A 141,551-nucleotide genomic window follows, 5' to 3' on the forward strand; every position below is an offset into this window, starting at 1 on the left:
CCACCTAGACCCTCCCAGCAGCGACTGCAAACAGTGACCAGACCTGGCAACGCTTGAGGACGTCCTGACAGCGAAACACTTCTCAGTCCAGGCTGTAGATAAGCAGCAGCCAGAGTCCTCAGACAGCAAACATCCTCGTGTAAATAATAAATGTTTGGAAAACTTCTGCTTCAAACACCAGTAAACGTAGATCTCTTCCTCCTGTCTGCCTCATTTCTATCTCCATCTCTACAGTATCTCTGTTTCTGCTTTTCAAACGGCTCAGTTAACACAGCCTCTTTTATACAAGCTCAAAATGGAAGGAGTTTACCCAACTAGGCAGCAATCTGTCCCCCATTGAAACATCAATTCAGCTCAGGGCAGCTGGAGAGTACACCCGCAGGTTTACACACAAAATGTGATTTTACAGATGGCCGCTGTAGTCGAGAGGAGCATCTACGCAGTTAAACAATCAGTGTAAAGTTAAGATGCAGCGAGATCAGATTCGAATGACGCCTGAAGAAAAGTGGTTGGATTTCAACTTCACAAACATTCTCTGTAACTATTAGCCATCTTGTATCCCACAAACTGTATGTCTTAATGATCTCATTATGTGTTCTCTGTTTTATTGTTTTAGCAGGGATGGCAAAGCATAATCCGTCTTAAATTCTTTGGGCATGACTGAAATGTGTAACTTAGCCCTCTGTTCTCTGCCGACCCTCCCTGCGGGTTCTTGAGTCTGACTCTGTTTCCACAGCTGAGCTTGAGGATCTATAAAACTCTTTTACAGATGATGTTCTCATTAATTCACCCAGTACAGGTTTAGACTTTAGCAGTGTGCAGTGTGTGCAGTACAAACACTACACCTGTGGCTGCATCAGCTGCGAGCTGTTTAATGAAACCTCACACTCCAATTGAGCACGGCAAACAAAATCTCTGAGAATCAGTGGATGTGATAAAATGTGAAGTGTAGGTTTTGTCTTGCATGATTATGACCACTTCACAGCAATGTCCTCTGCCCTCATTATGTGTTTATCTGCACGCAGTCAGCTAAACACACTGCAGAGTTGACCTTTTAAGCCTTTACTGGAAGCAATTTTGAAACTGAAACAGTTTTGGACAACAAATTCAGTGATTATGAACTCTTGAGATCCCTTGGGATGTCTCAGTCTGCAGGTTTGGAGCTTTTGCCTTACTTTTGAGCTTTTGACTTACATAAATACATTTCATGTATCTCTCATGAGCAAAACAGAGTCATGAATGATCATGCAAGTAAAAACACGCAAAGCTTTAAAATCTGCAGCTGTTTTCTGTCACTACAGGTGACTCAAAGATCTGCAGGGGATTTTTATTGTCCTCTAGCCTTTTAAGAGCCTCTTCAGCCTGTGAAATATGCTGCTGATAGAGTCTACAGCAAATCCCCATCTACAGTTTGACATTTCATATACCTGCCCTGTAAATCCAATGAAGCTCTCATTGATTTCCTACATTGATTTAGCTCAGCCTCTCCTGGCTGAAATACAGCACTGCTCAGTGATGGGAACTTGTGTGTATATACTGGATGTGGATATATAGTATTTGTGGTGTGGGTCATGTTGGGCTGGGCTTCTGTGGGTTTGGCCGCATGCCCTGGGACGGCTGCACAGCAGAAACCAGCCACCTCTGTCTTCAGCATCTATCCACACATTCTCAGCTGCCAGCACACTATCAGCAAGACCTAATGGGGCTTAGCTGCACAAGAAGCCTCTGGCTATACCGTCCACAGTGAGACAACAATAGTGCTTCTATTACAAGTGTTGACCTAATTGAAATCCTTTTTTTTATCGAACATGCATTATTGCTGGCGTGTGGCTGAATTTCTTTGGGGCATGCAATTCATTTTGCCAATTAATGAATCTTGTTTGGGCGGATACTTGCAGACCTCAGAGGATTATCTTGTGCTAGGCATCATTGAATTAAGATCTTAGTGTGGCAGGTGCAGAGATGCATGACTCTTTTCCTGTAAATGTCAGGGCACTCAAGCTCTGCTCTGTTTGCTGATATAAGCAACTCATTTATGAGTGTCATTCATGTTCCAGGACAAAATGTCCTGTGACTTGAATTATATGTGCAAAGAGAACCAAAGTCCTCTGGAAAATTCGGGCTTAGCTGTGACTATGGCAGCATGCTAGAGCACAATTCAGCACACACTAGTGAAAATTATATGTGGGAAACACTTGGAATTTGAGTTATGTGAGAAGATCATATCTATACGCTAAATATGAAGCTATAGCCAAACAGCTATAGGGGGAAACAGCTGTCCTAAAGTGAAAAAAATATCTAACTACTAGCACGTCTAAAACTCACTAATTAACACCTCATATCTACTTTGTTAAATCCATAAATTAAGCTATTTTGCTGTTTCAAGTCTTTATGCCAGGCTAAGATAATCTGATGGAAGCCAATTATCGTAATTCCCGAAGTGTAGCCCCATTTGTGACCCCAGCCATCCATATTTCCTGCACAGGATTAAGTTAAAAAAATAATTTCTAATCTATTAATCTAGCTATAATCTAGCAGCAGATTGTATCTTCCCGAGCGTTTTTCTGATCTCACAGACAAGTACTTTTGGATTAAAAATGATCAAAATGATGTCCAGAGCAAAACCAACCTTTCCACAACCGCTACACTCTCACTTTTCACTGGGATGTGTGTTAGGTGTGCTGCTCAGGCCAGGCAGTGGCAGTCTATCGAAAATATTGTATTTAAACATTAGCTGCACAGTGGGCAAACATTTTAGCTCTACAGGCAGACAGAAGATATCTGTGGGATCACAAAAATACCTTTGAAGATATGAAAATAGGGTTTCAGCATCTCTCCTAAGGTTTGCAAAGGGAACACTGCTTGACCAAATCACAGAGTAACAACAGCACAGCATCCTTCACTGAACTAAATAAATCCTGATCTGATTTAATCGTTGCTCTGATCTTTCCATTTAGCGAAATGATGCCAAACAAACAGCAGAGTTTCTGCCCTCTGGGGGGGCCCCAGTCCATGGCACTGGCCTTCACTCGCACACTTGTGCCCTTACACACATCATGCACCCGGTGAGCAATTGAGCAAATAATAAATGAAAGCACAGAGCACAGGCCTGCAGTCTGAGTCTCTAACAGGGGGCTCCGAGGGGGTGTCGAGGGTCAGCTGCTTTCTCAGAGCGATCTTTTTCAACCAGGCGTCCAAAGTCAACATTCCAACTAACCTACAGCCATCAGAATGCAGACTGAGAATGAAGGCGAGAGGAAATGGAGGGTGATGGAGAGAAAATGACAGAAAGAGGAGAGAAAGGCTTTTTTTTCCTCCTGAAAAGCTAAGGTTTCACCGGCTTGGCTCTCCCAGCATTGGAAGCCCACATGCCTACAGTTATTCATCTGGGTAGACATCATCAATTACCTCTAATTAACCAGATGATGGTCTGGTGAGCAGAAAATGAAGGAGGCAATTTATCACTCAGAGCACCTCCAGGCCTTTTGCTCAATCTAAAAGAGAAGGAGGTAGAGCTCTGGGGTCTTTTATGCTTCTCCTCCTTGTGTCCCCCCAAAAACAGGACATGTCCAAACTATTCTGGTCCACAAAATCTATCTACCTGGCAGATCTAATGAAGAAAGCACAGCTCATGTACAGTTGATGCATGAGAGTAACACATCGAGGAATGGTAGTCGTGCAGACTTCTAGAAGCCATCTTTTTATTTGATGGAGGGAATTTACTGCCTCTCTTGAGGTGTAGCTTTCCTCCTCTTTTACTTGCTTGTGTCATGCTTCTGCTGTGGGTGAGTTACTGGCGGTTTGGGCGATGACGTAATTGTGGAAAGGTCCTGGGTGCAGTCAGACTTGTAATTCAGTGAGGAATTTTTCATCTGGTCAAGGCTGGCCGGGTCTGTCTTTAAAAATAAAGATGTTAGTCTTCAAAAGAGGAAAAACAGAGGAAGAAGAAAGCAGAGACATGAAAGTCCTTCACAAAGCCAGTTACTTACTCAACACTGCTGGAACACCCTGATATTAATTTCTAATCCCCATAACGTGGTCACAGGTCAAATTTCTGTGCTGTTTACAGAATGGGGGTCTTCAAATAAGAACACACTGACGCTGAGCGTGAGTCTTGATCCAGGAAAATATTATCCTGACCAGAAGAATCCAGACTTCATCTTCCAGACGGTGTTTTTGGGCATCATTCAAGGTCTGCTCATGAGTCAGTTATTAGGTTTCTGCATAAATCTCCTCTGCTGTATCCGATTCAGTCATTTTTCAATCACTGTTTTTATTTAGATTAAGCAAGTGTTCATCTTTTTGCTAAAATAATATATTCCCAGCAGTAAAGTAGCCTCCAAGTAAGTGCAGGTACAGTATACCACTGCCGTGCACTCAAGTGAGCTACTGCTATCATCAGCTGTGCTTGAAGTGGGAGTCTGGGCCGTTTCAGTGGCACGGACTCGCTCCATGTGTGCTTTATTACCTCATCTTCAGGGGTGATTTATGGCTCTCACATAGGCCACTCTTCTGAGCTGTTTATATCTGCTGAAGATAAAAGAAAATCATGGCTTTATTACCCAGAGGGAGTGGGTCTGTTTACACAGCAGACGGGTCTCATTGGACAGCTGCAACAGGCCTGCATCACCCATATCTGATCTGCCTTTTCAGAGGCAATAAACAGTCCTATGTGAGCAGAGCATCGCTGACCAGGACTGATATGTGTTAAATGCAAAACGCTGTCTGTTGGCACACAAATTCAATTTGTCTACTGCAATCGTCAAGAAGACATTTTATCCTCATGACTCATATCCTGGAGAAAAAAAGCATCCAGCTTTGCTTGGCTTATTATCAAAATGTTTCTGTCTGGATCTCAGTGCAGCGTCTCAGTCAGACATTACTATAATCACGCACTGTTTCAGCTTGTAAGGTCATTCACAGTCATGCTACAGAACACATGTCCCTGTATGCTCTCTCATGTTTTCACAAAGCTCCCACCTTTTTAACAGCTATCCATAAACTGTTTGCCTGCAGTGCCACCCTGTGGTGAGAATGAATACACCACGATGCACAGAGGAGTTTGACAGTATTCATATGCTTTTAAAGTCATCCATCCATCGTCTATACCACAGGTCTCAAACTCATTCCACAAAGGGCCGAGTGGCTGAAGGTTTCCTTTCCAACCAAGCAGCAGCACACCAGACTTGACTCATTTCATTAGCTGATCTCAGTCTTCAGACAGCTGATTGGTCAGACTGCATGCTCTTGATTGGTTGGAGGAAAAACCTGCAGCCACACGGCCCTTTGTGGAATGAGTTTGAGACGCGTGGTCTATACCCAACTATCCCTTTTCGGGGTTGCGGGGGGCTGGAGCCTATCCCTGCTGTCAACGAGCAAGAGGCGGGGTACACCCTGAACCGGTCGCCAGCCGATCGCAGGGCAACATATACATACAAAACATTCATGCTCACACTCACACCTAAGGACAATTCTAGAGTCACCAATTAACCTAATGAGCATGTTTTTGGTCTATGGGAGGAAGCCGGAGTACCCAGAGAGAACCCACGCATGCACGGGACGAACATGCAAAGGCCCAACCCGGGGATCGAACCAGCAACCTTCTTGCTGTGAGGCACGCGCACTACCTGCTGCCCCCTCGTGCCACCCCTTTTAAAGTCATGCCAGCCCTAAAAACCACCACCAACAACAACAAAAAAAAATAGTCAAGAGGTCCAGAGACAGTATCACATTAGTTTATTAGCCGGTACAGAGGATTAACTGTGTTTGTTTGTAGGCTCTGTTTTTACTAACACACGAGACCAAACATGACAGCAGCTTACGATATACACCGAGAGGTCAGTGAATTCTACAAACCAAAACATTTTTAGATCAGAAAAAAATGATAGTGTCTCAGTACATCTGAATGATGTGTTTACAGAGCTGCTCATACATCCTCTCCAAAGTGCCAATGAAGGTGTGACTTCAGTCAATAGTAAAATCATTGGCAGGTATCGCCTTCAACCCAAGAGCCTCTCTAATAAGAAAACAGTACAGGATCAGTAGCTGTGATGGCATTGTCAGCGATATTTAGTAGAATTGAAGCATGCGAGTTAATATGATACTATTGTCTGCAGAAAAGGATGTGGACAAGGATACGTAAGCTAAAAGCGGAGAGGCGTGTGCTGCACGGGAGGGAATTACTCAGATTGTTCTCAGTTATGATTTCTGATTCTGCTCATCGACTTGATTTTCTCCAATCTGGATCTGGATGTTGTCGCTTTATTAATGTGTAACCACTCACTCTCATCTTTGAACATAAACTGCTGTTTTATCTGTACATTCAAATATTTCACCAAAAAAACTGCAGCTAATAGATGTAATAACACAAAACACTGTAGGTGTTAAAGGTTAAAGTTGCTTTTCCTATTTAAGAAAATACTGTATGTACAATCATGACAAATATATCACATTCCACCAACAGCAAATACATGGAACCAAACAAAACTGAACATCTTAAAGAAGCAGTCACATGTTCGTGTAGAGTTCTGTTTGCTCTCAGTAACCTCACACTAAAAGTGCTTTTAACTGATGGATGGTAGTGCTGAAGCTGAGGAGGATGATGTGGTGAAATACTGTACACTGTCATGTTTTTGGTGCTGCATTTAGCAATATTAAAATCAAAAAAAAAAAAAAATTAACTGAGGTTAAACTTGATGAACTTATCAGTTAAGTCTGCAGTCCGCCATGGATTTTTACAGTTCGATAAACTGGGCTATCATGCAATCGGCAACATATCTGATAATTAAGCAACAAAAAAACAAAAAACAACTGCATGACAAGCAGATTTCACACAGTTCTTACATAAGCAGAATCAGAAATCATTTGTAAATTAAGTCATTCCCACAGTATACAGACATTATTTCAGAGAACCCAACACTGGGACTGTCTGACAGAGTATTCATGTTCAGGGAGCGAGCGGTCCCAGCCTCAGCTCGACATGGTGCGTGAGCCAAATGGCCTCGGTGGCGTTCTCGGCTCCCTCCTCGCTCGGCCTGATGGGAGCTGCGAGGTTGCGGAAGTCGTGACGGATCTTGAACGAAACCATGACGTCCGCATCCTCTTCTTTCTGAGGGATCACTTTGATGAAGAAACCAATCTTGTTGGATTTCCTGAAGGCAATAACACTGTGGAAAAGACAGAAGGATCAGGGTAAGAGTAAGTGTGTGTGCATGTGTGTGCGCTTGTGTGTGCGGGTGTGTGTGTTCACTTACTCTGGGTCATCCTGGAAGTCCTGAGGTTCAGCCAGCTCATCGTACTCAGCAGCAGCATCTTTTCCTGCCAAGACCAGCTCCTTGGTGGGTACTACAACCTTTAAAAGAAAAGAAAAACACTTCCATCATTCAATGACTTTCAAACTACTGGATGAGTCAACTACATTTTAAATGTCACATTACTTTGCTTTTGAAGCACACTAATGCCACCAACATCTAATTCTATTTGTAAGGCTGCCACTGCGCTCTGACCAGCTGGTGCGTTATCCTTAATATCTGGGTCCACGCAGAAAGAGAGCGTCACACTCAGCAGTGCATTGTTTAATAAGTTCACTCAGTCATCTGTCTGCCAACACACAAACTGTTTTCAGCCACCTGGTCTTCATCGGCGTGTGCAAATGCTGGGATACAATCTCTACCTCGGGGTGCCAGGGAAGGAAACAGGTGCAGGGAATCACTGTGAATTTACCCAGAATGGAATGACAGAGCCGACGGGTGAGCCCAACCATCAATCACTGAGAGTCCACCCAAAATGGAAATGCATGAACCCAAAGTGAATCACTGCTATGCATTTAAAGTCAGAACAATCTCATCTGAAACCTCAATCAAATAAGAAATTTTATGATATCCATGGTAATCACAGTGGACCTCAGCTTTCTCACTGTTCATAAAACATCATCAAACCAGTCGCTGGGAGACACATCGTTTGTAATCCAAGTCCCATTTAATGTACGACTTAACAAAGCACATGATTTTCAACTTGATGTATTTTATGAACGGTGAGGCCCACAGAGCGCGACCCTCTCTTCTTTATACAGGGAAAACAAAACCTAAAGACGTCTTCCTCGTTACTTCATTTGGCTGTTTGCCCTTCGCTGTGCAGACTGATGTGTGTGCAGAGTCTGACACTAGAAGGTCGTTTGCTCATTCATCTGCTGAAGGGGAAAGTTTCTCTGAGCTCACCTTAAATCTCAGTTTGACATGTAAGTACGAGCAGGATTTTGTGACTTCACAAATGAGGTGGGACGCAAATCACGAACTCGTACAAGAGCTGTGCGGGAAAGTGAAGCCTGTGTACAAATACACAGAGAACAGACTGTTTAATGAAGGAAGAGACATCCCGTGTCTGACTTCTGGATGTCGGCATATCCATAGATACTGGATTTATTCAATGAGTAGATGTAATTTAAGAAGTAAAAAGGAAGGAAAAAAACAGCGTAGATGAACTTTTTGTGGGGAAAAAAGCAGAGAAGGAAGGAAAATAACAGTTACTATTTGCTTGGCTTCATTTTACACAACACAATAATTCGATTATAATGGTGGAGTCAGATTACTACAATTTCAAAAGAATTATCAGCAAATTGAGATGAAGAAAGGATACAATAAACAAGTTATGTCAATATGCACAAATATGAAATAAAGAATTGGGTTACAGTCATGATACAGACCCAAATAATCACTTTATCATTTGGGCTCTGCTCTGATCTTCTGAGTCAAGAGCGAGGAGCTCTTTGGATGAGCACTTTGTCCTTTCAGGAGGCCTTTCTCAAGTTTCTAAAAGCACTCTCTGAAGTGAAGCTGCTCTCTGCAGACTTCATGTGAAGGTGGCCCATAATAACACTTAAATACAACTGATTCACGTTTGCACTGCTCAATCATTTGTGGGACACAAGAAATCTGGATCATATTTACATGTAAAATCAATGTACTAAGAAACACATAATAAACATTAGTGGTGCTCTTCTATCACAGTTTATGTTACTATTTTTGCAGTGATATAAATACTACATGTACTTGGACGTATGCACAACGTCAACAAAACAGTGGAAAATGATATATACAGACAAGCAGGATAGAGCACGAGGCAGCTACACTCTGTGATGTCAACACATCCGGTCATGTGTGTCATGCACATGCTGTGAATGACAGTGTGGAAATACAGCTTCAGGGTCTGCTCCCACAGTAGAAATGATAATACCAAATCTCTAGCAGTGGACTCATTCCCACCGTTGTGTGGTATATACCGTCATACCGCCCAGCCCTAATATGAGTAAGAGGTAAGGGAAGGCATCCTTGGAAAGAGCAGGTTGATGAAATCAACAAGCATGGCTCGCTGGGGTTCGCACTGCCCTCCAGGTGTTTGAATATCAGATCAAGCAGAATGAGAGGACTGCACACTCTTTTAGCCTTGCTGTGAATGGAAATGGGTCATGAAGACGCTCTGTTTTGGCCAGGAGCTCTTCCTTACCCAGTCTGGCCCGTGACTTCATCACTAAAGAGGCCAAGACAAACAGCCTGAAGTCACTGAGAGCCCCACAGCGACTGCTGGCAACAGGCAGCTCAGTGGACCATTTACCACAGGAACATGGTACCCTTAGCTGCGCATGTGACAGCTGACAGATGGAGGTAAAAATGGGACACAACTGCTCTCCATATGAGATGACAACAAGGCTACCTATTCCATAAGGAACAGGCAGCCTGAAGGAGCTGAACTCTCTGAAGCTGGCTGGGACGATTGTAGGAATAACAAACAGAATATTTAAGGCAGGGGGTAAACAACTGCCACAATCTGTGACCTTTTCATATGGTCTTCATTTAAGCCATGATGCTCTTTCCAGCAGTTAAAGTGTGGAGGATTTGGTGGCATCTAGTGGTGAGGTTTCAGAATGCAAGCAACTGAAAACCCCTCACCTCACCCTCTCCTTTTCCAGGATGTTGGAGAAACTACGGTGGCTGAAAACCTCAAAAGTGTCAACCTCAAAGCCTCAGTGTTTGTTTGTCCCTTCTGGGCTGCTGCAGAAACTTTTCAGGTGATTGTACACTAATGAAAACATAATGACAGGCACGCTGCCTAAAAGTCAACTAAAGGCAGGATTTACAGGATTACTGTTTAAATCATACTGTCAGTGTTTGGACAGTGACGAGTAAAGAATACATGAGCAATGCCCACTACTTGACACTGTTTGATATAATACAGGGGACAATCATTGGTTCTGTACCTTGGCAGTGCTGTTGATGTCATCAGGATCTTCCTCCTCACAGGCAGCCAGTGTGACGTGGGTGATGTTCTCCACTGGGTTGGTCAGAGTCAGCAGCACTTGACTCTCCTGAGGAAAAAAAAACCCAAACATTTGACCAAGATTAGCTTTCAAAGCTGACTGAGTTCACTTGTAAGGCACCACTGAGCAGCTCTGGCCTTCGTTTGACCACCAAGGTAAACTATTTATCTCAGTCAGTAGCTTAGCACCACTGGTTCTTGCTGACGACAAGGTTTTACTGAGAAAGCTGAACCCTTGTTTTTCACAGCGTTACACGCTCCAGCTATCCAGGTGATTATGAACCGAATGAAAAAAACATGTGATAATATTCAAGGTGCCCAAGCACACACTGACCTTCAAGTAGCGCAGATTTGGAATGGACATAATTCTCACTTCAGGGATGTAACTCCTGTGGGAGGAACAGGCAGAAGGACGATCAATACACCGCCAGTCAAACACGCTGAGAGTATTCAATGCAGCATTCAACCACATTCACTAAAAGCTGCGAGTTGATCATTCACAAAGCATGAACTGTTGACATCAGCGCTCTATTTGTGCAACATGGATTACCCTAAAACAGTCGATACAGGCAATTTGGTTTATTTTTGATTATTTTCCATTCAAAAACCTGTTTAAGATTAAGCTACTTCTGCATGAATAATTTCCTGAACATGTGCTAGTAATTGCACTTGGCTAAATTTAAACTTCAGGATCTTAATCTAATTAAACTACAGCAGGCTTCAGGCCAATGTCTGTTTTTCATTAATTAGAATAAGCTCGACATCATGGTGAAAACACATGTTTAGGACAGAATCTGATGACCGATACTCACACTGCCACCAGCTGAATTTTAAACTTGATTGAAGTGGGATTAAACTCTGGCTTGCTCAAGTTGTGCTCACATTTCTGGAGGAGGAGAATTAAGAAAAAAAAAAAACCTTATCTAAATGTGATCTGCATAAAAACAACAGCCTCCCACTGATGCCGGGGAATAAAATCCTGAAGAGGTACTGACCCTGCAGCGCAGTGAGCGCTTCATCAGGAGGTGTTTGTGTCTGGGATGGAGCTGAGACGCCCCCGCAGGCTGGAAGTCAGGCTGCAGAAGCCGCTGGCGCAGTGTGGTCACTGGGAGGACACAACAAAACACTGATTAAATCTACCTCAACTATTAGAGGGACAAAAATGACAAGTATTGTTCAGTGAGGAAACTCTTACCCTCCGGTAAGCTGATGGGCCTGGTGTAACAATCCTCAGGCAGGGGTTCCACTTCATCTAGAGCCTGGGCAGGTTCGATGGTGATCTCCTTCTGGTCCTCACCCTCTTTAAGGCTAGTGAAGTTACATAAATACTGCTATCAACATCTATGTCTACTGGATTTGGTGGACGTCTGTCTAGTTTTCATTGGCTATGGACAGACTGCAGGCCAGGGTGGCCCAAATTTGATGGAATGAACAGGACAAATCACATTCAATCTATCTTATGTGGCACACTTGATTTTTTGCAATGCAACCACAATCTGAACAGTCACATTGGAATTATTGCAACTTTAACATCATTGTAGATCAACATTCACCACAATTCTGTGCCGGCAGGAGTCACTCAGCGAACACAAACATGTTTCTGTAAAACCATTCACGAAATGATCCCACCACTCCTGCATCCTCACACACCTCTGTACAGAAGAAGCAGCTACTGCATCACCAAAAGCCATGATTGCAAATGGCTCTCTTTCTCCTCATCCACATCTTTGTTACCATCTGCTCCCTGGCTTCCAGTGCATGCCAACTTAGAAATGAAATCATAAACACTGACTCCATTTTTAATTCCATATGGCAGGTGCGGGTCAGATCAGGACAGTGACAAGTTCACGCTGGAATCTGATTCTGGTCACATTTTAAAAAATAATCTGAACAGCAACACAAAAATAAATCAAAACTGAGCACTAAGGCTTCCAGTGTGAACATAGCCACTTTGTCCCAGCCTGCTTAACATTTGTCTCCTGCATCTGACAGCACATTTGTCAATTCAATACCTTCTGTCAGCCAATTATTAATTTTCTGTTGTTAAGTAGGGTCCTTGAATGCATCCCATGGCTGAAATTTAAAAATGGTCTTCATGCAAAACTGTATTACTACAAGGTGATGATGTAGCTTAGAGAAAAACTGTTCACTGTGATGGACTACGACATGTTCTCAAGCCAAGTTTCAAGGCTCTGCAAATTGATTTTCATGGCACACTGGAATTAATGACACAATGGCTGCTGGAAGGTTACAAATCAATTTATCAAATTCACCAATAATATGTCTGTACACAACGTAATTACTGGGTGCAAACACGGAAAAGCAGGGGAGCTGTCCTTCAGAAAAAAAAAGTCGCATAATGGGACACAAAAGCAGGAGTGACTTAAATATATGACAAAAGACCACTCACGAAAGGCCAGCCAGGCTTGATATGGGAGCTCCAGACCTCTGCCTCTGCAGTCTGGTTCCAAGGCCATATTTTTCCTGAGTGAATTTAGGGATGAAAGAAAACACAAGATCAGGCATTCTGCTCACTGAAAACCCTGGAGGACTCAAGACAATTTATGAAATCATCTAACCTAGGAGCCATTTTTCTACAGGTCTACTTTTATCGCTACATCTCGACAGCTATGACATCTTTTAAAAACAAAAACGAAAAGAAATGGTACTTGACATTTAAATAAACAATAAATAAGCCAAAAACAATTTAATCGGTCATCTGGTAAGAAACACAAACAGGAGTCTTTCTGCCCAGGATGGTGGGAGAGAATCAGCTGAGAGTTCAGGACTAATTAGTAAGAAAAATATTTTGATCTGGTCTCCCAGACTTCTACAAAGTCTTCCATTTCATCTCTCCCTGCCATCAACATAAAGGCTCCCATTGTGTGGATCTCCGTCTCATTTACCCAAGGAGACATTCATGTGATCTGTGAGGTCACAAATTAGACAGGAACAGAGATAAAGAGGAGACAGCACTACAGTAACGATGAGACTACCCAAGTTGTGAAAAATACAACTCACCACCACATGAATAGTGTGTTGCTGGGGGGTAAAAACCAAAATATCAGAGTGCATAAGCAAAGAAAAAAGGAGAGAACAAAGAACCAGGTGAAACCCAAGCGATTTGGCAAACATTAGTGGCATTTGGTGACATGCAACAGCAACAGAAATGCATCAGTGATGGAAAACAACTGCAGGACATCAGAGTGCTTCAGACTTTAAAAACGCTTCCAATACACAACGGGAAAGACTGCTTTGCATTACTGGATGTTCATTTTTGTAAAAGCACAATGCAGGAGGTGTAAACAATGTGCCAACAAGCTCAGGAAGCATGAAGACCATGTCTGCACCAGGGCGACTAAATCTGAACATGGACAGTTAAGCTGACATTGTTTTTCCCGTTCTTTTCAAACGTCAATGTGGACGGGAAACTTTCAAGACAACTTGAGAATGTTCACGTAAACAGCATTTTCACATTTATCCGCCCTAGCATAGACATGGTGTCAATCTTGCACTGCAACCAAACGCTAGAGCAGCTGATACAGTTAATCATTCCCTGCTGCTTTGGTTAAAGGTGTGCTAATCACATAACATCCCCAATGGCAAATACTTTAAGATTACTACTGTTGGGATTTAGGTAGAAACTCTGAAATCAACCAAATCTCTAAAATTCATGTAATTGTTCGTCTAAGTTCATTTTTAACAGTACCCGTTCATGTTGAAACAAATGACAGTGACACAACAGCTGTTTGACATTTAAAGAGGTCAAAGAAGAAGGTATCAAATATTCAAAAAGGATGAAATGGGCTCAGAGGGAGCAGAGTACCGAGAACGCCAGAGGCATGCACTGTCGTCTCCTGGCAAGCTTCTTCCGGTCTCTGTCCTGCTTCTCTCTGTGCGCAAGCTGCTGGTAATATTCAATCAGCTTGCTGATCTGTAGGTAAACAATTAGTAAAGTAAACAATTCATCCAGAGACTGGTCATCATTCCTTCATTTCTTTTTACACAATGATCCAGGAAGGCATTACAGTTACACACCGTGATATTTTCTCTCAAAACAACTGGTTAACAGTCTATGCATTAACTAGTGAAATGAAAAATGTTATTTAGTATAAGTACTGAAGGTGTAAATGTAAAAACTGCACAAACATAAAAGATCGTTTGCTTTCAAATGTACTTAAATAGTGAAAAAATAAAAAGGGAATATCTGTGGACTCCGCAGCTAAGCACTCAGTTTGCTTTTGCCTCTGGTCGGCCATGTGTGGGTGTCACTTATTCAGAAAAACATTTAGTCCAAGACAAGTAATGCATGATCAGGAATCATGTGAGCAACTCGAGAGAATATTAATGACCAAGGGGGAAAACTTACCCGCTGACTGTGAGGGTTCTCTGGCTCTTGCCATCCACCGCTGGCTGCAGTGAACAAAATTCACCAACACATGAGATGTATACAGCCACAAGAAACAAACAGACCAAACAACAGCAACCGTAGACCAACAGCAAGACACATTATGGTGTTTTGATACTGTTGATGCTTCTTACTCCTCATTTAAAGGAAAAGTTTTCAAAATACTGTAAATATGACCCCATTATTGCGTCTTATATCAGCACCCACCAACTGATTTGTCAGCCATTCCCACGTCCCTGGAGGTCCAGCGACAGAAGCCGCAGGCCAGGTAGTAGGCTTTCTTCATGGTTGTCTTGGTAGGGTCATCGGGTAGAGGAGCTGGGATGTTGGTGGCCCGAGTAGACAGCGTGTGCATGCAGCATGGGCAGTCGAAACAATTTGCACACCTACAGCAGAGCACAGATAATCAGGAATGGATTTGAGGACATTAATGGTGTAAATATGATGAAATTAGATGGATACAAGGTCAGTAGTGATCTGCAGGAGTACTGTGCACCTCAGTCTCACCTGTTCTTTTTAAGCTTAGCCTCTGCAGATGGCATGTTCTCTAGACAGCTTGGACAATAGTGGGAGTCCACCTGATCATCAAAAACAGGGGTACAAAGGAGGAGTCAGGGAAACTGTGCATCTACATCTTGAAGCTGCTACAGCTGCTACATAAATACATGCAATTATCATAGAATATCGTTAGCATTTACTTGGGCAGAGTGGTACAGTGACGGTAGGTTTTTAATAAGCCGAGGTTGATGGGTTTTTCGTATGAACTGTCAGTAATTTCGTGTTTACAAAGAAAAAATCACTGTCGAGTGATCTGAATGTGCAATAGATGAAAAATCTAAGTCAGTCTGGGTGTGGTGTCCATAACCGTGAGACACATTGACAAGCTGGATTTTGACAGTGAGGACGATAGCTGGGGGACACTAACGTTGTGACAAAGAGTTTTTACTTGTCGGACATGCCGCTCATATTCTTTATAGGTGGGTTAGCCGAGTACTTTCACGTTAAGATCAAAGAATTGCTAGCTTGTCGCCCATTTATGCTGCGCTCGACCTAACAGTAACTCAAACGGAAGTTGAACGTCGCTTGCAACCAATGAAATTAAGAGACGGTTGGAAAGGCCCTTGACTGACAAGCGATTTAGCCATACAGTGCACGAGGAGACTGCACTAATCCCACCTACGTGTCAATGCTACTAGCAAGCCGGCTAACAACAAAGTAGCTGCTGACTAAAGAAAGCTAACAGCTAGCTTGTCAAAACCAGGGTATCGGAAAGGAAAGCGTTTACGTACCTCGTGAGACACACATTCTAGAGATCGTAGCTCACTACAGTAGCGACAGAAATACAGCTGAGATAAGGGGGCTCTGATCTTTTTCTCTCCACGAACCAGATAGACGACTCTATCTGGCTGCAAAAGGGACGCCATCTCTAACCGGAGCAGCCAGATCCGTGGACTCACTCACTGCACTGCTAATATTGATGTCACCGCTAGTCGTCTGGCCTTTGAAGGAATACAGTGTGCTCAATGTCGACCTCGTGTGGTCAATAGTGAAGCTGCCAGGCCCTCGCCAATGGAAAGAGTGATAGGGATGGGCGGGCTAAAGCCCCTCAAGGGCTTTGAGAAAATATATCCTGCATCACAACCAGGAAAGTAGATTAACACATGCTGTATAGGACGGGGGCTTGTATGTCTGTGCCCAGGGGCCCATTGTATGATAATGCATCAACACCCACATTAGAGTAGTTTTGTATGGAAAAACCTGCAAAATCTTTTAAATTTTGATCCTAATTTCGGCCAATCGAGTAAATAAAACTTTAACTGTAAAAGATAGTTATGTTTGGATATAGGTCTGACACATAAAATTCTCCGGTATTTCATTAAAAAAAAAGTCACAATCAATGCTGTAATAGTGTGTACCTAAGGAGTTTGTTCAAATAGCCCCTGACAACTGAACAAATCCACAACTTTCAACTAAAAAGTAAAATAATACAGAAATAACACAGTACGGTACGGTGATGCATGTGAGCCAGACCCTGTAATCCAGAGGTCAGTAAAAGGGAGAACATTCAATTAGCTTAGCGGGATAAATTCATATAAAACAAGATTTTCACACTTGGCATATCCATAGACAGTGTGTATTGCAGAGGAACAGAAATAGACGAGTAGCTGACCAAATTCAGACACTTAATTTGAAAACTATACATCTTTTACTTGATGATAAAGCTTCTCTTTATTTTTTCCCCTTGATTCCAATCTTTTTTTTTGTCTTTGATTGTGTTGCATAATCATGTGGCCTTGCTACAACAAGACTGACCTGAACTGAACACTGTGTAAAACACAGCCAGTCTAACAGCACTGGAAAGAGGCCTGTCAGCCACCCACGGGGCATATGGCCAAGTACCAGCTCACCATGGCAACAGCTGATTCCAGAGAGAGGTAATGAGCCATGAATAAAAATTAAACCAACAGTGTCCCCCCTGTTTTTGGGAAAGCTGATGCTGCGCTTTGTGGTCAGTAAGATTTAGCCAAATTCAACTTGTCAGGGCAATAATTAATCATTCTTTAATTTCTTACATAAGTTTCCCTCCTGTCTCATTGGATGCTGTTTATGGATGTTCACAGAAGGTTAAGCAGCAGGCTGCTCAGAGTGACACACACACAGACCTAATCAACTGTTTGCTTTATTTTTTGCAGGCTGTCTCAATTAGGCAAAGTAAAGGGGGGCATTATCTACTTAATTCTACCTGAATCATCATATAAAAATAATGCCATTGCTAAACTCCTGAGGAAAAGCTATGACAAACTTTCCATCTGATCAGCGTATTCAATCATCCATTCTTTATGTACGCGGTTACGTCAGCAGAGGGCGTCGTCTCAGCCAGCTGTGCGCCCCTCCGCCCCCTGCCACAGCAGTTAAGTCATCCTAAGGGAGAAGCGGAGAGACATCCACAGTGAACGGTCACCATGTCGGGGACGGACGGCATGATGTGGCCCCTCTTCCCGCTGCTGCTGCTCGGTCTGCTGCGCCCCTGCTCCGGAGCCTTATTCACTCAGGTACCTGTTGACACCCACACAAAGCACAGTGATAGTCTGAGCGCAGATCGATAAATGAGACAGATCGACCGACCTCACAGCTTGTTTATAGATGTGATGTAACCTACAGAGTAGGTGTTTGTAACCTGTACGCAGGCCTCACTTTTTTTGTATTTGATTTGACTTAAATGTCCAAAACAGATGCTAGATAATCATGTAAAAACACTAAATCATAATCGTACTTCTCCACAGGGAGCAGGGCGATAGTAATTGCAGCACGTGATCTCTCATTAGTCAGTTTTAACTTGTGCCAGCTTTTTATTTTTTTTCCCCCCCTCAGTGTACTAGAATGTTCCAGCTGACAGTTTCTCTGCACCTGAAAACTTTCACCACCTGTCCTCTGCCCATGTTCTTTCATTAGGAGTGCTCATCACCAGGCCTCTCTGATCATATAGGTGCTCACACATAAGGATTAGGGGAGGCTCCTACAGATGAACAGGCACCTGTTATTAGCACATTTTATGGCAGTTACAAACACTTAGAGCTGCAGTCTTAGCAACGCATGAAACAATCTGGTTTTTAAGATTTAAATCTGCAACACATAATGGTCATTATTTCTCACTGAGTAAAAATTAACTGAGGCTGCACCTCAGGCTGCGAGTTTAAATTAAACCTAAGTGCCTCTGAATGAATGAGAGCAACGTTCTGCAGCTCTGTTGACACTGGGCTTGTGCTTTGTGGTGCACGCTTACAGTAGTCAGTAGTGTTCCTCGTGTATCAACAATGAACGTATAGGAGGAAGAGTGGTGAAAGTGTTGCAGCTGTCCCTTTTATGGTTAAAACTTTGGGATCCATTTGGTAGATAAGCTCCTGATGTTTGTTTTGGAAACAGCCTGCAGAGACATTAAATTTCAATATTTGGTTAATCTGCAGAGTATTTTCAACACCTCTCAGTCCAGTAAAATGAAAAATGTTTCTGAAAACTCTGGATAATTAACTCTCAGTCAGCAAGGATATGATCTCAAGTAGCATATTTCCTCATATTAAATATGTCTGAGGCTCATGGAGGGCTGCATCTGCAATTACTTACAACTGTTTTCATCATTGATTTAACCCAAACACACAGTCACAAATGTCCAGAATCAAAAATGAGACTTTCAGATGTCTCATTAAGTCTAGTTACTGCTTCAAAACCCAAAGATATTCAGTTCACTGGTATGTAAGACAAAGAAAAGCAGCACAGCTTCACATGGGAAAATGTTTTTACCAGGAAAAATGACTCGGAGCAGCAATGTCCAAGCAACAAAGTAGTTTGGGACTAATGTTTAGTTGTTTTTTAACTTCCAAGAAAATGACGGATGGAACAAATCATTAAAAGGAGTAGGCACACCACCCGAAATCAAATATTTGCATATAAGTGAGAAAGGTCAAAGCTTACAGCTGGCTACAGAATGGGTGTTGTAGAAAATGCAAATATTAAGCAAACAACGGATGTGCCATATCATGTCCTGCAGGACAAGGGTGTGTATGTATATATATATATATTGTTGTTTTGCCTTCCTTAAGGTAAAAAATACTACACTAAAGAAATACTGTTGATTGTGCTGGCTAGTTTAAACAAATAACCTGCTTTGACCTGTGTCTGTGTCCCAGCAATGTGACTCATCCACAGACGGCACCATTTACAAATACAAGGCAAAGACTCTGAATGGCAGTCACACTGTGAACTTCAGTGACTACGCAGGCAAGAGTGTCCTCTTCATCAATGTAGCCACATACTGAGGATACACCTTACAGTATTTGGGTAAGAAACTGCACCCAGGCATCTCTATTTTTAAACAAGCTCCTTCACCTGAAGTCATTAAACTTCTTCTTTTCTATCATCAGACCTGAATGCACTACATGAGGAGATGAAACCTCTTGGACTCACCATTCTCGGCTTTCCCTGCAACCAGTTTGGGAAACAGGAACCAGGGCAAGCGCATGAAATTCTTCCAGGGTTGAAGTGAGAAATGTTTCTCTTTCAGTGCAAGTCAATATCAGGTCAGCAGCCATAGCTCGCTGAATGAAAGCCAAAGAGTTCAGTCAAAGTCGGTTTGGTAAAAACCTTCTTCCTCCTGTGTTATAGTAGAAGCACAAGAGCTTGGATTTTTTTCCAGCCTGTAGAGGATTTGGAAATTACCTAAACTTGAGTCACAAGCTTCCCACAAGACCGCGTATATTGTAATGTTCTGTAACATAAGAACCTTCAAAGCTAGATGTGGAGAGGAATTTGCATTATTGGTAAATCCTGTCGATCAACAAAGCTTCATTTAATCAAGGAAAGCATCCTTTGGCAGTAAGATGAGTTTCTGTCCGAGGCCTCTCTCACACGCATAGAAATAATGTCTCAGGTTCTGTCTTATATTCACAGCAAAGTCACTGCAGTAGACTGCATGGTCTTACTCAGCTTGTTGTGAATCTCGGGCGGCTGCCAAGTCACAGAGTGCTCAGAGGCACGTCCAATGATAAGCTGCCCTCTTTCTGGATTCCAGGCATGTCAGACCAGGCAATGGATTCGTTCCAAACTTCCCGCTGTTTGAGAAAGGTGATGTGAATGGAAAAGACGAACAAGAGGTTTTCACTTTCCTCAAGGTGCGTTAAATGTGTGATTTCATTTGTACTGTACGTTAATCGGGGTAGCCTGTTTTTTGTAGTGCAAACCTGATTACGAAACATTTGGATTGCTGTGTGAAATGTAAATAAAAACAGAATGCAATCACTTGCAAACAAACTGTTTACTGACAACGGCTTTACAAAGTGTTCCTGAGCCCATGTATCCTTTATACAATCATGTGTTCACAAAGTGGTGAACCTCGCTCCATCCTTCTTGTGAACGACTGAGCCTTTCCAGGATGCCCCTTTCATACCCAACCATGACACTATCACCTGTTACCAATGAACCGGTTTACCTGTGGAATGTTCCAAACAGGTGTTTTTGGAGCATTCCACATCTTTCCCAGTCTTTAGTTGCTCCTGGCCCAACTCATCTGAAACAAGCTGCTGCATCAAATTCAGAATAAGCATATTTTTACCATGAAGATGACGAGCTCAAACATTAAATATATTGTCTTTGTACTGTTTTCAATGGTCAGTTGTCCTTTCTGTCATGCAGAACTCCTGCCCTCCAGTAGGAGACAACTTCGGCAACCCCTCAAATAGACTGTTCTGGGAGCCTCTGAAGATCAGCGACATCAAGTGGAACTTTGAAAAGTTTCTGGTGGGACCAGACGGGAAGCCGGTGATGAGGTGGCACCCCAGTATCAACATTTCTGAGGTCCGGGCTAACATTCGCAGATACCTGCTCAACCTGTACACACAGGATATTTTTAATTAGATCTCATTCGTCATTGTCCATCTAGTGAAGTAACTATACTACAAGATGCTATGGTAGAATGTAAAATAGAAAGTAATGTTAACAGTTTCTGATCGATGAAGATGGCATGCTGAATGAAGAGGAGGCTTGAAAACAGGAACTCTGTGGTGCCTCTTCGGAGTATGCGGTTCAGGCCAGCTCTTCAGTGCATTCAGGCTGCCCTGCAATCTCACAGCATCATGTCATCTTCTCATCCCAGGACCTGTTAGTCATTACAGCCTAAATGTTAATTACTTCGAATAAATCATGGAGAACACACTGGTGTGCAGACCTTTCTTTATGAGAAGTGACTGTCAGCACTGTGGATGTCAAGCAATGTCATGGAAAGGTGAACTTGGCGTGGCACATTTCTGGCCCCCTTACATTTCTAACCTGCAATAAAAATGGACAAAATATGAATAAGCAGGGTGGGATGCTAATAGACATTTAGAATAGATTTATTAAGCCAGTCAGATACAAAAAGTCTCACATGTGCTTTTGCCTACTGCAAAAAAAAAAAAAAAGGCTACAAACCAAGAAAATACAACTGCCAGTAATTATAGCGTACCTTTCAAAGTGCAATTCCACCAATTCAGTTCTCACCCAACAGGATTTTGTTCCCATTGTTTGATTAAATGGAGCCTTGTCAAATTCATCTGCACACATTTTGAAGCCCTTCATCTGACAACCTGATATACACTCTGCACTAAGGAAATTTGCATGGGTTTTAGGCTGAAACAGTGGCTTGATTTTTGAGACCGGACCTGCCTTTAAAATGGTAATGCACATGATCTGGAGGTGTGGATCCTGTGTCTGTTCCCGGGGCACTGACTGTGTGTTACAGCAGTTCACAGGTCAGTCGGCACGGCGTGGATTGGTTGTTGAAGTGGGACAGAGAGCAAAGCCAGACGTCCTGGCAGAGGTTTATCCTCTGAAAAGTGGCTGTGACACTGGGCCTAAACATACTGATAAAAATCTTCCTCTCTCTGTTGCTTTAGCAGAATTTGAATGTTTCAGTTCACAGTACTTTGTGTAAACAGTTGCACTGATTACAACTCAAGAAGTTGACATGAAATAACAGGATGAAGAGGAAGACTGTTATCACTTTTGCCTGAAGGTTTAGTTGTTGTAACTGTATGTTGGGGCTAAACTGGGGGCAAAAGTACAGGATGCAGTAAGATGACTATGAATATCGGAATGAGTGGTCAAATCAGTTGTGGTCAAGTAGAAGTGTTGTGTTTAATGAGATTAGGTCCATCATCATGGGGAAAAAAAAGGTTGTGTATGTACTGTGCATTGTGTATGATACAAACATACAATGTCAATAGCTACAATATATTGGGATTACACTAACAACATAGAAAGAACAGCATTACTAAAGACAATGATTTACACTTAGTCAATGCAACTATCAAAACAGCAGGTTATAAATAAATTATCAATAATCACAATCATGTTTTTGGTATGATACCATCAAAATTCATTTTCCAAAATTTTTGTATTTCAACAACCACTTTTGAACAGTTACACATATGGGACAGGTCTATAACATCGATGGTACTGAAGAAATCTTCATAAATCAGTTAACATTCACATTGTAAATTCTATGATTCAATGTATGTATATTATCATTCATTGTTGGAATGAGTATATGTAGTCTTAGTCTTATTGGGGAATGGCTTCCTGTAACCCTACAAGTAACAAAGTGTCACGTTGTTACATATTTGCAGGGAGACAATCACGTGGGTATATTTTCCAGAAAAAAAAAAAAATAACAGTGTTAATTATTCCAACCTAATTAACAAATGACTTCAGTTCCTGATAAAAAAATCTAAATAATATTTCATGTATATATTCAGAATAGCGAAGTGTTTCACAAATAGCCTTATAAAACGCAAGTATAAACAACATTACAATAGGATATCTACAGTTCAGTAGGAAAATTATAGATCAAATCACACCTTGTCAACTCAAAAACAAACTGATTTCATGCTACTACCCAGACTCCGTTAGGTGGGTACGGTGATGCTTTAGTGCTTTCCAGGGTCAATGTTCTGTCGCTCCCTTTTCCCAAACCCTGCTCCTGCTGCGGCAGCTGCTGCGGATTGATCTACAGGCACACAAAGGACCATGAATGCATTATTTTCACAGTCACAAACTTTGCTGCAGCAGATTATTCATCCAAACTGAATACAGCAAACATTCAGCCATTGTGTGGGACCTGTGATGCTCCTCATGAAAGGTTGATGCCGGCAATGTTCTGTATTTTTCCCGGTCAACAAATCTCATGAAAAGACAAAAAACATGAAACTATGAATGATTCCTACTAAAAAATGTATGTGTAGCCAGAGCCTGATGTATCTTATTCCTCTGTGTCATAGAGCTCCATTGTTGTTCAGGAACTATTAAAGTCACATAATGGAGCCACACCATACTGGGTGACGCTCCTTCTTAACCATGAACATTGTGTGGGGAAATCAAAAAGTGTTGCTCTTTTGATGATATTTTGTTGACAATAAGGAAAAATACAGATCCTAATCCTTTCTTCAATAAAACAAGTATACAAAAAATGTGATTCATAACAAACTAGAAGAATAAAATATTGTACCACACCTGCATTCTCTGGTGGTGGTCTTGAACTCTCTCCTACTGCTCTGGCCCCTCTGGGCTGCGGGAATGACGACTGCCAAGGAAAACCCTGACCAAAGAGATGGCACCATCTTAGTTCAAATCACTAATTACACTCACTCATCACAGCCAGCAGCCCACAAGTCTTTGCCTGAACCTAACAATCATTATTGAATGTAAGCGGGGATAGGTTGAGCTACATTTAGAGCTAATTAAATCAGCTTGTTCCTCCCAGAAGAGAAGGGGAGTAGAGATAAGAGAAAGAAGAGCCTTGTTTCCTCAGTGACCCAGAGCCACTCCAGAGACAGAGACAGAGGGGCCTTAGAGGACCCTTACCGGGGTAACAGGCTGGAAGTCTCGTACAGGGGGCGGTGCTGCGGCGGCTGCGGCTGTGGCGCCTGCTGCATTGGGCATCCGGGGAGGGAAGTGTATGGGCCAGCCCTCAAGGCCCTGCGGTCCCACCTGCACAAAGGGACCACAGTAGGGAGGGCTCAGCGGGCCGTTCACTGAGCCTGACGTGGGGTCTGAGGTACGTCTTTCCTGCTGCTGCCCCTACGAGGGATCACAAGTACACACGTGATCCCCAATCAGTGCACGGCTGCTACTCTCAGCGAGCGCAGCGGCCCTGTCATGGCATGGGCCGCTGCTGACCTTCAACCCCCTGCAGCTGCCTGCCACTGAGGAGTGTAAACGGTCCATCTGTTGATCCCGAATGCACTGACAAACAACCTAGCCGGAGTGAGGCTCTTGTCCTGGAGTATCGATTTGTCCAGTGTGAACTTATTACAGTAAACATCGACATGAGGCTGCACTCAGTCACCAGGGGGCGCTAGTCTGCAAGGTTTACCACAACTCCTATCCTATTGCATGATGCATCCCAAAGGCTTGGAGAGCAATTTTTAGCACGTCTTGGCCCTGATTAAATGTACACGGGAAAATGACCAAACATCCAGGCTGACGGCACTGTTTCATTTCAAATTTTCAACATGTCTGCAGCACTACGGGGCTCAGACCTCGGCTGCAGCCAGTACCTGTTTGTGATGCTGCATCTGCAGTCTTTCCAGCTTACATCTCTCTGTACGCTCCCTCTGACACTCGTTCTGTGCCTGATGAAGCTGAACCACAAACACACACACAAATTAGAGAGAAGTTCAGTTATGGCTGTTATTCAATAAAACTGAAACTTTCCTAACCATGCCTCTCATATGCTGGAAAACATAGATCTTACCTGATTTGTCAAATTGGTAATCTGACCCTGGAGTCTCTCAACTTGCCGCCTCAAGTCCTCTTTTTCCTCATTCATTCGCTCCCTGTCACTCCTCTCTTTCCTGAAGTCTTCTTCAAAGATCTTCACCTGAATTGCAACACAGTTGAGGAAAAGCATGTATAACTGCCACAGAACTCTGTGTGTGTGTGTGTGTGTGTGTGTGTGTGTGTGTGTGTGTTTATATTTTGCTGCATTTCTGACCTGCTCCTTTAGTACGGCGATTTGAGTGAGCAGTTCCTGCTTCTTCAGGTTATTGGCTGCATCGGCAAAGTTACCCTGGCCAGGTGGCGGTTGTTGGGAGGATGACGGGGAATGCAGGTTTAAGGCTTCCTCCAAAGCCTGAAGTAAGACAAAGTCTAAGTCTCACATAGAAGGAAATGTTTCCACTCTTCCTCTCCCTCTTTCTGCATCTGTTCCACACTCACCCTGTTGAGGCGTTGGATCTCCTTCTCCTGGTACTCCCTCTGTTTGCTGAGGGGCAGCAGCTGATCCTGCAGGTAGCGAATCTTCTGCTTTAACTCAGTGGTCTCAGAGTTGAGGCACTCCTTCTCCCCCTGAAACATACACACCCAAAATACTGAAAACACCATTCTTAATGTATCCTGAAACATCTTTTTCTTTTTTTTGCTTTGTTCTGGTTTTGTTAGACAGACATCACCAGAGCTTGCTGTCTCTGTATTCTCACCTGTACATTTTCAATCTTGGACTTGGCCAGCAGAAGCTTCTTGTCGTAGTCGCGCTGCCTCTGCTCTCGTTCTGCCTCCAGCTCAAGCACAGTTTTCTGGGACTCAGCCAGCCGTTGTCTGAGGTCTGTGATCTGAGGAACAATGTGAACCATTTAGCTGAGTCTAATAACAGCTGTGAGGTACAATTCTCATAAACAAACCAAAATAAAAAAAAAAAAAAAAAAAATCTGTGATTCGGTGGTAACAGCTCTGGTAAAGACGAACATCAGCTGCTGCATGTGTTGGGGTGCAGCCTTAGAGACGTGGTAGAAATTTGTGTAATCAAATTAGAAACAGAGGCGCAGCAACAATGACACATTTGCAAACACACGTAGATCTGTTTTTGTGTAAAATATGAACGAACCTAGTGACGCAAATGGATATATCTAGGGTTCTGCGGTCTAAACCCAAGGTTGCATGGTGTCCCTGTCTCAACAAAGTGTGAATCTAGGTTTGTTCATGACTGTGGGTGTACCGAAGCGTAGGTGTGTGTGTATGAGTGTGAGAGTGTGTACATATGTGTGTTTCTGCTGCCCTCTGACTGCACCACAGCAGGAAGTCAGCGGGTACCAGAGAGGTGAGGGGAATTCTTTGTGAGGTGTGACAAGCCTTGTGGTAAGTGTGCGCTCAGATAGCGAGCTATTGCAAGATTGCACCTTTTCCACTGGACAAGCATATCGAAAACACACGCACGCACACACACACACAGCTGCTTCACTGCCAACTGATGCACACAAACGTCACAGTCCTGCGTTCCTTAAAGATATTTCTAAATTACAAAATCCTTGTTACCTGTTTGTGATTACTCTACTGGCATAATGCAACATACTTTCTTTCTTTCTTTTTTCTTTTTTTTGTTGCCATTTTCTATGTGTATAGTGTTCAGCAATGTTCACCTAGTTTAAGGTCTGGTTTATCACTGTTCAGCAAATTTGAAACTACATTCATCTATCATTTTGAAAATGTATTACTCTTGGTAACAGTAACAGCAGTACTTTGTGAAATAAATGAGGCTGAATTGAGAACAGTGGAGGACACAGCTGAACAGAGTTCATTTTGAACCTGGGGCAACACATAAAGAACTGTCTATTCTAAGCACAGACATTATTTATAAAGAAAAAGGAGTTTTGTGGATATTGCAGCATAAATAAGCCATATACTTTTTGTACTGTACATGCAGATGCATTCCTGTACAATCTAGAAGTGCTTTGCTATGAATCTAAAAGAACCTCAGCGTGTGGAAGAAGACAGGCCAAAGTGAAAATAAAACAAATAAAAAGGAGACACGAATATAACTGCATTAAACTGATGCGATCTCATCGAGCTAAACAGATGTGTTCAACCTTTGACGAGTGAGCTCTGAAATGGCAAAAAAGAAAACATTTTTCAAAGGAATTCGGAGAGAATTGGGTATTGGTTCTCCTACATCAGTCGAGGATGCGGCGATGTCTTCCCACACCCTCCATAACAGCTGTAAAGTCATTACTGTACCTTCTGTTCAAACTGTGACTTCATGGAGTTCCACTGAATGTCCCACTGCTTGTTCACCTCCAGTACCTGTAAGCAGTGCCAGAAAGTGAAACAAATGACACTGAACATATAGGAAACAAAATACACAGAGACTTTCCCCTATGGCAAAAGAGGATGAGCAGTAAGAGCAAAAAAGACTCACATCCTTTCTCTGCTTCTCCAAAAGCTTGATCTTCTTTTCATACACCTCTACATCACACGGTTTAGTTGGGGTTTTCTCTGAAGCTTTTCCACTCTGGGGGCACACAAAACACTCCTAAATCCACTACATTCCTCCATCACTCGAACCTTTTAAGTGACACATTCATTGAGAAAACGCTTTTATTCAATGTAAACCTGAAAGGAAAAAATAAAGTTTCGCATAAAAAAACACTGAGTATGTAAATGGGACAGATTTATTTACATCAAGCAAAGTGTGTCTGCACAGAAGGAAAAAAGAATTTGCTGTGTCATTTCATTGTAACTACCTTCTGCGGTGTGGTGGCCTCCATCTTCGGCCTAACAGCGGCTGATTCCTCCTTCGCGGGCTCCTCTTTGGCCTCCGCGGCTTCGGTGTCAGATGGCGCTGCCGGTGATCCCATTGCTGCTGCTCCTCCTGTGACCAGCTCCTTAAGTTTCTGATTCTCCTGCCTGAAAATCAGCAACAAAATGAAAATGATAGCGTTTGTGAGCACGGTCCCCTCCAGAGTTTGTTGAAGTTTGGTACAGCTTCAGGATGTCCTTTGGGAAGGCCCTACAATAACCCGCTGGTAGCAGTGACGCCAACAGAAAGCAGAGGAATAATCCCCCCCATCAAAAGCGAAAGCATGGTCAACTGTCAGCATCCTTGGCAAAGCAAAAACTGTGTGGGGTCATCAAAACAGTAATGGGAGACTGACTCACTCTACATTCAAAGGTCATGAGAAAAAAAATTGTCCCACAGTTTTAAAAAGAAAGTTTAGGAATATAATATCATGTTTCTGCTACAGCAAAGCGACACAAAGCCCAGAAAAAAAAAACATTACCTCAGCTGTTCCAAGTCTCGATTCCTGATGTGATGATCCTCTTCCATTTTCTTTCGAAGCTCATTGTTCTCCTGCCTGAGCTGCTCACAGAGAGTCTGGAAAACACAATTATCACAACATTTTTGCATCATTCTGCGTAATGACAGTAACTTTTTTTTTCTTTTTTTTTTGGTTACATCTGTATGCCCACACAGAGCCAGAAGCAACTGCCTTTAACAAGATGGTGAAAATTATTTCGGAGCGCTGTACATGTGTATGACTGTGTATAGACTCGTGTGGAAATACTTCCCACCTCTATGGCACAAAATGACTGTTGATGTTTGATGTTTTTCTGACAAATGCTCCTATATTTCACATTTTCAGTCCATAAACTAACAACCGTGACTTTTTTGAAAAGAAAAAATATAAGAAAGAGCCTTAAAAAATGAAAACATGAAGAATGAAAGTCGCTGCAAATACTGCTTTACTTATGTGGATTAAAAATGAGGCTGTAATGTGTTTCAGAAGTACCACTGGTTCCACCTACAGACAGACAACCTCCTCTATGTAAAATTTATTGTAACGTAATTTGTAACATTACTTAGAAATGTGCTGACAATGAAGCGATAAAGTAATTACAGTTAAAATTACAATGTGTTAGCTGGTGCTGTGTGCCTGCAGCAGTAGTTGTTGTTGTTGTTTATGTGCCCAGCTCATATGGACAGCTGCGTGAGACACCACAACTACTGTTGCAGTGGTGAGACAACATTTGTCAGAAAAGAATAGAACTTCTTACAGATAGCGTCACATTACAAACAATGAACTCTGGACATTTTACTATAAAATTATCCCTTCAATTATCTGCAGCATTTGATATAAGACTGCCTGAGACTGGTCAACAGTTAATTCATGACATTTAAAAATCACATTAAATGAATCTTTCCCTGAACACATTTGTTTCCACTGCATAATGCTAATTAAATTAAACTCTTAGGTGCCTGTAAAGCCACCTTGGAGAAACAGGTTAAATCTAGTGGAGCTTTAACATTTCTTCTTTTTACTTTTGTCATTAAATTGTGTCACATACCTGTAGGAGGGAGGTCCTCTGTTCATTCTTTTGGACCTTGGAGGAAAGATGGTGAAACTCCACAGCCATTCGGCCGAGGTGAGCTAACAGCTGGTTCGGGTTGGACTCCTCAGCGAATATGCTGAAGGAGCTCTCCAGTCTCTTCAGCTGGCTCGCTAGCTCGATGTTCTCCTGAGGCAGGAGGGGGATTACTCCCGTCACAGACCCCGTCTGGAGATACCCACACAGGTGAAGAGTCAGTCAGTCCTTCCTCTCAAGCTGACTCAGCATGCAATCTAACAATTACAGATGTATGTCAACCAGCACAAGACTGAAAGTTCAACATGCTGGACGAGTCATCGTGCGCTATTTCTGTGAAAAGCAGCAGCTGACTTGTCTGAGGAGTTGAACCAGTTTGGCCTGTTGGATTTAAATTTAGGTCACACAGACCACAATAGCTGTGTTAATACTTTTACCTTAACTATTCTGATCAGGTGAGGAAATTGTGCCAACACTGGTTACAGAATTTTACAATATGTGACTGGCTAGTCAATACCATTAGTTTTGACATGTGTGACTGAAATATTCCGGCACAGTGTCCTATTATCACATCCCCAAGGATGTAGTGTGCGAATGAATCAGCTGTGCATTTCTAGCCAGTAATAATCCTGGACTTTCCCCTCACTGACTCACACTGGAGCTACCAGTATTGAGTTTGGTGGTGAATCACCACACCAAGGATAAGTTCCTAATATTGAGGAAATAGCTGTAAAGAGGAAAGGTTGAATTGAGCCTAAATTAATTATACAAAATACTTTCTTTTGGGAGTCAGCATCAGAGCAGTAAAGATTCTTTGAAATGACCAAATTTTGAGTGCCTGTGTCACTTTCCTTGGAAAATTATTCATCTCTGTATCTCAAAAAGTGTTGTACGTACAGTCAAGGCATCTGTAGTCTTCCCATCGATATTCACGACCTGAAACTCTGATGAGGTCTCCTGTAAAGACCAAAAAGTAAGTAGCAGCATCGTACATGCAGTGTCCGTACTGCAATTACGTCAATAAACTCAAACATGAATGAAGTAAACATCCTCCTGTTGAGAGCTGCCAAATGTCAGTCCAGGACCTCATAATATCCGGACCTGATGTTAATTACAAGTTGTTTCTGCCATGACAGATTACTTACGTTAGGCTTCTCAGGCTGTAGGGTTTTCCCTACACAGCTTGTTTGCTCCTCCTTCTGCTCTGCAGTGGGGTGTAAACAGGGTTTACCTGAAATAAGCCGTACCAATATCAAGGTTACTAAAAGTTTCAGTAAAGTGGAATAACATGCCATATGGTTACCATAACGTCCGGAGTAATAATCAACAAATAAAAATATGTCTACAAAGTTAAATTCATGATCAAGTCTGTGAGACCTACTTTGCGTCTCCGTCTGAATGGGCCCTCCCATACACAGACTGGCTGCGAAGCTGGAGGACTTGAGGGCCTCGTTGTCTCTCACAAGCTCCTCCACTCGCTGCCGAAGCCTCGACGCCTCTGACTGAGACTCTTCCAGCAAATCACCTGCGTGTTTCGGAGAGATCTTGTCTCTGTCTGACACTGCTAAGGCTACATCTATCATCATGAGCAGTCAAACAGAATGTGATGGAAGCTCAGTGAGATATTTTGTGCAAGCAGTACTCGTTTGGTGAGTCACAAAAGGAGCAATCAGGTCATTTACATCACTTGCTTGCAAGCCTCTCATCAAACTAGCAATGAAGATGATCAGGTTTTACTACATCCCACCTCATTTGCTGCACAATAATTTTCCTCCTGCATTTCTATATGTGGACTGAACTTTTCTTCTAGAAATTTCTACAAACTACACTAAAGAAATTAATGTTCTTACATATATATGCTAAACTTGAAAAATAAATTACTCAGGTGTTCTGGCTCACAACAGACACATAATGCCAAAGAGCAGCTGGCATTAGCCCTCCATCCATTGCCTGGAGGTAACCACTCTGTCTTCAGGACCTACCTAAACTCTTAAGTCCTTTCATCCGCTCCCTCAGTATGCTGTTTTCCTCCAGTAGCTGTCGATAGCTGCTTCCCCCTCCAGCCTCCTCCCTGGCCTTGACCTCACTCCCACCTGGATCATAGATGCGGTATGGGCCTTTCCCTTCCATCGCCGTGGCTCACTTACTAGACATGGTCTTCTGTACTGTGGAAGGAAGACACAAACTGTTATTTTCAACTCATCTGTAAACACATAAAGTACCGGAAACTACTCAGTGGAGTAACTGACCTTTACAGACAACAAAAAGTGCTGATAGTAAAGCCTTTAATCATACAGGACTGAGAACTTGTGCTTATAATGGTCCTCCACCCTTTGCAATAAGAAAAGCAACTAGAGAAACAATTACAGAAAATAGTCACGTTGAAAGTCAAAAGTATATTGTTCATAGCTTTGAAACTATAAGGAAGAGTATAAGAACAAGGACCATCAGATGTCCACACCCAAGCATTCATGCAACAGATGAACAGAAACGCTGGCTGGATATACAACTTCAACATCATCTAGAAATCTCTTTGAACCACAACTTACATTATAGCAAAATTACAACCACTCAAAAATAAAAAGGTTTTCCTGTTATTTCTTGATTGCTGATGAAATAAATACCACCCACTCAGACATGCTACTGTGGGTTACCCAACTAGAAGAGCCTTTTCCATCCCTCTCTCCCTTTATGGTTTAAAACAGGACGAGTGTACACTATCGGTGAAGCCCTGTGAAGAAAATAAAGATCCACGGACAGCTCTGAAAGGACGAAAGCAGCAACGGTTCCACCATAATGCCACCCTGCCAGAGTGAAACATATGGCAAGAATGTGCTAACATTTGTGATGGCAAAATATGACAACTACAAGGTTCATATCCGAGGGAAAAAAAAGGACAAAAGCAGAGGAAAAAAATACTAAATGAGACGTGAATCCTGCTAACACATATTAACCCAATAGACGAGAGTCAAATACAGTACAATCTAGCTAATGATAACTACCTTGATTGGCTGAAGAAGGCTAATATTAGTTTTCGCTGTTGTCATGCAAATTGCTAGCAACATCCTCGTTAGCTGTCGGCTAGCTAACACTAGATGACAGTGCGGGACAGGAAACCGCTAGCTCCTGTTTTTTAGCCACTACAGATAGTTTTATCGATGCAGTAAACCAGTCGGAAAGCGGAGTTAAACGACAAATCAAAGAACAAAGAGGTGTCTTTTGTCTGGATACCTTTCAGCTCGCAGTGGCCTCTCGTCTCTCAGCCCAGACATCTATTGCGGAAGTGGTCTACTGGTCTGTGCTGTAACCTGGGAAATTCCACCTCGCAACGTTTTATGTAAACAGGATGATTGACAGGCCGGCGGACCAATCAGGCCAGAGCGCTCTGTCAATGGGGCACCAACAGGAGCCGCTGACCGTAATGTAAACACTGGCGCTAAATGCTTTGCGTATGATTTATTATTATTCGTGGGAAAGATTTTACCGAAATGATCAAGCCTCTTCACATGATTCACGATTAAACGTTTATTTGAATATCCATATTCAGGGAAAAAAAAAAAAAAAAAAAAGGCTCATATGACACTGGGGTGAGTAAAACGGATTATCAAAAGCAGCCTGATTTTCTTTTGAACCGTAGGCCTAATTATTTTAATTAAAAAACGTCTTGATCTCATTTTTTACCTGTTGAAACCCATCCCTCACAGTGCAGGGACAAACCCGACCATTTTCACTGAATGACTTTTTCTTCATTGATAATTTGAGAGAAGGGGTTAATGGGGGTTTCTGTGATTGCATCACATATTTCCTCAGAACTAGGAGGGCAAGAAGACCTAGATCAAGTTACACTGAGCTTTTTAAGTCCACACTATTAGTTAAAAAGAAATATTTTATCTGAGAGCTAATATATAATATCAAGTTCATGTTGTGATTAAGACTATATAGCAAATGGTTGTTTTTATTTCTGATTAATCTGACATTTTTCGGTCTATAGAATGTAGATACACAGAATGGTTTAAAAAAGCTGAAGTCCAACAAGTATTCCACGATACAGATCAATAGTCTACACTTAATATTCATATTTGTGATTCCTTGAGATTTTTTCTTTAAAAATGACTTAAACAATAAACCAATTTGACTAACTGATTAATCAACTAATCATTTCAGCTCCATTTGTGATTATGTTAATATCACCTGGAATTTGGGCTATTTTAACAACATGTTAGAAATGTTATGTTACTCAGACTAAGAGGTGTGTGCCGAGGAGCACTCCAAGGCATACAGTAATTTTAATGTTTGAAAAAATTGTCTTGTCTGAACTTGATTGCAGGCTGTCTGACCAAACATGAATAATTTGGAGCAATAGTGACATCTTGTGGGAATTAAAATCAGGTAATCTGTGGTCATATTTCTTCCTCAGGGAGTTACAAAGACCATTCCTTGGTTTACTAGTGGCATAAAGTACTTCTGATGCAGTCTAACTTCAACTGCATGCAATTAGGCTGTACCACACACAGGTGCTTGGTCAGCCCAACAGAGTATAACACGTTTCTAAGACTCTATAATGGCTAAAAAGTCTTAAGTGAACCATCAAAAAGTCTCATATGAGTCACAAGTAAAAACATACATCTGTTTATCCACAAAGATGATTGAGATAAATAAACTGAATAATGATTTCAGATTTCAGAGCATCATCCTTGGAGGTCATAACATTAATCTTGCTGTGTTAACACAGGAAATACCCGGTTTGCAAATGATTTTACACAAAACATGACGTGATTTATGAGAACGATCTATTAATCAGTCATACCTTTGTTTTTCTATATTTAAACCACCCTAATTACTTCCTGTAATGTATAAAAAGTGCACACTGATGGTAGTGGTGGTGGTGGTTCACCAGTAATACTGAGGTAGCACTATATTAAAACTACTGCAACAGAGAAAAGAGGTTAGTTATAGCTGTATGAAAACTGTGATCTTCCTTAAATAGCACCCTCCACAGTTAAAAAGTTACAGTAAAACAGAAATTTACGACATACTACTACCACAGTTCAATTAAAACCATGTACAACAGCAAAACGACAAAACATTTTAAACCATATAGTATGCGGACCAGCAGTGCCTCAGTGGCCAGAAAACACCGGGAGAATACATGAATGTGTTCCCCAAAGAATCCTCAGCTGCCTACAGGAAACAGCAAACATGCGGTTCACACGCAGATGTTTTTTCCTCAGCCCTGTGCCTGCCACCAAACACTTTGTCCTTGATTATAGGTGCACAATGTTTCCATCTCAAGCTGCAGTGATGTGCTGAAATAATAAACAGGCTGCTGACTCTGAGCCTGCCAGCACAAAAACAAAAGCCTGAGGATACAGGAAATGTCGCCCATCATTTAGTCCTCCTGGGTAACAAATTGTTTGTTTTCTCCATCCACCCACTATTTTAAATTATTCTAAAACATTTTGCTCATTGCACAAAGACAGAGGAGTGAGTGGGGTAAATATCAAATTGAAGCTCACAATGTCACAAGTACAGCGTATGCATTCTGTACCCTCATCCTGCTGAGACACAAGGACGGTCCAGTCTCCAATCTCCTTCAAGCAGAAATCAGCAGCTGATAGTCATTAGCTCCGTGCTGCTTAATACAAAATGTCCTTTTGTTAACTGACTAGTGACTCCAGCTGTCTTCTCTGGGCCTTAAACCAGCGGCATCCTTGTCATCGCTATGCAAAAAACTTGGCTGAGATGTGCCCTGCCAGATATGTTTCAGTTTTAACTTTAAACAGGCTCTTCATATCAGTTTTAATTGAAAATCACAAATTTAGACTTTAACTATGACCAAGAAACCGGTGTGACAGATTATCAAGTCCATTTTTCTCAGGCTTATGTATCACTAGTCAGTGAGAATGAGTAAATCTTATTTTCAGACTACATTTTCTGTTTTGTTGTCACCACTTTTGTCTCCATAGTCTCGTTATTTTGTCCTTGACATGGATTTAGCAGGTTGTACTGATTAAAAAATCACAATGAAATGAAGAACTGGTTTAAAATAAACATAACATATTCAAATGCTGTTCAACATTCACCAGTATTTGCTTAAGATTAAAAAGCATTTTCCTGCTAAGACAGAAAACATACTATAAAATTACAGAGCCTGTGGCATCTTTTCTGACATATAAGGCAGAAATCTTGTCATTAAGTTACATGTTGGCTCAATTGTAATGTTCCAAACAGAGGACAACAACACTCATTTCAGTGATATCATAAAATGAGTCGACTCTGAACAAAAAATAAAAGGAATGCTACAAATCTAAACACAAATCTAATATGTTCTGTTACTACACCTCAAATGTTAAAACAAATAAACAACAACTCACCCACACATTCAGCTTGTGTCGGAGAGGCACTTTTTAAGGAAACTGGTGAATAGGGGGGAAGCAATTTCACTGTGAGACTTGGGGAATTCCCATAACCCAGTAAAATGGCCTGACACTGTACACTCAGCCTAAACAGAACCTAGTGTGTGTCCAACTGTGCGGCCTGCCTTTACAGAACATCACAACACATGAAAGAAACACTGAATGCATTTAACTAATCTCTGTATAGAAGCAACATGCACACAGCCCTGCACACAAATGACTGCACCAAAACCGAAATATGACACATGACACTGTAAGAGCCGCATTCAAGACCAATGACCTCTAATGTATACTACTACTTGTATACACAGCCCTGTACATATAGCACAATATGTGGCTTGTTTGCATGATGCCACCATGAACCTAGAGATTGCAGATAAAAAAAAAAGTCAAAGGCTGAAGCAACACCCATAACTCTTTGAGGATGTGACAGCTTTGAAATATGTAAACTACAATCGACTTAATTTATGCTGTACAAGATGTTCTGAACAACACCGCAGTTCAAACTTCCCCAGCTGTCAAAAGGGAAATTCAAGAACAGTGTATATTTTGACATTGGCTTCATATTAACAATGTTCTATTGAAGTAATCTCTTAATCTCTCATAATTATCATCAAATGGAGCAATTTCAGGTTGGGTGTGCCATTAAAACCGGAGTGTGACTGACTGCTGTCGACTCTATTTGTTGCCTAGGATTTTGGCGTGCTGCAGGGGATTTCCTTGCCACATGCGTCTTTTTTCATCTTTCCTCTTTTAACACAAAGATGGCCTGACAACAGCTGCACTCAAACATACGCACTGAACTGAGACACCGACAAGAACAGAGGCAGCTGTCTTATACATTTGTCCAACACGTGAAATGAAGTTTAAAGTGACATGCTAATAGTTTAAGAGTCAATGATGTTCTATTTTTTCAAATTTTTAAATGTGTAGGGGTATAAATAACTGTTGAGACAAGGTATGTAGTCAGCTAGCTGAGGAAGTCACACAATACCTCCACAGTGTGTTTGAATGTTAAGAAGCAGAGTGGTTGAAAGAGTTAACAAGAGCCTAATTTGTTTAGATTTATTCCTAACATGAGCCGCTAGCTGTTATCCATTTGTTAAAATACTATTTTAGTTATTATTCTATTAATATCAGCCTTTATTTACATATAGTTCACTTTTGTGAACAACAATAATGTATGTGTATTGTTGAGTTTGTTCACCAGAGCAGGCATTGACTTGGAGCGGGAGTTTCCTGGTGTTAAATATTGTAGTTCCCATTCTGCTCGGCCCGGTGGTACTGCCAGTATCAACACAGTTAATCATTGAACTGCCCTGCCAAATACGAACCAGGGCACCCCACCCACAACACTATAACAGAAAATGTGAGCTCGCATCATTTCCATTTGACATAATCTGCATTTATACATCAAAGCGTAGAAAAATGTGTTGCAACAATGCAAGAAGAAAGAGAGACAATGTTGACTTTAATCATTTTATTCAGGTATTTATGACACCTTAAAATCACAGTCATCAACGGACAGTTTGCGATCTGAAGGCACTATTCCTCTTAATCCAATCTGCAGTACATGTGAAGCACCTTTCCACACTAACGTGAACTTCTTCGTGTCACACATGACTCTGTAAAAAAAAAAAAAAAAAAAAAAAAAGGACAGGACGGTCAGACATGAGAGCGACTGGCTTGGAGGGCTGGGAAGTCATAGGTCACTTGGTTTGGCTGAGCAGTGGCAGCAGTTTAGGGTACAGTGACAACAGATACTGAAGTTAACCACCACAGTTTCACTCTGTGATCAGGCTTGCGACATGGTTTCCCACTGAAGGCTGTGACACATTTAATCTTCCCCTCCGCAGAGCATCAGCAGGGTTTTACGGTAGTCTCCTGAGGTATCACCCTGTACAATGATGGGAAACACACACAGAAGGAGCTTGGATTAATGGAAAATACTGTTTTCCGCATGTTTATGTCTGCTGACATTTGGTCATCGTGCAGCTGAAGCCGGAAAGCGGGGTTTACTTCTCTCTCTTCTCCCTCACACAACAGCAAAACTGTGTTTATCTTTCACAAATGCTGAATGAATGACTGCCACGGGGACAAAAGTCACAAAATCAACTTAAGTCAATAAGAGAGTCAAAAGTGGAATTACCCTTAATATCAGCTGACACTCATGCAGATTTCTATCTTTATAATCGTCATCATAATTATACAAGACTACATCTTTTTAAAGGGATAGTTCCTCATTTTGGGAATTACGCTCATTTGCTTTTTTGTCAAGCAGTAAATGAGAAGATTGACACCGCTTTCACGGCTGTACAGTAAATATGAAACTACACAGCTGGTAAGACTGGAGACACTATGAAACAGCTAGCCTGACTGTCCGAAGGCAACAGAGTCAAAACAAAAACAAAAGCAAAAGGTGCTGGCAGGTGGATTTACTGCAGAGACATGGGATTTGTACGGATTTTCTCATCTCACACTCAGCAAGAAAGAGGATTTCCCAAAATTGTAAATGCTCTGCATGTCAGTGACATTAGCTTTTCTGTAAAATGGCTAAACTTGCTTATCAAAGAATTTAGCATTTAATGAAATACTTGAATCAAAATCTCTTTTTCAATTGAAAGTGATGACGAAAACATACGTTCATTTTACTGAATGCACACTTCAGAATAAACAACAGATAGCAATCCTTCCTGTTGCATAATCTGATAATATAATATGGAGAAGCCAATCCAGGGCACTCTACTTGTTCATCTGTATTGGTGTCATGGTGATTTCATCTGTAAGTTATTATAGAACTGCTTCTGGGAGACTTCCTGTCTCTGCGGCTGTCAGCCAATCACACAGCGGATATAGAGAGGAAGTTCAGCATGCAAGGGAAATTCCTAAACAGCTGTGCAGTACCCACAGACCCATAGTCCACCACAGGAAGCTATAGATTACCATACCCCACCACCCCACCACAGCAGCAGAAGAAGGATGTGCAACACGCACACAGATCAAGACAAAGGCCACGAGACAAAAAACTCCACAAAGACACACAGATGAGATGGGAACACCACACACCAACCAGGAGTGTTAGTAGACAAAGACTGCGACTTACGATCATGGTTTCTACCTGGATGAACTCATGGAGGGAGTCATCATGTGTTTCCTTGAACTCTTTACGAATGTTGAAAAGGTCGATCTCGCAACGGGACACCATGATGCGGATCAGCGCTCTGTCGTCTGTACCGAGGCCCTGCAGAGGGGATCAATAGACACTTTGTGTATTCTGATTCAGTTACAGTAGCTGCTGGCTGCTACTGTCTGAGAGCACTCAGCTGCAGTGACACCGAGAAATAAAATATATGCACCAACAAATTTGACCTTATCACTTGCTTTATGTGGGATCCAAGGTCCGAGCGGCCTGCTGCAGGCCTGCAGCTAGAATTCTACAACGGCATACAAATATTTAAAGCACTATGAATAAATACCTTCATGGCTTTGTATAAGCGGTCTGCAAAATAAGACGGCTGGTTCTTTACGCTGCGAACTGCAAAGCAAAGAGAGAGCAAGAAAGGGCTGAGGAGGAGTCACAGAATGATTGCTGTCAGCTGTTTGCACTGTGACAAAGTGCAATATTATAATTCCTGAGGTCAAACAGTCATTACCTATAGCATAAAAGGCGTTTTTCACATCTCCTGACATCTCCTTCTTGATAATCTGTTCAATGTCCTTATTGGTGCATCTGACAAACTCCTGGAATACTGTGAACAACAAGAAGTATGATCAGCTTTCCCGAGGTGGATCCTCTTCATTTTGCTATTGAAATGTAGATAAACATGCATTTACATTTGTGACTAGCTAATCACTGTGATCTATCTGTCTTGACCTTTACCTCTTCTGAGATGGGGGAAGCTTCTGGTGCACAGAATACTCATGAACTTCATCTCCATGTCATCAGAGTCTGCATTGCATGCATCTGCAAGTTCCTGAGAAGTTCAGGAGGAACAAAAATTTCAACACATTCCTCCATTTCATATTCCAACACAGTGAAACATCACAGGATACATTAAGTCATACACTAAATCACCTGAGCATCTGCATTAGCTCTTTCCACATCTGCAGGGCCCTCCTCTCTTGCACCCTGAACAGAGTAAAGATGGTTAAATATAAATTCTCAAAGATGAAATATCAGTGGCTCACCAAGAGTGTTTATTTTTTCTTTGATATGTAAAGTAAGACACTGCAGAAGAAAACGGTGCATGTGATTAAATGGACGTCTTTAGTTCTCTGCTACAGTCAGCAGACAGACTGCAACCAGTGAGTGGGCGTGGAAATCAAACACAGTCTAAGTTCTCATGATGATGAACATTACCTGCACCAGAGAAACAAGGATGCGGCAGAAGTGGCCTGATGTGTCTGACTGAATAGCTTCCTCCAGAGTCTTCTTATAGGCTGTGGGTACGTGATATATTGCATGTTAAAGGAAAAGGAAAGTGACTTACAGCCTTTTTTTCACCCAGTATCAAACTCACCATTCTGATAGGCTGCGTTCATGGCATGTATTTCCTCATTGCTCCTGGTGACCAGGATCTCAATCAGAGCATGTTCATCTGTCCCAGCACCCTGTTAAGATGAAGGGTTTTAAGCACAAAAAGACAGAGGAGCAAAAAAAACACAAACCAGGTGAACAAGATCGAGTTGTTAGGAAGAGTATGTGTGAACTCTGCTGTCTCATAGGTTTTGAAAAAATACATTTAGCTATTTAAATCAGCAAAGTCAACAATGAACCCGCGGGCAGGCTGTCACTAGATCAACTGTACCTCCATCGCCTTCCTCATCATTTTGGCATCGAACTCTGCAGGAGTCAACATGAGCCCAATAATCAGCCTCTCTAAGTTCTTTGACAGTTCAGACTTCAGGTCTTTCATCAGATCCTGAGGGCAGATTAAACACATTGAGTTGTTACACACTTGCTGCAGCAAACATCTCCAAGCAATTAACCAATAAGATGTTGAGTTTAACATATAATATATATCCAGTATATGTGCATCAAAGCATGAAGAGGGAAGAAAAATGGTGAAAATTAAGTCCTTATTTATTTCTGATTTCCAACTATGGTTCTCTCTCACCCTTCCCAGGAGGGATTTGAAGGTCTGCCTGATCTCTTGCCTCTGAGCGTTGCTCCTCTGTGCAACAATGTCAATGATCGCATCTTCATCTGTTCCTGTAGACAGCAACAGGCAGCAGCATTTGTAGAACTTGTTTTGTAAAATTATGGCCGTGCAAATGTACCTTAGCTTTCAGGGTCGCGTACCGAATCCCTTCATAGCTTTCCTCAGCGCTTGTGCATCGGCAGCAGGGTCAAAGTTGGGTGCAGGGCGGACTGTTGGCCTCAGCTAAGGCAGTGGAATGACACATTTAGAAGTGTGAGACTCAATAATTAACATAGAAAACCACACATGATGTGGATTGGCAAAGTGAGACAGTTTCACTTGATTAAATGCCTGTTAAATTAGATGCAATATTACATAATGCACCAGCTGTGTAAACCTAAAGCACCAAACATGCAGAAATCTACAATATATGCAAAAGAGTTGGTAGATTACTCTGCTGATATCACAATTCTGGAAAAAGCACGATAAGATTTCTGATAATAATCTGACATTTGAGAGGGAGTGTGCCCTCTTGAGGTTAGAGGCCATGACACCGCCAACAATGAAAAGGTGGGTAGGCTGAAAAACATCTCTGTTTTATAGAGAGTTAGTGAGTCGAGCTATTGTTGACCAAAATGCTGAGACCTTTCTGACATTCACTGCTTGGACAGGCAAAGGAGAGCATTATAACAAAAACTATTTGTATTTGAATGAACCACATTCTGATCATATCCGCAGTTACACAAAGACTTCTCTGTGCAGACACTGCAACGTTATCAGTGCAAGTTCATGGCCCTGCAAGCGGGGCCAGCATGTAATTAGGACACATGCGACTGCCAAGCCAAACATGCAGACACATCTAAAGTGGGAGCAGATGGGGCCCAAACCTGGATTTTGGTCATGGCACTTAATTCCCACATCTTGTAGGCTATCTGAGCAGCTTCAGGGAAGAACTCTCCAGCTAAGCTGTAATGATCAGTTTGACACAAAACAACACACTCAGCAAATCTGGAACCTCAAGCAGTACAGAGTGGGTACTTTTCTGGGAACATGGATCAATGATTACATGGACTAAACACTGCTGCTTTACTTTCAGACAGTGTTGGGATATTAATTTAAGCAGTTTTCACATGTCTCTTCACTACGACAATGACAACATGCTTCTTCCATTAAATCAATATGCACTTTTTTGAGTTATAGCACCATTAGAAAACAGTAAGTCCTGAAAAGAGGAGCTCTATCACCCCCAACTGGTTGCTGCTGTTGCTTGCAGCCATACTGTAACTTACTCATCATCTCCTCCGCACAGATTAAGCAGAGTCCTCTTATAATCCCCCGATGTGTCATCCTGACAGATTTAAACACACATAGAGTCAGGTTATAGGTGCACAATCTTCAAATGCTATTCAGCACATTTTTTAAGTGTTGAACCAACCTTAATCATGTTATAAAGTGACTTCTCATATCTTAAACGGAAACACTCTCGAATGTCCAACATGTCTATTTCAGAGCGAGAGATCATGATCCTGATCAGGGTGTTGTCAGCTGTACCGAGACCCTGGAAATGACGGAGAGGACAAGCATTTAAGGACAGGACACAGGATAAGAAGGAAAATGTGTCATAATGGCTGTGTTGTTCACGCATATCTGTCTGCAGATTGAGACCAGACTGATTAGCTATTTTACTTGGAGCAAACTTACCTTCATTGACTTGTAAAGCCGCTTGGCAAAGAACATGGGAACACTCCTTATACACTGGACTGTGTGAAAAACCAGAAAGAGAGCTTTGTGTTAAATTAACATGGCCCATGTCATCACAAAGCGGTACTTTCAATGAATTTCTTACCAACAGCCAGCATCAGCCTCTCAAAGTCCCCAGACAGCTCATTCTTTATGCTGTCCTCTATGGTCAGCTCTGTCATCTTCTCGTATGCATCGAAAACTGAAGACAGCAGAAGACAACGTTCAGTAATGTTACTCATCTCAAGTTTATTGAGCTATGTTAATGTCCGGTGAGCAGTAAATGTAAGTTCAGTCATGTTAAAGTTACAACTTCACTCCTTGACATGAAATTTGCTATTTGAACCTATTACATATAACACATTTACCCCCTGTTAGTTCTGAGCAGCAGGCTTCAGACAGTTTTCTTGGCATGACAGAGAAGGGAAGGTGGCACAGGAGTGTATGCAACTCATCATTGTACAATTACTACTCCGACAACAACTTTTCATGTGTGACTAACTCCTGAGAAAGTCGAGGTCACAGTGGGAATGCCTGGATGCCTCACTGTTGTAACAATTTCCCAGAGAGCTGATCTCACCCATGTGGAGGTGGGTCACACTACGGCTTCCCAGGATCATGATGAATGTGGCCTCGTCTGTCCCCCACCGCTCCTCTCCAGCTGCATACAGCTCCTACACAGAGGTAAGAAAGCAGGGCAATAGATCATGGAGTAAATGAATCAACAAAATGACAAACTCTACTCCAATAAGTAACTGAATCACACATTGCAAATGAATGCACTGTGAGCATGCCATCATGCTGTTGTTAGCATTTAGTTCAAAGCACCACTATGTCTAAGTCCAGCCACTAGCATGGCTGTAGACTCTTTGTCTTGTTGGTATATGCTTTGACTGTTTCCACAATGTCTTGAATAAGATCAGCACAACAGTTTGGTACAAAGTGACAATATATTAGTAAGTAAAGTAAGGCCATTCAAGTGTCCATGTTACTGTTAAAGAAACTCATACATGCAGAGTAAAACAAAAAGTTACACTTGTAAAGATTTGATTACTTTTTAAATGAAGGCCATATAAAGTCCAAACATGTTGCTCTTCTCTACTCATCATAGCATGTTCAAATTCTCACTTGTGCATCCTGCTCCACCAGGTCTGCGTTCACCACTCCTGACTCATCTCTGGTCCCCTGGAACCATCAAAGCAAAACAACATGCTGCTGATCAGTCAGCGGCTGAAGCTACTGTGGCTACGACAGCCACTGTATGCTTGACTGGACACTTCACTGGTGATAATATCAACTCCTCTGTGAACTGACCTGAAGTAAAGCAACCAGCATCTTCTTGAAGTGACCTGAAGTGTCCGCAGTTATATCATCCTCTATGTCACTGCCATAGGCTGCAGACACAGACGTCAATGCAAAAAGCTAAGATGTACTTAACACAAAATGTACTATTTAAAACAAATGACATCTTATTCTTACCATCCTTGTATGCTGCAACCATCTCATGTATCTGCTTATTGTTTCTGGATGCCATGATTTCAATAAGGCATCTCTCATTTGTCCCAACTCCCTTGAAACAGAATATTGAGTTTAATATGTAATAAGTACTTTCAGCTTCATTAGATGAGACAGATTCTGATAAAAATCTCACTATGAGGTACATGTCTTACTTTGACTGCATCATGGATTTCTTTGGCATCATGGTAGGCTGGGGTTCTCATCAGACTGACAATGAGACGTTCAAATTTTCCCGTCAGCTCATACTTCAGATCATCAATCAGGTCCTGTTGAAACAACAAAAAACATATTGGATTTAAAGCTGCTGTGTAAATGTGTTGAAGGCTACTGTATGCTATGATATTTAAACCATTTCTGAAAAATAAGAGATGAGATGAGATGTATTATTTTACCTTTCCAAAGCTGCTTTTGTATGCTGCAATGATTTCCTGCCTCTGCGCATTGCTTCTTGAGGTGACCAGGTCCAATATAGCCTCTTTATCACTTCCTGAGGAACACAAAGATCTTTCAACATCCATCATCTCAGCAACGCAAACCGATCACTGACTGCATCACTGTCACAAATGCTGTGTGAAACTCTTTGTGCCCTGTGGCCCAAAGTCGTGGAGGGGTGATGCACTCACCGATGCCTTTCATAGCATTGTAAAGAGTCTCGGCATCGGCGCTGGGATCAAAGTCTGGAGCATCTGTAATTGTGCCGCGGAACACCTGTAAGAAAGATTGTTAAGATGAATTTCAGAGGTGAGTCATTTTTTTTATTGTGAATGTATTATTTTCATTTTGTGCCACACGAGCAGCATGGCTCCAGAGGTGTTTCCATAACTGATCCATAACAGATTGCCATTAAATTTGGTACATTCAAACGCTCACAGTCCCCAGAGGATAAAGCCTTCAGACTTTGATGATTCTGTGACTGTTCCTCGAGCACCAGCATGAGTGTGACATTTTTGTTTTTTTAGCAGGATGTCTCGATGACTATTGCATGGACTGCCATGAAATTTGGTACCTTAAGGTTGAATTTCAGTGACCGTGTTGATTCTGTAACTTTTCATCTTGTGCAATTAGGTCAAAATTTTCATTTCTCCAACATTGTCTTCTGAACAAAAACAGTGGTAATCCCATAACGCTCATCCGTACTTTGTGTTTAGTACCAATGTTAGCAAATGTTAGCATGTTAACACCCTATACTAAGTTTGCGAACATTATTGCTGCTAAACATCAGCATGTTAGCATTGCTGGTGTGAACACATTAGCATGATGACGATAGCATTTAACTCAAATCATTGTGTGCTTAAGTGCAGCCTCATGGAGGCAATAGCATGGCTTGTTCTACTACAGAACAGCTGTTTTTCAACATTTTCTCCGCTAACATTTGCTATGACTTTGTAGATGCTGCTTGCCTTAAACCAGGCAGCTTATAAAGCTGAGAAAGAGGTCAGATGTGAGCTTTCCTAACTAAGGATCAAGAGGTTAGGGCCCACAGTACAATCTGCTTTTTCAAAAGTGCATTTTGATGACCCACACTTCCTTGCAGGGTGTGAGTAGTGGACTGTGTACAAGTGGCAATGACGGGACTCTGGGATAGGAGGTGAAGCCAAGTCTGCCATTTCAGCAGCTGACAGCGTGCACCTGTCTCACCCCCAGCAGTTCAGAGGAAAACCCGCCATGTGTGTGTGCGTGTGTGCATGAGTGTGTGTGAGATGAGTGCATGTGTGTAGGGGTAAGGACAGTGGGTGCGTGTGGGCAGTAGGGGGTCAGGTTGCGCACAAAGTATCTCCCTTTGCAAGGTCTGTCTTTCCACTGCTCATACACAAACAAACTCCTTTGGGCACGCAGAGAAAAAACAAAGCTCTGCATTAGTTTTTGTTGTTAAAAAAAACAAACAAACAAAAAGCTACTGCTGACCCCTCTATCATCTTTTGGCCCTCTGATGCTGTTGGTGGTGATGGTGATGTTAGACGCTCATTCATTGTGGGAAATAAGAAAACTTGGCCTGCACAATGAAGGCTCAAACTGCAGCTGCTGCTGTAGAGATTATTGCTGCATTGAGGCAAGCAGCCAAAATGTGCTCTCCGCCCTGCTGAGGGGCCACTGCACATGCTCTGATCCTCTGCTTCACTACAACGACCATCACTTTTCATGACAGCTGGAGAGGTTCACCCCCACAGCAACAGGGCCACAAATACAAGCCCCTAGCAACAGGCCTCCAACTAAACTAAGCACATTTCTTATGATGGGCCTTATATGGAAAAAGAACTAATGTGGCTTTACTGATAAAAGCTAAGTTTACTGCCCTTCCTTCCTCCCTGGGTGACCATTATTTCTTCTGTTTCTTCTGAGGATGATTAAGAGCAAGAGTGTATTTCACTTCAAATAAAAGCAGAATGATGGGGAACTGACTGACAGTGCGGACAATAAAGTAAAAATGTCTGCCACAAGCCTTAAATAATTCTACGAAGCCACTGCCTTTAGAAAGAAGCTGTCAGGTGTGTCTATCAGATGTGCAGGTGCCACAGGTAGCAATGACACCCTATACTTCTGCCTTTATGATGGGGAGGAGTCACATGGTGGCAGATGGCAGAAAAATGACCTCACTCTGTCCACACCTCATTCAGTGATACACAAAGCCATCCATGTTTCAAAGGCAATATAGTATATACAGTAATTAATCTGCATCATACTGCAAGATGAGAAGGGCCCTGTCTACTTACCATTTCTATATTTGGTCTTCTGTGTCAACCCTGTGCAGGAATCAATAGTTTCAGGCCTAGAGGAGAGAGAGAAATGATGATAACGCTGAATAGAAAGCCCCACTGTCCTCCTGAAGGTGTCATTCCACTCCAGTGTGCAGGAAAGAGAGAGTGTGCATGATGATGATCCCAGCTGGGTAAATCTATTGAGGTGGACCGTTCAGTGTGCTGTGTTTGAAACAGATCACCACATATAGTAACGCTGAGTGAGAGCACACAAGAGCAGCACAAGAAACAGAACAAGGAGTTTCTATTTGACTTGACTTCTCATTCACCTAAGATGGCATGTCAGTGGGTGGAATTTGCATTAAGCCAATTGGCAGGAAAACTGTTCCATCGCATTTTCCAAGCGGCCATACTCTAACCTATAATGCAGCCATTCAGACAAGTCAAGCATACGAAGACTCAGGTACTATAGAGAAAGTAGTCATGCTAACTTTCCCTGGCTTTATTTCTGAATGCAGAGTAAGTGCAAAAATCTAAATATATTTCCACAGATAAGATTAAAAAGGAGAAATGTAGACTCACACAAATTCAGCTTTTAAACAGAGGGAAGGAGAGAAATCTCCCATTAAGGTTTTAAATGCAGTACTGTTTGTTTAAGACAGAAGCTCTCCCGAAATAGCATGCATATGTTTCACTTAATGTCAGAATGAGTGTCTGGTGGGACTTGGCCTCTGTATATACAGAGCCGCACCCTTCTCTGTACCCCCAAACTGGAACTTAGAATAAACTTCGGATCTATAGATTTTCTTTCTCTGTAACAAAACGTTGTAGTTGAGAACTGTGTCGTTTTCACATGCACTCATGCTCAGAAGTAAAGAGTCATGCAGTGATCTCTCTCCAGCAAATCACTGGTGTGTATCAGTGACGCATCAGCAAACTTCTCCACTGTATTTCTACCGTATGGGACATCTGAAGAAGCAGCTTTCTCGGTTGAAGATGTCTGCAGACGACACATACTGGCTTACCTTTTCGGTGCAGGAAGTATCGGTGTCCGGTGAGGATGGTCCTGCTGTCTCAGCTCTGTCCCTGCACACCCAGCCGGTCTGTCTCCTCCGGTCAGACTCGGCCGTCCCGTTACGTGTCCTCTGTGACGCAACGACTGCGGCGCTCTGTCGCGCAGTCTCTCCTGAGCGTGTGTGTGTGTGTGTGTGTGTGTGTGTGTGTGTGTGTGCCTGCCTGAATATCTTTCAGTATAGAGAACGCTATTTAAAACGTGTGTGACCGGGTATTAAGCAGTCCATATCGAACTCACGGATCACGCGTAATTTTACGCACAACTTCACGCACAGCTTCCGTTCTTGCATTTATTTTGCTGCAACATCTATCTTTCTTTAATTACCACTTCATGATCATTTAAATGGCGTAAAGACTCATTCACAGGCAAACTTTAATGCTGTGCTCGGGAGTCCACCGTTTTCACTTTAATCTCCTTTGGATTTGTGAACTTTGTCACATGACCAAGAGTTCAAATGGGGGGGGGGGGGGGGGGGCTTGCGTGCTCTATTTCTGTCCGGTCAGGTGTCTGTTCCAATAAGAGGGGGGGAGAGACATACCAGCATAGTTGGGGGGTCAGGGAAGAGTGAAGGGGCCTTGTCAGCTTTGTGAACTTATGGAAAAATCTTAAAATATGAAACAACCTAAACAGAGGCTGGAAGTCGCACAAACTGTCAGTGGTGCTGTGGTAAGAGGCACAAACACTGATAAGACTTCATGAATGACATCAGAAATTATTTTCAGCTCGGATTCAGTTTTAGGCCACTGTCTTAAGCTGCAGACATTCATTCTTGGTGTAGTGTAATGTACAGAGTTTAGATGAGGAGAGAGGTGATTTCCAGGAAGCAGAGGCTACAATCCAGTGCACGCACAGCAGAAGCATGACTCAGTATGTTTCAGTGTCAATGGCCTGGTTTTGGTCTATGGTTGCTATCATTCTGTGCCTGACACTACTATATAAACTGAAGCAGACTTTTAATCTGTGAAGAGTTGACAATGCACCCAGTCTATCAAGGAAATGTGGTGGTTTAACTTGTTTTCTCTTACTCTTATGCATTATTCAGTGTATAATATAAGATGCTTTGTATCTGTTGACTTTTTATTTGTCTAATAATAAGAAACTATATTAAAAAAGTTTTCCCATTTTTCAAAATTATGCTCACGTTATTTTAGGGACTTTATACCTACTGAGGGCTCAGTGTAAGATTTGAGTTGTAACTTGTGTCTACACTGGAACTATATCAGCTGTTGTTTCAGTTTTGCTATGTGAAATTCTTTGGGCTGCATGTTTGTATGAAAGGAGCTATTTATATAGTTGTGAGTGGACCCTTTGAGGTGGGAGGCACCAGTAATGAAACATTATTGTTGTACACTGACCTCTTCTGCATTGAAAAGGCATTGCAGACTGATCCTGAGGAACGACCCTCATTTCTGAACTCAGTAACATCCTGAAGAGCACAAAATGCGGCTAACACGTTCATTCTTATTTACAGTTTATCCTGCATTTAAACTGATTCATGAAAGTTTATATTCCCTAAGATCTATTGATCTATCCTACAAATTCAAACATGGAAAAATGAACTGAAAACTTGTGAAAAAAGACAAGCAAACAAATGAAATGAGCACAAAAGCATTTTTGACATTCTGAATGGGATTTGCTGTTCTCACCCTGGGCCTTCCACGCAATAATGAGCACATTATGATCCAAACTGGTCGGGAGTGAGAAAGGCTACTTTGTAAGTAATTCCATTGAGTGGGAGGGTCACACAGGCCAGTCTTGTATATATCGCAGCAGAAATCATGTTTCCTTCATCCAAGTCAACAGTGCACGGATATTTTTTGCTTCATTACGCTGTTTTCAGCACATAGTCACCAGTCACTCCTCGTGGGACTGAAGACAAGGTAAATAACTTGTGTATCTACTGAATAAAATTACCATGAGCAAGTCAGATTCAAATCCCTGACCTCTGCTGTAACTTGCATCTGTGGATTTTAGTGGTGAACAGCAGTATTTATGTAACACTGCATCTGAGGTGTTTCTCTAAATGTACAATAGACAGCCATAGATAACACATTAATGAACCTGAACAGAGCTTTACTGTGATCGGGTCAAACATCTGATCATAAAACAGCACATCACGTGTGTAGTAGCTGTTATTTGGTTAAGCATTAATACACCCTCTGGAAATGGTATCTCAACTAGTGAGATCTGCAGATAGGAAGCCCAAGCTTCAAGTTTGGTCAAAGGTACTTTGAGCATCCACACAGGCTGCCTTCCCACTCGCCTCCTGCCTGCTGAAGTAGATGCCAGGAGGGATTAGGTGAGCTAAAATCCCCTGAAGGGAGATGAGAAGGCGAAAGCTACCTCTCAACGAGTAAGTGCACTGCCTGCTGCATGCATAAGCCATGAAAGCTGCTTTGTCCTCCTGTTTCATTAACTCACAGGGCCATTTAAGCTGGCAAGCTCACACCTCCAGATAGAGATGGGGACGCGACTCCTATAAAACAAGCAGGAAAACTCAGTCTTGTTGAAAAGCAACACATGCATGTAAACACACTATGAGGACATACAGTGCACAGTGTGTGGCTTTGGAGGGTATATGTATCGTCTTAAATGCAATACAAAACCATGTTTTATCAATGGTGCCACAGGGAATTTTAAAAATGTATGGTTTCTTTTTTTATTTTTTCCATTTCAGGCATTTCTTTCTAATGATCCCTTTTAGGAAAGATAACATTCAAAAGTCATAGATAAATGTGTACCTTCAAGTCTTGGATTATCTTGAAGGCATACAATTATTACAGACACAGATCTCATTTAGATTACAAGTATGAGTCACTCACAACAGTCACATTTGTTTCCACTGTGTTCACACAGAAAACATCCCAAAATGAAGAAAAGAAAGCATACAAACGTAGAACTGCCCCTGTTTAATTTACTTAGTGGTTAATATATTTGCTTCATTTCATTAATCGAATAACCAATAGGCTGCAACAGGTGTAGTCCTTTACAGTAGTCAAATAAGTAACAGTTATGTCAACACAGGTTATGTTGACATGCTTTTCAAGTATGTCTAGTACCAGCACAGACTATACAGTGTTTTTTCATTCGATTTTAACAGTGACTGATCACAAGTAGCCCTGCATCAAGCTCAGAGGACAAAGTACCTCTGACATGATACTGCTCTGGTGAGGCGAGAACACACTCTGCCAACTGGAAAATTAATTATTTTATAGCCAGGGGAAGTGCAAATTGTAAACAAATCTCCTGCATTCCTTAGAAATGTTCAAGGCAGATATTATGTAAGTAAATGGAGGTTGAGTAAAGTGCAGTCCTCGAGCAGGGTGTTGTCTTTGTGCTGTGGGCAGCAATGAAAATTCCATGCATCAGCAATATCATATCAGGAGGGTGATAAAGAAGGGCACGTATAAAACAATAATGTGATTTAGGTGGAATGACAGATTGCTAATTGTCTCTTCTCAGCACACGTGTGAGACAGGAGATTGCACAGAAGAGGTGAGTGTCTTCTTTTATCTTTAATATAAATTCAGAGGAATGTTAGCAGAACATGTCATTTCAGTTACGTTGGTACTATTAACGCTAAACTATGATGTACAGGTCTTCTTTGATTTCTTCCTTTAGTGTTTTTCATACCAAATAGTTCCCTTTTGCCAACGTAAAGTTACTGGTGCGCTAAAAAGAGATTAAAAAATGCATCATTGAAGACTGAGGGCTATGTTCTACTGTAGGCTTGACCTGACAATTATTCACAGGTTCACTGATCCACCCATTCTTCCCCACTCCTCACCCGTCGCCTAACTCCTTCCTCCTCTTACTCCCTGTTTTTCATTAATATCACACTGCGCTCCTACCTGTCCCACCTTCCCACATCTTTCCATCCAGATCAAACCCTTTCAGAAGCATGCCGTACGGTGGGGTGAAGTCCTTTCTGGCGAGCCTGTCTCGGAGGAAGCCCCTGGAGCCAGAGGGGGAGCAGTCCACGTTTAACCGATGCCTGACCACTCTGGACCTGGTTGCCCTCGGTGTGGGTAGCACTTTGGGGGCTGGGGTCTACGTTCTGTCTGGAGAGGTGGCGAGAGACGATGCAGGACCCAGCATTATCATCTCATTCTTCATCGCTGCCCTGGCATCCATATTTGCTGGGCTGTGCTATGCAGAGTTTGGGTCCCGTGTTCCCAAAACAGGCTCAGCGTACCTTTACAGCTATGTGACTGTTGGAGAGCTGCTGGCTTTCATCACTGGGTGGAATCTGTTACTCTCCTATATCATAGGCAAGTGCAATAGACAGGATGACAATGATTATTATCTCTCTTATTGAATGACATAGCTTTTTGAGAGCAACTCATCTGATAATGCTCATTTTGCTGGAAAAAAGTGAAAGTTTTAAATTTTACCTGTATATGCAAAGGATCAGTTATTTCAATTTAATATCTGTCCTAATATCAATCTCTGGCTCAAACTTGTGATGTCTTCTATGAGAAACATATCATTATCATATTTTCCACTTACGTAACATGTTTGGCTCACTGAGGACACTGAAATCCATAAATGATCAACCATCAACGCTCCGTGACCTTTTAACTGCTGTAGTTGAATGTTCAACTTATGGTCAAATTCTTGGCTCATTTAACAATGAAAGTTTGGAAGTTTGGGAAGTTAACAACATGTCTATGTCTTTTTTTACACCACTTCATGTTGATGACCCCATAAACCAGAAGTCGGAAAGACTAGTTATTTTCTGTTTATGACTACAGTGACTGATTAGTTTATTGCACTTCTCTGTTCAGGGACATCCAGTGTTTCACTGGCATGGAGTGGGACATTTGATGACCTCATAGGTGGCCACATATCAGGATATTTACTAAAAAATGCACCCATGAATCTCCCTGGCCTGGCACCTTACCCAGATCTCTTTGCCGCTGCTATCATCTTGCTGCTTTCAGGTAAAATGAATTCAATTCAATATGCCTTAGACACTGGTGTCATTATCGTGGTGACACACACATACTGTACAAAAACATAAACATTTACCATGTTTTCCATGAAGGTGTGCTGGCATTTGGAGTGGAAGAGTCAACAACAGTCAACAAGATCTTCACAGCAATCAACATCCTGGTGTTGCTGTTTGTGTCCATCTCTGGATTCATCATGGGTGACATCTCCAACTGGCAGATCAGTAAAGAGGAATTGATCAACGCCACAGTAGAACTCGAGTAATGTCAAAGAGCAATACAATCTTGACTGTGTTTGTGTGTGTGTGTGTGTGTGTGTGTGTGCAGGATCCCGTCATACATAAATACAGTAAGAGTGCTCTCCTGGTTATCTCACTGTAAATAACCATGAATGATGTTCTTCTCCCAATGCAGTAACTTGACCTCTACTGAAAACGTGACTAGTAAGTTTGGAGTGGGTGGATTTTTCCCCTATGGCTTCAGTGGAACGATAGCTGGAGCTGCAACATGTTTCTACGCTTTTGTTGGATTTGACTGCATTGCTACAACAGGTAAGAAAACAGCTTCTCCCTTTATCAATATCCATGTGATTATATATAGTTAGTTTCGGTTAGATTTTTGCCAGTAGAGGAGACAAAATCTACTTCATCCAAACCACCTCCTTGACAACTGAGTTAACTCCATCTGATGAAGAGTGTGAGATGTGGCTGAAAGCTCTGTAAAATATCCAATAGGTGGACTTTACTTGGGTTTGTCAAACTATTTCCAGGGTCAGTAATGACCTCTCAAGCTTCACTGTCAAGATGGTGCAATAACCCTCTGATATTTAACACTTCCAATCCTGTTTCTTAAAGATTGGGGACACTGTGTAAAATGTAAATAAAAACAGAATGCAATCATTTGCAAACAAACTGTGTTTACAGACAATGGTTTTATGAAGTGTTCCTGAGCCCATGCAGTAATATCCTTCATACATTCATGTGTTCACAAAGTGGTGAACCTCGCTCCATCCTTGCTTGTGAATGACTGAGCCTTTCCAGGATGCCCCTTTCATACACAATCACGATACTATCACCTGTTACCAATGAACCCGTGGAATGATCCAAACGGGTGTTTTTGGAGCATCCCACCACTTTCCCTGTTTTTAGTTGCTCCAGTCCCAACTTGTTTGAAACATGTTGCTGGCAGTAAATTTAGAATAAACATCATAAATCAATGAAGTTGATGAGGTAAAACATGAAATATATTGTCTTTGTACAGTTTTTAACTGAGCATATATCAAAAATGATTAGCAAGTGATCGCAGTTTGTTTCATTTATGTATTGTATTACATATTAATTTATTACTCTACTTCATAATGATGTCCCTCCTCCTGTATTAAGTAATAAAGCTAAATAAGTGACGTAAGAAATCTGAGTGAATTCATAACTTTCTTTGTTTCTCTTTTCTTAGGTGAGGAGGTGAAGAACCCGCAGAGGTCTATCCCTGTGGGCATTGTAGCCTCACTACTTATCTGTTTCCTGGCCTACTTTGCTGTGTCTGCTGCTCTCACCCTGATGATGCCCTACTACATGCTCAATGAAAAAAGCCCCCTGCCGGTGGCCTTTGATCACATTGGCTGGGGTCCTGCCAAATATGTAGTGGCTGTGGGATCGTTGTGTGCCCTGTCCACCAGGTATGAAACTGCTGGTAGTACACTCACCCTGTTGTGACTGCCACTGGAGAAAATAATTCATGGTTTAAAAATGTTAACGTTAAAGATTGCAGTCAGTTTAGTCACTCCACCACTTTCGTACAGGTTGAAATATCTCAATAACAATGGGATGGATCGCCATAAAAATTGGTACAGGCATTCATGGTTCCCAGAGGATGAATCCTAATGACTTTGGTGATCCTGTGACTTTTCCTGTTGTACCACCACAGATTTTTGTTTTTGAGTGAAATCTCTCCACAGCTAGTGGTTACGTTGATATGAAATCTGATTCATGCATTCATGTCCATCTCAGAATGAACTGCAATCACTTCGGTGATCCCCTGACTTTATATTTAGTGGTAACATAAGTCAAAATGTCAACTTGTCCAGTACTTTGTGATTTATGTCTAAATACAATAATGGCATTCGCATCAGCCTTTACTGCACTTTGTTTAGTGCTAGTTAGCCAATGCTAGCTTAACCAAGACTGTGTGCATGATAAACATTGCCCTGTACCTGCTTAACATCAGCATGTTAACACTGCCAGCATGTTACCATGCTGCTGTTGGCATTAAGTAACAGCGCTGTTAACATGGATGCATACTCCTCGACTTAATGTTAAAGTTGTGTTATCCACAGATTCATTATCTTTGAATGGCAGAGGCTTCTGTCAGCCAGAAGCCTGTGTTAAATCTTTGATGCTTACCAGCTCAGTGAGTTTGTGCAAATGATTTTCACTAGCATGAAAGAATCAGGAAAAAAAACTGCCACTGATTCAGCTTTATGAAACAAATATAAAATCAGTGCTGTTTATTTGTAAGAAAATGCATTTTCCTCTCATCCCATAAGAACTTTGTACATTTCCTTAACTTGTGAGGATATAGTTTACTGATTTCTCACTAATTTAATGCTTCATTAATTAATAGCAAACTCTTCTTACTAAGACAAGCCATAGCTATTTTTAATACCACTTAGACACAGATAGACATAGATGACCTTGGAAAGAAAGAAATATGATGTTAGAGGCAGATAATCAAAACACAGCCACATCTGAACACATGTGGTCTCAGAAACATTAAATAAAGACAGACAGGAAAGGAGGAGTCTAAATCAAATGAAACAAGACAGGACATAAATGATTAAAAAAAAAAAAAAAAGCAACACATATTTTTTCCTTCCTAAATGAAATAATCATATCAGTTTGAGACAGAAAACCAGAAAAGAATTTTTGGGGAAGGACTGACAAGGCAGCCTTCCAGGCCAGGTGCTCCAAGCATTTAGGTGGTCGTTGATTGACCCTGCTTTCACTGGTCTCTCCAGTCTGTTAGGTTCGATGTTCCCCATGCCCCGGGTGCTGTTTGCCATGGCAAGAGACGGACTGCTTTTCAAACCCCTGACCAAAGTCACCTCCAAGGGCAGTCCTGCTATAGCTACCGTATCATCTGGAATTGTGGCAGGTACAGATGTTCCAGCTGTTCATCAGCTTCAATGTACATGTGGTGAGGTCTGTGGACTTCAAGTAACTCTGTGTTGACTGTTTGTCATCTTCAGCCATCATGGCTGTGGTGTTTGACCTGGAAGCGTTGGTGGATATGATGTCCATTGGCACTCTGTTTGCTTACACACTGGTGGCGCTATGCATCTTAATATTGAGGTATGTTTATTGCTACCACAATGCTTTTCCCAGAATGCTGATTAAAACTCAATTCATGTTACACATTTATTTATTTTTCAATCAAGGTACCAGGAGGGTCTATCTGAAGACAAAAGCCAAAAGATCAGTGAATCAAATGGCAGATTTAGCTTTCTGAAGCCTCCATCATCTCCTAATTCATCCACATCCAGAACAGTCACAATCTTGATTGTAATCACTGGTACGCAAGACAAAATGCTCTTTTACCGTTTCTCATGCACTCCAGTACCTTTTCTTTGATCTCTGCTCTCTCTCACTCATCTTTTTTTTCTTCTGCAGTTGCAGTTGCGATTGCACTGTGTGTAACTGTGCACCAGGCCATGGACGCTCTTACCCATATGGAAGCATGGAGCCTAGCAATTGTTTGCATCCTCGCCTTCATCCTGTTGCTCAACACCTTCCTCATCTGGAGGTACCCACAAAATAGCACCAAGGCATCTTTCATGGTGAGAGAATTTCAGCTGTGTATCAGAGGAAATACACCAATATTTTGTGCATGAGATGTAATAAGCATCAACTTGAAAATCCTCTCACATCCCCTATTTTCTCCATACACAGGTGCCCTTAGTCCCAGCATTGCCTTTACTTAGCACAGTCGTCAACATCTACCTGATGGTCCAGTTAGGCGGAGACACATGGTTACGATATGCTGTTTGGATGCTCGTGGGTAAGACCATATTTCTGCTTTAGAGATTTAGAGTTAGCTAAAGTTAGCTGCTGAACTGTAATGATTGCCATCTTCTCTTCCAGGGTTACTCATCTATTTCGCCTACGGCATGTGGAACAGTGTTCAGAGGAAGCGCTCCATGGCCAGCCACACAAGGATTGAAACTGTCAGTGGCAAAACAGACATGAGCAGCATGAAAGAAGAAAAATTCTGAGCTTGGCTTGAGTGGAGAGAAATAGATTGGGATGTTATAGTGTGTCAGAGCTTTAAGTGTGTAACTTCTGTTTTACATGCACCTGTGCTGATTCTGCAGTGTTCAATACCTGACAGGTGGACAGTGTGGAAATGCAGACAAATGGACAAATGAGCCATCACATTAACGTTTATTCCACATTTACTGTACACTTTACTACATGTTGATGGTGTTTGTAATGTGTCTAAATATTGTCATTGCCAACAGTGAAATAATGCCTGACATATTTTTGGACCTGTGTATGCTCTATGTCCTGGAGCCTTTAAATCTACTATCACAGTAGTTAACACCTTAAAAAGAAAAAGGGCTCAAACTGTTTTCTGTTGATAATCACCACTTTACTACACTTTCTTTATTTTACACGTCCCCTGTGAAATGTAGAAATTTATTCAAATTTTACACAATTCTAATTATGACTGTGAATAACAGGAGAATTTACACATCGAGACATAGAGCTGGCCTGTACAAAATATATACAATGTACTGTAAATACAGAAAATCTTGTGAAATGTCCTATTTTTTGCTCTAAACATGTTTTAATATTCACTTTCTTCATTGTCTGTTTTTCCAAAGAGTAAATACGGAAACTTTATGTACATGTTTTCTAATGATGTATTGTAACTGTATTCCTTAATTAAAAAAGAAAGAATCCAGTTTTCTACAATCTGGAGTTTGTTTTCTGTTGAGAAACTAAAATAGTCCAGTTCCACTCTTAATCTTGGATAAAGAGCCAGAGACTGGCTCACTACCCGGGGTTCATGAGAACAGAAGGACCTTTCACTGCAGCTTACCTGTGTCAGGCTCAAAATCACGGTTTAACCAGTCACTCAAAAGGAAAGCTTTACATTGTTCTCACTGTGAACAGCACGCTATGGATATGATCAAACATGACGAACTCTCATTTCTTTTCCTGTGTAGAAATATGTAATTTCACCAATTTATACCAATGATTACAGAGATACTGTTAAGTCCAATTAGGTTTATTTATATAGTCGAAATTCTCAAGTTCTTCTCAGAGGGGTTTCCAGTCTGTACAACAGAATATTGTGTATAAAATTTTGGGATCCATTTGATGCATTAGACGAAACACCAAAAAATTTAAAAGCTGCTTTCCTTTAACAACAGATAAATAGATCTTACTCTTACAAGATTAGCTGATCATTATTTTTCATGTATGATTTTGTGCGTGTGTTAGTTGAAGGCTGGTCAAGCCTGTTGATTTGTTTGACCAGTCAGCATATGTTGGACACAAGGTTTATTGGGCACCAAATGCTTTTAACGACTTTGCCACAGTCTTCATCTGGGCTGTGTGGTGTGTTTTGGAGGGCCAGACTCATGCTGCTAGCACACTTCCAGTCCAGCAGCTAAGCAAACAGACGCATGGAGGGGCCTCTGTCTCTGGCCCCTCATTGGTCAGGACAGGCTTGAAAGCCTCCATTGAGCCAGTGAGGAGGAATTTGAGGTACTAATGCCACTCTCAGGAGGAGGAATTTGTGTGATTCTGGTAAACAGCTGACCACTCACTTTGCAAGCCCTGCCCTCCTCTTCTCTCTCCCCTTCCCTCCTCTCAGTTTCTGCAGTATGGTCTCTGTGTTGAACTGCATGAATTAACAATCTACAGGACACTTTGATGCCCCACTGATTAATCATGCTTTTGGTGAATTTGTTTGGGTCAAAGCGGAGACTGCTGCTGAGCGCGCTCCTTATTTGTGTCTTAATCTTCGAGTTAGGTAAGTGACTTTATTCACTTGCTGAGCAGTTCTTTGAACATGTGTTTCTGGAATTACAGAGGAGTGCAGATTCTCTTCGGCCTACTCTGGAAGTTGGCGTCTGATAAAAATGATACCATTACCACACACAGCAATCTTACTGTATTCTTTTTCATTAAGATGGGAATTACTTATTGCTCAATTCATATCTTTAAACATTCAACACTGATGCACTATGTGTTCTCACACTGTGCAGCTTATTGTCAAAAAGACGCCCAAGAACAGAGAACCACTCCAGGGAGGAAGGCCAAGCCAAGCAAATCCAAACTTGGGAAATCAACAAATAAAGGGCCCAGAGCTGTGCCAGGCAAAACCAAGATCAAAGCCACACCTGCAGCCCCAACACAAGCCTTCCTCTCACAGGTATTTCACCTAGTACACATTAACTATTGATATGTTAATTGAACATCAAACAGTGAAATGACTGATGTATTTTGTTTATAACTGCATGACCCTGTATTTGGCATATAAAGGTGCTAAACAGAAGGACTTTCAAGAAAGTGGGGGAGACCATAAGTGTGCAGACAGGAGATAGTCTGGAGCTGAGGTGCAGGGGAAAACCTGTGCAGTGGAGCGTCCCCTCTTACCTGGAGGAGGATGATGATGGAAGGCTCAGGTAAATTATCGATAACCCTTTAGTGGGTATGATGTAGAATTTATTCCTCTGATGATAGGGATAAGATCTGTTATCAGTCTGTTTGTTCTTTGACCTTTTACTGTTTTTGCTCTGCAGCATCGTCCAACATGAGCGATATGGTGTTCTGACATTAGTCAACACTACCGGTGCAGACACAGGGGAGTACACCTGCTATCCTATGTACTGTGAGGACACAGACTGCAGGAAGGAGTATGACAAAGCTGTCAAAGTCTTTGTCTTCTTTCCTGGTATAATGACTAAACTTTATTGATGCTTACACAAGCACTTCTCAGAACTACCTCTGCTGAACAGGAAGCCTGTCTATACTCACAAATTATCTTATCCATATCCGCCATATTTTCTCACTATATCAATCAGACCCACAGGAACTATTTGTACCGACGTCTGACTACTACGAGGTGATTCAGCTAAGAACCAATTGGCCGACGGTCCTCCCCTGCCAGGTCACGTCACCAGAGGCGAAAGTGACTCTGCACCGCGAGTTTCCACCGGTGGAGGTGGCAGTGGATGGGACGGAGATTTCCTTTAATGTCAAGAAGGGCTTCACCATACATCGACCCCGGCCTTATCATGCTGGAGCTTTGTACTGTGTAGCCAGTCTGGGCAACTTGAGGCAGAGCTCCACCAAGTACATGCTCATCTATGTGAACTGTGAGTGCTGCACTAACTTCCATTAATTATGAATTAATTTGTTACAAATTGCAGAAAATACCATGTACAAGCAGACAAACCAGTACAGGGCTGACAAATGTGTGTATACAGAGGATCAGATTCAAATAAGTTAGAGTCTCTGCAGAGGTGGAAAGTAGGATGTACAGAAGTGGACAGATCTACAACACATGCATTTTTAAGATTACTGAAGAAAACCAGACAAAACAAACACAACATGCAAACTCCATGTAGAACATTTCCAGTTATAGACAGTTTGTCCTTATGCTGGCTAATGCAAGTCACTGCTAAAATATTGTTTGGTGTGATTTACACTGACACGACTCACTTTTATTCCACATTTGCCATTAGACCCCATGGCTCCTCCTGCTCCGGTGATCAAGGCCTCGTCAAGCTCGGTGGCTGTGGGAGAGAATCTGCGCGTCGACTGCTCTGTGGTGGGAGAACAGAACGTGGCTGTAGAGTTCACCTGGGAGTACCCAGGACAGCAGGTAGGACAGTCAGGAAGAGGGAGCTAAATACAACTTTTTGCTTGAATTCTTTAGACTACACCACTTGTTGTTAATGTTAATAAAGCATGTGTTAATATAGACCAGTAATGAGCCATTTTGATGCATAAAAAATGTGTGAACTTCAGGTTGGTCGAGACAAATTAGGAGAAGTTTCCATGTTATTATTGTACATCCTCTGTCATTACAGCTTTTCTTGCCTTTCTTGCTAGTTAGGTATTAATTACAAGGCCTCCAACCTATGGACTGAAGAGCATCCAGGACGATTATCAATGACTCATTAACATCTAAGCTGCTGACATAATGGCTTATTGTAAAGAGGCAACTTCTCATGATGTACAGTACAATAAACCTTCAAACTCACTGCCTGCTTGCAGATTGGGAGGCCTCTGTACACACAAGAGAGCATCAGTCCAGTGGCTGGAGGAACAGCTCGGCAGCAGTCTCGGTCTGTCCTCTTGGTGGACGAGGTGAGGGACGTGGACCAGGGAACATACACCTGCACTGCCCAGAACCTGCAAGGAGCCACTTCAGTGTCCACCACTGTTAAAGTGGTCCCCAAAGCCAGAGCAAAGAAACCATGAACCATCAACACTGGATGATATCACTAAGACCTGAGAGAGAGAGAGAGAGAGAGAGAGAGAGAGAGAGAGAGAGAGAGAGAGAGAGAGAGAGAGAGAGAGAGGGTGGAGATCAGCTGCTCTGTCACAGTATTAAATAGTATTCTAGCAGCAATACTAAGTTCTACACACACTGTTACAATGACAACAGAGGTTTTGTCATTTTATGTCCTTGTAGATGAATGTTTGTGTATGTAAATTGTTCTTCATCAAGCTTGTCTATTGAAAGTTTTATATACACGCTTTGTTGCTTTGTCTTTTTCTACTTATGTCTTATTGTGTATGTCCCACCAAAGATAAAATAAAAATAAAATAAGCTGTCATGATATAATTCTTCTTCTTCTTCTTCTTCTTCTTCTTCTTCTTCTTCTTATTATTATTATTATTATTATTATTATTACTAGGCAGAGAGTTTAATCATCTTTAAGTGAGATATTGGTGACATCAATATTTGCAGTATCATCGTGTTTTACATTTAATTCCTCAATATTGTGATATAGAGCAGCACGGTGACGCAGCAGGTAGTGCGCCTGCCTCACAGCAAGAAGATCACCGGGTCAGGCAGGGCCTGTGGCATTGGAGTTTGCATGGTCTTCCCGTGCATGCGTGGGTTCTGTCAGGGCACTCTGGCTTCCTCCCACAGACCAAAAACATGCTCATTAGGTTAATTAGTGACTCTAAATTGTCCTTAGGTGTGAGTGTGAGCGTGAATGGTTGTATGTCTGTATATGTTGCCCTGCAATCGACTGGCGATCTCGTCCGTTGACAGCTGGGATAGGCTCCAGCCCCCACAACCCCGAAAAGGGATAGTCGGTATAAACAATGGATGGATGGATATTGTGATATATCAAGTAGTGATGATGCTGATAATCATCAACATTAAGTTGTAATGTCTTTAGTTATTTTGCATAAATACCATCATCTCATAATTACGACATTTTGTATCTCATAATTCTGCCAGTTACATTAATAGAGAAATGCTGAAAGAAACAAAACCAAAAATCTGAGCGAAAAATGTTGATTTGAAACAATTAGCCAATTAATGAATGGGCAGAAAATTAATCTGCCACAATTCTAAAGATCAAATAATCATTCGTAGCCTAATTCTTAAAGCAAAAATGTCAAATGTGACTTCTTCAGTTTTCTCATCTTTGTAATTTGAGTATTGTTGGGTCCCTGTAAGACTGAACTCTGAACTCTGGGAAATTGTAGTGCACAATATCACTATTTCTTGACTAAACAATAAAAAAAGATAACAATTTCAGCCTCATAAATACGATAATGGTGTTGAACCCGGGACTCTTGGCGATCCTGGTGTTTGGGGCCCTTGGAGCAGCTGTTGGTAATCAGACCTGGTGTTCAGTCTGCTAAAGCCTCTGAATTATTTATACAGCGCACCTGCTTGCCTGCTCGCTAGATGGCGCTGTCCCCCTTCACGTCTTGGGACTGTGTGAGTCCAGCCACCGGGGGACAGGCACATGTCTCCCTGCCTCTCATGTTTCCTTTCACTCTGCTCTCCGCTGTTCAAACCTCGGAGAGGGAAAAGAGACAGCAGTGCGCGCTCCTCTCTCTCTCTCCACACGCCGCCAGCAGGCTGATCGCTGTCTGCTGCTCCGCACCAAGTCCTGGAAAATATCCTGCGGAGCCACGTAAACGCAGCTTGATTCATTATATAACCAGCGAGGGACAAAAACTGCAGCAGGGTACCAGAGCTGGTCCAAGAGATGTCCTGCATGCACAATATGGTGAGCGCCAATGTTTTCTAATCTTTTCGTGATCCGCTCCCCCCTGCACATGCAGCCGGAATGTGTGGCAGCATTAGTGCGTAGTTTGTTGTGGTGGATGATGGTGACATGTTTAAAACTTTCTGCAGACCTGAATGAATAAGCTTGGAAACGTGCTGGACTGTGAAGATTGAACCAATGGCACGGTGCTGCTGCCAGCTGGATCACAGTTTTAGTCCCTTAATCAGGGTTAATGCTTACAATGTGTTTTCACTGTTGTCCTGGCATTTGCGAGATCTTTCACTCTGAGAGAGGGAAGAAGGAGGAGGCCAGAGGATGAGCAGAGATTTTTTGGTCTTTTTTTTTTTTTTTTTTTTTTGCTGTCACTTTGCAGCTCTGGTGGTCTCCTGCACTTCCACTGCAGCGCATTGAGCAGCGTCTGGCCTGCACGGCTGTAAATGTTTGGGTTGAAGCTCACACTCCAGGGTCTCTTTTGATACACAGGAGTTTGGGGACAAAAGCTGTGTCTGTGTGTGAGAGGGTCCGTGTGGGTGGAGAGTCTTGGGGACTGCCAGGCTGTTGTCGTGGAGACCAGAGGCCACAGGTGACCTCTGACCTGAGGACTCATGGAGCGTTGCAGGAAGAATCCTTTAGTGTGGAGGTTATGGGTGCGTGCTGACGCAAGTGAAGGAGCGCGTCTGACAATGGAGAGACAATAGATGTGTGAGCTGTTGTTAGAGACTGCGTTGGCAACCGTTGCTGTAATTTAGGAATGGATTATAGGAGAATTCAAAGAGGTGACAGTGGGGTGATTTAGTGCTGTCATGTGAGTTTGTATGACTGATCACTGCATGGCAGTCACTCTGACAGCGTAAGTATTGTTTGGGGTTAAAGTCACCACACAAGAATGCATCTCTCCATCTCATCCAGCAGCCCACTTCTTTATGACAAAGAGGTGACTGAGAGTCGGGGGTGAGATGTGAAGCTTTGCCATCAGCCCTCCGTTATCACCAACTGCAAAAACACCAAAACAAGGCAAACAGTGCAGTGTTAGCTCGAGCTGTGTGAGGTCAGGACTGATTGTAGATGAAAAGTTTAAAGGGTCAGTTCACTTAAATTGTATCATGTTTTGTCATTGACCCCAGTTTCCATGCACTTGAGGTTTTTTGTGCAGATGTTATGAGTTACCAGAGTCTGGAACTTCTCTACGGCACAAACTACCGGCATGGCAACATACCGCTGCTGTTATCTGACAGATTCTGTGATTTAGGTTTACTGGCCCTTTAAGGCTGCGTTAGAATAAAATGAGTTGCCTGTTTTACTTTCTTTAAATGATTATGATCAGTTGATCTGTGGAGCCACAGAAAACTAATTGTGGATCATTCTGATGACCAGTTGATTTTTTTAGGTAATTTATGTGTCAAATACAACAATGTGTGCTGATTACAGCTTCTCGAATCACCGTAGAAAGAATATGGTTGGACTTTTTGGCTGTCTGTCACTCTAAATGCTCAATCTTAAGACACTGCTTTTACCTCTGCCGGCTTGTGATGGCCATATGTCATCATTTTGAGCATTTTAGAGAATTTCAGAGATTAGTCATCATTAAAATATTTGCTGTTTACTTGCCAATTACATTGATTTTGTCAGTGTCTCAAAGCCCACCTGTTATAGCTGGAATCTTATTGGGAGATTTTTGATGACAACCTATTAGCACAGTCTGTCTCTTTGCTGCTCTTCTCTCTGCAGAATCAGCCAGACAGCTGATGTGATGTCTTCGTTCAGCTGTTTGAGCTCCCAGGGGGTTGACACTCCCCTGTGTGTGTGTGTGTGTGTGTGTGTGTGTGTGTGTGTGTGTGTGTGTGTGTGTGTGTGTACATGCTTCTCCTCAAGGCACTGGCAGCTGATGAAACGCTAATTCTGCTGAACGGTCAGATGTCTGCTGACCATTTGCTTAGTGGTGCGAGAGAGGAGCTACACACTCCTTTCCATCACACAGTCATTTTAACTAAACTCCACACCTCTGTATTCCCACAGTCTAATGTTAGTCCTGATGTAAAGCTTAAATAACGGTGCGACTAAATGCTGAGCCCGGTAAACCCAACATCCTGATCACCACTGCGAACTATTACTATGCTCTTCTGCTTTTTCACGTTGCATGTAAATGCTTAGCAGGTCAGTCATGCATGCTACAGTCTAGCAGATGGTGCAGCGGGGAGAGTGCAGTCATCATGGCACTGTGTTGGTAGATGGAGATTTCCCCTCAGGCCAGTCAGCTAATCAAACACTAATCAGCCCTTCTTGCACTCACTGACTTCAGTCTGTCTCCCCTCCTCAACTCTGTTTCTGTCCCTCCTCAGCTTTTCTCATTGTTTGCACTTTATCTTGGGCTCATTCTTTTACTCTCTCTCTCTCCTGTCCTCACTCATCTCATAGACTCTTTATAGACAAGGCCAAGCCTGATCTCTCTGAGGAGAAAGTGTCGCGCTCTTACACTTATAGCTTTCACCCCTCGGTTATCCCTCGACCTGTGGCTGGTTTGATACGCTCTCTGGGCTGTCTGTCGCTGCGATTAAAGCCTGGCCGGGTTAAGAAAATCACTGTGGGACTTGGCCAGGTGTGCAGGGCTGCCTGCCTGCATTCTGCCACTGTTGGATTTAAGGCTCAAATCTGTCACTGTTAAGGGTAATAGTTTGCATGACTTTATTGTCAATAGAATAAAAGAAGTGGTCGTCTGTGTGTAACTGCCGGGAAATATACAGGATGTCCCATGTCATTCTGCACTAGGTGATCAGTTGTTCAATCCCATTAACTAACCAGCTCACACAGTCTCACAGTCTTGTGTGAGTTTGACAGCAGTTCAGATGTAATTAGCCTCATTGATTTCTTACACAAATTCAGCTGGGTCAAGTTGCGGATCGTAGAGGCCTGAACTGAGTTCCTTTCAAAGTGCCAAGCCAGAGAACACACCCAAGTTAATCATTATCCCCAAGTGGCAGGTGTTAACGGCTGAAGATTGATTTTGAAAGTATTGTGCCATTCCTGGCGCATTCAGACAGATTTAAAACTGGAATATAATAAAACTACAACCTCATTAATTGAAAAGAAACTGCATGAGCTGCTCTCATCAATATTTTCATCTTATCAATGCTCAGCTGACTAACATGAACAGAGATGCTTGTAGCTCTGCAGTTGTCTTCAGTTCTGTGGAGCTTTTCGAGCACATTTTAGCTCATTGTTTTGGTATTAAAATCAGCAAATTTCCCAGCTTTGGTTTTGGCAGGCGGTGTTTTCAACAGAAAAGCCCTAAAAGCTCCCAGCTGCCCAGGTGTCCCAGTTAGCAGTTGGTTAGTTAGTGAACGTAATGGAGCACTAAGCAGAAAAAGGTCCAGATATTTTCCTCGGGCATTGGAGGAGACCAAACCAGAGCAATGAGGAATGTGGCAACAAAACCCACTAATATTGCTTTAAAGAATAATCCACCCATAAACATTGTGCATTTTTAATACCTGCAGGTGAAATGCAGATTTTGCCAAGTTCTGTATCACTGCCTTCAGAGGAAGTAGATCAGGCAGGTTAAGGCAGGAAAACCAGGTCTGCTAAGGTACTATGATCACAAAGCAGCACTTGGAATGCGAACATCACAGATTGATGATATATGACGGCATGCAGGCATCAAAGCACAGGTGGAAGCTTTTCTGTGGCAACAAAATAGGATGTCTGATGCTGACACAAGTACATTTTCTCTGTCTTCCTCATCTACAAAGAGGTCAGAGCTCTTTCCTCATTTTTAGATTAATCTTAAACATAGCCACATCATCTGCCAGAGAACAGAATCAGCTTTCGGAAACTTAATAAAATAACTCACGGAAAGCGACAGTATATAAGTGTAAGTGTGAATATGCATGGGTGGATTTGGCATAATGCAGAGCTAGCTTTGTAGCCCACATGCTTATTCCTGTCAATCAAAATCTCTTCTGCTGCCAGATGAACCAGACTCATCATATAGTCAATATTTAATCACAGTTAAGTCTACTGTGCCCAGCGTTTCCTGGGTTATTGCTGTGTGGTTGCTTGACCTGCTACCTGAACAATAGTTTTGTCCTCATGGGACAAGTGGGACCCCTTGACCTTCAGAGGGGAAAGGTCTGGGAGTGTGGGAGTGAGGGTGGATAGACCCCATACTGTGACCATTGTCTCTAAATGTCACCAACTCTGAAGGGCAGAAGGAAATAGCCGCTAACTCTCATCCTGGGACTATTGTCTTGTTAACGAATGTTTTTTTTCTCTCGTGAGTCAGCCGTGGTGTGTTCACCTCAGCTCAGCCTTATCATTTCCTCATGTTTTTATTGATCAGGCTTATCTTCCCGTGAGGAGCCCCCGCACACACCTGCCTTCTACAGATATCAGCAGCAACGGTTACCCTGTGTGTGTGCTGGGATGAAATGTGTGCAGAGCACTTGGCCCATGTCTCTTTTATTTAGTCTGAAGAGTTGTAGCGTTGCAGAACAAAAGGCCACGAGTCGAAGCTCTCCTCTGCAAGTGGGCATTGTTGTTTATTTATATCTGCGTGTGGAAGTAGCAGTCGTCGAGGCAGCCGTGGCTCTTTTCTCTCCAGCAGCTTTTCAGTACGCTGTCACATCCTGTTCTTCTACATAAAATCAATACGCTGGATTTAAAGGTTACGTTCGATCATTGTTAGCTGCGACAGCAGTGAAGGCTCACTGTGATTCTCATCTATTGGGCTTGTTTGTTGTTTGTTCGAAAATGAACGCATTCACTTTCTTGCTGAGATTTAGATGAGTAGATTGATACCACTCTTTTATTTCTTTGTGAAGTATGAATGCACTAGCCAGCAACCATTTAGCTTAGTTTAACACAAAGACTGGAAGCAGGGGAAAACAGCTCACCTAGCTGTGTCCAAACGTAGCAGAAAAAGAACGGAAAAAGAATTTGTTTGTTTGTTTTTAACACTTGGATTTTGATGCTAGCATTATATTTACCATACAGACAGAGTCTTCTTCCAACTTTCGACAAGATGAATAAATAAAAATGTCAAACTGTTCCTTTAAGACTGGAACTGCTCTCTAATTACTAATTTTTGTTTCTTTTTTGTGAAATCCACCTCTGTGAAATAAAATGTCAGCTTGCTGACAGGAATTCAAAATGCCATATTTCTCTAAAAGAGCAAATTCCACACTGACAGACGCAAGGAGCTCATGTGATTTAACAAGAGCCAGACATTCATCATGCTTCCCATACCAACTTCCTGTATTGTTATTGTCCAGAGGAGCTTAGGCAGAGGAAATGAGTCTAGCCCAGGTTGTCGTCTCGTCTAGTTGACTGGTCAAACAGGTACAGTATCTGATAGCAGGCCCCGACTCGTTCCTCTCTGTTGTTTCTGCCTTGTGTTTCCATCTATGGATCTCCACATTCCTCTGCTCTCTCTACCCTGTCCTCCCTCCTCTTTCTGCCATTTTTATATCCATTCACGCGCGCATCACCTTCACCACTCCTCCAGGTTCCCAGAGCTCTCTTGTTGGAGCTGCTCTGTCGGCCAGCTGGGAGACTTACAACTGAGAATCTGTGGAATCTGAGACTGGATATGCCTGTGGGGCCCAGACGTAATGACAGGGGTACGGCGGCACCTGCCGAAGTGTAAGACTGGGCTGCCTTGCTTTGATGGAGTTATCCCCTCCTTTCATTTTTTGACTGATTTTTCTTCAAATTGCACCGGGCAGGCCAAAGGCCACCACGAACCCTCACATTCTCTCTCTGGAATGCCTTTAATAGCTTGCCAATCTCTACATCTCTGGTTGGCAAGGTGCTTTATTAGCTGGGATTCCTGCATGCCCACCTATTGGTGCCAGCTTTAAGAAGTCCAGGTACCTCCTTCACTCCCCTCAGCTCTGCAGCCCACAGCACACGGCGAGGAGAGAAGAGGAGTCGCTCTCTTCTGGTGAAGGAGCAGAGAACAATGTCCTCTCTTTGCTCCCTCCTCAAATGCAAGTGTCTCCAGTTTGAGTTATGTAACTTGATCTGGTGTAGAACCCATCCAGTTACCCAGCCTCAGGAAAGAAGACTTACACTCAGACTATTGTCCAGACGGTCCACACTGAGACAGCCCCCACATGTTCTCATTTTCCACTTGTTCCTCATCTGTGCTCTCTTTTCTTTCCTACCCTCATCCTTCTTTCTTTGCGTTACTGCTGTCTGTCCTTTAACTCAAGTCTGATCCCTCATTATTGTCTCATCATCCATGAGCAAACAAGACACACTGCATAGTTGTTTTTTGTTTGGTGAAGCTGGCTCTCATATGTCAGTGCAGGGTCTGGATTGACCGTCTCAATGCTGGTTCATGCGGGGCTTTTGTTTCTGGAACTGGGAGAACAAGTCTAACCATACTGGCCCCCGAGAGGGCTCAAAGCTCACAAAGAGAGGAGCAGGTGAGGCGGGGAAGAGGAGGAAAAAGGTGAGTGGTGTAGGGTTAGCAGGAAAGTACCAGGCTCTTTCAGGGGAGTCGAGACTGACTTATAACTGCAGCAGAGGTCAACTTTTCTCCCAGTTTCCTCTGCAAAGCACAAGGGTAAACCTCCAGTGATGCTGCTGTCTGTATTGAAACCACACTCACGCATGGCTTAAGGTCAGCTTAGTCATCTATTTAGATCAGTGCAAAGTGATCCTGTCGTGGCCTGCAGGTCAGTGATTGGGACCAGGCAGCTCCCTCCCATCCACACCTCCCAACTGCCATCACAGACTGAGAAACAGGAAGTCATGTGGCGTGATAATCAGTAGCGCGAGCATGAGCCAGAGGGAGAGAAATAGGGTGAGCATGGGATCAGGAGCGGAGAAGTGAAGTTTCAGGTGGACAAACAGGTAAACAAACCACTTCTTTTTCCCCTTTTTCTATCTTTTTATCTCTGTCAGCCTCATGTCATAAAATAATCCTTTTCTTTATTTGATTGGAAAGTCAGTGTTAGGATACTACAAATACCTGAACACCACAATCTACTGTGTGATACTGGGCTTCAGATCAAAGCAAGAACTCACCTAACCTGTACATGTATCTTTAATACATTCCTGAGCCTGTTTATATGCCGGCAAGCTCAGCGTGCTCTGAACTCGCTGTGATTTAAGGCTGCATTGTCAACAGAACAGCTTAAGCTGCAGAGAGAAGAGGGAGGCGGGCTGATAGTTAATTACTCAGGCGTGCTTGTTTGCAGTGAAGCTGAATTGGAATTAGCTAACTTTTCAAGTAAATCTTTTCTCCTGGGCAAATGACGTCACACTGAGCAGCAGCCTCCACATTCACTCCCAGCACCGAACAAATATGCTAATTAATTATTGAATGTCCCAAAATGGAGCCACATGCTGCTTAAAGAACAATGCGTACACGGTAGGATTATCTGCTCCGCTGAGCTGTGGATCTTGATTTCTTCGATAAACCCTCTTTCCATTATGTGCATTCTTCTTCTTCTTTTTTTTTTGGATGATCTATTTGTGTTGCTGGAATTCCCCTTGAGGACTATTCATGGCTTAGTGTTGTACCCAAGCTAAGTAACAAGATTTCATTGGACTGACTTTGTTGTTCCAATTGTAGAGCTTGAGGCCAAATGTCACAAATTCCCCTGTTTCACTGTTCTTCCTTGTTGTCATTGTTAACTGTGGACGGTAAAGTTGTGATCCGAGTTGGCTGAACAAGCTGAGTTTTAGCAGTTCCCACTGTGCTGCTTGTCAGCACCAACAAACAACAAACACTCGCTTTATTTACAGAGAAACACCGCAGGAGGAAAAAGTGCTGATCCTCTGAGTGGACATCAGCATACATCAGCATCTGTGTTTACTACTGGACACGCAGCCTGCACGGCTGGTGTTACGGTGCAGAAGAGATCAAAGAAAAAGTTGCTGGGATGTGATCAGGAAAGCTTTTTATCTCCGCATAATTTGGAAAGTATTAACATCTAAAGCAGTCGTACTGTGGGTCAGCCCATGTCGGCTTGTTCCTGTGAATCCCAATCAATTTTCAGCCGCAGTCCACGCATTGTTTTTGTGCTGAGTGTGTGGTCTAACAATGACGGTGTGCGGATGGATGCCCGCACATTCGCTGCAGCGTTTGAGTGGAAGTGGTTCAGGTGTGGGTCGATGCAGGAACCACTCGATTTCTATCGCTGTAATCACAGAGCGGTGACTCCTACATGAACCGCTCCAGGAAACAATGAAGCCACAGAGAGGAAAGAGAGGGAGAGTCTCCACTAATGTCCCCTCTATCCTCACCGTAATGAATTTAATAAGAAGCTAGCTCACATGCTTTTGTCTGTATCAGCTCAATTTAGCACTAAATTGGCTCCCTAGCTCTGATTATGTGGTCTAATTATCATTCATTAAATGTCTAATATTACCAACAAAGCTCTCATGGGAACTAAGGTGCTGTGGATAATAGAAGCTGTTGTTTAGGTTGTTTTATATATATATATAAAATCTACAACACTACAGCAGAGACACAGAGGCCCTCTACATCACCCATATCAATGCTGTATGGTCCATGTGAAGGCACATTAATTATTTGCTCATGAGAAATGTAAGGAATGTGAGTTTCTTTCCTCACGCCGCTCTCTCCCTTTGCATTCTTCACTCTGAACTTCTGCTCACAAGCTGATAGCAGCAGTTGGCAAACACTGCGCAGGCTTTGCTGGTGACCAAGGTGAACAGAAACTAAACAGAGAACTTGAACTGGATTCAAGATTAGGTGAAATAAATAGCATGTCATTCTGTTATTTGCTTTCTCACAAATTCCAATGATGTTAGGTGAGGAAGTATGCCTGCACAGCGCTGTATTTACAGTTGTGGACTTCCTTGATCACATCAGGGGGAGACCAGGAATCTGGAGGAATCATCTCATCACTGTACCATCCTCGAACATGTTGGTTTTTAATTACAGCAGTCTCATCATGCCAGGCCAAAATGATCATCCAGACGTACGAAAATAAGACGCATAACGTGGTGCCATAATGTGTCATTCTACCAAGATTGGTCAGAACGGCACCATCAGTGTGAAGATGCACCATCCCTACTTGGTCTCCATCACCTTAAATATGGTGAATGTCCCATATAGGGTGTTACTCTTTTTCATGTCTTTGTGTATTGTTTGTGTCAAGACCCAGAGAAATACAGTAATTCTCTTTTTCCGAAGGATTCAATTGTTCAGAGTCCATTAGGAGCTCTGTCAGCAGCTCTGTAACGTTAGCTGTGACAGCACCAGATGCCTGTTCTGTTGATGCATTAAAAGTGAAACATGCTGTTTGAACATAGGAAAAAGTGAGGCAGGCAGGCAGACGGGGTTGTGTTAGAAGTGCAGCACAAGAACAATGTCCATGTCTTCCACATGGATCATTAGCTGGTGAGGGTGCTGACTTTTATCTGGAACATGCAGCTTAAGCCTCAGTGTTTTAGCAGAATATCATGCATGTAGCCATAAAGTACATATTTAAGACCCCTTTTACAGAGTTCTTTAAAAAATTAGCCAGATTACTAATGCAGGAGTCAGTCGTGATGGTGGGATAAATGGAGAGTTGTAAGACATGCAGTTGTTGCTTGGTACATATGAAATTAGAAAGTCTATTTTTAGTGAAGGCACACAGTGTTTTAAATGATTTTTGCCTTTTTGAGTTTTAGCTCTAGTATTAGATCATTAGCATGTTGTTTTCACCACTCAGGGTGATTGATAGATTAGAGGCTGGACTTCTAACCCAACAGAGGCATCAACACATTCATCTCAACAACATTAGGGATTATGTAATCACACCCCAAATTGAAGACTCTTTGATATTTTAACAATACAGACTCTTTGTACAATTGGAAGAGAACCAGAACAGGGTTGTTGTTGAATAAGTTTCTGCATAAATAACACTAAAAATACATTTGGAGGGAAGAGGTTGCCCTGTGAACACACTCCCTGGGTTGCCATCTTCTCACAATGAGGCAGCCTTATGTAACATCAGTCAGATCCAGATCAATAAGGTTCCATGAAACACCAGTGCAACCAGTCACCCTAGATAACCCCAACATTGCTACTGTAGTCAGAGCCAGTAATTGAATTCTGTGCAGAAATACAATACTGTAAAGTCAGCAGAGGCAGTAAAGGCCAAGGCACGCTGTGCAGACCTCCATCAGTAGGCTAACAGATGCAAAGAGAAGAATCTGGCCTCAGCTGGTCCACCTCAGAGGAGGTCTTGACAGCTGATTTAGCAGAGTGAGTCCAGGTCAGAGTCAGGCAGTCAGGATCAGGACTTTGAGACTTCTAAACAGAGTTGTATGGCTCATGAAACCTAAACCTGCTGTAACCACAGACCCTCTAAGGTAGCCATTTTTTCCCAAATTGTCCTAAGTGTCAAGGTTTTCTGTACTGGATGGCTAATTGTGGAAGCTGCTGTGGAAATCATTCGCAGCCCACCGCTCCTGGTCTGCCGCGGAGGAAGGACTGACCAAGGATGGGTCAAAAGCGGAGAAGAATTTCGCCAAGCATGGCGTGTGTGTGTGTGTGTGTGTGTGTGTGTGTGTGTGTGTGTGTGTGTGTGTGTGTGTGTGTGTGTGTGTGTGTGTGTGTGTGTGTGTGTGTGTGTGTGTGTGTGTGTGTGTGTGTGTGCATGTACTGCGTGGCGTGACTAATAAAGGATGTCTTTCTTTTCTTAAAAGGTTTGATAATATTTACTGATCAGATTTTGAAGTCTCATCCATCTACTCTGCATGGAGAGCCAATTGGAGACAGCCAGCTTAAAAAGTGTAATTTATAGATGTTGACGAGATGGATGGCAGGCATGGCAGCATTTGGTGAAGAAGGATTTATCTTCCAATATATACCTCAGCCTTTCAAATGCCAAAACCATCAAAGATTTGTTGTCTAGCATTTAATTGATTCAAAACACATAATAGTGCACCACACAGTGCCAGCAAAACATCCGGACTAATATTCTATTCATCGTAACGAGTTCAGTATTATGTATAATACAGTATACAAGCTGTTCCAGTGTCCCTAAACGTGGGTTTTCTCCCCTGTCAGAAGTGGTAGAATAAAATGTCTGTGTGTTCAATAGCATTCTGTATCTACCGCCATGACCAAATATGACCTATTGACCTCTGTCAAGACTCAAGTGTTCGTCATCAATGAAGACAGTGTGCGACTGAACACCGGGTCACATCCGAGCCCGTGAGTTATGTCCCACTTTTCAGAGAGGCTGCTGCTTGTCTCGAGTGTGATGAAATGAAAGTCGACCTTTCATGCGAAATTCTGTCTGTGCTCTCATTCACAAAACGGAGGACAAGAATCACCTCAAGGCAGTTTAGCTTGAGACATCTGACCAAATTTCCATGTCTGTGCGAAGCTTCTGTGTTGTCAGATTTTTCCAGATTTATAATACAACATGAGAAGCAAACTGCCTTCAGACGCACAGAAGGAACATTTCATGACCCTAACCCCGTCTCTTCTTTTCAGTGCCTTGGCTCTGAATGGCCTCAGGGTCTCTGGAGAAAAACGAGGTCTGTCCTCCGGATTTGTCTGCCATCCATAATGAATAACCTGCTAACAATTAGAGGCTGCTGCTGAGCACTCTTCTGCTGTCGAGCCCAACAGCCAGAGACACTTTCACACCCACCCATTACACACTAGCATGTAAGAGTCAGCCAGAGAGTGGAGTTGCTTCCCATGTTGGGTGGCTCCTTCCTCGTGGGCCTCCGACACAGCTCGCCTTGCTGCTGCTGACAGATTTAGACAGTCAAAACACAATAATATCAGATGAAAGTCACATTTGATTTTACATGAATTCAATGTTGGGCACTCTGTGATAGAAACAAACAGAATATCCATTGTTACTTGAGATAAATGATGAGATCCTTGTTGTTGTTGTTGTTGTTGTTGTTGTTTTGTCCCAGATGTTGAAGAGGTTTGGTTGTTGTTTTGAAGCTTTTCTGTTCTTAATGGTCCTACAGACCATAAGAAGTCACTCCTGGGGTTTCTTGTGCCACAGGTGTCAGGGATCATTGGGCAGGTGGATGGCATGTACAGTAATAGCTTTTTCTTCTTTTATATTTTCCCCCAGTACATTTATTTAACAGACAGAATGCAAAATGCACAAGAGCGTTTGCCAGAACACTAATGTCCGACTTCCTACTGCAAACATAAGACATGAATCACTGTTTCTGGATATGTAAAACTATATAAAAATTTGACAACACTAGCAACACTAGCATTAGGTATGGCAGTGCATTTTGTGCAGTTCTTTGGTTTATGAATAGATTTCTGCAAAATGAATGACATCCTCATCATTCACAGCTGACCATATGTGCTAATTAACAAACATGGCAAACATTACCTGACAAACATCAGCATTTTAGCATTAGCTTTGTGAGCATGTTTGCATGCTGACATTAGCGTTTAGCTCAAATGTTTGTCAAAGTACAGGACAACGGATGCACTAGCCTGGCTTTCTTTTTTGTCATACTATTCTTCTGCATAATTAACCTGTTTTTGGCTGTTCAGTGTGGAAGAGCCGTTTGTCCTCGCACGATAAGTCAAACATCTGACACTGCAATAAAGCACCATAACATCCTGTGTTGGCTTTGCTTGTTGACAGATGGTGTCCCATAAGGAAGGCTATCAGGCTGTCAGAGTAGGAGTTAAATATAACACTGCAGTTCTCTCTAAAATAGATAAAATAAGGCGGGTGGCTGATTTGGTAATCGCTCTATAGTGTTTTACACAACTAACAGCTGTGAAAACTAGCGATAGGGCTTGATAGCTTTGATGGAGCTTATATAATGCAATAGAGTGTGTGCTGTGTGGGTGTCTTAGATGTAACCTGCAAAGTTACCCCACAAACGTAAACAAACTTTGATCATGGAGCAGGGGAGAGAGAGCGCCGAGGGAAGAGGGCAGAGGATCTGGAGCTTGCGTATGCTTTTTTGGGGGGACTGTGTTGAGTGACCCGCGAGCACACAAGTGTGAGTGAGCGTCGTGGGAGTGAGCGCTTTGTGCATCAAAAACTGACGAGCCTGAGCTTGTGTTCTGCAAAGCATCTTTGGAATTTGGCTTCCCCGTCCCTCTCTCCTCTGTCTCAGTCCCAGCGCTGACCTGGGTCTCTTGAGGGTTTGAAATGTCCCCTCTTCACGCTCAAACATTCCTTTGAGAGCTTTGCTTTCCCCACAGGACACCTGATTACAATATTTTAGGAGACAGTGCCCTTGAAACCCTCCTCCTGAAGGCGCCATGCTTTTGTTTTCTTTGTGATTGTAGTGAAGTGGCAGTTGTATGGTTTTCCAGATGAGTTAGGATATCATCCTTAGAAAACTCAAGCCAGGACCTTCACTGTAAAGCCTCACTGCAAGCCTTTAGAGATCCACACGTCTCAGCAGCATGCTCCCTCACATCTTTCCTCTTTAGTATGCGCGGCTCCAGATCAGCAGCACTGTACCATACTGACAAAAATCATGTGATTTTATATCCTGACCTGTGATGCATACTGGATGGAGACATGCAGATTCCCAGGTTTAATGTACCTAAAGCAATTGTATACCACAATATTTAAGACTGATACCTTCAGTTTTGGAATTGTAGTTTTCAGTATCACCCTTCACCTATTTCAACATCGACTATTCAGTCCCACAAGGTAATTATACTGATGCTCAGCTACATTCAGCAGGCTGACAAGGTGTGCTGACCAGATATAATCAGTACATCTGTGGGAGGTTTTCATTGTTCATTCATGTACTATTTTTACTTTTTCTAGTTTACTGCGTTACACTGTTGCAAGGAAGCCACCAGAAACATGGGCAGCAGATGGAGGTATGCAGGCACAGTATCACGAGGATGGAGAGGCACTTTGATACACTGGTGTTAAACATTTTTATGTTTGATCAGAATGAGCAGCTTTCGAAAGAGCTCATCATTGAAAGAAGCATAAACCAAGAACAGAGCGCTTTTCAATTAGACCATAACTGTTCAAGGCTGGTGGGAAGCACTGCTTTGATCCCTGTGTGTGTGTGTGCGTGCATGTGTGTGTGATTTAAGGAGGTGTGTTGCATCTCAGGGCCCCTTGGTTTGTCAAGGCTGGGCTGTAAATCTTGCTGTGTCTCCTGGTTTACTTGGGACTATAAACTAGAAGGCAATTATGGAAAACAACTGGATGCAAGATTTCATCAGTCCTGCAAGATTTGTGGTTGCAGCCTAAAAGGAATTCTACCCTCCTATCTGCCCAAAAGGAATTGCTTTGCCTCACCCGCCCTCACCTCAGTCCCAGCTTCCCGGCAAGCATCGATTGGCCTCTCATGTCTTTGGCAGATACAAGAGACAAACTGAGTAAAATGGCGTACCTAAAAATACTGTGTCAGACCTTACCCAGTGGCCATTAGGATTGGCGCACTCATGATTTATTCATATGGTGTTAGACTCATACACACTCAGTGTGACCTGCATTAACTCATATCCATCATGTCTTCCTCTGACCCGGAACACAGTAAGACTTCCTGGTCAGACGGCACCAGAGAAGTACCAAGTTCACAGTGTCACATTTTATTTGATTATATTAATCATCGCTGATTATCTGGTTTCCTTCCTCAGCCTCAGTTCGGACTGTATTATGTTGGCTTATTAAGAGCCGGATGCTTTAGTGGAAAGTTTTACACCGGGAGAAATAGTACCTCATGAATATAAACATGAGCAGCTTGGGCTGCTTTGATCTCAGCCTGGCGGAGAGCCCTGAGTGGAGTGGGCTGGAGCTGCCTGTGCACAGCTCTCTCTGCCTATTTTAACCATTTGCATAATTGTTATAACTGTCGAGGCCAGCAGTGCAAAGCACTTGATAAATGTGGATTGTATTAGGAGCAAGAGGAGATGCCAGAGTGTCACTGCTGGTGTCTCTGCTCATACATCGGTGTGACGGCAAGTGAGAGAAATGGCTTTAAGGTAGCGTGTGTCATGAGTGTGTGTTGACAGAGAAGTGACCATCAGGCGGCTGGACAGCATAGACATTAATTGGGAGGAGCCCAGGTTCGCTCCCCCATGCAGCCATGCACCTGCCAAAGCCTTCTAGAGCAACCACCATACTGGGTTTTTTGCACGTTGCATATTGAAAAGCAGCTTGGTTTCCTACCTTCCAGGCACTCACTTCATTCAGTTCATTCACTGTTGTTTACAAAAACAACCTTCAGAGACATGAAACTTGCTTGAGATTGGCGATCGATCCCTCCTAGCGGCCATTTTTTTTAAATTTTTCCATAAAGTTATGTTGTTCTTTCATAGTAGTGCAGGAATGGGTTTGAAAGCTCACCTTCTTGGTGCGTTTAAGGACACTCCAATTTTAGAGTCACTTGCCAACAGCAAGTGCAAGAAATGTAATGCTTTCATGTTTACTTATCTGGTGATCTTTGTGGGTGGATCTTGTGACAACATGCCTTTACAGTCATGATTTTTGCCAGCCCTGTGTCAAATGTTAGTTGTCTGTGAATGCATGTAGGAGGAGAATGCATTACCACAGGACGATATCAGATGTTTGACATGGATCTTTGTGATGGATTATCTATCTGAAGCAACTTTTAAGCCTCTCTGTGGGTTTTTTTCCTAATGAAATAAATCCAAACCAGTTGTTGCCTACAAGTTAGGAAAATTAAGGTTTGCTGTATGGTTTGAAAAATAGTATACAAGACTGGTAGTGTGTGGGCTAAAACAAGCAAAAATGGCCCTTTAAACTCTGTGTTCTATAAGTGCCACATATGCAGGCTGAGCCCAAAAGGAGAATTTGCCCCCTGTTAACAGTCAGACAGACTGCGGTGTGTTTGTGTGTTTTATGATCTCAAGAAGGTTTTATGGCTGTAGGGGGTGTTTATGCACGGGAAGTGAGGGGGTCAGAGGGGTGAAATCAATAGTGAGCCTTAATGAGGTTGTCTGAATAGCAGCAGGGGAGGGGATATGTGGGTTATTTGACAAGCGATGGTGGTGGAGGGGTTGTAGAGAGATTAGCTGTGCAGAGCTGAAGAGGCTCAAACTCACTTTGACAAAACAATAGTGCCTCTTAGGTTGTGTTGGGGTTGGGGTAACTTGGCAACTGGTTTGGTTTTGTCAAAGTCAAGAGAAAATGTTCATCATATTGTTTCTTTTCTGTAGAAAATGCCTGCCTGCTGTGACTGACAGGGAACCTAATCTCAGGCAGACAGCCATCATATCGATTGAAAATGTATTCAGGCCATGTTAGACTTATGAAGGCACATTTGGATACACGATTTTCGTGGGAGACAGGAAATTTGCAAACAAAATAAGCTTTGCTGCACACGATTCAATTGTCCATAATGTGTATTATTACCAAAGCACTTCTGTCCGATTTTTTCACTCTATTTAAGGAAATGAGCCCGGCTGTACAAACATAGTTGGATCAGAGTTATGTAACAGGATTGTGATGCGACATATGCTGCCCTACCTCATGAAAAAGTACCTCTCACATGATCCCATAGCCTTTTGATTTGCTGTCGGGACAGGATAACATGAGCGTCTCTTACTGGCGTTATGAGAACAGCATCACGAAATAAAGATTTTCAGATTAGTTTGGGATTTGTTCTCTTTGCAAAGACATAATTTTACATTCATTGATCTCTATAAAAGCTTTTCATGGAGGTCAGTCTGTGCGTGTCTGTTCTGTGGTGGAGTGGTGTGCTGTGATGTGGGAAGCTGTCTGCATGGAGAAACACAGCTGATGAAACGTCTGTTAGCCCGAGCTCGTCCTCCAGAGACCAACATCCACCCTGGGTAGTGAAGGGGCAAGAGGTCGAGTTTATTTCAGTGAAGGAAGAAAGACACAGATGTTGATTTTTTTTAGCTTTATTAATAATTTATTGATTTGTTGGTGCAGACAAAAATATCTGATCAACTATCAGATGGATTTCCATGATATTTTGTACAAAGCATTCTTGGTCCCCAGAGGGTGAAACACACTGACTTTGGTGATCCCCTCACTTTTTGTAGCATAGATTTTTTTGCGCACCACCATGAGGTTGACACTTTGTGTTTTTAGTGAAATGTCATTTCACCATTGACTGCATCGATAAGGATATTCATGGTTTCCAGAATATGATGATTTCATCTGGTGCCAACAACAGGGCAAACTTTTCCACTTCAAGATGTCGACATATAAATCGATTGTAACATGTAACATCTAGTGACATAACATGTAAATAGATTCAAACATTGCAGAAGATAAATCCAACTGACTTTGACGAGCCCCTCACTCTTACCTGTGCTTTAGCTAGTGTTTAGTTCTAATTAGCAAATGCTGCCATGTCAACAGATCAACCTGCTTCACCGTCCTTTGGGCACCCAGCTTATTTTCTACTTTTCCTTTTCACAGAGCACCTCACCCCCCCACAGAGCCCTGTAACCAATGGCAGCCTCAGTCCAGACTCTTCCTCTGACCCGTGGCCCTAACAAAACCTTCCGTAACCCTTTCCCAGCCCCGCCCCTCTCCTCCCGTTGCGGCATGGGAAGTGTAGGCAGTCTGGTGGAGAGGCCAGATGTGTCGCCGACAAAAGGCAGCCGTGCGGTGCCCCAGGTGAGACCCAAACAGACCAACGGCCTCCTGAAGAAAGGCTTCACCCAAAGGGAGCTACTCAACTACCTCAACATCACCAGGTGAGTGCTGCTATAAGGAAGCTTTCGTAGAACATTTCACATGTTGCACTTTTGAAGGCCAGGCAGTCTGCAGGGTACTATAAAGCGAGACAGGACTTGACCTTAGTTGACACGCTTTGCTTCCAAACAGAAAAGAGCCTAAAGCGAACCCAAGCAGTGACGGCAAGAAAGACATTATCTCTGGCCTCGGCTCTGCAGGCTCCCGAGAGGAGGACAACTTATACGCCAAGGTCTACCATAAAGACGGCACCGAAGTAGATTTGACAAAGAACTCACTGCCAAGTGGGGGCAAGTATGAAAAGGTGAATATTGGTGTTTAATATGCTGCAAAAAGGTCAATTCAAGAAAATTCTTTCTCCTGTTTGGATGATTAAATCCTACGTTTTATCAAAGAACCTTTTTTTGAGCATCATTTGCATTAGATTGTTAAAATTGTTTCAGCATAATAGGTCTTCATTTGTTATAGGAAGCTATTCAGTCTCATTTTCAAGTCTGGGTATTACATGGCAGCCAAACAGAGAGGCAATCTCACAAGCATTCAGACTTAAAGGTAACCAAAGTAAAAGTACTTTAAAGCATCCTTTATAGCAGTAGGTATGAGAGGACTGGGTCTCAGTCACTGATTCAGGCACAGATGTATGACGACAGCACTGAGTTGTTTTTATACATGATGTGCAGCCAGTGACTGGTCGCTGGGGCTGTGTTAAATTGATCAGCGTGATGCAACACCCCCATGGCCTGTTACCAGCATAAATCAGCTGTAAATCTCTTCCAGATCACCTGCACAGATTGTGAATCTGCCACTCGCTGTGTCCTGAATTTATTGCAGCAATCAAATCCCACCTTTTTTTCCTTGAATTGATCAATGTTAAGAAAACAGACGATGGAGCAGTATTGATTTAATAGAAACATTGTGATTTATTGGCACATAACCCAGCCCCCTTTGCAGCGAGTAGGGTCTCTCTCTCTCTCTCTCCCATTTAGCCATCACTCAGCCACTTTCTACTATGTTTGCATCCTCTAAAAGCGTCCTGAACTTTACCAACCCTTGGTTCTTTTCTTCCAGGCTCGTTTTAGGTCTTCTGCCTTCAAGCCAGTCACTCCCAAAAATTTCAGCTCCATGCAAAACCTCTACCCATCTTCCAAGTCAGAGGATGTGGACCATGGCCTTTCCAACGGACTGCACAGAGCCTATGCCCATGTCCCTAAAGCTGTCTCCACCTCGTCCTCCTCTTCCTCGCCATCCCGTCATGGAGGACTGACACCCAGTGGTAACAAGGTATCTTAACACATGATCACAGTGTTAAGCCCTGATCAGAATGCCTTGGAAGCATTTTCTTAGTCTTAAACTTGATGGGAAGTTGAGCTATGGGCCAGGCAACAGCTGAATTGGGGTTTGGATGCATCATCTAGTCTTTACAGAAGCACAACAATTATCTGTCATTGTTATTTGTGACTAAAACTAAAATCTTTTCTCAGCCTATTAATGTTACAGTGATGAATAACTATGTAATTATGACTGTAGGCCCCCTCCTCGGTGCGTGGGATGAGCCAGGAGGATGATAACTTGTCAGACTCGGGCCATAACTCCATGAGCAGCCTGCCGCCATACCGACCTCCCTTCCGCCCACATCTCGCTCACATCAGGTCTGCTGCAGCATTACTGTCTCTGCTCTGTTTTATATTCAAAAGAAATGTTGCTATAATTGATATTTAAGACTTAATGACTGTGTGGGAAGTGATGATGGAAGAGAATTTAATGACCTTTGTGCTTTCTTTTTGTACCTTAGTGCATCTATGGGCCACATCAACACCATCGGCTCCCTGGACCGCACCTCTCTGGGCCCGAAGGCTGCAGGGTCAGGGGGCGGTGCCATAGGGGAGATGGCATGTCGGAGCATGGCAACTCTAAGCCGTCTGGCTCCTTATGGAGGGGAGGCTCCACCTCCTTATGAATGGACACTCTCCCTGTCTGTTGAAGAGGTGGTGAGTGTTGGGTGGAGGAAGGATGGATTGAAGGATGGATGGCTGGGTGGATGGGAGTATGAGCAGGTCGCTATGATTTACAGACATGTTGTCTTTTCCAGGTCCGGGATTTGGAGGAGCGCCTGGTGGAGAAAGAACATGAGCTGAAACAGATGAAAAGAAACCTGGATGAGAGTGAGGGCGCCATCGCTCAGGTGACTCTCATTGTATTTGTCTGTTCTGCACCATCAGTCTCTACATCCATCTGCCTCTCTTTTGAAGATTTGATTGACCCCCATCTGCTCTCCGCATGCAGGTGTTTGAAGGGAAACAGCGTCTGTGGGAGAAGGAGGTGGAAGAGCTCAAACGCCTGTATGCCGCCAAGCTGCGTCAGGTTTCCCAGCATGCCCAAAGGTCCCAGCGCAGCCTGCAGTTGCAGCTGTTCAAGGCCCAGCAGGAGAAGAGCCGACTGCAAGAGGAGCTCGACAGCCTGAAGCAGGAAAGGAGCCAAGAGCCTGGAGCCATGGCAAAACGAACCAGTCCAACTCTGGAGGAGACGCAGTGGGAGGTAAGGCCTTGGGAGGACAGGGGAGGGACACTTTATGACAAGGAGACGCTCTTAAAAAGCAGTAATTACAGGGCACAGTGGAGATAACTGAAGAGATAACTCCTCATTTGTTTGTCCTGTTAAAGCAATCACAACAAGGCCCTTATTGTCCCTTTTTACTGTCTCTCAGGTTTGCCAGAAGTCAGGGGAGATCTCCTTGTTGAAACAGCAGCTGAGGGACTCCCAGGCAGAGGTGACCCAGAAGCTGAGTGAGCTCTTCCAGCTGAAGACGCAGCTCAGGGAGACTCGCACAGAGCTGCGCCACAGGGAGAGCCAGATAGATGCACTGAAGCTGGTCCTGCAGGGGACCCAGCGTCGCAGATGCCCCTCTCAGACCACACATGAGGATGGAAAAGGAGTTGAAGAGAGTCCTTCAGCCGGGGCAACAGGTAGTTTCATGTATCTGTCTCTCACTTGTGTGTACATGCTTTGATGGTTGAAAGGAAAACACCTTACTGAGGCGCCACAAGCACAGATAAGAGAACCCCATTTGTTGACACAGCACTTAACCAAAAGTCTGAAAGCACTTTACATAAAACGGAGTAGCTCGACATTCAGACACAGGAAAAAATAAAATTCTTGTTGTCAAAAGCAAGTGTTTCAAATCTGTGCAATCTGTGTAAAGCAAGCGTGCGCATGCCAAGCTGACGTGCATGGAAAATTGAGGGGGAAAAAGTCAAAGAAACAGGATGATTATATGGCACAGATGTCTGTTTGACATCACAGCAAGTGAGGCATCGAGAGTGGGTTTCTTATCAACACAGCTGAAATGTGTCTGGGTTATTTTAAGTTATGATGTTTACATGCTTGGACCTAAAATCAGGTCATTTGACTAACCAGGTCAGAGCAGAGTTCTCTGCATGTTTAAAAGCAGCCAACGTCTTTCATTATATTTCCCCTACGGCTCTGCTGGACTGTATTTGAAGCCATGTGAACCTCTTCATTCCAGGAGGGTGCGGGGGCTCCACAGAGGAGCGTCTGCGTGCAGAGCTCCTGCTGGAGCGACGCCAGAGCGAGGCCCAGGCCATGGCTTTCGAGGAAGAGAGGCAGACATGGCAGACAGAAAAGGACAAGGTCATCCGCTACCAGAAGGAGCTGCAGGCCAGCTACTTAGAGATGTACCACCGCAATGAAGCACTGGAGAGGGAGCTGCACCAGCTGAGGGCAGGCAGAGAGCGAGGAGGAGGAGCAGGAGGAGGAGGAGGAGGAAGCAGAAATGGGACATTGGAAAGAGAGGTGTCAGAGCTGAGGAGTGAGAGAGCGGGTGAAAAACAAGAGGACAGACCTTCCTCTGGTTTGCCGTGGATAGAAAGGATTGAATCATCTGAAATTTGAATGTGACTTCTTTGCAATGCAAACTGTTTTCTCCCTGTGGAAATGTTTCTACGGAAACCCACGCCGGCCACAAAATGGAAAGAAAATAGACTTACTAATTTCAAATTATGAGTTAAGCAAAAATTTGGACTTAGACAAAAGACACTAGAGAAACATTTTGACCCAAGTCACCAAGCAATTAATTATAAGTAATAAATACATTTTGACTTGAATAATCTGAAATATGTCCAAATGTTGACTTCCCTAAAATGATTTCATACTAAGTCCAACTTTTGATTTCCCAACATGATCAGATCAACATGATCAGATGATCAGATCAGTACACTAAGTCATATTAAGTAAAAACAGAGACAGTAAGTCCAAATCTTGACTCACTATCTCAAACATTCAACTAATTATCTCTGAGAAGAATTTTGTTTTGTTTTTTTCATGCAGCTTTTCATTTATTGTTCTTTTCGTGGTGAAACTGGGCTTCCACATGTTCCTGCTCGTTCCCCCTCTCTGCTCATGCACCCCCGTTAGCACACTGAGGGTAACAGCACAGAAATACTGTCTGTCTGTGCCTCATCTCTCCTTGGAGGAAGAGTAGCGTCAGTTCTGTGAAAGTACAGCCAAGCACCTGGACTGTCCTGCTTAAGACTTTTTCCATTTACAAACCTGTAATTTAGGTAATTGATACGCTGACTATTTTGTGTTCATTTGGTAGTTACCTTTTGGTTTGGACTGCTTTATAGTCATGACTTAAACCAAAGGATTCAAAGGGATTTAGTGTGGCCCAGGAACATCTGAGCACCTGTGCAGAGGGTTCTGGGGATTCAGGGCCCACCAGGGCTCTGGGAGGAAAGCTGCATCTCTGGGTTAAGCATCGAGGATTAAAGCTATCTGGTGCCAAGGAACTAATGCTAATTCTTCGCCATCAAGGAAACTGTGTACGCTACTTAAGAAACTGGAAATGTTGGACTTTCTTCTCATTTAGTTTCCAGCTCCTGTCAGGTGAGATCTATATATTTTGTACATAATGTAATTTTGACTTGACTGGCCTTTTTGTCCATGTATTCCAAGCACACTGTTGTCTTAAATGGGCGTATTTCCACTCCTTTTGATTGCAATGAAAGCGATCAATAGATCAAGATGTTGAACATGACTGCCCTGCTTATTGGTGCGATTTGTCGCACACACCCAGCCAATAACATCAAATGCATGACGTAGGTGAAGTTGTCCTCCTGTATTGTTTATGATTAATATATGAACATTCAAAAGCCAGCTCTCAATCGACCCTTCAGCATACTGTGACTCTTGTCTATTTACTGGAATTATAACTGTACAGTATAAATATGTGTTTGTTTTGGATTATTCATAATAAACATTTATGAAGTGGTGTAAAGCTGGTCAGTTGGTGTTTGCCCCAATGGCATCATCTGGTGTCAAGGCTGCAGAATGCTTTGTAATAGGCTTTTCTCTACTGTCATCTGAATTAAACTCACCAGAAATCACTTGGCAAAACGTTCGAGGTGTAACTGATGGCATTCACCCGACAGCTCAGACGCCTGCCTGCTCTGAGTTGGCTTAAAATCTCTGCAGAGCGTGCCAATAAAACCCAAGGACAGGAGCTTTATGACAGAATGAACAGAGTGGTGGAGGCTTTGGGGACTAATGTGGCTTTTAGAGGTTTAGCCTTCAATCCTTATCTCAACCTCTCCCTAAGGCCCTCCCTGCTCTACCCCAGCCAGTCCTCACATACCGTCTCCTGCAGCACAGACGGCAGAGAGGTGGGAGGTCAGCTGAGATGGAAACATGGGAGAATCCCTGTTTGCTCAGGACAATAATACTTCTAATGGAAACCATCAAATGTACAAACCAGAGCAGAGTGCCAAGGATATCTTGGCAGGGATGAAGACTTGTTTTTTTTTTTAATCCATGTGTTATGATTATGGGTATGCGCAAGTGAAATATATATATAAAATAGTGTTGAAGGTGAGAGACAGCACATGGAAGTCCATATTTTTCAGGCAGGGTCGCAATCTAGTCATGAGCTGTGGCTGACTCACAGGGCCCTTACCTTGGCATTTAAAACATTATATAAACTGCGGCTTAATATAACTGCACAGCTCAGGAGTGGTTCACTGAAGTGGGATGAGAAAATGTCTTACCTCACACGTTATCACACTGCAGGAGGATTGCAGCACTGAATGCCATCTGTTGTTTATCTGGTGATTTAATGTGACCATTTAACATCAGTGTATCATTTATGTGGGGAAGAAATGGTTCCTCATTGTGAAACTCAAACTAAAACCTATAGCTTGAGATCTAAGGGCTTCAAGGCTATTTAGTCAGAATATAGAAAATACAGCAATAGCACCACCAAGTGGTGATGAAAGGAAGGCTGAGCAGCTGCAGCAACATGAAGGACAACGGTCAGTGAGTTAAGGTAGGAGCAGTCCACCACCAAATGCCAGCACACGCCTCGAAAGCTGACTTGGAGTATAAATTTTTATTTGAATTTCAGATGCAAGTATATGAAACATGTTAGAGGATAAATATTTACATTAAAAGTTGCACACACAAAAGCAGGAAATGCAAAAACATTCAACAAAATGAAAACGACATAAGTACGGAGCGCTAGCAGTCCATCTGAGGGAACACTCAAAGAAGCAATGAATGATTGTCAACCGAGGAAAGAAACAACAGAGGAAACTCAGTGAAAGTCCACACAAAACATGTGCTTCAACCCATCCCAAATGAAACCGAGATAAAATGTTCATCGTATCCTCTGACTTCAAACTGAGTGTAATGCTGCGTTGCCAGTGTGAGCTATGCTGGTGCAGTGCTTGCTGAACAAATTAGCCTCACTAGTGTGTGAGGTGACATCACCGTTTTCAAGAGGACACCAGGATCTTCCACTGTTAGTATTGATCACCAAAATGTGTCATATTATACATCCAAATTCCTTGGACCTTGTGTCACCCTTGCCCCAAGTGTATGCTCACACATCACCATTTGAATTATATACAGAAACTCCAACAGCACCCAAACGATCAGCCTCAATAGTGAAATCTGTGTAATCTTTGTTCAAGACTCCTTATATAAATGTACACCTTTCATTCTAACTGCAAAGTGTGGTATGAATCATTACAATGAGCCCTGAGGAAATGTATGAATTTTAATGTTTCTACTCTGACTCAAATAAAAGCGAAACCTATGCAGCAGAAGCATTTTTCTGAGTATATATTAAACAACAGCCACAACGATCAGAGGACTTCCCCACCCACGACGAGTAAAGCTGAATCACAAGCCTACAGCCACTGCAAGTCAGACCACACGGCTACCATCACACCACTTTACATCTCCAAATCACATGGTGTGCAAGCTTAGGATACACAATGCGGGGCAGAGTGAGGCGATGGCACAGCCGCGACGTGAACTGTCCAGTCGTTAGTTCTGAAAGTGATGCAGTAGTGTCGATTATGCGTTTTGCTGTTCAGTTTAATTTACTATCTTACATGAGCCGTGGTGGCAGTCGCAATGAAAAATAGAAACAAAGCACATTTCACAGCAGTATATATTTTTTTCCGTTTTGTCATTGTTTGTTAAATACATACATAGAACAAGACAAATGGCTTCTACAATGAGGAAAACCTTGCTGGTGCACTCAGTCACAAAAAAAAGCTGTTCCACCATCGATGAGTTAGTTGCTCTACTGATCAAACGGATACATCAGCCAACAGTGACTTTCAAGCTAAGTCAGGCCATTATTACTTTTTAGAGGAGCAATGGGGTCACAATCAATAGTTCAATTCAAGACAGACCTCCACGGTTCCCCTCACCAGCAAATAATAAACCTTCAACACAGTCCATTAATCTGATTTTTCTCATGTATAATAGAAGTTTATTACCATCCTGAAATTAGAAACTATCTATACCATTTACCCACACTCACTCATTCATAACCATTCACCTGCTTCTGCCACAAAAAAGGAAAAGAAAAAAAAAAGAAGCAGTCGTCCAACTCAAACAGTCAATAAAGCCGAGAAAACAAAACACTATAAAGTATTACATACTTTAAAAAGATAAGCCTATTACTCTGCAGGCATTTGCGAATGAGTTTGAATGGATGATCCTTTTTCAGAGGTGCTTCTTCGTGAAGATGTTCTCATTACAGACAGACTCCTCACTCTACTGCAGGTTGTACTTGGACCATCCCCGCTGGACTCTGTATACTATGCAAGTTGGAGGGTCCGAGGTGGGTTACGGGATGGCCAAGGCTGTCCAGAGGAGCACTGGGATAAAACCTTAATGCTTACAATAACAGGCCAAGAGGCCAGGGACAGAGGAAAAAGGGCCAGAGCAAATGGTCCTGGAAATGCAAAGAGCTCCAGGGAACTTCATCCTTACTCGTGAGGAAGAGTGTGCAGTATCAAAAGTAGATCTGCTTGGCATGTGACGGATTCTGCTCCATGGGGCAGTACGGACATTTCAACCTGAGGACGAGACAGGGGAGAGCAGGAAGTTTAGTTTTATCAAGTATCATTGCTTGTTTTTGCTGACAATGGTTGAAAACTATAAATCTTGTACACATTATATAGCTAGTCACTTTCTAAAGTGTTTATCGATGCACAAACCCATCAACCCATCACAATGTCCATGTTTGTTCCTAGGTAACACAGCTTTTAATCACAATCCACTTCTGACAGCTGACTTCACAGCAGTGCTTGGGAAATTTATATCTGGTTAATTACTTAAAAATAATTTAGTCCAAACAAGCAAATAAATGCTCTGATCGAAGACAACACAACACCACTGCTGCTCACACAGCTTTATCCCACCATGCACATAGCAACCATTCGACTGTACTGCAGACTTACTTCCCAGCATTAGTCAGTTTGTTGAGGGCATCTCTGGAGATGACATGGCCACAGATGAGCTTCATGGGTGGATTGCTCTCAGAGGTCTGCTGTCTGAGGATCGGGCAGGCGAACACAGAGTGGTACCAGCACTTCTTCCCCAGGTCGATTTCAATCTACAAGGACAGACATGATGTGAGCCAACTGAATGTTGGAAAAGAAAGAAAAGCAGCAACAGATGAAAATTCAGAGGGACTTACAGGCAGCTCATCTTTGTGTGTCCAGACTCCGCTGCACTGTCTCTGCTCTATCACCTGCTTGATGTTCATCAGTACTGGCAAGGCCATACAGCCTGATGCAAAACTGCAGAGAAACAGACATGGAAGCATTGTCACATTTCTCACTTTAACTTTAGTCTCAACGATTTTATAAAGCAAATCAGAGGTGAGGTCAGGTGTGCTGCACATGGTTTTCCAACCTAACACTGAGGGGCGACTCTACAGAGAGGCCCAGCAAAGCGCAGGCATCCCTGGTGAAGATGTTGCAGATCTCAGCCCACTGATTTGTCTCCAGCAGACTGCGGTACGGAGAGTTCTCAATGCCATGACGCAGGTACACCAGACTGCCCATCAGGATCTGAATATCTGCAGGGACAAAGGAGGTGCAGGTGTGGAACAAAAGTGCATGAGTACTGTGAGGTAGGCCTCCTCCAATCGTGTATTTGCCTTAAGAGCACTTTCATTTCTTCTTGGTTGCAATTATAAAACTATTAATTGTTGTAGGAACTCTTCAGAGCCTCAAATTCTTCAAAGTTAAGTCAAGCTAGGCATGTCTGTGTGTTTGAATCTGGGATGTCACAATGATGCCACTGTATACTATCTACCTCTCTGGTGCTGAGAGGCGAACGGCTGGAAGTGCCTGGCATACTGCAGGGCCTCCATTTGGTTGCTGATTCCCCCACTGAGCAGGCTGATGAAGTACAAGCGGTGCAATTTGAATTCTAGACTGCTGTTCAGGTCCAAAAGGCGCTGCCGATTCGTTACAGCCCACCTAAGAAGGCAGAGACATAAATAAGTACAGTCAACTATGTCGACACTTAGAATACAGCCATCAATACCTTAAAGGGAGTTTTTTTTTAATCATTTCATGTTCAAAAGTGATCTTAACAGAAATTCTTCTAGCATATTTGGGCTCTATACATTGGCAACTTCTACTAAGTGGCCAAAGAGTTTCCCAAAGTTTGAGGAGTCAGCCAGAGGGGAAAGGAAGTTTCAGCATTTTTGCAACCATGAAACAACTTTTCCCTGTATTGCAGTTTTTTTGTTATGTTTCTTTTCCCATGCTACACTTTTATTGATAAAGGCTGCTGTACCTCTTGTAGTGCATTTTGATTTAAGGCAGCTAAAATGTCCATCCCTCTCTCTCAGCCAATGTGTGAAAATAGTTCAGACATTTTATTCTCTACACAAAGATGATGACTTGTCTAGTAAAAAGAAAAGAAAACATACTCTAGTGCTGGCCTGAGGTCCTGCATCCTCAGAGCTTCAAGGATTCTGTTTAGTTCCAGGAAAGGCTGCTTCATACTCATATCTATAACTACACCAGACTCCTAGAAAACAGACAAGGACATGTTTGAATTATTAGATTAGATGAATCAGATAGATTTGAAGCCCATAATGTTGCTTCACTTGATTTGCATTAATACACTTCTGAAAGGAATCATCTTAAAGACATTCAGGCTAAGTTGACCCCGTAAACATTAGTGTGAAGGCTTCACAGTTACTTACCTGACAAAGATCCTCTGCTACACTGAGCATCCCTTGTCTGTACAGGTGCTCCACAATTGTCTCACTCAAGTATTTCTGTCTCTCTGGGGTGTCCCACACTGTCTCTGCCACCACAGCACTGATCTCTGCATCAAAATTCTGCAGAGAGGCATATCAGAGGTTAAGTATGTGTATGTCACATGTTAAATGTTAAAGAACGTGGCTGCCTTTCCTTACCCTGTCAATGGCTTTGCCCACTTTTGACACACTGCCATGGATGTCCTTATGTCGGGAGGCGAGCATCTGCACTGTTTCTTTGATATTCTTACAACACTGTGCCATAGTCTGAGATAGGACCGATAAGTCTGCATCTTGTACTCCTGAAAGAGAGAAAAAGGAAAAGTCTTCATTGCCTAGGTTTAATAAGTGCCTGAAGAGTTATGTTACAGCACTGAAGAAACATTAATAATTCTGATGGGACAAAGAAATTTAAACGACTCTTAAAATTTATTTGCAAATATTCCATCTTCATAGGGTTCAGTCACCTTATGTGCATTCTTACCAAAGGCAACTAGCTGTCCTCGTATCTCACAGACGCTGCGCAGCAGCTCGTCTAGCCTCTCCTCAGACTGGTGGCCGTACATTACAAAGCGATGGAGCACTTTCTCCAGCTCCCTCTCAACACATGCACACTGTTCCATGATCGGGACTGGAACACACACACACAACAACAACACCTAGATAAAGAGCAAAAACAGAACAAGAGACAGATACAGGTCAAAGCCAGAGAGCTATTCATACAGGCAGACAAATACTAGACTAATGAGGCCAAAACCGCTATTTGAAAGTTTTATAACAATATAACGGCTGACATTATTTGGATATTTTAGGGCTGCATTTAACATTTATTTTCTCTGTAGATGAAAACATTTCAGAAAGGTGAAAAATGTTTTTTCCTAAAGCCCAAGGAGATAGCTTCCAGTTGCTTGTTTTACCAAAATCCAAAATTCAGTTTAGGATTACATCAGACACAGAAAAGTAGTAAATCTGAGAAACTAGAACTAATTAATGTGACGACAGTTTGCTTTACAGTGACATTAACGATTATTTTTTACAGTTCAGGATCAATTTCCAATTGACTGATCCTTTCAGCTCTGCTTGTCGATTTGTTATTTACTGAAATACAAAGCATAACAAATCATTTTCATAGAAATCCCATGAAATAAATTCTTAAGAAATTCAATTAAAGAAAGCTGAGATATATTCTAGGCCAACAGACAGTGATACATTAGTTCATCTGATGCATTGATCAGGCTCAGATAGTTCATGCTTATTTTCTCTCTCTGTGAACTCTCTAGTTCCCAGCTCTTTGTAGTTTGCTTCAGTGGATTCAACACAAAAGAAAATCCAACAAATCTGCATTGTGGACCTATTAAAAAGATGTAGGATCCTCTTCCATTGTTTAATGTCACAAAAACAATGCCTGCAGTATTGGACTAAACTGCTACCATATAAACAGCCCATGGTTGTCAGACAGCTGCCTCTCTAAGTACAATGACAGCTGGTATAATTCGTTTTGTATCTAGAGAAGAAAAAACAAACCTTTAGAGGACTGCCCTAATTAAAAGTTTTGCCTGGTTTAACACTGCTAACAACTAATACAGCCTGAACAATATTGAACGCAGGCACACAGTGTACTCTGCGGCCTGCTGTTTACTAACGTCAGCCGCCATACACCATACAAAGTGTAATTTAATTATCCGGTGGCGAATGGAAATGTTGGTCGGTGATTTCGGTCGAACAGCTGCTCTGCCTTGGGATACCATTACTTTCGTAATAGAGAAACATTAAATCATAGTTACGTAGCTGTTTTAGCTTGCTGTAAACGACTGCTTACAAGCTGAATACCGAAGATGTCCACCTAGCAGTGACCGTAATGTAACGTTAGCTAACCAACATAAACGCAAGCTACATTTCTATTTTAACACCGCAATGGCACACTTCGTGTTTATGCCAACAGTAGGTTACATGAAGTGCCACAAAATATTAACCATCTATTTTGATTCGATGCTGCAATTACAAAAATAAGCTGCCGCACAGCTAACATAAACAAACGGTTATTACAGCGGCTGGCTAGCTACAAAAGCTCGCCATTGCTAGCAGCTACTTAGCTATTTGGTGTTAGCCAGCTGCTGACTGTCAAGGCCCAAATAATTTCGGGAGCGAATGACAACAGCCTTGCCTTCATCATTTTGTATTACCGCAACACTTAAAACGTCTGTCGCCGTTTTACTGAAATTTAAGATATGTTTAAATAAACACCACTCACCTCTCCTGCTAATTAGTTAGCACACATTAGCGTTAGCCACTTGCCTGTTATTGCAACACTTCACCAGCAGTCGTAATGCGGATCTTCCTGTGTCGCATTCTGCGTCCACTGAATATTTCACAGTAAAAGTCGTTTTCTCTGCTGGAAAGCTCGCTTCAGTCGTGTTTGTCTCCTGCACAAGCGCGCTTTGAAGTCGTCACAGCTCATCCTTTAATGGCTGGCACAGCGATTATACTGATGCATCAGAATTAAACAACATTTTCATGTTCGCCTATAGCAGGTAAAGGTAGAGCTGTTTTTAACTACTTTGTGTCAGTGCTTTAAAAACAACGGCAAAAAAAACAACACAAAAGAGCTTTTAAAATCATTCTGTAAATGGTTTTGGAGTTAATAAGGATCCACTGAGCTCACCAACAAATCTAATAACAGTGGAAGTGATGAGTTTCATATTTACAAGAGAAAAAAAACAAGAAGTAGGTGTGCACCAAAATAAACCACACCAAAACAAATGTGTGATTCATAGCATGGGAGAGCATGATTAGAATCAGCAACATGGCAAAATGACAAAGACTATTGAATCATCTGTGTTCTGAATAGGTCTTTTTATTCTTCTTATTATTATTATTAGATATTACTTTGCAGAACAAGACACATACTCATGTGAAAACTACATGTTCAACTGAGACTATTACTGGTGAATGACAAAGATACTTTTCCTGTTGTCACTTTTTCTCACGTTGTTCAAAAATTATAAAAATATTTATTTTATTGATGACATTTTATTAATGGCAGTAACAGACCAAGTTAAAGTAATAATTAAAAACAACTCTGATGAAAGTCTTCTGCAACTCTTGTCACTGATGGAGTAATTGTTCATCTCACCCACTCTGTTGTGCTTTCCTGTTTTTTTTCCCCACTGGTGTGGAGTTGGCTTTGTGACAGGTGTAGCTGTGGAAGCTGGAGCTCTTAGTCTTTTCGAGGTGAGCATGAAACTGTGATGATGCCTGGCATGTCTTACTTGGGGGCCTGCTCTTGGTGGGTAGACATGATTGCAGTTCTTACCTTTCGGCACTGAGGCACCACTGCAGTCAGCACTTAAAAAGTTACTTTTAGCTTATTTTCACAAGCCTTTGAGTCACACTCTTAAATAAGATGAAGTTCAGGGATGTCCATAAGATGGATTGTTTACCTCATTTCCCAAAAAACACAGCTAAAGTGCTGAATTGGATGCTCATTTGGTAGACAAAACATGATTAAGTGCCCTCTAGGGTGCCCTGTCAGTGCAGACAATGTGATGCAGTGATACACTGGCTGCCCTGCATGCCATGCCTTTAAATGGTTAAATAGTTCATAGCTCCTTCTGTTTCAGAGGTGTAGAAGTTATTCTATAAATGGGAGCACATGATAAAACTTAACCAGGGTTTTCATTTTTTCACCCGTGCCCCTAGATATCCTGCTTTTGCCACTGACTCTACTGAGTTAGCAATGAATCATATTTCAAGCCAATTGTATGTTTTTCATGTAAAGTTGTAATGCACAAAATACAGCAGTCAAATCAATGTAATGGAGTGAAAAGTTCAACATTTCTTTTTGAAATGTAGTGAAGTAAATGCAGAAAGTGGTAGAGGATGAAGAGGTAGAGGTAGAATAACCAAAAAAGTCATATATACTGGAGCTATTAAATTGTGGCTTGTATAGAACTTGACCATGCAGAGTTATTTGAGTCCTAAAAGAGGAAGTAGGTCAGTTCAAGAAAGACAGATTTGAAACGTGATCTTGTGTTTATATTCTCACTGTTTACTTGCACCTGAATAACTCATCATGAGACTGGACCCTTGTTTAGCATCAACTCCCACAGATAGAATGCAGGCAGAAAATGCAGCCGTAATTAATTTTAAAATGCATGTTGAGTTTAGTTATTGTGGCGCATGAGACAGTGCTGTGCCAGACAGCATTAGACATGTGCTCAACACGTGAACACTGAACATCAGCCTCTCTGCCAAGCCCTGTGATTCAGAAAGTTTTACATTTGTCCGCTTATAGATGCCCACGTAGCTAATTGATCATGCATGGCTTATCACTTCGTTGCATTGCTGAGGGTGAGGGTGGGTGAGGTCTTTAGACTTAAGCAGGCTGGTGTGACTAATCTATCAGTGATGTAGACTAAAGCTCCCCATTGCTGAGGTGCTCGGCATTCTTTCCCCCTGAGTCCTCTCCCAGTCTACTGTCCTAACCGCAAGGGTTCAAATTTATCAGCACTTCTGTACACTAGTTCACAGTATCTCATACCCAGCACACACTTGCACACACATGCACGCATGTTGTCCTGTTGTACTTTATTGTTGTGACAGACCATGTTTTACATTCTCATCCTGTGTTTTCATGGTAATATGTTTATTTATGTCACATAATGAAATAGAGTATGCTAGTGGACTGTATGAGCTTTAATCATATCATCCATCCTCTACTGAGTACATGTTTGCTTATAGGATATCTTTGAAAGGGGATCTGGAGTCCATAAACACAAGTCTACAAACAATAATTAGTTTATACAGAATTAATGGACTAAAAGAAAGATAGAGTATATAGCTGTTGTATAGCTCTGTGGTATAGCCGTGCACCAACTCCACTGAGGTCAAGGACTCAGTTCCCACTTTGGATTGCCACACTAAAAATGTGTGACACTTCAGACAGAAACGAGGGCCAAACTACATACTGTATGTATGATGCTATACATATAAGAGATAGTTGACTTTCCAGTGTTGAAAGCAATCTCTCTATCCTTTGATATGACAGATACAGTATACCCTCAGTCACAGCCTTATGCAACATTCAGTCGGGGCTGCAATCAAAGTTTTTCCATTGGCTTGCCCTGGATGGCTTTAATGACTGAGAATGGATGGTAATCTCATGAGGTATTAGGTTAGGGACAGAGGGCTTAGCCAAACTCACTACAATCAAACATGCCCAGACAGTCTTAATGTGGCTCTGAGGGTGCTGCTGTTGTAGCAACAATACAGTAAAATGACATGACTCTTTTGTTTTGACAGGTTTGATCAAACGTGTTGTGGTATGTGTTGTGGTATTATCGGTAAGCTTAAACATCAATTTCAAACTGAAATTTTCCATGAGCTGTAGTGGTCCTGCAACATGAAATGTCCAGACATTAACATGAAAAACGTGACTTTAAAAACGTGTGAGAGCACCTCACCGATGTTATGCAAGTGTTGCTAGCTGCCATGCAGCACACAGGAGATCTGCACGTGACCTGTCAAAGTTGGGTGGTCTGTGTTAACCTTTGACCTGTTCTACCCCAGTTACACCTGAGCATTCATGCACGCACAAGCACATATAGGCACACAAGCATACATTAACTACACCCTCAATATTAAGTACTCAGATCTAGTTGTTCAGCGAACAATATGTGGGCTGTGCTTCAAGCTCTGTATTTCCCTTTTCTTCCCCACTAGCATGTCCAGGCAAACAGCTAATGCTAAGGCTATCTGGCCCTGATAGTATGGGTCTATATATAGAGGAGCCCTGTGACTGAGCAGGCTGTAAGTGTCAGATTCCAGGCGCACTCATCTGTCCTGGCCGGATCAGCACCTGCTGCTAACTATAAACCCACCCACCCTCAGTGCTGCACCCTCGCCCAGCTCACACAGGAAAGCCAATGTCGAACCAAACCCCAGCCTGGAGAAGAAAAAAGGTTAGACTCAGTAAGCAATTTCCCAGAGGCAAGCTCTGGAGGGAGGGGCAGAAATAGAGATGGGAACATTGGGAGATGTAATGGGTCTGAGCGAGATGCCCCTCTTTGCTTTTTCTATTCAGGTCTGATACATGGCCGTGCCTTTTTCATTCTGAAGTTGTCCAGCTGGTGCGGCGGTGCCAGACTGAGCAGTACGGAGCTGCTCAGTCCTGGATTCAGCTGTGGATTTTGAGAGACAGTTCGTTGGATGAGGGGCTGATATTGCAACACAGAGGAACTCGATGCTCTTGGGAAAGCCTCATCATTGGCCAAAGGTACAGTACCAATTCATTCTGTCTTTCTCTCAGGGAGCAGGCTCTCTTTTTCACATCAGTCCTACACCAAGGTAAAGTAGAAAGTTTAAATAAAGGTTATGTATTGGGTTAATCAAAATATTGTCACTTTCCATATGTATAAATAAATAAGTTGCATCTCATATATCATGTGTTGATGAATTCTTGTGAGCTTTTAAGCACATGTGGGGGCACACTGATTTGCTGCTATCAGCTAAACATTTTTAGTCAGTTTAAAGTGAATATTTATATACTGCCTTGTGTTGATTTCAAGATGCTTGCTGCTGCTGCTTTTTAAGGCACAGTTATTTTTATGTTCTGAACCCTTTTTGGAGGTTTACAATATATCCATGTACAGTATTCTCAGAACATTTGAGGGTTGAAAGATAAATTTGTTGCTGGCAAGCTAGCAAAACAGAAACAATACACAATGCTTTAGCCTCTATATTTGCTATTGCTATTTTGCCTCTCAGTGATATTCATCAGTGTTACTGGTGATATAAATGAATGAGCTACACACCCTCCAGGTGACTGTATCTCATTTCCAGTCCAGGAACGGAGCCCAGAGCAGACTAAAGGAGCAGACTGGACTGGCCACAGTGAGAATTTGGAGCTTGTGGATGAGCGATGGACAGCTGGACTCTCCAGGGGGACAGCTACTCCTTCCTGCGCAGTGCGCCCCGCACCTTTTCCCTGTGCCATCGTGACGGCACCCCCAACCACGTTGAAATCTTCGACATCATAAACGTCCCTAGTCAGAGCAGTGCAATTTCCGAGACTACCTGCCTGTGTGACATTTTTGGAGACGACTGTGAGACACCCTCCCTCTCAAGCAGCCCTGCTGTAGGGGCTTTTGTCCCTTCCCAGAGGGAGGTGGGCGGGACAGCTGCTGCATCTCCTCTGGTGGATGACCTGAACGACTCCTCAGGCTCTTATCACACTGCACAGGGCTCTAGTGAAGGAGAGGAGGGCTTTGAAGATTCAAGAGAGAGGCTTCCCAGTCCCCAGTTGCAGAGTGAGTCTTCAGAGAGGAGTCAGCCAGGGGGTGAGAGACTAAACTCAGGGCATACAGAAGTTTCTGAGGGCAGTAGCCCAAATTTAGAACCAGAAAACAAATCACTGGTACCTCAGCTTAATTTTGGTAGTCCATCATCTGAAGTCCTCAACACTGGTGAGAGGACCCCCACTCCTGGGCACAACAGCCCCGATACCTTGAGTCCAGAGGAAACAGCATCATTCTTATCTTCTTCCTCAGTTGAAAAAAGATGTTCGCCATCACCACCTAATTCTAGACAAGTGCATTCAGAAGACAAATCAAGGAGAATCACTCCTTCTTTCATAGATAGACACAACAGCCCCTCACATCAGTCTTTAACTCCAAGTCCCTCCCCTGAGTTCCAGATTGGTGTCAGTTCATCCTCTTCTGAATCAGTGAACATCGAGTCTTTACCTGAGCCAAGAAGCAGCTACTTCAATCAACACAGCAGTCCCTCACCTGAGCACACACTCAAAGATTTTTCTCTAGATTTTACAGAATCAGCCTTTAAATCTGGAGACATTCTTTCATCTCCTTTCCCTTCATCCAGTAGTACAGAGTTCTCATCCCGGTCAAGAGAAACACAGGTCTCTCTTGAGCTGAATAATAGGCCCTACTCCCCCGATATTCAAGCATCATCTCCTTTCCCTGAGCTGAGAGGAAGGGTCTCCCTGCCTGATCTCTTCAGCAGAAGCTCCACACCTGATATTGAAGATTCTACCCACACCCCTGAGCTGGTTTCAGATCTTTCCACTGCAGGGAGAGACGCCACAAGTACTCCTGAGAGCCAAGTTACGAGGTTGTCATCTGAACCTGTCAGTGCTGTGTCTACACCTGCTCCACGATACACACCTCCCTCACCCCTCATTTCAATAGCAACATCTCTTGAGCTTGTGGAGTGTAGTGTCTCACTTGAATCAAGTCACACTGCTCCATCACCTAGCCTGGTCAGCGCTGCTTCTCCAGCTAAAACTCCCTCTCCTGTCCCCTCACATAATACAAGACAGATTTCAACACCTTCTGAAAGCAGGGCCCAGGTGTCTTCACCTGCTGTAAGCTATAGTTTATCTCCATCACCTGAAGTTAAGAGCAACAGCTCTCCCATAGACCACAGATATACTGCTCCTTCACCTGAAATCAGGATTACAGCATCCTCACCTGAGGTAAATCGGAAAGAGGGGTCTTCTGAAGTGGAGACGTCAGCCTTTCCTCTCTTAGACCCTCACTTTGACTCTGCCTCATCAAGAAGCCTCACTTCGTCCCCCCATATCACAGGGATTTCTTACTCTATTGTTCAGCCTGAGGACAGGGACACTCCTCCATTTCCTGAGCTCTCTCGTGTCTCCACCCCTGAGCCTGACAGGACACTTGTGTCTCCTGATGCAAGAAGCCCTACCCCAAGCAAAGACAGTATACAGAGCAGTATAGCAGAGTCTATTGGTACACCACGAGACTCTCCTCATATATTAGGCTTCACAAGCTCTGTCCTGCAGCCTGAAATAACTCATCAATCCAGGTACCAAACGCCTTCACCTCAGCTAAAATATCGGACTCCCTCACCTGAGCCAAGATATCAAACTCCTTCGTCTGACAAGTACCAAAGTCCCTCACCTCAACACAGAAGTAAAGAGCCATCACCTGTTGCCTCATCTCCTGAGCAGAGATATCATCATCATTCACCAGGAAACCTCTCCACAGAGTACAACCCTCCATATACACAGCCTACTCCCCCTCTAAGAAATACACCTGAGGTTGAGAGGGATTCCTCTTCAGCTGATCTTACAGAGACACAGCACCCCATACACTTGGCAGAAGAGAGTGTATCACCCTCATTTGATTTAGACAGAGGAGACAAATCAGTTGTAGCTGAAATCAAAGGTATATCACCAGTTGTGCCGCTTCATTCATCTGTATCTACCTCACCTTTCTTAGCTGAGGCAAAGGTGGACAGTTCACTGAAACAACAAAGCACGGAGAGAGAAACATCACCAAAGGAAGCAAACCTTCAGGATAACTCAAGCATAGCCTCCTCTGAGGAAAAACAAGCCACTGGCCCCACCTTGTTTCAGAAAGAGGACACTTATAATAATCCTCCCACTGAAAGCAAGTCTAAGGACGGGACTCCAAGTGTTTCCCTTGTCTGCAGGGCTCCATCCAAATCACCTGTGCAGACACTGCAAAACCCACAGCCTCATTTCACTACTTCTCTAAGTCCTGAAAGCAACAGCTCATTAAAATCAGCCTATACACAAGAGCATACAAGAAGACAGCTGTCAACCAGCATTGGACGTGAAAGCAGAGAGAGGCTCACAGAGGACATGGCCCACCATGTGAACAGAAGGCGGACTCCCTCTCCGCCACTCACCAGGTTTACACCTGTCCACATCATAGCCCCTGAGAAACCATACAGACACTGGCAGAACAGAAGTTGTAGCCCCTCTCAGGTTGTAGCATCCTCACCAAGTGGTAATTTAAAGAAAGCAGTGACAAATAGGGAAAACCCCAATGTTGCCCCTGTTGACAATAATAGCCAGGCCCACTGGGTCAGGCTAGGAACGCAATTGGAGATGGAGAGGGAAATGCAGCTGGAGGAGGATAGAGAGGTGGATAGGGAGAGGCAAATGGATAGGGAGATAGAGAGAGAGAGAAAGTGGGAGGAGCGGCTTCCTGAAAAGGGGAAGGGGTGGCAGGGGGATGTCAGTTACAGAGGGGAACAGGCTGAGCTGTCATTCAATGCCAGGAATAGAAAAGGGCCTGCCAGTCGCAGAACAGCTCCCACAAGCAGAGAGACCCGTCAGGGACTGCCAACAGTGCATTCCTATTCAGAGAGTTTGCTTGCCACCAGACAGCTACAGCAACAACAGAGTCAGCTTAGACTGGCTTCCCAGCAGGACAGGGGTGGTGCTTCTAGCAGACGGCTTCAACCTCCTGCACACCAGAACAAGAACAGTGCTCTTGGGCGCGTGGCCGTAAACAGGCCCTGTCAGAGTTCCAGCTCCAGCATGGGAAGTGAGCTTGATGAAGCAGACATTGAGGTGAAGTGGTTCACAGACTTGGCATTCCGGAGTCTGTCAAGCCCTGAGATAGATTACCTTGATATGTACAACTCCAGCCACCGTTCATCTACCAACATTTCTCAACCATCCACCCAGGAGAGCCCAGCCGGGGTCAACGCCACCTGGCCGGCCTATGCTGACTTCAGGGGTTCTGCTCCAAAGCTGGACACTGACGAACTCTCTTTCCAGCAACCATCTGCATACTACTCGAATGGCCTAGATCCATCGCGACGCTATGATATGGGTAGCTTTGAGTGCGTAGATGTGGCCGTGGAAAGAGAGGACTCCAGAAAGGTGAGAAGAGGAGTGCCAAAAAGACAAATCCAGCTGAAGAGAAAGAATAATGCCGAAGGGAGGCAGGATGAGAGCAGTGAAAATAGCAGCCCTGGGGTACCAGTGATGGTGGAAAGCCCCTCTCTAGAGAGTCACTCCAGAGAGACATTCGTGAGACAACACAGTACACCAGCAACAATGCAAGAATGCTACACCTCTGAGCGCAGTCCTGAACCCAATCAACAAAATGAAAGAAAATCCAAACTCCACAAATCTGCCTCTCTGGATGAAACATCTACTAAAACCAAGATGGCCACTTATCTCATCAAGAGTGTGCTGTCCAAGAAGATGCAAAGTGTTGATAAACAACCCGATGAGCTGGCACGAGAGGAAGTGAGCCCCACTTTTGAGGAAAACAGCCCACCAAGAGAGAGTGCAGTGGCACTACGTAAAGAGTCCCCAAAAGCTGATGCACATAATCTGAGTTCCAGTCTTCAGTCAGATTACAGTCTTTCATCTGAGGGTCTTTCTTTTGTGAGAGGAGAATCAAGCACAAAAGATGATGCCAAACCACCAAAAAGCTTTGGAGTGAGGTCCAGTAACAGGCCAAGTTCATCCAGCAGCAGCAGAAGTGTCAACTTTTCACAGACCGAAAGTGAAGAGGCTGATTCTCAAAGCAGGAATGCAACAACATTAAGATCCGAAACACGATCAGAACTGAAATTGCCATTTGATAGTAACCAGTCAAAAGCTGGAGAACAACGAGCAGAGGAGAGTAAAATGTGGGACAGAAGGGAGGATGGTGACTCAGCAAATGCCACTGCCGGGAACACGGGAGCTCCTTCTGCCATTGGAGCCAGCAGCACGCAGGCCAGGGCGACAAATAGAGACCAGGAATGTGAAAACACAGAGGACCATAAACAAGAACAGCAGGGTGACAAGGGCGCCTACACATCAAAAACACAGGAGATTACACTGAAAGCTGTGGAGAAAAAGAAAGCCTCCCTAAACGTCTGTCTCACACCTGAGACAGAAAGCAAACCGGAGGCCTCTTCACCAGACATGTCTTACAGAGAGAGGGAGGAAAGAGCAGAGACCAGTGTAGATGAGAAATCAGAGGAGGAAGAAGGAAATGGGAATCAAGTTAAGGTTCCAATTCACAAAGTCAGAGATGTGAGGCGACTTGTAAAAAATACATACAACCTGTCCTTCAAGGCACAGAGTGCAGTAATGACATCAAATCTGAATGAAGAAAGGATGGGAAATTTTGATGAGGAAAGGAGGGAAAAAATAAAAGAAGGAAGGAGGGAAGAGGTCATAACAGAGGAGGAGGTAAGGCAAGAGACAAGGAGGGAGAAGGGGGAAGAGTTCACGGTCAAGGGGAAAGAGGAAAAGAAAGAGGAGGTAAAAGACTCAAAGCTGCTAACCTTATCTCCACCTCTTCAGAGCAAAGCAAATCCTCTGTCTCGTCCACAGCCGATGCAGATAGAATACAAGGCTGTTTGCTGGAAAGAAGACAAAAATAAAATGTTGTGCAGCATGAGAGACTCAGAGAACCCAGGTGACAAACCCCAGACTTCTCCAAAGCATTTCACAGATTTAGGCAGAGAATCACAGAAGTCCTCCAATGCAAACACACAGAAACACACAGCAGGAGACATGGCAATTGCCAAGTCATGTCAGCACAATTTGAATATGGCAGCAGAAACACAAGAGACAGAAGTGCATAAAGTTCCAGACAATGAGGACAAACCTGTGGTGGTCAGAACAGACAGGAAACCTCCCATGCTTGGAAACCTACCCAAGTTGCCCAGTAAAGAAAGAGAAGTGTCCACTGCTGTAGTGTTAATAAGGGATGGATCCAGCAGGACCAAGACATCTGTATCCCCAGCCCAGGAAGAGATCACCACTCCACTTCAAGCTCCAGCTGCTTCACCTTCACCTGGGCCCACTGCCCCAGGTAATACCCAAGGGAGCAGCGGCCACTCAGTTTGCATGTTATTAAAGGAGAAAGGCTTCCAAGCTGACATTGGAGCTGTGGTGGGTGACAACCAGAATGCAGCTGGAGGTAAAGGGGTTCCCCGTAAGCATGTCAACTGCCTGGAGATCCCCCTTCAGACCACCACAACATCAGATGGAGGTCGGACCGAGTCTCATAGAGAGAGGACAGTCTCCTCCTCATCAACCACGTCTGGTCCCTCAGCAGCGTCTGACAACACAGACATCATTTCAAAGACTAGAGAAGAAGATGGTGTTAGCATCAAGCCCACCGCAAAAGACATGCCAAAGCAAAAAAGTGCTTCTTTGCTAAGGAATACGCTGGAGCAAACACCACCTCCCACCAAACAGAAGGAAGTAGGAGATTTTGAAGCAGTGAAAAGATTAGATCCAACTTTCCCCCCAAGGTCCCCTGTAATAAGGAAGTTCAGACCACAGCCAATTGAGGTTAAGTCACTGTCTAAAGAAGCTCAGAAACAGGAGATGCCCACAAACTGTACAGGAAACAACAGGCCTCAAACCATTGAAGTTAAATCTATAGCTAAAAATTCTCAAAAGCCAGTTGTGCCTCCAAAACCAAGCTGCAAATTCAAACCTGCAGATCTGGGAGCAATGCCAAATGAAGCACAGAGACCAGCCGCAACAATATCCACAGTAAAACCACAAGGTGAGGAGAGGCCTCAAACAATTGTAGTGTCCTCGCCGACAATCTATAGAAAGATCTCCAATGAGTCAGCATCAGCATCAAACTATACAAGAAAAGTGGCTGTATCTGCAGTGTCCAGCCTCAAACCTCCACCTTGCAAAACAGCAGCAACCATCTCCAATCTCTCAAACCAGTCAACAGCACCATCAGAGACAGAGACATCTAATGACAGAGGTCAGCAGCAAAAGCCAGGGGCCTCACCTCAGAGCTGTAGTTATACACAAAGGCCCACAACCTTAACTACAGCCCCAACATCAGCAACTGACCCAGGTTTAACCTCAGCTCCAGGTCCAATTTCTGACCCAAAATCAAACCAAGTCCCTGGACCTGCCTCAGCTGGAGCCAACCAACCAAGCCAGCCACCTGTTATGGATCCAGACAGCCAACCACAGTATCCCACGACAGCATACCCTCATGAACAAGCTATGCCGGTAACTTCACACAACACAAAACAACCCCCTGCTATTTCCACAACACAAGTGCCAGGTAACACACACCAGCCATACCGAAGATCATTCTCCAGCGAGCGCTCCCAAAGGACAGATGAACTGCACTTTTATGCCTCAGATGACCCTCCAAGCTACGATGAAAGAGAGAGCTTCAGTCCCCTCATGCTCTCAGATCTGACTCCCAGGAGGTCAAATCGCTATCAGCCCTCTTCCCGCCCTCCTCCCTGCTCCTGCACAGCTGGCTGCCCTTCCCACCCTGGTCTCACCCCTCCTCACCATCACCGCAGCCCCCATAACCTCACGCCCCCTGCTCCTTCACACTCTCCAGGCCAGACGTTGCCTTACCCAGTGGCTCAGCCCCCTCTCCGTCCCCACCAGTGCAGATCTGATCCTCAGCAGATGAGCTACCAGCCTGGTTCTCCCAAATCATGTCCTCTTGGTCCAAGCCAGCCACCGGCCATGTACCAGCCTCTCCATCAGCCTCCTCCCTGCCCTCCCCACCCCTCATTCATGCAGGCCTGCCCTGCTGACCGCCCGTTGCAGCAACCCCAGCATATTGACTCTCGACGACCCCCTATCCACAGATCCCCTCAGCAACAGCCACCAGGCATGGCTGGGCCTCCTTACAGCGATCCAGGACACAGCCAGTCTCCGGGCCTTCCTCCTATAGATCCCCAGTACCTGTGTGGCCCTCAAAGTCTGGGGCCTTCTTATGGATCTGAATATGGTGGTGACAGCTCTAGTTTGTACTCAGAAAGCAACTATGGACAGACCCCTCGCAGAGTACTCCTGGATCCTGAGACAGGGAAATATTTTTATATTGAGGTGCCTGTACAGCCACTGAGGAAAATGCTGTTTGACCCAGAGACTGGCCAATATGTGGAAGTGCTCATCCCACAGCAAGCAATGTCACAATCGGGCCTGTATCCCCCTTCAGCAGCCCCCTACTCATCTCTCCACAACCCCAACATGTATGCCCCTGCTCCGCAGTATATGCCTTATGCAGCTCCTCCTCCTCCGGGTCACCCCCCTGCTCAGCCCCAGCCACCCCGATATCCTGAGGCCTCTGCTGCAGCAACAATGCAACCAAGTGGGCCTGGGGTTAGCTACAGGAATCACTCTGGTCAGGCATCCAAGCCAGAGCCCCAGAACCATCCACCATTGGACCAGAGCTACCTGGAGAGTATGTATTATGTCCCTACAGGGATGAATGCGAGCCCCAATCCCACCCCACCGGACTATTACCACAAACATCCCCCCAGCCTACCCCCAACAGGGGGGAAAAGGTCCTGAAATAGAGGATAGAGGCCGCCTTCCTGGAGCCTGTTGAGTTTTAAATACACAGTGTATAAAGGGGGGTGTCTAATGTTAGCCTGTAATGTTATTTGAGTTTTCACATTGCAACTGAAGACAGCAATTCTTTGGTTGTTTATTTGCTGCTGCTTGTTCTGTGCTAGGCTGCTTTAATAGAACACGGTACATGATTCTTGAGTTAACAGTTTTGAAAACACAAGATCAAAAACCTTTTTTATGTGTGTTCTTAAGTTTATGACCTAAATCTAAAATGATCTGTTAAAATGTTTGTCATTTTTGCTGCAGGGTAGGAACATCTTACAGTAAGTCCACCAGAAATACATACAGAGGCACTATAAATCAAAAGGTTTACTGATCCTGATGTGTGTACAAATATCTACAAAAAACTTGAAAATACTGTCTCAAAAGAACCTCATATTTATTTTATTATTGTGTTTCTCCAATACTGGATGAGTGTTTGTGCATCTGACGTCTGCAACAACAATGCCAATAAAATGTGTCACTAATGTGTTGCTCTTTCTTTATGTCTGCATCTATTTTTCTACAGATTTTTTTCTATAGTCCACCATCTTAGCATTTATTCACCAGCCAGATAATCTGAGCAAAGTTTTAAATACTGGATGTTTGCATCAAATATGTATATATCATATCATTTTCACCTAATATAGTGCTGCAAGACCCTCACATGTAATGTTATTATGATCAATAACTTCATTATAGATTGTGCTGTTTTCAGGAAAAACAATGCAATACATGTGCACAGTCTGTGCACCCACTTCTTGGGCTGGTACACTACATCCATGCACCAAATTTATACATACACGATATAAAACAGGCTACAGTGTGGGGTATATGAAACAAAACATTTGCTCTCACAATCCATTAAACAATCTGATTTCCAGTTACAACAAAAGACACTGAGGCTTTGGTGATAAGGTGTGTAAGCTATTGCTAAATATTTCCACTATAATGTATCAAATGTGGGCCAGCTGCTGCTTTTAAACTAGTTTTGCAAAGAAGCACTTGATTTAACTCTCTTTGTCTGTCCCTTTAGGGGGCACTGTAGCTATTGAGAGGGGGCAACTGCAAAAATGAGTCTTAATTTATTATACTGATTTGTCAACCAGTCATTTTTATATTAATTCTAGTCACTGAGTCACATGATATACATGATGTGGAGTTTATTGACAAAAGTTATTCACTCATCTCGATTTTTCTAAGACAGACAACGCACTGATATTCAGCATAAAGCGGAAATTTGAAGAAGTGTATTATAGTACTGTGGCCACTGGAGGGTGCCACAGACCACTAGAGGGGCACAGGAAGTCCAATCTGCTAACCTGTCGTGAGAAGACCCAGTCATAGTAAAACAGTTAAATGATTTCCTAATCAAACCCTGAGCCTGTTAAGTGAAACCAGACCCTAATTTGTTTGGCCAAAGGAACCAAATTGCTATCCCCTTTCTTTGATGTGGATGGCAGTAAAACTAATGAGAGGTCTGACCAGTAGCTGTGAGGGGCTTTAGTGTGTATGTGTGTGGTTGTGTGGCTGAGTGAGTGCATGTGGCTGTTTGAACAAAACTCTGTTTCATGTGAGAGAAGCAACTCAAAACCTCATTGTGACACAAGAGTGTGTTCACTCACATCTGGAGGCGATATCATACTGACAGCACCTGGCAAAATGTGTAGTCCCGTATGTGGGTCATTTCAGCACTGGAAATCTACTTCACCAACACTGTTAAAACAAACGCCTACATCCACAACTGTTTATCATTTGGAATGCCTACTGAACCAGAAGAGAGAGGTCATGATGTCCCACAGCCAGGGTGTTGCTGAGGACTGCACTGAACATGTGTAAGTATGGTAAGTCATATGGAGTATGAAGTGGCCATCAACAGCATGTAAGAAGAGAACACAATCAGCAGCACAGCGGCTGAAAAATACTCTCCATGTTTATTAATAGTTCACAGACAATCAGTTTGGATTCTTTAGATTAATTGGATCAATTCTCCCTACAACCACTTCCTCTGAATTGTCAGTAGAGTGCAACGATTAGCTGAAGCTTATTGCCACGCTCCTGTGTTATCACAGTCGACACACCTTAAGAGCACACGCTAATCTAAACTTCCTGACACGCCTAATACAAAATCACTTTCAGACAAACACAGACACTTCCACATGGCCCATTCCAAGATGCAGCTTTACAGAGTTATATAACTTTTATGACTTAAACCCAGAACCTGCACAAATCTGATCTAAGAGACCTGCTCTGCAACGTTGTTTTGTTTGTTTGTTTGTTTGTTTGTTTGTTTGTTTGTTTGTTTGTTTGTTTGTTTGTTTGTTTGTTTTTTGAGATAACCCAGCAAACTAGCTCCTTGAACTGATCCCAGCACAGTGTGGCTTTATTGTTCAGTATGCTAAATGTCATTTAAATTCAGAAGTGAGACCACAAAGAGTCAAATTCTGAAAGCAGACTTCTGGGACCCCCATGACAGTGATGATAGCATTGATTTAAGTTTCTTGTGCAAGTGTTTTTGTTTTAAACAAATGATTAAATTGCTATGGTAATGTAGCCTCTTCCTAATAATAACATTAATCAACATTTTCCACACATATCCCGCTCATCATGTATGACTACTTTGAATTCCAATCGCACACACACACACACAAAACAGACTCCATGACATCATTATGAGGGCTCAGGGTTCTTTCCAGTGCGTCTGTTATTGTTAGGATGCTGTGACCACTTTTCTACCCCACATTGTGAGGACACACACAGTGAACACACACACACACACACACACACACACACACACACACACACACACACACAGTGAACACACACCCTGTAGGAGTCCCATCATCCATACCGCACCCAGGAGTGAGTGGGTGAGCAACGTTTGATGTGGACCCACAGGGGGGCTGATTGGTCAGTGGAAAAGTCCTCTTCTCATTGTCTCTCTGATATCAGGAATGTAGAAAAGAGTGGGTGGCATGGGCCAGGCAGCAAGATAAGTTTTAAGTGATGATAAGTCGTTTGGAATAAAATCTCTAATGTGCTTCCTGACATTTTCCAGTGAGTGTCCTCTGCCTGTGTGGCCAGAATTAGATGTCAATAGTTTAGAAAAGTGAAATTCTAACTGCTGATGACTCTAAGGCCGACTCAGAGAGAAATCAAGGAGCACTTTGTGTGTCAGTCTGTCTGTCCATGACTGTCTCTCTGTGTGTGATGTATCAATCAAAGGGAGGAAACCAGATCATGAGGTGGATGTCTGGTCCGTGTCAGACATTTATATTAGTAACCTCTGTCTGGCTGGGAACCTTTATTGTTAATGTACCACCACATTTTTTAGAACCACCTGATTTGGTGCATTTGTCCTGTGCAGTCCTCTTGCTTTGTAACCCATCAAAATGAAGCAGTGTGTTACAGGTTGTGTGCATCCCTGAGCTGCAAGCAGAATGTTTCCCTCTCAGCAAGAATTGAACACAACCAGAAAAAGTAAAATCAGCCACTATTTCATGAGAAAAAAATCAAGTATTAAAGAAAAGTCTGAAAGAATTATACATTATACACATATCTAAATTATGTGAGAGAATAACTTCTTTCTCTTCTGTCCCTAACCCATTAAGCATCTTGCAACCAATCAGTTTTATCTTCTGACCCCTGAGGGTCTCAAGGTTGGGAACCATCGCTATACATTATATATCTTGCATGCAACCAAATTATCAATAACCTTAATCCTGAGTTGTGCCAAATGTTGAAATAAAATATTGCATTGGAGATATGAGTGTACAGCTTTCCTCTCCTTCTTTGATGTCCGTGAGTAAACAGCAGTTTTTCTTTCACTGCCTGACGCTGCCATTTGTCACCCATGACAAAGGCTTTATTGATTCTGATAGATTGACCATAAAAAAGGAGAAATCACTTTGAGAAAAGTTGATTTACCCATTTTACTACTTTATCTCAAGGGTTGCCTCACCTGTACGCTCAGGTTCATGCCCATAAAAGGCTTTCTTCCAGGAAGAAGTGGGCGGGGTTATGGTCCATGGAGCGTGCGGACGTGTGTGAGTGTGTGCCGACAGCTGGTGAGTGAGACAGGAGGAGCAAGATAAGAGAAAAAAGCGTATACCTGATACCTTGTTGCCTAGCAACCCCAGAGCATAATAATGACTCTGTGTTGCAAGTCTTCCGCTTACGTGTGCGCCCCTGTGTGTCATCCAGACCTCCCGCTCTCCACCAGGTGGTGTGTCTACCTGTCCGACGGTGCAGATTTCGCGTCATCTCCGGTGATTGCTTCAGCCCAATCTCCTGCAATAAAAACCATCACTCAGATATGATCAAGCTTGATGTGACTCACCTGTGCAGTAGCCGCAGCATTATTTTGTAATGATTTATTTTGACCTCACTGTTAAATGAGCAACAATAGCTACAGTATGATGGACTGAAAAGAGCTCTGAGAGGAGATGTTTTCACTTATAGTGGAAATCGTTAGTCTAGACTAGTCTAGTTCCTTCAGTGTCCCAGGACCCCTCATGTCTAGGAAGGAAATTGTTACTTATAGTATGAGTCTTGTCTCTAAAACTGGGACACACACACACGCCATACACATAAACACACTTGTATTATCCAGTGTTGAGGATGAGGTAGCCAAAAAATGATGTCATAGCCTGATCACTTTACCCGTCCTCCTCCTCTTCCTCCCAGGACCTGGATGTCAGATCAATGAGGAATGGAGGGAATGAGAGAAGAGGGAGACTGAGTGCTTGCTTGGGTGAGTGGCTGCTCAGAGAAAGAAAAAGAGAAAGCTGAGTTATTGACAGGAAGAAGCTGAATGATGCTGAATCACTCAGAGCTAATGTCTGAACTCTTACTGATACCATGCCATGTCAGCTATTCCCTACACTGTTTGGCAGGGCTCTACATATGGAGTTGGACAGCGATGTTAGCCTGCTGCAGAGAGGCCTGGCACAAATTAACGTGAGGGAATCTCCTGGGAATCAGCCTTTGGTCTCTCTCAGTGGTCAGGGCTGTTATGAGGAGGTGTGTATGGGTCACTGGATTCCTCGAGCATGAGGTAAAGTCATGAGTCATATGAGGGTGGCCCCGGGCTCACAGGCCATAGACTTCAGCCATATAATAATAAAACTTTTAGACATTAGAGCAGAAACCAATAACAATAATGTATCAGTCTCCCAGTTTTCTGAGGAAAGTAATATTTATGTGCACCTCCTCTCACTTAAGAATCTCTATCACTGGCTTTAGCATCAAGAGTGTGTGGAATTTCAAACATGGTTAGGATGATGTACGGTATGCTTGAGAGGACAGCACATTATTGTACAAGTAACTATGCAACGTCACCACAGGTCGATACCATGACAAGACCTAACCACTGACAGAGAAATGGGTGGAAGCAGCAGTACTTTGTACTGTTCATTGAAGTTAATATTCATTGATTAAGTGGGTCAAAGTTAACAGGTAGCAGCGCTCCATGAATCCCCTTTTGTGAAACCTCTCAGTTCCAATTATAACTGGGCAAACACAACCAGCACAAACATGAAGTCAGGGACTCATTTCTAATCATGATTCCACAGTTCCACAGAAGAATGGAAAATACATTAGTGGAGCCTCTTCAGACATATTTTGGGATGAATGAGCTAAATTCTGAAGCAACTATCAAATTTAGACAAAATCTGTCCCAATGAAGATGGTACCCAGGTAAAGGTACATTCAGTAACCAAGCCAGTTTATGATCTGAGAGCACTGTCATGCTCCTTTAGGTGGTTTCCTTCCCAATGAATTATGTTTTTTTGCTGGGTTTTAAGTTGAACCAGCACAAAAACATCTAGCAAACACAAAGTGACATTAGCATTCATTTGGAGTTGTGATTGCGTCCACCTGACCAATCCAAGTCCAATATTCACTCTTCTCTTAGCACTGGTTTTGTCTCCACAAACTCCTGAGAAAAATAAATCTGGCTTTTTAGCTAATAAATGATCAACCGTTCACTGTTTGTCTGTCATTAGTGCTGAGCAAGTAGTGCACAATGGGTCCATCAGATCTTTCTGCTGCAGCTGAAATGATAAGAGCAGTTATGAAAGCAGTGAGACTGAACCAAAACAGGAAAGCTGAAGGCCCTAAAACTCAACACAAAGAGCTAAAAGAAAGCTGTCTGTACAGCTGAGGGGAACTCCAGAGGTGGGTGATGATTCTCATCCTCTTAAGCAAATCCCCTCATAGTCATTTAATTCACTGTTAAAATAAACATAATGATTATAGCATATTAAAGGAGGAAGACTTTAGTTTCTTAAAATATTTTAAAATCTGTAATCTCCCAATAATTCAGTAGGTTACATCAATTTGTGTTAGTGATGCAGCGCTATACCACATCAATAACTGCTCCTACTGACATACTGATTTTTAAGCGACTCCTGCACATTAATTATTTGAGTGATCCCTTTAGATTGGATCTAATAACTAGTCTGAACCCAGTGATCAGAGTAACCATGGCATCAGCAAGACAAGACGAGCAACTCAGCAGATGGAAACTCAGTTTAATAGTTTTGTTGACTGTATAATTTGTCGGGCAGGTCTTTCCCCTCTGATTGTTTGTAGTGGGTGTCACCTTGGTGTTATGTGTTCAGTTTTTCCACGCCTCTCTGAGCCAAGATCATGTTTTTTTCAGACAGCATGCAACACATTAGCAGTGCTTCATAAATAAAAAGCACCATTTGTTAATGTTTTGATTCAAAAGAAGTCACACATAATCTCACATTTGAGATTAAAAGGAATTTCCACAGAAACTGTACAAAGTAGATAGTAAAGTAGTAGTAGTAAACATCTCATATCAGTGTTTGCAGAGAAGTCAAGTTTGTTATTGTGTTGATAGGTGTAGGTACAGTGTGATAACACTGTGATAACAGATTAATGAGCTCTCTGTCATACCTTCCCTTCAGCACTGAGCAGCACTGTTATGGCTTAGCATTCTTCTGCTATGACAGATGCAGGACATCCAGTACCAACAAAGAAAAAATAAAAAACATCAGAAGTCAAAAGATATGTTTTGGAAAGTGTCATGCAGGTTGGTCTGTACTCACTATAGGACAAAATACATGATTATGATGGCTGGGTTGTAAACAATAGGCCCTTCATTGCGCATACTGCCGCTCTGTCACATTGTCATTGTCAACAGAGCCCTCATTAATGTTATTAGTAACACCTGCGCTTATCCTGCTATAACAAGTCATAGTGTGAGAAAGGCCAGAGTTCGTTCCCAACACAGTCTTTGTGGAGTTTGTATTTTCCTCAACAAGTTCATCCTACATTCCAGACATGTGCATAGTGAATGAATGGCTCTATGCAAAAAGGAGATACTATGCCCTAATCTTCAATGCCCTATTGTGACGATCGGTATACTGTATATGAATCTCTATTTTGAACTTGTGGGAACTGTGCAAAGCCTGCACTAATGGACCAGATTTGTTACACTGCAGCCGCCATGAAACTTAAGTGTTTAGTTATTTTCAAGATGTGAAGAGTTCCTCAGCAGCACATCAAAAAGTTTGGTGACAGTAGTCTGCCTATGGAATTTTTTACAAATACTTAAAGATGCCCTGTGGGTTTTTTGACCACTAGTAGTGCTGTGGAGCAATAGTGTATGAGTGGGTCCTTGTGTTGTTTGTATCATGCACGCGTACAATGATACATGCACAGGAGCCTGTTTCATGCTATTCAATAGGTGGCAGCAGTAACACACACAAGTAGAAATATAGCAGTGTGCCAAGGAAGGACGTGAAGAAGAAGATTACTGGCTAGTGGACATGCATGTAAACAATGTTGGATTTTTAAAAATGAGCTTTGTAAATATTTTATAGCAGGGATGCATACAGTGCTTTTTGGTTAATAACACAGACTGTAAACATAACTTCTGTTTGTTTTAAAGAAAACCCGCAGGGCCCCTTTAACATGTCAGTTTTCCAGTGTGTCATAACATAAACAGAATTAGTACATAGTAATGAGAGTAATAACATAGGACATGATTGCAGCCAGGTGAGATGAGGTGTGCAATACAATGTTTAGGAGACCTGAGTTTTGCAAAACGTTGCTATGCCTGTACGTTGTCATGCATTTGTCCTCATAGGTGATGATGTGGGAGAGAGCAGCGGAGGGGAAAACCGAAGACATGTTTGGGTGATTGGAGCATTGCGAGTCAGCAGGGTGAGAGCAGGCAAAGAAGGCCGTCTATTGTTGTAGAGAGAATAGAAACTCTCACACAGCCAAATTCCATCCTACCAGTGCGGTCATGGTGGCAGCACTCTGATAAGCTTCTTCTGAACCATTCTCAAAGAGTCTGTTGTCATGTTCCACCAGATCAAAATTTTCTTCCCCCTTTTGAATACCCCTGTGGCCTATTTTAAAACAACAGCTCACATATTTGGTGGTTCACAGTGTCCCATGCTTGTGAATGTGTACATTGATGCCTATTTGATCTGAGAAATCTGTGTTGACAGGTCACCTGTGGGAAGTGCCATTGTTCATCTGTGTGTATCCACTTTATGGATTAGGTGTGGTGCTCCAGTCACTGTTCAGTGCAATTACACCTGAATGAACTCTGGAGTGCCACACTAACATCATAGCCTCTCTACTTGCGTCACTTACTGTGGTTGACGCTGCCTGGATCTCTCCGTTTCTCCACCCACAGCATCCATTCCACAGTATCAGTGCATTTGAACACAGAATCAGACTTTGGATGGAAACCATGGCAATGACTTGTTACCACAGCAGTGACTCGCCACCACAGTCACCACAGCACTGGGCAAAGCTTCTGTAGACGGTTGCAGAACCACAGTGTTTTCCTCCACTGGTCTCTAAAAAAAATCTATCACCCTATGGTTTCTAAGCCTTTTCATTCTGTAATGTTTAAACCATGGTCTCTGCTTCATTAAAAAAATGGTTTTCTAACTCTTTTCTGTGTGAGATATATGCTGCAGCCCGTCTAAACAACAGTTGAGAATTGAATCTGGAAGTATTTATTTTGGATATATATTTAGCTTATGACCACCGGCTTGGATCACGCCAACCATGCTAACTAGCTGGGGTAGGGCTATATTTACAGAGGGCTGGGCATCCATCATCGCAGTGCAAAAGCACAGACAGGCAGAGAGCGAGGAAGGGAAAGTGTGGCCCATCAGTCACCACAGTCCAATCCCAGGGCTTGCCTATTTAAAACACCTCACAATTTGACCACAACAGTGCCACAGGTCATGCTGCACTACTGGATCTACAGCGCAGCATTAAATATCTGCATCCTTTCACCATGCCATCTAAAGTGCACAAGTGCATACCTGTACTCATGCTCATATTGCATGTTTTTTTGTTTTTTTTTTGCATGCACACGTGCATGCATCCCAAGAAAACCCAGAATGGAAAGTGTCCGATGACAGAAGAAAGGGCAGGAAGGGGAAAAAAGCTGATGGTGACACCTGGGCTGTCTGCCTTGGCACGCTGCACCTGAATGACATCAGACATACAGACAAAATAACACATCAACTGTCAAATACAAATGGGATAGACTGTCTGATGCTCCAAATAGATGGCTAGACAGATAGTCAGGCACACAGCCTGCAATGACAGATAATGTTAAAGCAGACAGACAGACGGACAGGCGCAAGGTCAGAGAGTGACTGGCAGACATACAGACATGCTGTGTCACTGCTTAAGACAGAGCGATACTGAGACTGGGATTCCTGCATTATGTGTTTGACCTCAGCATGAGTGTCACGATGCGGAGAAATCCCATGGCTCCATAATGAATCCTTTATATGAATGTGTTTTTGTATACATATTGCCATACTTTTTTTTTTTTTTTTTTAGATTATCATCTGAATATATTTTGCACAAAGTACAGAGCAAATGGTAACAGCTGAATAAGAAATATACCAATAAATGCCTGGAAATAGTGATTAATAACCAAAAAAAAAAAAAAAAGTGCAAAACAGATATTCAAATATATCAGTGCTCAATTTAACTGCAGTATTTGTGTTTTCATTGCTAATATGGTTGTTTTGCCTTTCATCACCCAAAGGTTGCTGAAGTTAATTTCTGGGAGCTGCCCAGGACAACCACAGTTTTCTGCTGCTGACCACTGAACAGTTGGGACTTAAGTACCTTGTTTACCACAATAATCATTGTTGAGGTAGATGACAGGGGTTGTCATCCATCCCTCACAGATTTTGCCAGGCCCTTAGGGGAATTGAATCATATTCAAAGAAATCCTGTGATCCTCCAGTCACAAGTTTGCTTCGTATCCAGCGCCCAGTTTGCTTCCAACTTCTGATGTGTGGATATGTGTGCGTTGCTGGCTCAGGCAGCAGATCGTATAGGTTGCACCGATGCCCTGCAGCATGAGGTCTGATGGCTTGGCATTTTCATCATGGGGCCAAGTCGTTAGCACATTGCAGTGGAGAATAAACCCGCCATGTAGGGACATTTGTCTGTGAGCTCAGAAACACTGAAACCCAAGAAGCCTCTCGAATCCCCCCAACTGACTGCTTCTGGAGTATTAATAACACACACCCATATACACACTCCCATCCTACTGCTGATTAACAATGACCCCAAAGATTTTTTTCTGATGAGTGTTGAAAAAAGGTGTCACTGCATGCCTAATCCTTGGATCGTCAAAGTCAGAAAAGCACCTTTTCACCCTTTCCCCGCTGCATGCACACTGTGCTTCTAGGAAAAAAAACTGACTTTAAACACAGTGCATGGGGTTCATGGTAATGTTGGGGTCACGTCTGGGCTGTGATAAGGGTGTGTGTATGTGTCAAGTTTAATGACATCATGTAAATGAACACCCCTGCTACCCGCTGTCCCCTGACCATGTGAATGCACAAGCCTCCTGGATGGTGAGGTCATGATGGTCTGTAGATCCTTGTCATGGAGGGGGGGCCGGTTGCTAAATACAGAGTAAGGGTGAGGGGAATGCTGGCTATGCACACCAAGTATACTATATACTATGTTTGGTTCCCCCACTATCACCTTTTTACTCAGTGTACCCGCTTACAACACCTACTGTGTGTGTATTATCCTCAAGCTGCTGGTTGCTTAACTGCTCTGCATAAAGGGTATTTTTGAGATGCACTGGGGTAGTTGTGGATGCAACATAAAAAGCCAAGATTGACTTGGCTATAAACCTGAGCCACAGCTGCTCCAGTCGGTGAGCACTGTGTTTTACGACCTGTGGGCTATGAACAGAGACACATACAGTGGCTCAGATACACAGGTGCTATAAATCATGCATGTGTTGATAGCTCTTAAGTGTGACGTGTGTGTTTGTGTGGTATTGGTGGTGGGGTTGCAGGCTCAAGAACCAAAACAGTGGGGAAAAGGAAGCACAGGAGGCAAAGAGTAAAAAATGTGTGTAGTTTTCACGAAGCAAACTGTTGAAGACAATGTTTGCTGTTGTTGTTAAATCTGTTATTGTGCCTCTTGCTTGCAAAAACTAGTCCAGCGGTGCTTTGGAAAAGTACCAGCAACACAGACTCAGAAGACGGGGGAAGCCTGTGCTGCATTCCTGAGTCTTGAGAGGGGTAATCACTCAGTGTGATGTCATGACAGGTTCGTAGGTTGTGTTCACATACATGTCCAGGCAGAGCACCGATGTCAACACCTCACCGCACACCTTTCCCAGACAGGAACAATTCATTCCCTCTACTCTCCATCAGTAGTCTGAAGACAGTGTTTCTCAAGATATGTTACAACAATGACTATGATTCATGAAGATAAATGAAAACAGCAGCATAACTGTACATCAGTGACACTTTGTGACTTTCCAATGATTTTACATGATTGGACCTTATTACTTATGTAGACACATTAGCTCTGCAGATGAATGGCAATGTCAGCTCACCTCTTTGTGCCAGATTGAAAGATCTGAACAGACATTCGTGGCCTTTTCCTGTTTTGCAATCATTTTGTGAAAACTTCAAATTTTTCAAATGTTATTGATCAGTACCAAATACCTGAAAAATGAACGAGAATCTCATCCTCAGTGGTACCGGTCTGTTAGCACGCTAACATGCTAAACTCAGATGGTGACGATGGTAAACAATATACATGTTAAACATCAGCATGTTAGCATTGTTGTTGTGAGCAGGTTAGCATTGAGCTCAAAGCACTGTCGCAGCCTCACAGAGCTGCTAGCATGACTATAAAGTCAAAGCTGGTCTGGATGAAGAGCTGCTGGTCTATATAGAGAATTGCTGCAGGTGTTCAAAATCATCAAATGTATAAAAGTGGCTCTGATGGGTGTGGACTTGTAATAACACTGGCATACTGACATCAGTGTACAGTGTCATATTAGGGTTTAAACCAAAATGTTGTCCCAGTATCTTAAATGTCAAACCCATCAAATCTACACTCGTGTCTGGAGTGACAAATACAAGCCCTGATATTATCTGTGGTGTGAGTGAACTCGTCTTCCTTGCTTCATCATAGTGGTCGACTCCAGTGTGTCAGCAAAGTCATCAGACTGTCTGTCTGCTTGCATTGTTTTTATTTCCAGTATCATTCACGTCAAACAGAATATGTCTGTCTCCCACACATCCTCTGCATATTTCACATAATCCATGAGGCGCAGCTGAGACCGCCGGCATATTCCATCCCTGCAGGATGTGAGTGTGGTCCGTGATAGAAAAATAAACCAGGCTTTTCATCATGGGAGGCAATATTCAGTCAAGGAATCCCAGGCAGACAGACTTGTCTTACTCAAGAGACAAATGGTTTTTCTCTCCCCTTTTTTCTCCAAATCAACACACTCCTGTTCCACATATCCATTTTATGCTGGCTTGTGAAAGGGCAAAAGAAACCACATCGTCCAAAAAAAGAGTCTGCATAGCCGAGAGAGCGCGCTTATGTTGGCAAAATGCACAATTTAATTGCTGGGCTAGTAAAAAACACGATTTGTCTCAGGGATTCCCCCTCTGATACTGCACACACACACACACACACACACACACACACACACACACACACACACACACACACACACACACACACACACACACACACACACACACACACACACAGTAACTGCCTGGTTTGTGTGCAGAGACATTTAGACTTTCAAAAGCAGCATTGTGTGAAGGTCAGGAGAGTCTGTGGAATGGAGATCTATCGTTGTGACATTCTCCATTCTGTGAGAAAGGCTGGACAGCCGGCTCCTGTTTCATAGGCACCAGAGGAGCGCTGGATAAAAGGCAAGGAGTGTATTAGTGTTGCTGCATGCGTATGTGCATTTGTGTGAGGCCTGAGAGCATTAGAGAGACAATGACTACTGAGATTCTGATCTTATTATGACTGTCTGCCTTTCAGGCAGATCAGACATGAGTGACTAAGACACAGGGGTATCAGTGATTTTGTCCTACAAAGGATGTCATCACAAAAAAGACTCCATAATCACAAAGTTTTTATGCTGATACCATAACTATTGCACATTAACCAGGGGTGGAGCATTTAATGGCCGCTCCAGCCTGTAACTGAAGTTTCAGGTGCAGAAACTGCAGTGTGAGCTAATCCTGATGATGCCATCAGTTCTGTGAATTCATACGACACATCAGAATGGTGTAAAGTCACAAGTCCAGCATGTCCCCGAGACAGCTGCCACAGGACAACATGGGCCATTGTTTGAGATATGTTTGTGGTTGCTGGGGTTATTTCATAATGAGTGGACTTTGAGCCTCTTCAAAGACAGAAAGTTTAACAAAGGGTAATATTTCAACATCTTTGCCAAGAAATGAAACACAGGGAGGGCAGTGCTTTACAAATATGTTACAAAGCAAGACAAAATCAACCACAGCCTTCTCTTTTCACTTTTATTTCCTCTGTATCTTCTATCTTCCTCTGTATTTTTTGTCCATTTGCTCTTGTACTCCTTTCCACTCTGTCAGGTCAGTCATTACATCGTGCTCTCTTGTAAATGGCCCTCTGTACATTTCCAGGTTGGCAGCAGGTCAGCTGTAAATATTTGCCCAGGACTGCCTCAGAAATAAGTTACAGGAATGGCATGAGAAACAGAAAGCTGACAAGCTTACAGTATCGATCTTTCACAGAGCTGCTGTCAGTCTCTTCTCACTGAGGTCAAGATTAGTGCACTGCTGTATATCTTTACTTGGCATGAAAAAGGCTGTTATTTGTCATCCCACAGCCATAACTGGTTTTCAGTCTGATTTTTCAATAGCCCTGAAAACACGTGCAAACAGCAGCTGAGTTTTGCAAGTCAGGAATAGTGTTGGTGACACAGGCATGGCCAGCGGTGCTTCCTGTAGGTGTGTCTGATTCCATTCAAACTACCTGAATCACTGGGTCATCCTGTCAGGTTAACCCAACCCTAAACTGTAAACTGACATGAAGTGAAGATGGTTTATCTATTAGCTGCCAACCGTTAGAGCCCAGACCAGTTTTATAGTAGCCCATTTAAATATTCATCATTCACAACTTTGACTTTAAGTTATGATGTAGCCACACATGTACTAGATTAGGTTATTTGCTTTCATTTGGCCTCCACTCACTCATAAAAATGCCAGGAATTTACAGTGTCTTGACATTCAGCAGGGTTTCACTGTTAAAGTCTGGCTCATTTTCTGCATAGACAATGTTTGATGGCTGGTAGTTGGAGCGTTTCCAAAACCTGGATGGGCATGAAATACCAGCTGAATCATCATTAAAAAGATGAGGAACTGAAAGAGGAACAAAATGTCTCTTTGGTACAAAGCCCGATTCCAGAAAAGTTGAGACGCTGTGTAAAATGTGTATGCGAGTGTAATAATTTGCAACAGTTTTCTGAAGTGTTCCTGAGCTCATGTAGTAATATCCTCTATACAGTCATGTGTTCACAGTGTGGTGAACCTCGCTCCATCCTTGCTTGTGAACGACTGAGCCTGTCCAGGATGCCCCTTTCATACCCAATCATGATACTATCACCTGCTACCATTGAGCGGGTTTACTTGTGGAACTGGTAGAACTGCAATTCCAGTGAAAACAATGAAGTATTCTCATTTTGCTTCAGCTCTGATTTGTATTCTTCTATATATGTACATGTACTAATCTATTCATTTATTCATTTTAATCAATTTACCATGGCTAAAATACTACCAAAACCAGTAGCCTTTACTGGTTCTCTATCTCTATCCACACGAGAAGAAAGCCTTACAAACCACAGTCCAGCGTTTATTGGTGCTGTCCTCGTTGTGCCACGTAGAAGTGGGTGAAAGGCAAAAACAATGGAGGGCAGTGAAAATATGACTATCCAGGATGTTTGCTCTGCTAATGACTTATGACAATAATAAGCATCCTTCTCTGTTTTCCTCTGCCCTGCTCCTTAGCCCTTCCTCTGTGTCTCAACAATGTAATATCTCCCTGAATTGTGACATGTCACTTTCTCGGTTGTCAATGCGTTGCATCACATCTCTCTCCTGATGTGATGCAATGAGAGTGAGTCACAAGCTGAACCAATAACCCTGGTTCAAGTTTATCAGATACCCCGTGGTAGTTTCAGTGATGTTTTTTGTGCAAATGACAAACATACCAAACATACATTCACAAGGCCTGAGGCGAACACATCTAATGGAAACAATTTAAATAATCCTTGGAAGTATTCAGAGGAATGCTGCAAGCTTCAAAAATATCTCATCATCTTAAAAGCACCCGGGAGTGCTCTGCTCTTTGTCATAAGAAATGCATGCGCATGTCTTGATCATTCAGCATTGTTCTTCCTCTGCATTCACCAGGCGCTTCAGTGGGAGCTCAGACTTCAGTAAAGGCCAACATGACCGCCACAGGTTCTTCTCCTCAGGTCTTCACCTCCCTGGAGGGTCAGAGCACACAGAGGTGTGTTCACAGTGATCAAAGGACTCACCGCTGATTCTCTTTCATGCCAAACAAAAGCGATAAAACACAGCCTCTGACTGAAAGCTGTGGCAGTGGAACATTCCAGCAGAGAAACATGATATGTTTGCTGGAAAAAGAGCTTTGAAGTTACCTGAGCACTGCTGCCTCATCACAGGTTTACTCAGGTTACTACAGCCGGCTCTGAAGGCCTACACATACTGGGAGTAAGAGGACAAGAAAACATCTGTGTAAAGCGCTATCAACTCTGTGAGTCAGTCCTCCTTGTGTAAATTATGTTTCCTTCAGATCGTACCCATACAGAGGAAGAAGAAAGTGGCCCCGGGCTACACTTACCACACATACCCTGCTGTCCCTCCTTCCATTGACTCCACGCCTCGTTTATCACATTCCGGTATTTTCCTGTCACAACCTGCACCTGAACTGTAACACTGTGTTTCAGAGTGCATGTGTGTGTTGTATGTTTGTCATAGAGGTGAGCTATCACTCCACCAAAGGGATAAGTCATTGCCACCTATAAATCCTACCAGTGCTAGTGTCTGAGATCGGAAACACTTTGTCACAGTGGTTCATTGTTGGCTTCAACAGAGGTAAAACTTAAAGGAAAGCTACTGTTTATTACAACTTGGGTTTTATTTTGTTGCTCCAGCTATTAGCTAAATCATTTATGACTAAGCTGTGCTCACCAAGTTAACTGCTGAGATCACAGAACATGGAAACATTAATGAAAAGTCACACAGGGCAAGAAACACAGGAAAACAGGTTGTTAAGAAACTTATTTGGAAGAGAAAACTGAGGCAAACAGTAAACCAAAGTCTGTTGTAAACATACGGATAGATGCCCTGCTTTAGCTTTGACCTACCACAGCTGCCCTAGTTCTCAGCTCTGCTGTGCAATGAGGGATTAGTGAAATTGCCAGCACCATTACCTAACTTTATCCTTGAAATTAACCTTAACCTTCCCTCTGCGTTTTGTAGCTCAAACAACAGTCTAATCTTATTAATCGTGGCAAGTGAACTTGATATTATTCTTGCAGTAGATGAGGTGAATTACTGAAAGTTTGGTCAGCAAAATATGGCTCATATCTCCGCTGTTAAATGTCTAATTAAAGCCACTTGCCAAAGTCATGAAACAGATAGTGATATCAGTTCTACACTGACAGTGCTTAATAGCTTCCATTAAGCTTTTTCTTTCCATTGGTCAGTCTTTGAGATGATCTTATCTCAGAGTGTAAATGCTAAACACTTTCACCATTACTGCATAATACATCCAGGTTTAAAAGCCTTGGTGCCCGGCCGTCTCCGACCATAACAATGTTTCATAGTGATGTTGTTCAGTAATGCTTGGCATGCAAGCAGCGCCTGAGGTGGGAGCGTACTTCAGAATATAGCAAGGCCCTCGTGGGATTTTTACGCACATTCCATAGGAACAAAGCAAAAGCTCATAAAGCGACCTCTCCTTAACGGGAAGCTCAGCTCTTAAACCTTCAGAAATGAGACGCCTTTCGCTTTGGACACTGTGAACACCAGGAACAACCAGGAAGTGTTTTGACTCCTACTGTATGTGTATAAATACTGACGTAAAACTGAAATAGCAGCTTCCCACCGGTTGTGCCCATACCCAAGGGGATTATGGGAAAGTGCTACCACCATGCCAATGGCTCCCCAGTGTGGCATTGTGTGTATGTGTGTGTCTATTGTGCCTGCCTTCAAATGCCCAGGCTGTGCTTATTTCTTTCCATTTATTCATCGGGAGTTCAAGAGTTCTGCAGTAAAACACGCAAAGATTTCTTGGATGAGGCCGACAGACAAGAAGCTGGTTGAAACCCCCCTCCCTCTCCCCTTTTATCCTCGCAACAATCACACTTCCTCACTTCAAACACTTTGTTATTTCAGCTTCTTTGTGTTTGTGGAGGGTAGACTGAGGATCCACTGGTGTATGGGGAGCTTGTGAGGCCATATCCTCTTAAATTGTACTCTACTATTAGCTCAAGCAATCTATAAACAGCAGCCATGTTATGTTTATACGTTTTTAGCCCAAATTATCATGCAGCGGCTGCGTCGAGGCCACCAGCATTTCCATGGCATCAGAGCAGCAGTGATCTCACACGGGCCACCCTCTCTTGACGTCTCTCTGTTTGTCATTGCTAGTTTCAGCTCTCCGCTCTGTTCTTCTTTCTTTCCTTCTACCATGTCAGTACTGTTTTGAGTCAGGAACTGGTCAGGGAGGAATGTGGTGGCACAGCAGCATGACACAGATGGTGCACCCACACGGACACAACAGAATTCAGAGAGAAGGAGGGGGAAAGAGTGGGAAAAAGGTGTTGTGGTGGGACTTGTTGGTGAGGTGTTGGGACTTTCTGACATCCAGTGTATTAAAGAGAAAACCACATTTGCAGCGGGTGCCGTCATTGTATGGAGGAAGTAAGGACACTAATGTAACCACAAGGGTTCAAATAAAGCAAGGAAGTGGTTCGCGTGTTGCCTCCTACATTCCTGGCTGTCATTTTTCTTTAAAAGAAAAAGGCTCTGACACATTCAATCAGTGAGCTATGAAGACTTTTCATGACGTGTGTGTGCTTTTACAGAGTGCATGCAGGTATGTGAGCGTGTGTGTTTGAGCTGTTGTTTTCTATGTGTACAGTGACTCAGGATCCCACTTATGGTTTGAGGACTGATGAAGGACCCAGCTGAGAAGTCATTTTTGTGGGATTAGCTTGTGAAGTGAGTCTCCTGGTTGTCTCCAGGAGATTCAAGCTTGCGCTGCAGAATGTGCTCAGGGGTGATGATGTCCCATGTATGAGTGATACAGTAACTGGTGTGTCATGTGGTGAGAATGTACTGACCACCACGTGGCTTTCAGTTTATCAGCTCATCACACCAGGATGCATAATCGGTGCGTGTCTGAATATTTACAAAATAGATTTTGGTCACATTGTGCTCTCATGACCCTGAAGGGAAAAACAAAAGTAGTACATGTAGAGGACGCTGGACTTTTTGCACTTTCTGTGACCCAGTAAAGTTCACAAAATGCAGCAAACAAAGGGCTTCAGGGCCGATACAAGCAACTAATTAACCAGCAACTTTTTCCCTGTATCCATTTTGAGGTGTGGAAACCTACAACAACAGCAACCATTGGACCACCAACCATTTTTCTCTCCCTCTCATTTTCTCCAACCACACTATCAGCCCTGGCTGATATTATGTAAAGCCTTTCCATGGCAGCTGGTCCATGTTTCCTGAGTGAAGCATGAGCATCCATTGTGGAATAGGATCAAAACGAAAGAAGCAGAATCTGCACTTAAAGCTCTCAGCACACTCCCTGTGAAACCTGCCATCTCCTCTGCAGTTATGTGCACACTGCAATAAATATTGTGTGCAAGTGAGTCATTGAGATTGATCTGACAGTGGGCTTTTACAGCCGCAGGCCACTCGCCTGAATAAATACAGAGGTTATCTGACTGCTGCTGTGATCTGGAAGGAGGTGGAAAAGGAAGTGAGTGGTTCAGGGGTTAATCATTGGACAACAAACCCAGCATAATTATCAGGTAGCCGCACAGTTTCCATGGCCACACGCCACAATGTTTCAGATTTTGAAAGGAGTGCACCAACCCTCAGTTACATAATTGGTGACGTTTGAACATGAATTCAACAGGCCTTACTCAGGTTGTTTTCAGTGTGTAGGAGAGATCATTCATGTTTGGAACTTTGGGAGAAACTAACTACTTTACTGAAACAACACCAAAAGTTTTCAAAAGGGAGGCCAAAAATGATCAATGTTAGAGTGGGAATCAATTAAAGCCCCCATTTAGAATCTTGGAATTTCCTACTTTGGCATCCCAAACAGTAGTATTGATCAAGACACTGCAGCAGACACCAATGCAGAAATGAATCTATGAATGCAACAAACTCTCACCAGAGAAGCTCATTCTTCCACTAACAAAAACCAGTAACATCAGAATGATTTGATATATACTATAGATCCACAGTTTCCCCTTCTTTCCCTTTTTGTCGTGTGTTTCCCTTCTCCCCCTGTTTCCTGTCTGTCCCCCATGTCTTTACTGGTGTGTGTCTCCCTGCAGGGGTGTGGCTAACAGGTTGGGCTTTGTCTCCTCTGCCTGAGTGCAGCTGAACTCAATCATTCAATCAAGACTCACCTGTCACCACAATACATAAGCCTTTCCTCGCCTGCTTGCCAGCCTTCCTGACTTCTGTGCTCAGGTGCCTTGCCCTCCTCCTCATCAAGACCTCCCCACAGCAGTTTAAAAAATATGCATTTCTTGACACTGAACTATGGTGACAAAAACAATGCCTTGCTATACTTGAAGAGAGGAAAGCTTTAGAGCAACATCTGTGTGTGTGTGTGTGTGTGTGTGTGTGTGTGTGTGTGTGTGTGTGTGTGTGTGTGTGTGTGTGTGTGTGTGTGTGTGTGTGTGTGTGTGCAAATGACAGCTGTGACGCTGAGCATAAACACAAACTAAATGTTCAGACATTAGTTTCTATCCATCCACATCCTCTTCTTCCCCGGTTCCCTCTTTTGTTTATTTTTAGGCCATTTATAATTTATATTTTTAGTGTGTTTGCAGTTACTTTAGGGTACTAACACCCACCTCTAAAGAAAGCCTCCTGAAATAGCACCACTGACAGACAGATGGAATAAAATGCAGCTATGTTGGTGAGGAACAGGGTACTGGAAAAAAAAAAAAAAAAAAAAGGAAAACAAAGAACAATCTTTGTGTTTATGCAAGACGGGCTTTTTCTTGGGTGTGTAAGGTCAGCAGTGTGTCGTCAGTGTGTGTGTGTCTGTGTATGTGAGTGTTTGGTGGACGTATGCCTGTCTGTGTTTCCGTTTGTGGTGCTTATGACTGTGCAGTAATCAGCCAGGAGGAAGAGCTTGTCTAAGTGCAGACAGCGTATCTCCCCTAGCCTGAGGATCCACCCGTTTTCTCATACAATAAGCACACTCATTCATGCACAGCTCCATTTGACAGACTATAGACAACAATGTGTGGGATTTAGATTACAAAAGCATTGACACGAATACCAGGAAGAAGCGAATGAAAAGTTTCACCAAATGGAATGGGCAAGTGAGACAACAGTGCAGCACTGTTTACAACAGCATACTGTAAATAGACACAATGGTCTTGACAGAAGGGCTATTTTTACCAACTGTGAAGCAAACTTGATATTGAGATAAGAGAATGGAAAACTGTGTCAGAGAGGACAAAATGGAGAAATGTGCAGGGCAAGTGTAAGGGAGGAGTGAGATAAATGTCAGTGAAACAAAAACAACAATAAAATTCCTGCTTAGGCTTTAATGCCAAGTGGTACCAAGGGTTGTGAGTGGCAGATCATTGGCTTGTTGGGTGTTTTTCCATCAAATCAAATCAATCCACTTTTTTACCTCATATATTTGAGGTCTAAAATTATACATGCAGAATTAGAATTATGTATATTTTTCAATACAGTTTTGCTGTTGTGATTTATAAACATTACTGGTTTTGACAAACCTTAGACAGCATCAACATGTTTTTTCATTGCTGTCTAATTCTAATCTCGTGTTAGACCTGTTAAGTTTGAAGAGAAAGCCTTGTGTTTTGATTTTTGGGAGCTACCCCTCTGTTTACTTTTGGATCATGAGCATTGCTTTCAAGGTAATTTTTCTTTCTTATCTTTTCTTTCATTCATTTTCTTGGATGCCAGAACTTTACAAGATACAGGTCATGTAAATAATGTGTAACACTTGCCATGGCTAACATGATAGCGAACATTTGCTTGTTTACACATCCAGCACACATGGAGCAGCATAAGCATTCAGCTCGCAAATATTCACTATCCTTGTTGCTCTGCTTTCACCACCACCATCTCTTGAGGGAAGTTTCTGGGTCTTTACCCTCTAAATGCTCCATTGTATTTGCCAGCTTGCAGCGTAATTTGTCTGCTGCTTGGTGCTGAGCAGGGAGGGCACAGCTGGTTTATCAGCACATTTATTGACAGCAATGAGACTAAACTAGCAAAGTTGCATGCTGTGGTACTAAATCAATCAGCTGAAAAATGCTCCATAGAGCTGACGGGAGCTGCAGAGTTTGGCAACGCCACCGTCCATATTACATAGTCATTTTAGCCATTGTTCGTGCAAAAATGCTGATTGGTGCAGCTTTAAATACATTTAAATGGTCATATAAGAAAATATTCTTCAATGAGGTGACACCTTGAGTATCTAGTCCCTAAAAGCACAAAGCACATCTTAGAAATGCATATGTCTTGGGAAAGTTGGCCATTCAGGAAATTTTAGACTCTGACATTGACTCACACATTGATAATGACAAAGGAAAGTGACGAAGGCAGAAAAGCAGAACAAGTAAAATAAAATCTCCTAGTTTTCAAAATAGGAAACGATAAGAGACAGACAACATTAGAAATTGGGCGTGGGCGCTTCTGAAGACGACTGACTAACCTTGACATGGAAAACTCTAACCTCATCCTAACTGTCTGCATAAGCCTACTGTGACACAACAGCACACAAAACATTTCTTTCAGTCTCACAAAGACAGAAACATCTGCGATCAATTACTCCCACCCACCCAGCTATAGAATCCAATAATGACTGTAAAAGCAATTTTCTTTTATGATGTTGTTTTCCCTGCCTGCCATCGCTTTCAGTAACTATAGAGATGGATGGCAAAGGCTGGCATTGACTCCAAAGAGTGCTGCTCGATTCAGTGGTCATATTAGGCTGAAAAAAAACCCTCCACCACTACTACGTTCACTGGATGCACTACCGGTGGTTTACCCTCCCTGTTTTCTCTATATAAGGTGCTATAATGAGATCTTACGCACACACTCACACACAGGAGTGACAGGAATTTCAGTCCTGGACAGTAGCCAGTACCTACTCACTCCACAACAACCACTCTTTGGACCTGGGGCCCAGCAGGGAATGAAGTGAGTCCACTGTGAACCAAGCCTCTCAAACAAAGACTTGTGGTGTGGTGACGTCACTTCCTGGCAGGCTGTAATTCTGTTTGATGTGGGGTGTCTGCTGGTGGACGAGGGGGCGAGGCGATACCCCACAGGGACGGACGTAGGTCGGAAGAGGCCAAGAGAGGAAAGAGGGCTGTTAATGAGCACAGAAGCAGGAGGATGTTGTGGTCGGTTACAGTGCGGCTGCTTGGTTTACTGAACTCATTTCCTTCTCAGGCTTCTGCAGCACTGAGACGTAATCACTCAGCAGCTTCTGACCTGAATGTTAGGTCAAAGAGAAAAAAAGTACAGTGAGGGAGTGTTTGAGGAGGAGCGGGAATTTGGTGACAATAAAGATGTCAGTGAGGAGCCTGTAATTAGTATGGAGGAACTCCCAGAGTCACAAACACACCTGCAGTCTCAAACAATCACACCACTGTCACAGAGACAGAGATGAAGAGAAAATGAAAACCGATGGGGAGGGCTGTGATTGAATTCCAGACTGGACAGTTCTGAAAGTTAGATACAAAATTAGAATGAAAAACAAACACAACCTGTGATTCCAAGAGAAACCTGAAAGTCCCGCTCTGTTTCAGTGATCTCAAACAGTCCTGTGGACATCATTTAGTTTCACAGCCTTTGTAAAAGAACTAAAAGAAGTATCCAGTGCAATTCAAAGACCCCAGACCTTGCTAATCCAGTGACATGTTACCCTCATCCTAGCTTACGATGAGGTTTCAAGGGATAAATTTCACTTAGAGCCCTGTCACACAAGCCAACCTCAAAGAACCAATGCAACAAAGGTCGATCTGTCAAGCGCTTTAACTGGTGACGAGTGAAAAAGCAGCAGAAAGACAAACTAAATAAACGACCCAACCATTATCATGCCACTGTGAATCTGTGAAGTACCACATTATTGTAAAACTGGGCAGGAATCTGCCTGATGAAAAGGAAAATGAATGTGTACATTTATAGTGCACTTTTAACCACAGCAAGCATTTACAAGTCACACACTCACACACACACACACACACACACACACACACACACACACACACACACACACACACACACACACACACACACACACACACCAAAGGCAGCAAACTAGTTTACTATGCAGGGTGCTGGCCTGAGCATCTGGAGCAGTTTGGGGTTCAGTGTCTCGTCCAAGGACACTTGGACATGTAGACAAGAGAAGGAGGTGGGGATCGACCCGCCAACCCTGTGATCAGTGGACGACCAGCTCGACCTCCTGCTCGCACAAAAATGTTGCTTTGCTTTACTCTGCTGTTGTATCAGCCAGCTGTTTTCAGAAGAGGCGGTTGTGGTCGAGCAAAAGAATTTTACAAAACTGTCTCCGTCACTTTTGCTTGTTGCTGTGAGTCAACACAAGTTATGTGTTAGCGAGCTCTGTGTAAATGCGCAACCTGCGCAAATACTTTGTGTTAAGTGCTAACAAAAAAATGTTAATGTGCTCATATGAAAAACCAAGATGGTAAACATGGCAAGCATTGTCATTGTGAGTCTGTTAGCATGTTGGATCCACAGAGCAGCAGGTGTGGCTGTAGACCAGGGCATCACTCACTCATTAGTTGAACTTTTGTTTTGAACACTGACTGCCTAATTGGTGGAGGTCTGACAGCACTTTTTAGTTCAGTATCTTGTTATCATTAATGCCAGTTTGATGTTCTCAGTCAGCCAAGCAGCAGATGATAGACAAGGCAACAGTGCCAGACTCAGTGCAAAAACTATGGCAATGGTCAGCCACAAACACTCAACAACAGCCCAGCATCGCCTCACAGTCCACTGTTAGCTTGATGTGACAGGGCTCATAGATTTTTGACACTGGTGTCAAAGGTAGTGCCCGACGACACAGTCAGCTCTCTAAGTTCTTTTACACTCAGGCTGTGACAGTTTGGGTTGGGTTGTAAGAGTGACTCCAACTAATCCAGCTCACAGGCAGAGGATCAGAGGACGTATAAAAACAACTGCTCCCACAGGGATGTGTCACATTCAGATGGGGGCCCTATTGTCCCCCGACAAAGCCTTGGTGCTATGTCACATTCCCGAAATCCACGCCGGGGAAGGGGGCTCAGGGAAGGAGTGATATTTTTCACACCGAGGCACAAAGCCACAGAGCGTCGGTCTCCATGAGTCACACATGGGGAGGAAAAGAGGCTGAGTAATCACAATAATAACCACCATCATCCTGTCGTCTCGACAGTCGCTACTAACCGGGACTCCTCACCCAATCAGTACAGTAATCCAGATTCAGATCACTCCTCAAGTTGAGAAAATATTGCTGTTGAATCAGCTGTGACGGTGGTTATGTGTGTGCTGAGCACGATAATTGTAGTGCGTTACTAATCACTTCCATCTCTCAGCTAGTAATGGGGCAGATTTTAGCAGGGCTTTTCACATGGCTGAGTCCACTAAAGTGGCCCACTGGGGCCTGACTGTACTGCCTTGTGCAAAGCTTACTGTCGTGTGTGGTGTGCTGATAAAGACATAGCAATATGGACTGGGAGATTAGTTGTGGTGTAATGGGCAGAGATGAAAACTAGATGTCAAGTCACTGCCAACTAAGTGCTTCTATGGGTTCAGCCCTTTCTCTTGCATGTGTGTGTGTGTGTGTGTGTGTGTGTGTGTGTGTGTGTGTGTGTGTGTGTGTGTGTGTGTGTGTGTGTGTGTGTGTGTGTGCTGGCACAGGGAGGTCAGGGGCGCGTCTGCCACGAGCTCAGCTCTCGCTCTGAGAGAAGCCATCATCCATGACCTCATCCAAGGAAAAAATCCCCCTCTCCTGCCTTCTTCTCCTCCCTCCTCTCTCCTCCAGCAGCTGAGCTCTGAGCGCTCCTTCTGCATTCCTGCTCTGTGAACAGCTCCCACACTGTCTCGAGGCTGCGGCAGGAGAGAGGGAACACACAGAGTAGCAGTGGGTGGAAGGACAGACGGAGAGCAGCAGAGGGGAAAATCTCGCTGAGGTCACGGACCCCACTAATAGCCTGTGGGCTGCTTAGGCGGCCTCATGGGGGGGATTTAAATTTGTTGGGCAGTCACAGAGATGAAGGCAGATGAATGAAGAAATTCAAAGGAGGGAAAGTCATTCCTTCATTTGCTTTAAATTTTCCGGTCCTTGGTTATGGGTGTTCCCATCATACATTGAGCTGAAGGCAGGGTAACACCCTGGACACCTTGCCAGTCTATCAAAGGGCTATACATAAAGACAGTGTAAGACATTCAAATGAAAGCAGCATGGCTCCACTGGTCCACCACTTTGGGCTAGACTGAAATATCTCAACAACTACAGAGTGGATTGACATAAATTCTGGTTGACGATGCATCCTAATGACTTTTTTTCCCATGCCAAAAGCAACTTGACATATTTTTAGTGAAAGGTCCCAGCAACTATTGGATGGATTACCATGAAATCTGATACAGACGTTCATGTCCTCAGGATGATGTGTAACTATTTTGATGCTCACCGACTTTTCATCATGAGCCAACAGCAGTTCAAATTTCCAAAATCTATGACCCAAAATCTGCAAAACCCATGACATTCCCATGAGCCTCATGTGTAATGCATTAATTAGCCAATGTTAAACTGAGCTAACTAAAGGATTAGAGTGAACGTGGTAAACATTACATCTGCTGAACATCAACATGTTTGCATGCAGAGCAGCTGTACTGCGTGTGTGATTGTATCTGACACGCTGCATGAGAGATAGAAAGGGCCTTTGTCGTTTCAGTGATTGTTTGGAGTGACAGGAGCATTCCCGCTCTGCCCCTATATCAAATATTCATATCTTATGCCCATAGTATTTCTCCACAGAGGAAATCCCTCTTTCCTAACAACCCTTTCAGGATCAAACTGGAACAATTAAGATTGCTTAAAGTGTTTGCCTTGGGGGTGAGGGGTGGTGGTGGTGGGGGGGTGAGGTGTTTCAACAGCAGCTGACCACAAAGGAAACACAGTGAAGAGGAATGCCTGGAGCCCACTCCTTGCGGTAACCAGAGCCTGCTGCCGTCTGCTCTGACATCCGTCCGCCTCTCCTTTGTCATAAGCTGTGGTGTCAGCCAGCTCAACTGGCCAGCACGCGTTGGGCTGATCCTCTAAAACCACCATTAGGTGCCTGCGTCTACACATACACACGCACACACACAGGCGGATATGGGAGGAGTTTTTTTTATTTCAGAGAACTGCAGAGCGTACTGTCAGGGGTAGAGAAAACAGATGAGTCAAGCATGCAGTCATCAGTCTTCCTGTCTGTTTGCCGACATGCTGTTGTTTGCTTGACTTATTTTTTTGGCTTATGTGTGTGTGCGGCAGTGGTGATGGTGATTAGGGGAACGGTCAACTTCATCGAGTTTCTTGCCTTGCTTTCTTATCACTCCCCTCTTAACCCAACCCCAGTCGCTCTCTGTCTCTAACTCTCTCTTCTCCTCTTACCCAGTAAGTAATGCGATGCCACCATCAGCCTCCTTGGGGCCTAAATAGACCTCAGTGAGAATTTAATAGTGTGGCCATGATACATAACAAGTGTCTGTCCAGCAGGGTGACATCAGCAGAGGGGAATCTGCTGGTATCCCTGCCCAACTCCTGCTGGCACCAGGAGCAAGTGGACTGAGCTGAGCTGCTTTTTCAACACTACTAACATAGAGAGCAGCAATGTGGAGCAGGGGCAGACTTTACTTCATTTGGGGGTCCTATAAACAAACAGCGAACATGACCATTTGCAATCGAATCGGACTGTTACGTTATAACCCTTTTTATAATTGCAGTATATGAGACAGCATTTGTGATATGGCTGGCATTTTCTCTGCAACAGCTTTTCATGTATTTACATTTCGTGTTACTGGCAGAGCCTCTTTCACCGCACAGGATTCAAACCGCTCACCCACACAGACAAGATGTGACACAGTGGACAACATTAAATCTGAGTGTTGACTTGACTTCTTTTTTTTTTCTCCATTTGTTTCCTTTCAATTGTCATTTTGAAAGGAATTCTGTGACCTGTATTATTAAAAGTGTGTTACCACAGGTGTCGTCGATGTAACCATGACTGAAGGATGTTACTGTGTTTTTTAAGTATTAGTTTGTTATTCTGGGAAATAGCTTTATTGCTGGGAGTTATCGTAGCCTAAAGACTGGAACTATGAAGAAACAGCGAGAGCATCTCATGGTGGGATTACAGTTGCCGTAATGCCAAATCAAAGTCTATGGTGCAATGGAACTCATGAGAGGACATGAGAGAGTGAGTTTGGCGAAACAGGTGAACTCTGCCAGCTGTATTCAATTTGCCTAATAATCCTTGCATGCTCCACTTCTAACCTGTATTAATACTGACATATATGAGTGTTTTGCTGAAATATTCCCTCGTTTGATACAGCATGAAACACAGTTCACCTGTTTTGCCAAACTCACTCCTCTCCTGTCATGTGATCCAATGCAGTGGATGCTTCTGTATGGCTTGCCAGGTGGCAGCAGCAGTAGGGTGAACAGGCTGTTGCTGGGGTATTGTCTTTTAATATCCTCTGGGCTCCGTGCAGGCACCTCACCTCACCAACATCACTGATGCAATGTACTTGAATGCCAGTAATGTTCTGGGTGGTTTTAACGGCTAAAGAAGCGTGGCTCTAGCTCCATAATTCATGCATAGACAAGAGAGAGGTATTGATCTTCTCATCTAACTCTCAGCATGAAACGGAATAAGAATATTTCCCAAACTGTTGTTTTAATGGTGTGACTGAGCAGTCATGGTATAGGTAAAAGGTGGACTGATAAGAACTGCTGACTGAGTGAAGTATGCTACTCATACAGCATGGTGTTCCCGCCAGCCTTCTGAGGAAGTGACAGTTTTCTTAGCAGCAACATTTTATTATTTCCCTTGTAACTTTTGGTGCAGTGTTAAAAAATGTTTGCGGTTAAAAGAAGTAGCTGAGCTTGATGAAGTCGTGGAGGGAGTGGGGATGACTCAAGAATGACCAGTCTAACTTTAATCTAACTAATGAGGGGTGTTGGTCAGTCAGTAAATACCCTCTAAATTAATGAAAAATGAGCTTTCATTACTTAATATTTTGCCTTTTGTAGGCTGCAGGGACATATGTGACTGCCTTTGCCACAATGGTAAGCCTGTCTCTGAGCACATTTGTCATTTTAATGGGTAAAAGGAAGAGGAAGAAAAGGGAGACAGGAAAAGGATGAGGATATTGAAGAGGGGATACATATGAAAGGACAGGAATGAAGAATAAAGAGTTCACAGGATCCGAAGGGTACATTAAAGTAAAGGACCAGAGAAGGAGTGAGAGCTATGAAAGGCAGTCTTCTTAAACTCCTTCATCTTTGTTAACCACATGCAGTCGAAGACAGGCCGGCACCCTCCTCAGCAGAAGCTCTCACCTTGACCCATTCTCTATCCTCTCTTCATCTCTCGCTCCCCCTCTCATGTTACTATGTCGACCTTATCTCTCACTCCTTCTCTTCATTCCTGTCATCCTCCCCGTCCTCCTCCTCTTTGGCTGTCCTCACCATGTGAACGAGGCGATACAGACTGTGTACAACATACTGATCCCCTGAAACCTCTTTTTGTCATGCGACAAAGGCTGTGTCGCTGTCACCACCTCATCAGTCAGGCCTGAGTGGCACACTGAGGCAGCGCTGGCACTTCAGTTTGACTTTACAGCAGCACTTGGGGATCTTGCGAGCATCATGCAAAGCACATTTTATTTTGCCGGAACAGCCAATTGTATACAGTAACATCTGAAGCAGATTGGGGCACACACACTCATTAATATCAGGTAATAATGTGTTCCTGTTGATGATATCCGGTCAGAGAATAATTATATTTCCAACTGTTGGTGTGCGCACTTCCATAAGAGTGGAAACTACCCATTGTTGCTCCTCAGTAGGGCAGGAAGCACCTTTCACAACAAAGTCACCCTCCTCACGCTGATTCAATCCAGTGCAACCACTATAGCATCTGATTACACAAGTCTATTTGGCAATGTGTCAAGACGGCAGAGTGGTTCACCTTTTTGTAAAAGAGAGAAATATTAGGTGACTACAAATATGCAACATTATCAGTACACCTTTACACTGCAATAATTATCTGTAATAAGCACAGTAGGTGATTCTGGCCTTTAAGGCAAACGACCTCCAATACACAAAATGTACCTAAAAAATATCTTTTTTTCTAAAACATCATCATCATGAAATTAAAAAAAAAAAATAGTTGGAAACATTATTGTTAGCCTCAAAGTCTCTAATTGAAAGGCACGATAAAACAAAGGCGCCTGAAATGACTACTGCTGCCAAAAATGTACCGAAAACAATAGCAATCTTTGAACATTGGCATTTCCCACCCAATGAATTCTGCCACTTCCAATGAATTTTGGCTAACCTGAAAGGAAAAGCCTTCTGAGCTGTGGAAATATCCTCTTTGAGTCTCTCTAGGAACATTCAAGAACACTCAGAAGGCAAGGACGAGCGACAGATTCTGCGGAGCCTTCGCAGTGACCCTACAAGGAAAATTCAAAAGCGGTGCAGCGCTGATGCCTGATGATGGGCCACCATACCGGACAATATTTCCTGGCTGTGGTCCACCAGTTCACTGAAAAACAGAACCCAGCGAACTCTCCTCTCTCTCAGCATTCTGGCTCTTTGGTGGCCATCAGCCCCGGGAATAGCAGCTATGTGAGCATGACTGCACAGCACTATTTCTGTGTGCTCTGCTACTTGACATTGAGAGGCCAGGATTAGGTGGCTCCACTACTGTAAATGACTAGCCCGTCACACATACAAACACACATACACATGTGTGTGCTTTTGCAAAGACACACACATTCATACACACAGCATATGAGATCCTGTGACACAGAATGGAAAATTAGCTGAATTTATTCGTAACTGAGAAACCACAGTCGTCAGCATATTGTCGCTGTCCCCTGAAAACTTTTCATAATAAAAGCAGGTCTGGTTGCAGCTTTGTGACAAACACTGTTTTTTCAAAGGAACCAAAAGTTTCTTTCAAATGTTTCTCTTTTAGACTGAAGGTCATTTATGCCTAAAGGTCTTGTGGCGCACAGCTGCATATGGGGGGAAAAAAAGGCATAAAGCCTGTTGTGACTCCACTTGAGAAAAACTGCCTCAAGTGATGTCATATGAGTTAGCATCAGTTGGGGCTGAAGACTGAAGAAGTCTGAAAATGAAAAAAAGAAATGGAAAAAATCTGGGGGTGTGGAATTAGCAAGAAGTGAGTTTACCAGACCTCTGCAGCTTGAGGCTAGAGAATCGAGGCTACACAAGCTGCTACTGGCATAACACACCCAAATCTCTGACTGAACTGCCAGCGGCTGAGTTGTATTGTGGGTAATGTAAGACAATGAAAGATTTGCAGAATGAAAAAGACAATACGTCTGGTTCTGCTGCACCGATTTTGGTCATTCTTTTGTTCACCATGAGTGTGTTAAAGAAGTATTATGCAACTCTTTTAAGTAGAATGACCGTCAAACAAGCAAAGATATAGGCTACTATATTTTGCATTTTTGTTTGTTTTAATGCATGTGAATACATTTTGTGTGGTTTTTTGATTTGCAAACTGCTTACCTCAAATTGCCCCTTTATAGGCAAATAAAGAAGTCTGAATATTACGGAACATGTCTACCATGCAGTGAGTTCATCGGCCAAACTTGCAAACTGAGCAGTGCTCATGTACATGGGTTGCTTTTTCCTGACAAAGCTAAACGCTCAACTGCTGTTTCTCTGTTGCTCAACAAATGGTATGAGGAGTTCCTGAATCAGGTACCACACCCTTATGGTTCAGCTGAACATCTGTCTTTAACTACCAGCGTGAATATTTGAGTATTTTGTTTATTCAGTATATATAGAAAGTATGGGAATCAAACCCACAAACTTTGTTGAAAAGGATCCCATAGCAAACATGTAAACACTCATGTTTTGCTGTGGATTCTTGCTTGTAATGGTTTGGTTAACCCCTGTAACCCACACACAGACACAGCACCAAGGCATTACACTACCACATTCACACACACACACACACACACACACACGCACACACAGAGTCAGTGTAACAACATCCGTGTAGGAGGTGACTTCAAGGGGTGACTAACATTTGGCTGAGTCTCAGCCTGCCTTTGAGTCCAGCTGGGTCTTTTGACTTTCCTTACCCCCCATTAAACCTGCGTGTGGCATATATGACAGCATTGTTGCATCCTGCTAGTATTTGCCGCATGTGGTCTCTCTGTACTCTGCGGCATTCAGGGCTGGTTGAGGTCTCAGATGTTATACTTGGTGGTGTGTCTTTGAACATGACATCTGTTGGCTGTGTGAGTAATGGTGTGCGGTGCCGTGGCGTGATGTGTTGTGGCTGAACATCAGGTGTTCTCTGGCCTGTACATCGCACATCTGTTCCCCGCGGCTCAGTACATGCACACGGCGGTAAGTGAGTCCTGACTGCATTCATCATGACTGATCTGTCAGAGAGACTGATGATGCTGTCGTCAACACATGGAACTGATAACATCTTCATTTGGTCCAAAGAGAAAGGCCTCTGAGAAACATGTTCATTTCAATGACAATCAATCATTTGTTTGAGTGGTATCTACCCTACCCACTAATCTATGGTATCTACCCCTAACCAGATTTAATCATAATAAAGGCTTTCTGACTCAATATCTGCACAACAATGACTAAAAATATTTGCCTTTTAAGCACTGAACATAATAGCACTAATGGCCAGGATACAGGTGCTCTGGTTAAAAGCGGTCCTCACACGTCAGACACAGGGGAAATAAAAATATTATGTTTACTATAATTACAGCTGCTGAATGGGCCAAAAGAACACACTGCTGTTATCATTACCCAGACCAGCCGTTTTAAAATATCACATTAATGTGTCGTCCAACTCAGGAAGTGAACCAAAGAGCGAAAATAAACTTGACCTTACTTAACTGATCCGTCAGTACGACATCTGAGACTCCTATTAATTCTAAGAACAGAGTTTGATGTAATGAAGAGAAAAGAGTCAAATATTATGATAATCCTTTTTTTTATTTTGCTCTGAAAAAAATCACAGAAATAACAATCACTTCAAAACTGCAGGACAGGATTTGAAAGGGTGGAACACTTTAATTCACATTTTCTTTTTTCTTTTTTTTTTTGCTTGACAGCTGAACATGGATCTGAGGGAGTTTCTTAGATAATGTTGGTGAGACAACATGACGTGACAACATTTTCATACCAAATTCTTGCTACAGTGCATTTGATATTTGACTCCCTTTTAAAGGTTTCAGAACAATACAGACGCTGAGTGCACAGTTTCTATGTTGCCTTTAATCAATGCATAGACAGTGCAATGAATCATAATGACGGACATTGATGTGTCATTGAAACACTGAGGCAGAACTCTAAACCTAACGTAGCCCTAAAGATCCCCAAACCTACACGATAAATCTGGATGCAGGGAGTCAAAGAGAGCTGCTTGCCCCTGCCTCATTACCACAGCTGATGTGCCTTTGAGCAAGGCCGCTGAAGCCCCAAACCTCTACAGTGGAGCTGCTTAATGGCTGACAGATCTGACTGGTTGTACTGGGCAGCCTCCAGGAGTGAATGTGTCAGTGTGTAACTGTGTGAGTGTGCGCAGGGCGTTCCTGAAAAGCCCTAAATGAAACTCCCCAGAAGAATTAAAAAGTAATCATGTCTGTTCGGCGATCAATTCATTAATCACAGTGCTATTGATCATCTACTGAGCGCCAAAAACTAAAGCCAGAAATCAGATGTTTATGCGTCATATCTCGTTTCAGGAAATATTTGCTATCTCAAGGAGCTTCTGCATTGTTTTTTTCTGTTTCATAAATAAATATATATCGTCCAATAAGGAATATAAAAACAACTGTAACATCATTACTTTAAAAAGTGTTGAAGGTGGTTAAAATCTCTATAAATACAGTTAGCTTAAATAAATAAATTAAAATTATAAATATTCCGTTTACTGTACACAAAAAAAGAAGATGGACTTGTGCAGGAAAATATAAAATGCTGTCTGTTGAGAGAAAAAAATCCAGGTTGAGCTCTCGGTGTTAAAAATCTTATCTTGTTCAGTTCAGTCTGGAGCCTCTTTTCACACAGTCCAGAAGCAGCACAGAGTCTTGACATGTCCCTTCTCCTTCTCGTCCCTTCGCGCTCCTCACGTCACCAGTCCATCCTCGGGGCGTTAGTATTCCAGTTTCAGGCGGGCCATCTTTTTCTGAGGCCTTCAGGAATATGTTCAGCTGCCCGTTCATTTTTTTCATCTGAACGTCAGGCAGAGGATCAGGCAGACAACAACCTCTGTTCCCTTCTTCATGTAGGATCCTTTTTTTCCTCCAGAACCTCCTTTGGCGGTTCACTTCTCCTTTTCTATTTTGAGGTAGAATTTCCGCATCTTTGCCTAACGAGAAAAAAAAAGAGGCAATGAGCAAAACCTGATTTCATCCAGACAACAAAGAAGAAAGAAACATGAAGAGGTTTGTCAGTGTATGTGTTTGTAGGCCTGCTCCTCTCCACTCACCTCTCTTTGTCTCTTCAGTGGTTGGACGCTAACCCTAGTTTGACCTTCTCTTCATTCTCTACATCATACGCTCCCCGCTTGTGAAACCTGCAATAAACAAAACAAAAGGAGCTTGTTCAGACTATTTGCTGTGTCTTGTCTTTGACAGGTATCGGCTAAGCCTCAAGTAAAACCCTTTATCTGTGTGTATGGTGGTTTGTGTGTGTTTGTGTGGTGAATCTGCAAGCCTTTTTCCTCACCTGAGCAACAGCAGGAGGCCTATGATGATGAGGCAGACGGACGACAGCACCACCGCCACCACAGCCAGGGCTGTAGTCCGGTTGTAGCCCTCCTGGGGTTTCTCTAAGGGCAGCGTGAAAAACTGACACCTTTCACCAGAGTAACTCGGGTTGCACCTGCAGACAGGACAGAGATGGAGTCTGTGAATACGAGCTTAATAATTCAGTGGCTCCGGATTGGTGGAGGATAGATGTAGAGCTCATACTTACACACAGGATGGGGAACGGACGTCCCTCACGTACTTGCAGGTGCCGTGAATGCAGAAATCCTTAAACTTCCTCAG

General features: G+C 43.0%; 10 protein-coding genes across 20 annotated transcripts in view; 5 read left to right on the plus strand and 5 right to left on the minus strand.

Moving 5' to 3' along the window:
* Positions 1-5,713: 5,713 nt before the first annotated feature.
* On the minus strand, positions 5,714-16,215 carry dctn4 (dynactin 4). Of its 2 annotated transcripts, XM_070962472.1 has the most exons (14): positions 16,009-16,214; positions 15,227-15,297; positions 14,927-15,105; positions 14,681-14,724; positions 14,138-14,245; positions 13,333-13,353; positions 12,722-12,795; positions 11,507-11,619; positions 11,307-11,416; positions 11,124-11,197; positions 10,646-10,700; positions 10,253-10,360; positions 7,254-7,351; positions 5,714-7,166 (listed from the first exon to the last, which is right to left on the minus strand). In XM_070962472.1, exons 1-14 carry the CDS (start codon positions 16,141-16,143, stop codon positions 6,947-6,949), a joined length of 1,410 nt encoding a protein of 469 aa, XP_070818573.1. In that variant the 5' UTR covers positions 16,144-16,214; the 3' UTR covers positions 5,714-6,946. The 2 variants fall into 2 exon arrangements, with proteins under 2 accessions (XP_070818573.1, XP_070818574.1); XM_070962473.1 differs by lacking the exon at positions 13,333-13,353 and having other exon boundaries at positions 16,009-16,215.
* A 1,401-nt stretch (positions 16,216-17,616) lies between these two features.
* On the plus strand, positions 17,617-21,422 carry gpx3 (glutathione peroxidase 3). The gene is made up of 5 exons (XM_070961988.1): positions 17,617-17,772; positions 19,405-19,555; positions 19,639-19,756; positions 20,286-20,385; positions 20,906-21,422. The coding sequence occupies exons 1-5, from the start codon at positions 17,683-17,685 to the stop codon at positions 21,125-21,127; spliced, it is 681 nt and encodes a 226-aa protein (XP_070818089.1). The 5' UTR covers positions 17,617-17,682; the 3' UTR covers positions 21,128-21,422.
* A 165-nt stretch (positions 21,423-21,587) lies between these two features.
* On the minus strand, positions 21,588-35,818 carry tnip1 (TNFAIP3 interacting protein 1). Of its 5 annotated transcripts, none has more exons than XM_070961984.1 (18): positions 35,758-35,818; positions 31,366-31,548; positions 30,765-30,908; positions 30,529-30,614; positions 30,281-30,340; positions 29,366-29,575; positions 28,300-28,394; positions 27,763-27,925; positions 27,438-27,530; positions 27,257-27,322; positions 25,726-25,857; positions 25,466-25,594; positions 25,242-25,379; positions 25,002-25,127; positions 24,805-24,888; positions 24,110-24,325; positions 23,759-23,843; positions 21,588-23,255 (listed from the first exon to the last, which is right to left on the minus strand). In XM_070961984.1, exons 2-18 carry the CDS (start codon positions 31,511-31,513, stop codon positions 23,176-23,178), a joined length of 2,055 nt encoding a protein of 684 aa, XP_070818085.1. In that variant the 5' UTR covers positions 31,514-31,548; positions 35,758-35,818; the 3' UTR covers positions 21,588-23,175. The 5 variants fall into 5 exon arrangements, with proteins under 5 accessions (XP_070818085.1, XP_070818087.1, XP_070818084.1 ...); XM_070961986.1 differs by lacking the exon at positions 35,758-35,818 and adding an exon at positions 32,615-32,717 and having other exon boundaries at positions 24,110-24,235; XM_070961983.1 differs by lacking the exon at positions 35,758-35,818 and adding an exon at positions 32,615-32,717.
* A 1,431-nt stretch (positions 35,819-37,249) lies between these two features.
* anxa6 (annexin A6) lies at positions 37,250-48,073 on the minus strand. Of its 2 annotated transcripts, none has more exons than XM_070962152.1 (25): positions 47,920-48,073; positions 46,910-46,965; positions 44,822-44,906; positions 44,591-44,685; positions 44,351-44,464; positions 44,160-44,250; positions 43,995-44,074; positions 43,809-43,865; positions 43,261-43,354; positions 42,787-42,882; positions 42,642-42,700; positions 42,376-42,498; positions 42,230-42,288; positions 41,828-41,906; positions 41,102-41,183; positions 40,917-41,011; positions 40,608-40,721; positions 40,320-40,410; positions 40,160-40,239; positions 39,875-39,928; positions 39,680-39,773; positions 39,453-39,548; positions 39,276-39,334; positions 38,918-39,040; positions 37,250-37,696 (listed from the first exon to the last, which is right to left on the minus strand). In XM_070962152.1, the coding sequence occupies exons 2-25, from the start codon at positions 46,910-46,912 to the stop codon at positions 37,637-37,639; spliced, it is 1,983 nt and encodes a 660-aa protein (XP_070818253.1). In that variant the 5' UTR covers positions 46,913-46,965; positions 47,920-48,073; the 3' UTR covers positions 37,250-37,636. The 2 variants fall into 2 exon arrangements, with proteins under 2 accessions (XP_070818253.1, XP_070818251.1); XM_070962150.1 differs by having other exon boundaries at positions 38,903-39,040.
* Positions 48,074-51,734: 3,661 nt separating this feature from the next.
* LOC139330923 (cationic amino acid transporter 2-like) lies at positions 51,735-57,814 on the plus strand. Its single transcript, XM_070962153.1, has 11 exons — positions 51,735-52,240; positions 52,757-52,912; positions 53,017-53,182; positions 53,336-53,472; positions 54,374-54,596; positions 55,935-56,071; positions 56,166-56,268; positions 56,355-56,488; positions 56,587-56,753; positions 56,866-56,974; positions 57,058-57,814. Exons 1-11 carry the CDS (start codon positions 51,871-51,873, stop codon positions 57,186-57,188), a joined length of 1,833 nt encoding a protein of 610 aa, XP_070818254.1. The 5' UTR covers positions 51,735-51,870; the 3' UTR covers positions 57,189-57,814.
* Positions 57,815-58,794: 980 nt separating this feature from the next.
* LOC139331361 (platelet-derived growth factor receptor-like protein) lies at positions 58,795-61,777 on the plus strand. Its single transcript, XM_070962802.1, has 7 exons — positions 58,795-58,957; positions 59,193-59,359; positions 59,470-59,612; positions 59,730-59,881; positions 60,012-60,305; positions 60,675-60,814; positions 61,210-61,777. The coding sequence occupies exons 1-7, from the start codon at positions 58,876-58,878 to the stop codon at positions 61,414-61,416; spliced, it is 1,185 nt and encodes a 394-aa protein (XP_070818903.1). The 5' UTR covers positions 58,795-58,875; the 3' UTR covers positions 61,417-61,777.
* A 1,182-nt stretch (positions 61,778-62,959) lies between these two features.
* Positions 62,960-86,083, plus strand: n4bp3 (NEDD4 binding protein 3). Of its 4 annotated transcripts, none has more exons than XM_070962040.1 (10): positions 62,960-63,197; positions 80,561-80,841; positions 80,972-81,143; positions 81,908-82,120; positions 82,367-82,488; positions 82,632-82,827; positions 82,929-83,021; positions 83,123-83,374; positions 83,544-83,802; positions 84,363-86,083. In XM_070962040.1, exons 2-10 carry the CDS (start codon positions 80,594-80,596, stop codon positions 84,746-84,748), a joined length of 1,941 nt encoding a protein of 646 aa, XP_070818141.1. In that variant the 5' UTR covers positions 62,960-63,197; positions 80,561-80,593; the 3' UTR covers positions 84,749-86,083. The 4 variants fall into 4 exon arrangements, with proteins under 4 accessions (XP_070818141.1, XP_070818144.1, XP_070818142.1 ...); XM_070962043.1 differs by having other exon boundaries at positions 62,998-63,197; positions 80,664-80,841; XM_070962041.1 differs by lacking the exon at positions 62,960-63,197 and adding an exon at positions 69,958-70,052.
* Positions 86,084-87,173: 1,090 nt separating this feature from the next.
* rmnd5b (required for meiotic nuclear division 5 homolog B) lies at positions 87,174-94,136 on the minus strand. Of its 2 annotated transcripts, none has more exons than XM_070962044.1 (10): positions 93,685-93,772; positions 91,918-92,092; positions 91,593-91,735; positions 91,377-91,514; positions 91,098-91,198; positions 90,473-90,639; positions 90,068-90,233; positions 89,850-89,952; positions 89,611-89,765; positions 87,174-89,226 (listed from the first exon to the last, which is right to left on the minus strand). In XM_070962044.1, the coding sequence occupies exons 2-10, from the start codon at positions 92,054-92,056 to the stop codon at positions 89,163-89,165; spliced, it is 1,176 nt and encodes a 391-aa protein (XP_070818145.1). In that variant the 5' UTR covers positions 92,057-92,092; positions 93,685-93,772; the 3' UTR covers positions 87,174-89,162. The 2 variants fall into 2 exon arrangements, with proteins under 2 accessions (XP_070818145.1, XP_070818146.1); XM_070962045.1 differs by having other exon boundaries at positions 87,222-89,226; positions 93,729-94,136.
* Positions 94,137-98,352: 4,216 nt separating this feature from the next.
* Positions 98,353-106,536, plus strand: LOC139330878 (mucin-5AC). The gene has a single exon (XM_070962046.1). The coding sequence runs from the start codon at positions 98,353-98,355 to the stop codon at positions 106,534-106,536; it is 8,184 nt and encodes a 2,727-aa protein (XP_070818147.1).
* A 32,938-nt stretch (positions 106,537-139,474) lies between these two features.
* hbegfa (heparin-binding EGF-like growth factor a) overlaps positions 139,475-141,551 on the minus strand; it is a 3,626-nt gene continuing 1,549 nt past the window's right edge. The window contains exons 3-6 of the mRNA XM_070961926.1: positions 141,478-141,551; positions 141,229-141,384; positions 140,990-141,076; positions 139,475-140,869 (exon numbers count right to left, since the gene is read on the minus strand). The exon at positions 141,478-141,551 is cut by the window's right edge and continues 125 nt beyond it. Coding sequence (XP_070818027.1) covers positions 141,004-141,076; positions 141,229-141,384; positions 141,478-141,551 — 303 coding nt within the window. The 3' untranslated portion in view covers positions 139,475-140,869; positions 140,990-141,003. The remainder of the gene's footprint in view (positions 140,870-140,989; positions 141,077-141,228; positions 141,385-141,477) is intronic.

Source organism: Chaetodon trifascialis, chromosome 5 (genome assembly GCF_039877785.1).
Source record: "Chaetodon trifascialis isolate fChaTrf1 chromosome 5, fChaTrf1.hap1, whole genome shotgun sequence".
Taxonomy (NCBI): domain Eukaryota; kingdom Metazoa; phylum Chordata; class Actinopteri; order Chaetodontiformes; family Chaetodontidae; genus Chaetodon; species Chaetodon trifascialis.

Bases quoted from the DNA above. Each gene is read 5' to 3' on its own strand.
- dctn4 (XM_070962472.1), bottom strand. From the start codon at position 16,143: ATGGCGTCCCTTTTGCAGCCAGATAGAGTCGTCTATCTGGTTCGTGGA. The intron at 15,106-15,226 runs GTGAGACTGAGG...GCTCTGCTGTAG, and splicing joins GCTAAGCTTAAAAAGAACAG to GTGTGCAAATTGTTTCGACT. The intron at 11,198-11,306 runs GTCAGTACCTCT...CTCCTCCTCCAG, and splicing joins AGCGCTCACTGCGCTGCAGG to AAATGTGAGCACAACTTGAG.
- tnip1 (XM_070961984.1), bottom strand. From the start codon at position 31,513: ATGGAAGGGAAAGGCCCATACCGCATCTATGATCCAGGTGGGAGTGAG. The intron at 29,576-30,280 runs GTACGTACAACA...GGGTATCTCCAG, and splicing joins AGACTACAGATGCCTTGACT to ACGGGGTCTGTGACGGGAGT. The intron at 24,326-24,804 runs GTACTGGCTGCA...GATCCCTCGTAG, and splicing joins AGATGCAGCATCACAAACAG to GGGCAGCAGCAGGAAAGACG.
- anxa6 (XM_070962150.1), bottom strand. The intron at 40,722-40,916 runs GTGAGAGAGAAC...ATCTGCCCTCAG, and splicing joins TCAAATCCCTCCTGGGAAGG to GATCTGATGAAAGACCTGAA. The intron at 39,041-39,275 runs GTATTTATTCAT...TCCCCTCTGCAG, and splicing joins GCTTATACAAAGCCATGAAG to GGCCTCGGTACAGACGACAG.
- LOC139330923 (XM_070962153.1), top strand. From the start codon at position 51,871: ATGCCGTACGGTGGGGTGAAGTCCTTTCTGGCGAGCCTGTCTCGGAGG. The intron at 53,183-53,335 runs GTAATGTCAAAG...CTCCCAATGCAG, and splicing joins AACGCCACAGTAGAACTCGA to TAACTTGACCTCTACTGAAA. The intron at 56,489-56,586 runs GTACGCAAGACA...TTTCTTCTGCAG, and splicing joins AATCTTGATTGTAATCACTG to TTGCAGTTGCGATTGCACTG.
- LOC139331361 (XM_070962802.1), top strand. From the start codon at position 58,876: ATGCTTTTGGTGAATTTGTTTGGGTCAAAGCGGAGACTGCTGCTGAGC. The intron at 58,958-59,192 runs GTAAGTGACTTT...CACACTGTGCAG, and splicing joins TGTCTTAATCTTCGAGTTAG to CTTATTGTCAAAAAGACGCC. The intron at 59,882-60,011 runs GTATAATGACTA...TATATCAATCAG, and splicing joins AGTCTTTGTCTTCTTTCCTG to ACCCACAGGAACTATTTGTA.
- n4bp3 (XM_070962040.1), top strand. From the start codon at position 80,594: ATGGCAGCCTCAGTCCAGACTCTTCCTCTGACCCGTGGCCCTAACAAA. The intron at 81,144-81,907 runs GTGAATATTGGT...CTTTTCTTCCAG, and splicing joins GTGGGGGCAAGTATGAAAAG to GCTCGTTTTAGGTCTTCTGC. The intron at 83,022-83,122 runs GTGACTCTCATT...CTCCGCATGCAG, and splicing joins GTGAGGGCGCCATCGCTCAG to GTGTTTGAAGGGAAACAGCG.
- rmnd5b (XM_070962044.1), bottom strand. From the start codon at position 92,056: ATGGAACAGTGTGCATGTGTTGAGAGGGAGCTGGAGAAAGTGCTCCAT. The intron at 90,234-90,472 runs GTAGATAGTATA...TTGTCCCTGCAG, and splicing joins CGCCTCTCAGCACCAGAGAG to ATATTCAGATCCTGATGGGC. The intron at 89,227-89,610 runs GTAAGTCTGCAG...TCTCGTCCTCAG, and splicing joins AAACTGACTAATGCTGGGAA to GTTGAAATGTCCGTACTGCC.
- LOC139330878 (XM_070962046.1), top strand. From the start codon at position 98,353: ATGGACAGCTGGACTCTCCAGGGGGACAGCTACTCCTTCCTGCGCAGT.